At 34.5% G+C, this 144,179-nt stretch overlaps 1 long non-coding RNA gene and 1 pseudogene across 1 annotated transcript; both read left to right on the forward strand.

Annotated features, from left to right (window-relative positions):
• Nucleotides 1-27,440: 27,440 nt before the first annotated feature.
• On the forward strand, nt 27,441-35,829 carry LOC134759754 (uncharacterized). Its single transcript, XR_010136467.1, has 3 exons — nt 27,441-27,740; nt 31,762-31,845; nt 33,085-35,829. It is a non-coding gene; the product is annotated as an uncharacterized LOC134759754 (long non-coding RNA).
• A 12,328-nt stretch (nt 35,830-48,157) lies between these two features.
• LOC100448210 (arf-GAP with GTPase, ANK repeat and PH domain-containing protein 1-like) lies at nt 48,158-105,963 on the forward strand (annotated as a pseudogene).
• Nucleotides 105,964-144,179: the final 38,216 nt, after the last annotated feature.

The following is a 144,179-nucleotide window of genomic DNA, read 5'->3' on the forward strand; positions in this document are numbered from 1 at the left end:
ATTAATTTCATAGAAAAAAGAAATGAAGAGATTAACCTCCAAAAAAGAATGCTTTCACAGTCTTAACTATCTTATATACAACATTTTTTAACTTAATGGGATAGTACAAAGGAAATAATGATGTTTGCAATTTTTAGTGTGTTTATATTCAATAAATTCATTGAAAATGTATCTAAATATTTATAGCTGTATTGTTTTAGGGAAATAGATTTTCCCTTAACTTTTTAGAATTAGACATAAACAATTACGGTCAACTTGTTCTCAATCCTCAATCTTGGTTACTCATTAGCGTCACAGGGAGGATATATAACACACACACACACACACACACACACACACAAATGTTGTAATCCCAACCTAGGAAAATAAATCAATCTCCAAGGTGGAAATGAGTCAATGCTATTGTTTTATGCATCTTCCCCTCCCCACTAGATTAGTTTTATAATTCATGCCTTCTGCCCTTTTCTCATTACTGACATCAAACTGTGATGTCTTTCTAGGCCTGTAAGAATATTTCCAGATACCCACCCTATGCAGCCTTTTCTTTTTTTTTTTTTTTTTTTTTTTTTGAGATGGAGTCTTGCTCTGTCGCCCAGGCTGGAGTGCAGTGGCGCGATCTCGCCTCGTGGGTTCATGCCATTCTCCTGCCTCCTGGGTTCATGCCATTCTCCTGCCTCAGCCTCCTGAGTAGCTGGGACTACAGGTGCCCGCTGCCACGCCCGGCTAATTTTTTGTATTTTTTAGTAGAGACGGGGTTTCACCGTGTTAGCCAGGATGGTCTGGATCTCCTGACCTCGTGATCCGCCCTCCTCGGCCTCCCAAAGTGCTGGGATTACAGGCGTGAGCCACTGCACCCGGCCTCTTTTCTTAATAATTAATACCTTCATCTCTAGTCAAAACATTTTTCCTTCATTTGCACTTCCCTAGTCTTTGAAATCTTTCTTTATTAACATGCTGTTTGTTGTCCCTCTGCTATTTAATTGCAGGCTTTTTAGGTGTGATTTCCGGTTCATTTGTATATACCTTTCCTAGCATATAAAGCATTGACGAGGTCTTTAACAACTATCTGCTCGATTGAATTGAATTTAGAATTTACAAATGAATACACTATGAGCTACAATGCGGAGAAAAGCAGATTTAATTTTCAAGGCATTCTTTTGTCTTTGATTCACTTAGAATATTTTACTCACATTATTCCTTTCTTGAAATTCATTAGGTAATAAGTGTATTTTTGAAATAGTCTTTACATTTTTATATATTTTTCTTTTGATGGGGAATACCTCTCTTCTTGTATCTTAAGACCCATCTTAAGTTTATGTTCTCTATGAAGCTTTTCCTCACCCCTCCCTGTCTTCCCTTCATTTCCAAGAAAATCGACTTTTTTTGTGCTTCTGGAGCACATTGTACAAATTAGTCATTGTCTTTTTTTTTTCCCCTTTTAAACAAAGAGTGTATGCTGCTTGAGGGAAAGGAGTATAGCATGCTTATTCATCTTTGTATACCAAAAACCTGAAATCTGATTGCCATTTAAAAATGAGTTATTTGAGTAAATGAATGGAAGATTCTGTGGCAAGCAGTCTGTCTAGGCTGTTGATCTCATTCAATTTCATTGCTTATTTACCAGTTAGAACCTAACTTTTCCCTCTGCCATGCCTTGGATTAGAACATAAACCCATAGCCAAATAGAACTAATTTAAGGCTGCCCTGCAGGGTTTCTAATCTCATGGTCAATTTTCTTTTCTTTTTTTCTTTTTTTTAGACAGTTTCACTCTTTATTTTCCAGGCTGGAGTGCAGTGGCGTGATTTGGGCTTACTGCAACCTCCACCTTCCAGGTTCAAGCGATTCTCCTGCCGCAGCCTCCCCTGTAGCTGGGTTTGTAGGTGTCCGCCACCATGCCTGGCTAAATTTCTTGTATTTTTAGTAGAGACGGGGTTTCACTGTATTGACTAGGCTGGTCTCAAACTCCTGACCTCAGGTGATCCACCCGCCTCGGCTTCCCAAAGTGCTAGGATTACAGGCATGAGCCCAGCCAATTTTCATTTTTTAAATCAATTTTGTTTTTTGGAAAGGAGATATTTGGACATAGAAAAAAGCATATAGTCCAACGCATAGTCCAAACAAGTAATCTTTAGAAACCTGGTTTAATGAGAGAAAACAATATGCATATGGGATAAATTATTTGTTTCAAAGAGTGGCATCCCTCTTAGAATTTTTTTTCTTTTTTCTTTTTTTTTTGCTTTTATCTTATATTTTCTAGATGCTAGGCCAAGCCCTAGATTCTACTGCTACATTTTCCCATCTCAAAAAATTGCTCCTTATTATCTCCTTTTCTTTCTATCTCTGTTCTATGCATAAACTTATGTGCGTTCTAAGGCATACTTTACTTTAGAAACTTTGCAAATTTTCTGCTACTTATTAAATATAATTCTACCTACTTTTCGCTATTTATTTGCATCAAACTAAAATGTAATTATTTTGCTTCATATGTGTTATTTGAAAAAGAAACTGCACTTCTATGGTTAGCTGTATCTATAGGATTGGTATCAATACAAGAAATTAATATTTTACAAACTAAACAACCATTTTTCATTTGCCACTGATTTGTTTTCTTCTTACCTGTTTGTGTCCTCCAAAATCATTACGAGAGGAGTCTTAGAAACAAAAGTGAACTGCAAACTGTGTATTTCAGAGCTTCACAAACTCACCTTTCTATTTTGTCTTGTACTGTTATGTAAAATTTGCTCCAGCATTTTGCTCAGCAAGATGGCAATTATTAACAATATATTTCTCTAAACTGTTGCTGCAATGCTATTATTCACGCAGGGCTACAACCGAGTTAATTTTGGAAGAGAGCTGTTCAAAGAGGCCCAGAGCTGTAGCGCTTATGAACACTGCCTTTTCTCTTATTTCTAATTAGTGTGAAATGGTTCCAAACAGGAGTCAGCCCCACAGAAGTCTGTGTAGCACAAAGCCAGGCTTGTTAACGGACACAGGAAACAGTTTTGTTTTGCTGAATAAACAACTGCGTCATAAAAGCTTTTCAAAAGGAACACAATCTGATTTACCACACTCTTTAAATGTTGAATGTTGTTTATATGCCTCTGAGTCCTTTTTATTAAAATTCGAAAGGCCTACTATTATGACTCAATATAGATGATATGTTTGTGATGTTTCCCTGCAGTAGAGCAGCAGACTTACCTAGTAATACATTTTCCCTTCGCTTTTTATTTTATAAATTAACTTTTATCTTTTGTTTTGTGTGTTTTTGATGCATGACTGCCCTTCTAAATTTCACACTATACCATTAAAACAATTTTGTTATCAATAATTACAATATTGTAAGAAAATCTGTCAATTACTTTACAAGATTTAGCTTGTTTTATTAGCATTTTCTTCCAATATAAATTCCCCACCCATGTTGCTGATAATTTGTTTGTGTAAGTACTTAAAATGGTGTAAAATATAGTTTACCGCAGGAGATCTTCTGATATCTGCATTAGATGATTAAGTTGGATAATTTCATCTAATCTAAAATATAGCTCAAATTTCTCACTTAGTTTTCACTATTGTCAAACCCAGAGATCTAACTAGTCAAATTTGACTTAATCAAATCACACAAATCCTGGTCTTGAATTTGTCCAAGATCACTCAGTAATGATGTGTAAAATTATGCTAAATTTCTGTCTCATCTTAAGAAATTAAATATGTCTTAAGCTGTTTGCACCCTTCCAAAAATGCCTATTATAAGTGCCCAGAGTGGGTCCTTAAATAATGTTATTTGAGCAATACTGCTTTCTTCATGCAAAGCAATATGAAAGGTTAAATCTCCTTTAAATGAAAGTCTTTGAAACATATTCTCATGAAGTTATAACCATATTATTAGATGATGTTTAACTTCATCATATGGCATATCATTTATTGTTGTACTCTCAGATACGGATCTGATAGTAATGGCATATAATTTATTGTCGTACTATCAGATACAAAGACATTTCAGATGCAGAGATTAGAGAATACTTGAAAGATTATAAAATCATAATCCCTATTGCCTTGATGTTGCAATTGTGCGTTTATATTTAAGCAGGAATGAGAAAATTTAATTCTAAATGTGTTTTTCATTCTGAAATCTGTGAAAGAAATTACTTACCCCATGAAACACTAACTGCTGTGGAGAGTAAGGCTCACTGAAGTGGTGTAGATAAAAGAAAAAATATACCCAAGAAAACGTTAATTTCTATGGCCAGATGAAAATGAACATTCAGAAACTAATGAGCAGGTTTAATAAATTTTGCTCTACTCTGCTTTAACTTATGTGATCCTTAACTCTAAAATATGTTCTTTTTCTGTCTTTGCTAGCATTACCATAACCTTTTCCTTTCTGCATAGTCACAAAAACTGAGAAATGTTTTAAGGAGATAGGTAGACAGAAGATAGGCAGGTAGACTGCTATAAATAATTAGAGATACATTTTAAGAATATATACACACACATGCATATACACACAAACATTCACAAACACACATACATATATATATATAATAAATTTGGAATATGGTTTAACATTAATTTGTAATAATTATTTACCCTAGTAATCTTGAAATACAGTTTATTATTCCTGTTTTTCAGCTGTATATACTGAAGAAAGAAATCAAATGTTGCTTAAAGAGCAGAGTATTCTCAAAAACATGACCTGAGAGTTTTTCACCTTTCATGATGATTTTATAATTATTTCCCTCAGCAAAATTTCCTCACTTCCTACAGTGTTTTGTTTTTCTGTCTCTGGATTCTCAGTAACGTCAGCACTCCACTCAGATATACAAAAGAATGTCCACCTATTAAAATGTGTCACATTAATGATGGGCAGATCAATTCTTTTAAAAAAATACATGAATTAAAAACTTTAATGTAAACAGAAACTACTGAAGAGAAACAATACATTTTTCCAAAATCTTAAGGTTTTTTTGTATTTGCTTAGCCCTAGCATCTCAACTTATTTCAGGTAAAAATAACCCATATTCTAACCTAAGTCTGACTTCATTTGCTGTTCTTTCATGTTTTGCATTCATAAACATTTATGTATGTATATTTGACATTCATGAACATACACAAATATGCATATATGTATGTATATTTGTATATATATGTATATTTGTGTGTGTATATTCATGAATGAGAAAACAAGAAAATTAACAGAAATTTTACATATATGTGTGTGTATATATATGTATTGGCTGGGCTGGAAGGTTTTTTTGTTTTTAAATTTTTTAGTTATCTGACCTCTTTTGGAGTTTTCTCATTGCTTAATTACTAAAATCAATATGTTAGGGGAGAAAGAAAAAAAGAAGATCCAGTTTTGATCAAACATGTCTTATTAAAACCCTGAAAGTGGAGCAAATTAATAAGTCAGGGTTGCAGCTATACAACCACACAGAATAGAAAAATAAAGTCTTCTTTCTACTGTATGATTTCATTTTCAGCAGTATATCGAAGCTTAGCTCTTGACACTGCATGATTAATGTGTAGAACATCTTTCTTTTTATTAACACAGGTAACACACAGATTTTTGAAATATACCAATGTACTAAAGCTGATATTAGACATAAATGTGCACAATCTAGTGATAATCTGTAAAAATCATTAAAGGAGCAAGTAATTTGTTACTTGTTGTACAGCATTGAGGTACTCCTGGAGCTCACTTTCTAGTAATGTGAAAGTGTTAATTCATTTAAATTCCACATTAAAAGGGCAATCTTAGGTGAAAGTCAAGCACTACATATCTTTAACATTGTCACAGTGGAGAGGTTATAGATGAAAGAGATACAGTGAGAATTCACCACCTAATGCTCCTCCCTGTACCGTAGGATTCCCTTACCTGTAGTTAGCCTAATTAAACCGGATAGGGGACTGTTCTTAATTGGTTCCCTGCTCTATTAAGTAACGCAGATTCTTTTTTCCTAGTTGTATAAGGTATCTTTTCTCTTTGGTCATACTCTGTATACCTGGAAATTATGCATTTCTGCAGTTCCATGGGTTTTTTTAAATTCACTTCCCTTGAAATTAATGAATATTTTCATTAGTTGTATTTCACATTGAACAATGTTTCAAAATCACATAACTTAGATGAAATTTAAATTTATACATAATTTATCTGAGAACATTGTTTGGATTATTTAATTTCCAGATTGTTTTGTTGTTAGCTTTTAAAAATGGCAATGATACTATTGGAGTGTTATTGTTTAAATGCTTGCTTTCGCCACTTATTGTGCTAAGCTTTTCCTTATCAGTTTCCTCAGTTGGTTAACCCACTATTTCTGATGGTAGACAATACCATACACATTTTATACCTGACACATCCAAGATCCACTGAAATTAGATATACAATGTTTTAATCTGGGCCTACAGAACTTCATGGACTCTCTCTGGCACCATGTTGCTTACATAAAACACACTATTAAAATATGTTTCCCCAAAAGTCAAGCCAAAGATCCATCCTGAACCAAATACCAGTTGTTAATAAATACAACAAAAGTTTTAAATTTATAATTTGCCATTGTTTATCACATTGTATTTATTTATTTATTTATTTCAGAGATAGAGTCTCACCCTGTGGCCCAGGCTGGAGTGCAGTGACACGATCACAGCTCACTACAGCCTTAAACTCCTGGGCTCAAGTGATCCACTTGCCTCAGCCTCCTGAGTAGCTAGGACTACAGGTGCACAACATCATGTGCAGCTAATTTTCTTATTTATTTTTAAAGACAGGGATCTTGCCATGTTGCTGAGGACCTCAAGCTATTCTCCCACCTTGGCCTCCTAAAGTTCTGGGATTACAGATGTGAGCCACTGCACCCAGCCTGTTCATCACACTTTTAAGAGATTATGCACATTAACTCATTTGTTTCATATATGTCATTGCTTGGGGGAATTTAGTTTATGTTGCTTTCATTAGAAACTGAGGTCGTTGTGTTATTTTGCTCTTTTTATTTTTTATTTTTCTACTTTTGTTTGTCTACTTTTGGTAGCCCAAAGACTCTTGATGGTCTGGCTTGTAACAAAATACTCTGGTAATTTGGCCTTCAATATATTTCTCTCTCTCTCCCCCCTTTCCTTTGCTCTTGCTCCTCGTCTTCCTTCTCTCCCTTCTCTCCCTCCCTCCCTGCTTGCTTCCTTCCTTCCTTCCTTCCTTCCTTCCTCCTTCCTTCCATCCATCTAACAAGTCAAAGACAATTATTACTGGAAAATCTATAGTGATGATCCAATCCAATTCCCTGCTTCAGGTAGTAAGCGAAATTTTTTATTGGGACTGAAACTAGAACCTGAATCTTCTGATTCTGGGGCAAGTACTCAATCTACCTAACGTGTTTTGTTCTGTATTTTTGTTTGCTTTGCTTTGGTTATTGCAGTTGTTTGTTCTGTTTTATTTATTTTTCAGAGCACAGAGATTATCTTTTAAAGATCAATTTATGTAGAACTGACAGTTAGCATAGATCATAAACTGTCCTTTCATGTAAGTCCAATTCTTCTAGTCTCTCAGACTCTAAAGAAATTGCTGTATTTTAATATGATTGTGTGCCTTGGGAAAATGTTCAGCTCTACGTATATACTACAGAACTTGAAGTCAAACTAGTAACATTAATCAATAATTTCTCTCTTACCTTTACAGAATGGCGATCCATTTGTTCTCAAATGTGCTGACATTTTGTCATATGGAACATTTTCATTTTGGCTACAAAATAAGTGGAAATTTTAGTTTGCAGCAATAAGCTTCCATCTCCCATTATTAAAAAGATTATTTTACAGTTGCATGCATCTTTATTCTTTTATATATATATACTATAGGATCAAAATTCATAAATGATGTGATGAATAGTACTGTTGCCTGGCTTAGGTAGCTATGGTTCTGATGTGATAAATGATACAGCAGAAATAAAAAGCAAATTCAGGATTCAGTTCACTTTCCACATTTCTTCACTAACTTAAAAAAGTTAGAACACATGTCTTTCAAATAATTTTTCAATCTATTGATAGTGCAATGATGTTATATATTATTATTGATGACTACCTCTACAAACAGAAACAAAATACCTTGATTGGTAGTTAAGCAAAAGAAGAGTATTAAACCTCATTATATTGTAAAAGTAATGAATAAAATTTTGGAGATGCTGGAAAAGAATACATTTACCTATGTTGCACTTTTTTTTAAAGGTCATATTTTTAAAAGTCCATTCTATGGCTTCAAACTTGAACTCATCAGCTAATATGCTATTATTTACAAAAGATATGCAAAACACTTTTGACAATAGAAAGGTTTAACACAGTTGTTGCTCATCATGGTCTATTGGTTTCAATATCTGATATTCTGGATAAATTGAATATTTCTAAAAGCTCTTTTTCATTGTATTGTTTGCATTTCTGAAGCAGCTCATTATGATATACATCACAGTTTTTTATTGTTTATAATTAGAAAACAAAACTCCACTAACATAATTACTTTATTTTGCTTCCAAAGTATTATTTTTAAATCTCAGAACCCTATTTTCCTAAAAATATTGGCACAAGTAATTAGAAATGAAGATATAAACTTAATCCCTGCAATCGGACCCATTAACCACCACAAATAGTGTCTTATTTAAGCTGATCTTGGTAAACCAGCTGCCTGTTACACCCACTTGCTGTTTCCTTAGGCTAACCTATGTGGCAACAAGTATATTTGGGAAACAAGTTTTCATCAAAAACAAGAAACTGTTTATCTTGGAAATACCATTCTCCCTAAAGATGTAGGCACCAAGAAGAAAACACAACTGAATTGTTTTAGGTCATTGTGTGGGATATGGTGAGGAAACTACTTCCATTTGTCTTTGAGGTCAGATTGACAAGTAGCATTTCATTTTCAATTAGTGAAAAAAGGAAGTAAGACAAAGCTTCCAAAAGTCAACTAATGGCCAAATATTGAGAATGATTGGAGCATTACTTAGCAATATGATGTAAAAAATATGATAATAATTATAACCAATATTTGAGTGCCTACATGCACCAGGCACTTCATATTAAGTGTTTTATTTGATTTTCCATATTGATTTCTTAAATTTATGAGGTAAGTACATTACTATAGTTTCCACAGGAAGAAATTATGGTTCAAAATCTGGATAGCTATTTCAATATCCATTCCTAATGGATATTGGACATCTTTATTTTTTAAGCATAACTTTATAATTATGCTCACAGTACATAAGCCCACATCAATTAAAATCTATTAAGTACCACAAACACTAAGTTAGTACTTAATATATGCTAAGCAATGTGCTGAATCAATTCTTTAAAATCTTTAGTCAGAGAAGTTTTGTTATTGCTAGATGAAGAAAATGCAATCACCACCTTTTAGGAGGCTTGGTTTTTCCAGAGAGTTGCTAAAGTCTCAGAAAGTTCTGTAATTTTACCTTGACATTTACTTTATTAACCAGAATACAGGTGTTTATTTGATCAAATATTTTGTAAATAAAAAGTGAAATGAATAAAGATTGACTGTTTTAATATAAAATATAATACGTATTTTGTTCAAAAGATATGTAACCAGAAAATCACTAAAAGTAAATTGCAAATTTGGACCAAACAGAGCATGTACTTTGTTTTCTAGACACCACATTACCTGCCCCGTCTAATAAAAATAACACAAAAAATAGGTGGCAGAATACAAAACATAATTTTAAAAAAGAATCAACTAATGAAAAAACTCTGCTTTGTTAGGAAAATTTACTTCTGATACAATTTAAGCATAAAATTCAATGGCACTAAAAATTCAAGTTAAGTGTAAAGTGTAAACACAAATTTGATGCTGGATAAACATGGTGTCAAATCAACTTAAAACTAGGAAGGGAATTATTAACATGATTTTAAATAGTCATCTAAGTGGTTATTTGCCAATTATATTTTATTCAGTTTTAAATGCCTTAATGCCAGATGTGAATAAAGGAAGACTTTTTTGTGTGATATTATTTGCTTGATTATTTGTTTTTGACCTGGTCAAGACTCTCAGACCTCCAAATAAATTGTTAATTAAAGGTTAATTTCTATTGTGCCAATAGGGAAAAATAGAAAGAGAAGGGATATAACTTCTGAGTAATGAGTTACTAAACTGCAGAACGTGATTTCAGAGAAATAAAAAATTGAAGGGACTCCAGGAGGTTCAACCTGGTCTCTAATATATATATTTGCCATGAGTTGCTAATTCGCAATAGCTGTCATAATGAGAATAGCCAAAGTTGGATAAATGTGACAAAAGATTAACAAAGTGTTTCACACCCTTAAATTATACCACATCAAGAATGAGGAAAAAGCATTGCCAAAGGAAACTACTGCAATGCTACTTGCATTCTTGCAATAAAACCAGCAGAGCATCCAAATCAAGAGAGTTACCATCTGACTTCTAACTTTTTCCCCTTAAGAACAATTTGAATCTCTGGCATCCACCTCGTTGGTACTTTAATACCTGTATTTCCCACCCAAAGTCCAATTAGTCTCTGGTTGATGAGTACTCTGATATTGCTTTATCTTGTCCAGATTTCTTGGTTTGGGATTATTCTAGGTCAATAGGAGGGTAAACTATCTGTACAAAGTTTGTTCTAGATGAAACAGATCAGGATAACCTTCCATCCAAATACTGTGTTGATGTCACAGGGGGGAACAGTTGAGCTAATTGCACACCATAATCTAAAGTTACATTGCAAGTGTCAGGTGTTAGACTGCAGTGAATTGGTTATAGTACAGGGAACGTTATTGCAAGAGATTTGGAGGACACTAAAATAGACTAATGTTACACATCTCCCTCAAAAATAAGAACACATTTAACTCTTTATTTGAAAAAAACATTATGGCAAAATAAAATTAAACCATTTAATGGCATATTTTCTGAAGGGATTACCTTTTACAGTAGTGTAGGGTGAAAATCACTTAATGTACTTGATCTCTAGTGTCCCTTTCACCTTTTCCTCCCTTGAGAACTCTTTCTCCCCCTTCTCCCCTGCACTTCTTTAATTTACAATATTGCTGTATGTGCAGTTCTTAAGAAATGGAGCAAGAGACTGTAACAGGGGAGAGAAGAAATCTAACAGCTAAACAGGTGTACACGGAAAATAAATAAAAAATCGAAAAATTGGGCCTCATGGGTGTTATAAAAGGAACATTTGCTGAATAACTAATTTGGTAGCCCTTGTGCCCTATGAATTATCATTCTGATTTACCCAATCACACTGTCTAGCAAACTCAAATTGCTTAACACTCTAATTATTCCGTATGCAACATGAAAGGAGAGCAATTTCTTACTGGCCAATTATTATAGAAAATAAGTGGTTCTATTTTTTTTTTTAATGTTAAAGGATAAAAAAGTAATATATTAGATAAGATGGCAAATTAAAAAGCCTTTTTGTGTAAATACTGTATTATATTTGTTTATATTGCTTTAGTTTCCCTCTATAATGGAGGACATATTCAGGCTTAAAGAATACCTGAATCATGTATTTTTAATGGTACCAAATAATTAAATGCAGTATGACAATTGTTTAAAAGTTAACTGATTATTATTTAGATAATAATAATCAGCATAGTATTGTCCTCTTTATTCAGTTACTAAAGATTTATTGAACACCTACTACGTGTATCCCTGCCTACTATGACTGTGCCAGTTAGGGTCCCAGCCATTTGGAAATGTTTACAGTATTTTAGACTAGTCATTTTATATAATATGTTCTCCATATAATGTACCATTTTTTCCCTAGCATCCTATACTATCATTTCAGTATTCACTTTCTAAACACATGAGGCTTGTATAGTTAAACCAAGGTAAAATTTAACAATATGTAATTTTGTTCAGCGTTACTGCCAAATTTTGTGCTAAGTGCATTCTATCTTTTACTTATCATGAAAATCTCATTAGTTATCTACTATTATTATGCCCAATTTAGAGATAATGAGATGGAATTCATTTAAGTAACTTGCTTAATGTCACATTACTAGTATGCGTATTCAAACTTAACCAACTTCAAAGAATAATCTGTTGACCATGATTTTATATATGATCTAGATGTCAAGTTCATTGACTTTTTATATATAAACAAATATAATACAGTATTTACACAAAAAGACTTTTTAATTTGCCATCTTATCTATTACTTTTTTTATCCTTCAAAATTTTCAAAAGGGATAAAATAAAATAATCTTATAATTTTTTTCTTTAAATATAGTTCTTTTCCATAAATTTCCTAAGAAGATAATCACTATGGATAGCAAAACTCACAACCAAATGATCTACGCATCAAATTCATTTCAGAGTATTTACTCATCTATTTAATTATGTGGAGTTATGTTGCTTGTTTTCCTTTAAATAATTAAACTTCACTTCTCCAACAGATTATTTCTTTTATTTTTATTTGGTTTCTTTACTTTTTCTCTTTTCATAATAGAGTCTACAGTGAATTTGGTCATTACAGTAATACCAACGCCCTGAACACTTCTTTTTTTAACTGTCCTTTAATCTTATGGATGTGGCAAAACTTAATTAGAAAATGAGCCTTACTGTCCACTTTCCCAGCTTGCATAAAACAGCCTAGAATTGTCTGTGGGGAGTCTCAAAATACATTAGGCATGTATTCCTAATCACTAATCTCAAATATGCTGTAATTACCGTCAATTCTACTGCCTTTCTGTGATCAACACACATTCCAAATTTTCCCAACAATTTCAAATTCTGTGTTCTTAAATATCTTGCCTTTTTTTTAAAAAAAAAAAAAACAAAAAAACACCTTATTCATGCTCACTCTAGGCCAGACACTCTGATATATCATTTAACTCTCATAATCACTTTGAAACATTTACTCTGAAATGTTTCAGAGCTTCTTAACCCTTAAACTGCTGAAATCCAAACTCACCATCAGCCACTAAACAATTGGTCCTCTTTTGATATTCTTTATTTCAGCAATTGGTAGATCCTGGATTTAATTCAGCTAACTAGAAAGTTTGGAGAAAACCTTAACACCCCTCCTTCATATTTAACATCCAATACACTGCCAAGTGCTGATGATTCTTTCTTCCGAATCTTTCTCAAGCATGTCTAATTTTCTCCAACACTGCCACCATGCTTAGCCATGCTACCATCATCTTCCATCAGGTCTATTGTAAGAACTGCTGTAATAGTTTTCCATGTTGTATAACCAATTACCACAGAATTAGCAGCTTAAACATGATGCATTATTATCTTACAGTTTCTGTAGAACACAAATTCAGAGAGGGTCCCCTGCTTGGTGGCTTAAGGTTTAAATCCAGGTGTTGATTAGGCTGCTTTCTCATCTGGAGTTCTGAGCCTTCTTCCTAGCTTATTCAGAGTGTTGGCAGAACTCAGTTACTTGTGGACATAAAAATGAGGACTGTTTTCTTGCTAACTGTTGGCCAGAGAATGCTCTCAGCCCACAGAGTCTTACCCTTAAGTCCTTCCATATGGCTCTATCCATAGGTAGTTCACAATATGTATGTTTATTTTTTTCAAGGCCAGCAGCAGAACCTCCCCTGTTTTGAATCTCTTCTTTTAGGAAAGGACTGAATTCTTTTTGAAGGACTCACTTGATTAGTTCATGTCCATGATAATCTCCTTTTGTTGATCTGAAGTCTTTAATTACATCTTCAAAATTCCTTCACCTTTGCCATATAACATAGCCTTATCATGTATGTGAAATCCCACCATATTCATAAGTCTTACTCATATTCAAGGAGAATGGATTATATAGGGTATATACATAGGAAGTAGGACTTTGGGAACTATCTTAGAATTCTGCATGTCGCAATTGCCAGGCAGTACCTGGCATCCGTCTTTGTTCCCTTCTCTAATGCTGGAAGGATTTTCTCAAACAAAAATTTGATCATTTTATTCCCTAAATTAAACTCTATTTTTGTTTCCCATTGCTCTTAACAATTAAAATACATTTTTACGAAGAATACAGTAGCTAGTATGTCCTGGCCCTATCTACCTCTCTAGTTGTGTCTTCTACCAGATTCTTTTCAGTCTCTACATTCAAGTTAAATGATTTTTAAAAATTCCTTTTATTTACCACACTTCTTGCCACTGGGACTTTGTACACGCTGATGTCTATCCCTGGACCTTTCTTCCCTCTCTTTTCATCCGGTAATTTTAATGCATTTTCTAGATCCCAGATTAAGCATCATTTCCATAGACTAACTCCTCCTTTTAAGGGCATTCTTTGCACTGTGCAGTTTTTTCAGCTTTCCAAGCTGAAATTTCTCGTCTTATGAAATAAATATTACTGTCTCCTCTACTAAGCTGCTTAGGGAAGAGATCAGTTTGAATTTTTATACTCTTGTGTGTTCCTAGCATTAGGAATAGTAGTTAGCATAAGTTCAATCAATATATGATAACTGACTAAATGAAATAAAATTTCTCACATGGTATCTTTCATATTTGGTTTTGAAAAGAAATGTGGTCTTCTTTCTAAAGCAATTAATTATATTTGTGAATGTTTGCTTATAGTTTATGTTTTTGAAGCAGTAATTAATGGTGCGAACCCTTTAATAGAGTGTATATGGACCTAATGTGAAAGTGACATATTTGAAAATTGCCTTTCTATGAAAAGGCTCAGATTTTGAACAATTTAGAACAAATTGATTAATCTCTTACAGTCATAAGGAACACCATCATTTAAAGGAATATTAAAATATTTGCCAAAAGGTTTTAATTGTAAGATTTTTGAAAAGAAGAACTATATTCTGACACGTGAAAATTTGAAAGACATTTTAGTATTAAAATTGTAGACATAACAAAATCTAATAGAACATATAATAGCAAAATATAGTTGTAGATATAACAAAATCTAATTGAACATATAATAGCAAAATATAAAACTGCAAACACTTAGAACTGTAGGAATATTAGTAAAAAAGTAATTAACAAAGTTGATTATACTTTTAATCTGATTAACTCTGCATAAGGGATCTCCCATGTTAAAATTAGAATATTAATTTGAATAAGAGAAGGAATGTGTAGGAGAAAGAAATCCTGCCATACCTAATGCCTACCAAACAGAGATGTGTATTATTGAAAAAGACTGATCCACTAAATTGCCATATTTTCCAGAGTTCGTTTTCTTATGTCTGCCTAGGTTTTCAGATTCGATATTCTAAAAAAAAAAAAAAAAAATCAAGACTCGCCTCTGCACCCAAGTATTCTAGAAGATAGGACCCTGAACATTTTCTGATCTCAAAGTTGTCAAACTATCAAACCAGTGGAGGAGAAGGAATTCTCAATGGTTATCCATATTTCTTTCTTTCCTTTTTTTCTTTTTTTTTTGAGACAGAGTTTTGCTCCATTGCCCAGGATAGAGTGCAATGGCACTATCTCGGCTCACTGCAACCTCTACCTCCTGGATTCAAGTGATTCTTCTGCCTCAGCCTCCAAAGTAGGTAGGATTACAGGTGCCTGCCACCATGCCTGGCTAATTTTTGTATTTTTTGTAGAGGCATGGTTTCACCACGTTGTCCATGCTGGTCTCGAACTACAGGCCTCAAGTGATCCACCAACCTTGGCCTCCAAAAGCGCTGGGATTACAGGCATGAGCCACCATGCCAGGCCTCATATTATTTCTTAATATATCTTAGAGATGTATATTACCAGTTATAAACTAAGAAAATTACCTCTGCAAATTGATGTATGACATGATATGACTATTTCTTGAAGAATAAACAATATTTTAAAAACAAGTATGTATAAGAACAATCTCTCAAACAGGATCATTCTTAGTACATATCTAGTTCAAATTTGGAAGCCTACTATTAGATGCATACACATTTATGATTGTTATATAGTTTTAATGAATTGATCCTTTATCATTATATAATGTTTCTCATTATTCCTGACGATATGACTTGTTCTAATGTTTACTTTGTCTAATATTAACATAGCCACTCCAACTTTCTTTTGATTAGAATTTGCATAGTATATCTGATTTCTGTCTTTTTACTTTTAACCTATCTATATCTTTATATTTAAAGTGGATTTATTATAGACAATACATAAATGAGTTTTGCTGTTCTATCAAATCTATCAATCTTTACTTTTAATTAGGGTGTTTACACGATGAATGTTTAAGGCAATTTATATCATCCGATTTACATTTGCCATCTTGCTAGTTGTTTTCTACTGTCTAGTCTTCTATTTTGTTTCCTTTCCTTCTTTGGGGATACTTGAGCACTTGAAAGTGACTTTATTTTATCTTCCTGATAAGCTTATTTTTTACACCTCATTTTAATTTTTAAATTGTCATTCAAGGTTTTACAATATACACTTTTTTTTGACATGGATTTTTACCAAAGACAAAAACCACATGATTATCTCAATAGATGCAGAAAAGACCTTTGATAAAATTCAACATCCCTTCATGTTAAAAACTCTCAATAAAATAGGTATTGATGGAACATATCTCAAAATAGTAAGAGCTATTTATGACAAACCCACAGCCAGTATAATTATGAATGAGCAAAAGCTGGAAGCATTCCCTTTGAAAACAGACACAAGACAAGGATGCCCTCTCTCACCACTCCTATTCAACATAGTATTGGAAGTTCTGGCCAGGGCAATCAGGCAAGAGAAATAAATAAAGAGTATTCAAATAGGAAGAAAGGAAGTCAAATTGTCTCTGTTTGCAGACAACATGATTTTACATTTAGAAAACCTCATCATCTCCGCCCCAAAACTCCATGAACTGATAAGCAACTTTAGCAAAGTCTTAGGATACAAAATCAATGTGCAAAAATCACAAGCATTCCTTTACACAAACAATAGGTAAGCAGAGATCCAAATCATGAATGAATTTCCATTCACAATTGCTATAAGGAGAATAAAATACTTAAGAATACAGCTAACAAGGGAGGCTGAAGGACCTCTTCAAGGAGAACTACAAATCCCTGCTCAAGGAAATAAGAGGGACACAAACAAATGGAAAAACATTCCATCCTCATGGATAGGAAGAATCAATATCATGAAAATGGCCATACTGCCCAAAGTAATTTATAGATTCAATACTATTCCCATGAAACTACCATTGACATTCGTCACAGAATTAGAAAAATACTATTTTAAATTTCATATGGAATCAAAGAAGACCCTGTATAGCCAAGACAATCTCAAGAAAAAAAACTGTAGGCATCACACTACCTGACTTCAAATTATGCTACAAGCCTACAGTAACCAAAACAGCATGGTACTGGTACCAAAACAGATACACAGACAAATGGAGCAGAATGGAGACCTCAGAAATGCCACCACACATCTCAACCATTTGATCTTCAACAAACCTGACAAAAACAAGCAATGGGAGAAGGATCTCCTATTTAGTAAATGTGCTGGGAAAACTGGCTAGCCATATGCAGAAAACTGAAACTGGACCATTTACTTACACCTTATACAAAAATTAACTCCAGATGGATCAAAGACCTAAATGTAAAACCCAAAACCATAAAAACCCTAGAAGAAAACCTAGGCAATACCATTAAGGACATAGGCATGGGCAAAGACTTCATGACTAAAACACCAAAAGCAATGACAACAAAAGCCAAAACTGACAAATGGGATCTAATTAAACTAAAGAGCTTTTGCACAACAAAAGAAACTATTATGAGAGTAAATAGGCAACCTACAGAATGGGAGAAAATTTTTACAATCTACCCATCTGACAAAGGTCTAATATCCAGAATGCACAAGGAGCTTAAACATATTTACAAGAAAAAAACAAACAACCCCATCAAAAAGTGGGCAAAGGATATGAACAGACACTTCTCAAAAGAAGACATTTACATGGCCAACAAACATGAAAAAAAGCTCAACATCACTGATCATCAGAGAAATGCAAATCAAAACCACAATGAGATATCATCTTACACCAGTCAGAATGATGATTATTAAAAAGTCAGGAAACAATAGATGCTGGCAAAGCTGTGGAGAAATAGGAACACTTTTACACCACTGGTGGGAATGTAAATTAGTTCAGCTGTTGTGGAAGACAGTGTGGCGATTCCTTAAGGATCTAGAACCAGAAATACTATTTGACCAAGCAATCCAATTAATGGGTAAATACCCAAAGGAATATACATCGGTCTACTATAAAGACACATGCACGCATATGTTTATTGCAGCACTATTTACAATAGCAAAGACATGGAACCAACGCAATTCCCCATCAATGATAGACTGGATAAAGACAATGTGGTACATATACATCATGGAATATTATGCAGCCATAAAAAGGAAGGAGATCTTGTCCTTTGCAGGGACATGGATGAAATTGGAAGCCATCATCTTCAGCAAGCTAACACAGGAACAGAAAACCAAACATCGCATGTTCTCACTCATAAATGGGAGCTGAACATTGAGAACACATGGACACAGAGAGGGGAACAGCACACACCAGGGCCTGTTGCCAGAGTGGGGGGCAACACCCTCACTTGAGGGTGAGGGGAAGGCACTTAGAGGAGGGATCAATAGGTGCAGCAAACCACCATGGAACATGTATACTTATGTAACAAACCTGCACGTGTATCCCATTTTTTGGAATAAATTAAAAATATATATACACTTTTAAGCTATTGAAGCATGTCATCAAATATTATTCTCCTTCACAATGTAGTATTAATTTCTTCCCTCTCATTCTTTGCTATTGCTTTTGTGGATTTTATATATATATATATATATATATATATATATATATATATATAAGCAAGTGATATATTGTTAGCATTTTGCTCTGGAGATAATTATATTTTACAGAAATTAAAAACAAAATGCATCATATATTTACTCTGACTTTGCAAAGACTAAATTCTTCATTTCTTGTGTAGATCAAAATTTCTTGCTGGTATCATACTCCAGCCTGCAAGACTTTCTTTGATTTTTTTTTGTAATGCAGGTCTGCTGTTAATGAATTGTCTCAAGTTTTGTTTGTTTATAAAAATATTTATGTTACCTTCAGTTTGTCTTTACATACAGAAGTTCAGAAGCATCATGGTTCCAGGGATGGTTAAACCAGTGACTCAACAGCACCATTCAGAATTCTTTTTTAAAATATTTATTCTCTGCCACCCTAGGAATGTTGGCTCTTGTCTTAACCTTCATAACCACAGTATGACTGGATCAGCCCAAAGAATCTTATAGTTTGGTGCATGAACGCCTGAAAAGAGAATGCCTCTTTGTTCTTCTCCCAGAACACAAAGAGCATGTTTTCCCCATTGCCCATTGGCTTGAATAATATTACATACATACTTTTAAAATACTCTTTAACAAGGAGATTGCTACTAACATTTTCCCCGAAGGTTGTACAGAGGTCCAGATCCTCCTAACATAGAAGACTGCTCCGATACAATTGCAGTTCTGTTAGTGTAGGAACTGACTGTTGGGTAGACAACCAAGAGAGGTAGTCTAGACCTGCTCTCACTTTTATTATTGCAACATGGTAAGAAATAGATGTTGTCAAATGTGTTGGTTTTTCATTTCATAAAATGAGAATTATGAGAGGAAATTGACCTTAAGCCATTTTTTTCTTCAGTCATTTAAGGAAGTTATTTCTTTTACATGTCAATGATGTGTTTAGGCACTCGCACACAATGTCTCACATACATCTGGGGAGGTTTTCTGAGATGCCTTCCCTCAAGAAGCCACAGGAAAACAAGTAAAAGATGTCATCTCTAGTTATTTACTATGTTTAGTTTACATGTCTTAACTCATATTTAAACATCATAGAATCATAAACCATTGCATGAGATTAAAATAAAACTTTCTTCTTACTTTCCATTTGGTTACTTAGTGCACTCATCAAGTGCATACACAGCTTCTGGTAAACATGTTCTCAGAAAAGGAATTTACCACAGTCTGAGGAAATCAGTTTAAATCATAACGTTTCTTACAGTAAGCCATGTTTTTTCTCTAGAGATAGTTTCAAGCTGCATGTGTCACTTCTGCCCTCTGGCTGCAGTGGTGTGCTGGAGCTGGGCTTGATGGGTTTGAAAGGCAATTGTGTGTATCTCTTCTCAGCTCTACATTCAATGGCTTCACATTGGTAGCCTGAAATTAACTGTAGTGGAAACATTTACACTACAAAAATCAGCAAATACCACAAATCAGGATTTTCACTTCAAAAAATTAGTTTACCAACATATCACTGCCTCTGGGGTAACATACATTAAACTCCACTTTTCACAAAAATTACTGAAATATTTTAGATTGTTTCCCTCTACCTCCTCCACTACCTTCCTATCTCTTCTTTCCCATGTTAAACATCCTTGTTCAACTGTTTTTTCTAAACATATTGTTTTGTGTATTTTCATCATGTTAGTCTTACAGGAAAACAAAACAAAAGAAAGCACCAATATGTTAATAACTCTATTAAAATGTGATGTCCAAAACAGTCTAATGTCCTTTGGATGTCCCTTGTACACAGGTACCATCATACTATTATTCTTATTTTTTTACTTATATAAAACAAAAATAACTTGTTTTGTAGATACTTGGTTATATTAGTTCATGTTAAACTTACAGTTTTAGCTTCTTGAAGAATATGAACTATTCTCTATATTTATACCACACATTTAGGCCAGTGGGTGGCAAGCTGCTTTCTGTAAAAGACCACATAATAATTATTGCAGGCTTTGGGCATATGGTCTTTGCTGCAGCTACTAACAATGCAGTCGTAGCACAAAAACAGCCAGAGATAATATATAAATGGACAGGCAGGATTGTGTCTCAATAAAACTTTATTTATAAAAATAGATGGCAGCATGACATGACTTGAGGACCATAGTTTGCACACCTCTTATTTTGTCCAACAGAGTCAGGCAAGAACTGCACTATTTGCATTAAAAATCAATGCAATAAGGTGTATAACCCTCTTTAGGTTAAGTGCTCTCAATCTGAGTTCCATTAATTGTAGATAGATTTCACTGGGTCTGTGAACCCTGAAGTTTCTATGTAAAATGTTTTGGGCATGTATATTTATGAAGAAGAGGATACATAATTGAAATCAGATTCTCAAAGCAGCCAATAACCTACTTCTTACCCACACCCTCAAAGAAGTGGGTGAACCTCTGCCTTGGATGACTATAATAACGTAAGAGTAGTTAAGACTTCCAAGCTGTGGGAGCAATTGTCAGTAGTAATTAGCAAACACAGGGAAATAGCAGCAAAGACACATAGAATAACAATATAATCAACAAAACCTATATTAAAATAAATGTATCATAAAAACACATATTAAAATAAAATTCTGGATGGCTCTGACTGATTTTTCTTTTCCTTTTTTTTCTATTTTATTTTATTTTTTTGAGACAGAATCTCACTCTGTCACCCAGGCTGGAGTGCAGTGTCACCATCTCGGCTCACTGCAACCTCCACCTCCTGGGTTCAAGTGATTCTCCTGCCTCAGCCTCGTGAGTAGCTGGGATTATAGGCATGCACCAGCATACCCAGCAAACTTTTATATTTTTAGTAGAGACAGGTTTTCACTATGTTGCCTAAGGTGGTCTCGAACTTTTGGCCTCAAGTGATCCGCTTACCTTGGCCTCCCAAAATCGTGGAATTACAAACAAAAGCCACCATACTGGGCTCTGTGACTGCTTTTGATGGTAATATCTACCTAGGAACAATAAAGCAAGTAGGTGCATTCAACAGGAAATAGTAAGAGCTGGTTATGAGCCCGGATCCATTCTGTGATAAGGAATTAGAAAAATGGTATACAGAAGATCAAAGATACATAAACTGAAACAACACGTATTGTCACTGATCACTCATTACACACACGACTCTTTTCTGTCAAATCCATATGCATTTTTTTTTAAGTTGATTTACTTTTCATTATCACCAGGAGCTGGCAATTCTAAATAAGATCAGCAATAAAATACTCATTCCCCAAAAATCTTTTATTTTTTTCAATCAGTGGAAACATTTTTATTTATTTATTTGCATCAATAGTAGAGACCAGTTTAATTCCACATAGTATATATGGTATGTTAATTGAACACAAGGTTTTTGAATTCATTTACATATATGTTTTCTATAGGTCATAATGTAGACAAATATATCTTGTTTGACAAAGGTTGTACACTGTTAGAAGTCAGCTACGGAGCTATATAACTACTAAAGTATAAAACAAAATGGAAATTATATCTGTCTCTCTAATCACAAAAGATGTATTGCTATGAAATTGTTAGCAGCCAAATTCTTAACTTTGATGACTGTCAGGGCACACACAATATCTAATAGCTGGTGTTGTAATAAAAATAATAATAATAATATTACATAGCCTTCTGCAATGTAATACTATTCATTTTTAAGACTTCAAAGTCAATGTTTAAAGAAAAAAATACCTATTCTTAATAAATTTTCCACTCTGCAGCCAGTGGCAATTATTCAATATCCTATTGAAAATTTATTGTTCTCGTAAAATATTTGTTTTTTCTGCCCCTTATTCTTTGATTTTTTTATTGCTGTCTGCTCAGAGAAACAAAAGCACTATGACAATAAAAATATTCATTTTTTTAATTTGTATTTTTTTGTTATTGTTAAAATCTAGCATAAAATTGTAATTTCTGACATTGCTTGGGGGTTTTATCTTCAATCATGAAATCTACAAAAACAGATGGCAATACAAATGACAAAATATTCTTTCAGATTTTGGATAATTCAAAAGTTTGTTTGTCTGTAAGTGTAAAATATCCATAACCACTTTTACACACAGTCCTTACCAAATATAAATGTTTGTAGTGAAGGCTACATCAAGTCAAGTGGCCAAATATGTTTAATCCTGTTATGATCCAAGTATGAAAATGAGTGACTAAACGAATGTAATTTCTTTGTTTTCATTCATCTGTAGTATGTCTATGAAAAGTACTGTATTTTCTTTTAAAGCAACTTAGTCTCCACACTTGGGGAAAGAAGTGTTGAATACATATGCACACCAAAAGACATTTTATCTGACCTAATAACCTCCAAAAACAGCACTGGCAAATAAGAGTTATGGCACAGTTGTAGGTATTTTTCCACATTGTTTTAGGCGAATGGAGAGTACCAAAGAAATGCTTCAGATAAATATATGTGCTATATATGAATACGTACCCTCCCGGTAACTGGAAGGAAAGTTTTAATTCCCACCGCATAATGGCCCATTTGCCTCGAGTGTTTCAGAATGGTTCAATAATCACTAGCCATGTGTGTAGTTTGTTGAATTATTTAAGCTTATTTCCAGGGGGAAAAAAGACAGGGAGGAAGGCAACTGATTCAATGCAAATGAAAAGCTTTTGAAGCTCCCTATGGTGAAGATGTGATTACAGTCAGACAGTTAATAACCTAGACTTAGAAAAATCTGAAGGTTTTAAAACTGTCTGGCCAGTCAGTAAATGAGGTTTTTCCACACTATCGACCAACTGCCATGCGTTGTAATGGTTTCAGATCTGTTTGGAGTTGGAGTGGACCCACAAATGAAGCAAGAATACCACCCCTGTACTTTTGATGATTAAGAAAAGTAGTTTGTAAACCTCCACGGTTTTCCTTTAGATTTGGGATTGAGTCTTTAGTGCAAACAGCTTATAGAGCCATGTACGGTGAGCACTGCTCTCTGAAAAACAAGGAGATAGAACTTGAATTGTTAATTTGCAAAGTACCTATATTCTGGGGTGAGGTGTCTCCTCTCAAACTAACCACTGTTCCTCTACCATGGATATTCAGTTCATGTGTATAACTGGAGAAAACTGCTGCTGCTAGACGAATTTCTGGGCAGCAGTATTCTTTCCAGATATTAGATCAAATTAAAGTAGGAATTAGAAGACCTAAAAATCTATTTTAATAAAAATTAAAATACTTATCAAATAGGAATATAAAGTTGGAGACCTAAGATTTTATTTTAACCACTACCAATAATCCATTTGATACATGTATGAAAAATATAATTTTATTCTTGTAAATGTTCATCGAATATCTGTGTGGTACAAAATTCTCATCTACAAATCTCTTTGCAGAAATGATACAAGGATACTTTTTATGAGTTTCATGAAGATTCTTTGTAATTAGACAAGTGTTATATATTTGATTCAGGTAAAACTTTTATAACGTTTATTCCATAGTCATGAGAAGTTTGAACTTGCTTTGAAAACATGAAAGTAATGGCAAGTGTTTTTTCTGATTTGAGTAAAAACGACTCAAAATCTGTTATGAGCTCTGTGGATAAAATTTTCTCTTTAGACACAAAATCTAGTTTAAGTGTTTTCTGCTTCCCTAAAATTTTAAGTGTTGGTTATTTTATTGTTGGCTAGGAGTATGAGACAAGAAACACTTTTTAAGCAGTTTACCTTATAATGGATTTTGATGCCCTTCTGTAATAATTTTCTTATTAGGATTGTTTTAGTTATCAAAACTACTTAGGATTTGTCCTCAGGGCCAACAGGAGCCTGTTATGCAGCTGCAGTAAACTGGGGTATGTGTGTGTGTGTGTGTGTGTGTGTGTGTGTTTGTGTATGTGTGTGTGTGTCTTTCATTAAAAAAAAGTAGAGGCAAAAGGGATATTAATGTTTCTGATCATCTGAGGGAAATTTCTTACCTCCAGACCTAAGCACTGAAATTTCTTCTGCATCAGTAAAGGTGTATGATTTAGGTAGTTTATTCATCCACACAGAAACTTTTTTTAATTCAATTCTCTTTTAAACCTGTAAAACCCCACACATCATGAAAAAAATCCTTAAAGTAGAAGATGATCAGTTGTATAGCAAATGTAGTATTGTAAATTATTCTATCTCATAATCCCCCAACCAGATTAATTAACAGTAAGATACTTATCTTGTGGGGAAAAAAGACCCACCTACCCTTTCAAAACTCTTTTGTTATAACTCAATTATTGAGGGAGTTTTCACTTTGAATTTCATCAGCAGTTTTTGCTCTATGCTGCACTACAGAATGAGATACCGGAGTTTCTCATTATGAATGAAGACGACTTTTTGTCAAATAAGACATAAAATGGTTACTTTTCTTGTTTATTTATTTTTGCTTTCTCCCTGAAAAAAAAATTATGTAAAGAACAGAGAAAAGAGTAAGAATGCAATAACATTGGGAATTATATGAAGCTTGATTGATCTGACATTCAAAATGCTAGAATTAAATTTTTAATTAAATTATTTTTTCTTGAGAAAACACACAAGAAAGAAAACATTTAGACATAGTAATATTAGTTACAAAAAGATATTGTTTTGCAAACTTAAAAATACAATTTTATCTTCACAATATATGGTGAATTCTACTCCCTATTTTTAACATTTGGTTTCAAACCCTCAAGTTTTATATCAGGAGTCAAACTGTTTAATTGGCATAAAAGCTCAAATTGTTCAATTTGGCATAGCTACTATTTCATTTTAGAAACTGCCACGTAAATAGCCTTTCCTTCTCCAAGATTACCAATATTTGATCTATATTTACACAAGTAAACTAAAGAAAGAGATCATTCACAGAATTATACACTCGCATTCTGTTCCAAAGTAATAAAAGATTCCAAAGCAAACAGGCAACAGTCTCCATACTCACAAATGGAAAATAAACCCTCCCTCCATACAAATCAAAGGTCTACATTAATGAGGGTCATTGGATAAAAATCTATTTCCCTACACGACTGCAAGGGAAAACATTAAAATATGTGGAAGAGGTCAGGATTTAGCTTTGGAAAAACCTAAGTGAAAACTTTTAAAATAAAATCGTATTGTCATTTGTGAGGTATTTGTTTCTATTTTATATATACTTAAATCAGCTGGATGTGATAATTTCTCAGGAAAAAAAAATGTAGAGTATAAAAAATTTAGACAGTCTAGCATTATCATATGAACTGTTTTCTGATAATATCCAAATTAGTGAATTGGCTACCTTTAAAAGAAAGCCACAAGTTTCAAAGTTTTATCAGTCTACTTGCGGACATAGCAAAATAAGGGTACTTGAAAAATGATATAAGCTAAGAATGATTAAACTAAACATATGGACTATATAATACAGAGTGTTTTCTTCTCTATGTCAGATTTTGGCACAAATATAACGTGTTTTCTAAAGGATGATATGTGTTTATTTGTGATATGTTTGTTGAAAAATTTGCATGAATGATATAAACTATTATATGTTATAGATACTATATGTTAAGAATAATCCTTCAGCAAAATTGGGTAAGGAAAATATAAGCTGTAGCCAAAAAAAGAAAATACAAGAAACATTACCAATATAATTGTTACATATTATATATTGAAGGGAATAAAAAATTAAATAATCTTATTGCTATATATTTAATATGTGGACAGAACCCTTCTACTTAAATATTTTCAGTGAGCATGCAACTTTAATATACTATGTGAGTAGAATTAAACCCAAACCCAAAACCCAATCACTCTTTTGCCTTGACTGTTTTCCCAATAAAAGAAAGGAATGAAAACAATACTCTAGAAATGATTCCAAAAAGTACTATAATTTGGAAATGAATAATAGACTTGCATTTCAGATTTTAAAGTTGCATTTCCCCAGTAGGACAACAAATTCTGTGTAGAAGGTGGACTGCTGACAAAAATCAGCGTCAGCACATCCAGAAATTGCATGTGATCAAAAAACAAAACGAAACTATGTCTATTTAACTCAGCATCCTATTGGTGTGAAAACTGAAGTGGGAAGGAGAGAGCGGAGGGTTCTAATTATTTTTAGAATCCAGAGAGTTAAAAAAGGTTGGTGTCAGAGTATTCAGAAATATGCACACCATATCCTAAACCAGTGAAAGAAATAAGACTGGGCAATACTAGCTCAAGGTTTTCTTTTGTTGCTGTTGTTGTTGTTGTTTGTTTTTGTGGGGTGGAAAGAGTAACTTCTATATTTGAAAAAATTAAGCATTTCAGAATCATACATGCTTGGGTATTAAAATGGATTATTTGCCTTGTTCCTTTGGGAAAGTCCTTATCAATAACAGGTGTGGCTCAATCACATCGCATTAAAAGACTAGATGGTTCCGTTAATAAAGAAAAGAAGCAGCTAGAACTGTAAATCAACAGGGACTCCTAGAGTGAGTTATATATTAAGCAGTAATTAAATAATAGTTCATGTTGCTTTCTTTCACTGGGAATTACATCCTTTTCACCTCCTCTCTGCTAAAGCAGAGACATCCATTACGATGAGTAGCTTCAACACTTGTCAGATCGAATCAGCTCCAAACAGCTGAAGGCCAACTGACGTGTACTCTCTTAAAGCAGGGTTTCTTCTCCCCCCAAAGCCCACTGTCCTTTCACGTGCATGCAACAGTCAAAAGGGATCACATCACCTAATGAAGAAAAACAGAAGCATATGGTTGGAAGGGGCCTCAGCAGGAGATGGCTGAAATGCCAAGGCTTGCACATAAACAAAATATATGCAAAAATGTGTGCTCATAGAACCTGTCAGCCACAGCTTCAGGAAATAATAAGCCTGCAAAAGAAGATAGAGTTGTACTGTGACCACAGTTACCTAGGAGTCTGTATTTTTAGTTTAATTTTTTATTGCTCTATAAAGTGGTGCACCAGAGCAGGCTAGTCCCAGGTAGTTAATTATGCATAAGCAGTTGCAAAGTTCGATTTTGCTGTATAATATTGAGCCACATATTCTTCACAGTATATTTTGCTCATACCTACTGCAGACTTCCACATGACAGCTGAATTGCAAACTGTAAGTGACTTCATCGCTGCCTTCCTTTTCGCACCCCATCGCTATGCAGGGTGAATGTTGAACTAAGTTCATGAATGCACCCTATCTTTGTAACTGGAACATAAGGGCTCATCTTTCCAGAGGTGTATTAGTTAATATTTTAGAGGTGTATTGGGCACATTCCCTCTTACTGTTTCTTTCAAATTTGCCTCTGTGCAAAATTAGCAGTCTTTATCAAAACACTTTCTTCCAGTAATGGCTCTGATCATGAGAATATGGCTGTCCTGATGCACAGAATCTTTATTATTTGTTAGTGAAAATGCACATTATCCCTGCTTTTGACTTGTCAGCTTTTATGTTGGGACAACCTTAGTGTTATCATTTTGTATAATCAGTTTGACTGGAACTTTCAAAGTTGTGTGTCCCTTTGCTGTGAACATTTCAATATTTTGTAATGATATTGTTAGAATTGGGAGATTTGTAATGACAGAACTTGAAGATGAACCCTGTGTGATTTCTAAAATATGACTACAAGCATTTTACATACCAATGTTGACAACAGACAAAACAAGCTATTGTTCTAAAAATCAAAAAGTGACATGGGCTCTCCTGTGGATGACTGCAGTTATGAAAAAAAATACTATCTTCAAGTTGAATAAAAATGCTTTCATTTGAGTTTTAAGCTTCAATTGCATAAATAAGATCTTTGTTCCATTGAAATATTTTGCATTTTATATAAGGAATAATCATATTTCTAACATTATATTAAAAATGCTTTTTTTAACCTCTAACCATCTGTTCTCAATGGCACCATTTTAACCTAAGAAAGTAAACATATTTATATATTCATTTATTTTATTTAAGGGATAATGTGAAAATGAGTTATCTACTTTTAATTCTTAAAAAGAATTCTGTGTTGAAAAGTGCCTGAAATTATGAGACTGTCTTTGCAATTTAGCACCTGTTTGAAATTAGGAATGCAGTTAGTTATACAACAAAAAATTGGTGCAATGAAGTTTGGTTTCTCAATGCTTCAACTGCTTCATATACATTTATTGATCTGTTTGCTTCATTGTACAAGTATAAATGAATAAATGGCATTTGTGAGCAATTTTCTTTTCTTTGGAAGTGATATGAAGACACTTTGCTAGGCATTAACAAAATCAGAATAGCTGGGCTTCTGTATTAATCTTTACCTTGAGCTAGCCTTTCCCGATGGATATTCTTACTGTTGACAGCAACATGGGGTAAAAAACACATTCATGGATCATTTTTAAAAGGCTTATTTTGTTCTTTCTCTCGTCATTTCATCCCAAAATTTCCACTTCGAGTAACTAAAGAAATCAGAAAATACAACTCAGGAATTTGCATCCTAATGAAACAGAGACTCCAAAACTAACACTGACTGAATCAAAAGGATGGCAGAGCTCCAACAGGTGGCTAGTTATTGGAGTCTGTTCAGGAACAACTAATTGAGCCTCAATGCCAGTAAGTGAGGCCATACCTTACCATGCATTTTCTTCTCTAGGGACAGGTATAAAGAATTGGATTGAGGTATTTCTCAGAATCACTTTTTCTTTTGGCTATGATTTTTTAGGTGGATCTAAAACAGCTCTGCTTGGCCCAGGATTGTCCCAAATGTCCTTTTAGCTACTTTATTACAGGCAATGGGAGAGTCAGAGAGAGCAACTTCAGGCAAAATGTTGACTCCTCGTGATGTGCCTTTGATTCCAGTGCAAAGGTGCTCTCAGCATTCTGTTACGCCCTTGATTCATCTCTTAATGCTCAGTGTGTTAGCAAAAGCTTGGCCCTGAAGTGCTTTTTTTTTTCTTTTTTTTTTTCCTGAAGTACAGCCTTTCAGACACTTCTAGCAATTTGGTTTTAAAATGTGAAATAAAGAGACTAGATCCTTAGTGCCAGGGGGAAAATCTGTGCTACACAATTACTAGAATAATTCAGAAAAGAAGAAAAAAAGAAAAAAATTTGTCTGAATACTGTGGTCATTATGTATTCTGGTTGGAAAAGACCTTACTCGGCAAATATTTTGCAAAGGAAAATAAATATTTCTGCACGGTCTCTAAGATAGTTTTGAGTGGTTGCTTATTTTCTCCTCTTACCCTTTGAAAAAGTCTCCAAGAATAAAGTAAAGCAGATATCTAATATCTTAACACAATAAAAAGCAAGCAAGACTATTGCACATGTTGACAAATATAATCAATTTCTTAAAGCTTTTATTATTAGCCTCTTAGAGCACTTAAAAATTATTCTCAGTTATCATGATCATGTGCAATTTGTAACAAATAATTTAATTCATACTTTACTAGACAAAATATTTGAAAGAACTGACAAAATTTTATACAGAAAAATATTTATGGCCCTGAGAATTTTGAATTAAAGTGGAATAATTGCTACTTCATAAACATGCAGTTCTTCCTTTTTAGTTATAAGTATTTACATTTAAAGAAGTATGGTTGGTGTTATAAAATATTTTACATGTTAAATGTATATTGAGAACAAAGATGGCATGATTTTAAGGAGTACATTATTTAAATATAAACTTACATTTTCAACCTCATCAAAGGTAATGTGAGTGCAAATTAAACCCATCTTTTTTCTTATATTACTAGGATTGTACTATATCCTATGGAATTTGCAAACACTGAATATTTTCATATCTTATTTGATCTCGTGAAAATGAAAAGACTACTAATATCTAACTAGAGGCAAGTGGCAGAATCCAGCTGAACATATTTCATCGATTCCACAAAATTAAGGACTTTCCTATTGGCCAAGAAACGATGTCTCATATTTAGCTGTCGGCAGAAATCATTTCTCTTCTCAAAATTATATTCTACCGAAGGCAACTCTTACCATGGTGTTCCAGTGCAGACACTTATCTTAGAACATAGAAAGACACATTGGATCTGTGAATGGAATCTTTTTCACCTGGAAAAACTGCAACCCTTAGAGGGTTTTTACTTTGTTTGTTTGTTTTACTTTTATTTTAAATTATAAATGAAATAATGGGGAAAAAAAGCAAAGCATGTAGAAGAGACGGAAAATATAAAACAGTATGCCTGTAGGATAATAGCAGAACTGGGTAAATTAGAAATTGAACAAGCACATTGATGATGTTTGGTATGACTGGATTATTGAAGCACCTCCAATAATATCCATTTGACTTTTGGAACATTTAGACATTTCTTTGAATTATTTTTAAACAGGACAAAGAAAAAATAGCTACTGAAAGCCTTCTCTTGCCTTCCCTAGTCCCTTTGATATTCCTAGATGCTAACCAAGCTTGCTTTTAAATATCATGTTTTACTAACATCAGTGCACCCTGCTGCTCCCTAATGAGTTATTTATTTTAGTGTTGAAAGTTTGTGTAAAGGCTTTAATGTCTAAAGTATGAAAATACAAAATGCAACTGAACCTGTGGATCAGATCCCAATAAGCAAAAAGAGGAAACCAAATAGTACGTATCCTTTAAGAACACGTCGTTTGAATACAAAATCAGAATAAACATCATTATTTGATTCATGGAGTCATTCAATATATTTTTATATGAAAGTGCCGAAGCTGGATGTACAAATGTGTTCAAGTACAAAGACGCAAAGACCACGTGGTATCAGAAACAATATGAGACATGAAATTTTACTTTCCATTTTAGCAGCAGTGTCAAAACATTTAGGGCTTCATGTATTTTTAAACATAGGTGTTTTAACAGCAACGAATTTGCAAAGCTCTAAATATTAGCTCCTGGAGGTTATGCTTTTTACATTCGCTAATAGCACGTATTATTTGACTAATTGACAGATATTTCAGCTAAGAGAGCCAAAGTTAAATATTGTTTTGATGGAGTAGCTCCAAGGATTGACAGTTTGGCACTGCCTTTCAAAGGCTTGGCATGTAGCTTTCAAAACAAACTAAATCACCCACATAATCAATAATGCTGTAATAATAATAATAATAAATGGTCCTCGTACAATTAATTTTCTGTATGAATTGTGATTTCACATCCCCTACTCATTGTCTTTGACAGGTAAATGGTTGAAGACAGAAGACTTATTATAGATTTTATATCCAGCCCATGAGGATTTTGACTGATTCCATTGAGCAGGCTCAGGTCAGCTAAGTCCTTTCCTTCAAAGCATCATGGGTGTCTCCAAGCATCATTGCAAGCTTGTCCTGGCAGTAAGCCAGGCTTCAAAAGCCTTTCACTGCAGTCACTGACTCACTAATGGGCAACTGCAGGCTTTCCGATTTTCCTTTCGTTTCATGTGTTCATTTGACATAAATTTAATTAAACCAAATCTGGTGTTAAAGCAAGACGAGATAAAAGTGATATGTTTCAAATTAAAGAACTGTGAAAGATACAGGAAATAGAATTATGCTTTTTTAAAAAAAAATCTCTTTCTGTAAAATATTGTCAGTTTTTGTAAGCTCATGACTTAAAGTTGGCCAAAAAAAAAAAAAAAAAGATACCGGTATGCATTATTAAGAATAATGTGTATCCAGGGTTAGATGAAGGTCTTGGCCCTATATTCTCTGTAGTAAAACCTTTCATAGAATTCTTATTTTTTCTTTCATTCTCACACTTCAGGTAGTCACCTCTTCACAGGAAATAAGACAAGTCTGCCCTTCTGCTTGCTATATAGCTATAGTTGTTAGACAGCTCAAAAGCACACAACAGCAGAAACATGAAAAGATCATATATTAAATATAAAAAATCATCATTTTTCAAAGATCTCTTTTGGTTTTTACTTAAGGCTAAAGAGGAGATTGTGAGAGTGAAAAAGATCACGTTGCTTAAAAAGCTCCATTTAATTGCTTTGAATGTTGCTTTAGGAAACATGCAAGTTTCTCCTTTTTTAAAAAATCTCTTTTTGCCCATTAAAAGAAATCTTGGACTCGAAATACACTACATGAACTAAAAGCAGTTTTGCAATCTTCTTCAAGAATGCTCAGACTGATCCTCTTCCTTTCTGCAGCTGAAATGCTGCCACTTCCTAGGACCACACTCTAAGTCACTGGATGTAAAATGATTACTCTGAGCACATACACACCAACCAGCAAGTGATTGCAGTGTCCTGTGGATAAGAATCAGAAAAACCAAAAGAACTGAGCTGGCAAGTTATGCAGTAGAAGGGAGATTCCTCGGAGCATTAAACAATGTGTGTCATATTGACCCTCCACTTTTGTTGCACCCCAACTTTTGATGGCCAACTTCTTCTCTTGCAAACAGAACTCAGGTGCCTTCTTCATACTCCCATGACTTGATTCTACTTTCTGTAGAATCCATTAGGGCTAAAACTCTCAGGGTTTACAATAATCAAATGCACCTGTGACTTCTTTCATTTAACAGGTGAAAAACGGAAGGGCCAGGACAAATTAAGTGACTTGTCCAGGATCACACAACCAGTTATTAGGTCTACTGAGAAAAAAATACACATCTCTTGACACCCAGATGAGTGTTTTGTTTTTGTTATCTAGCATTTCGAGTGCTTCTGTACAACATACCATTTGTATTCTTTGAAACAAACTCTTCGGATATTTCCAGGTGTTTTTCACATTTCTGACCTGAGAGAAAGTATACCTAATGGTATAAGTAGACTTAAAATCTATTTAAAATTCTCAAAAGTTTCGAATGCTGTTCTTCTTTTAGTAACTACTTAAAAATGTTAATTGTCTCTCAGTCCTTTGGTTTGGAGAACTGCTTATGGGACCACTTTTAGGTTATGATAGGGAGAAGACATTACACATGAAAGCCATCCGACTGTCTAATATTACAGAATAAGCCTACATTTCACCAGCATCCGCTCAGAGTGATAGCCCTGAATACAATGGGTATTTAATGTTCCTTAAGAAATTTCACTTGAAATGTTACTCTGAATCCAAATTATCATCAAAATGAAAAAGATAGAGATTGTTATATTACCTGTTAGACATGGAGCCTTAAATAAACCTTCTGATTCTTTTATGCATGAACCTAAATTTACTTACAGAGTTATTACTTACTTTCTATACCTAATTATCTGTCTATCTGTATACACATTTCTAATATAGACTCAGGTTTTAATGAAGACTGTTTTAAAATGCTTAATGAGACTGTCAAGGTTCACATTGATAGCCTGTGTTAACATGGCTTTATCAGTGTTTGTTCAATCTACCAAGTTTATTTATTCAGCAAATATTCATCAAAAAAGAACTCTGTGCAATTCACTGCATACACACAGAAAAATGCTGAGCCAACCACTGAGCACTTAATAATTACTCTACATAGCAAAGATGCCATGCATTTCTTAAGGTACATATTATGCCTTTGAGTAATTTTACAATGTTAAACTTGACACATTATCAAATTTTTATAATATTGAAATTCTAGAATTCCTGAAGTATTTTATTTTAGTAAAGGTGAAATTGCTGGCAACAGACCTCAAAGGTAAAAGTTTTATAAGGTACTAGATGATCTAACCATACTACGTAATTGAATTGATTGATCGGTATGTAATTTAGAATGTTTACAAAGCTTGCCACTCTGAATATCTGATAGGTAAATAAACAATTTAAAATCACAAATATATGTAAAGTCCTTCAGTGTTTACCATAGTTGCAAAAATAAAACGTCATTTTTTTTTGAGACAGGGTCTCACTATGTTGCCCAGGATGGAGCACAGTGGCTAGTTAAAGGCATGATCGTAGTGTGATAGAGTCTTGAATTTGTGGGTTCAAGTGATCCTCCTGCCTCAGCCTCCCAAGTAGCTGGAACTACAGGTGCATGCCACTGCATCCAGCTAAATGTCAGTTATATATAGTAATACGATGACAATACAAAAATTTTCATTCCTTAATTTGTTGCAAATCTGTAGAATTAAACATTTTTATTAACAAAACTAGAATATGATTTTAAAATGTCATGCTTAATTACCACTTCCATTTCAGGAAAAAAAATATTATGCAATCTTCCTGTTTTTAGAAAAGCAGGTAAAACATAACTTTGCATTGGTAACAAGCACATGAATCCTTGTTACAGAACAGAATCTTCCTAAAGCAGAATGACTTCCAAGGGACAGGGAATCCTGAGTGTGTTTTCCAGGAAATTTTTTTTTCAAGTTTCTCAACAGTAATAAAAGACTTCTGACAAACTGGTATCAAAGATTTCTTTGAGCAAATATGGGAAACTGTCAGCTTGCCACTTCTTAATAGCAATAAGAAGCAAATTATTTATAAAAACTGATGTGTGAAAAAATTAGAGTTCAGAGAAACAAGAAAGAATTTCCAAAGTAATCTTTAGAAATCAGGTTTTTAGAAAGTTCCCTCTGATATTTAAGCATATTACAGGGTATGAAGTATCTCCAATAGTCAGCATTAGGTTTAATGTCCAAACAACTGTCATCAGGTAACTAGTTCTCGAAAATAAATGAGAAGTGTAGCCTGAGGCTTGGCAGAGTCTATTCCTCTGTTGTTAAGAATTTAGATAATATCTAAGTCTTGGTGCTTCACATCTTTAACTTCCTCAGAGTGAGATTATGGTGGAGAATACTCAATACAGAACATTAAAGGGAAAGTAATTTTTTTAGAACAACCATTGTTTGGTAAATATGGGTGAGTGATGGTCTTTATAAGCCTCTATGGCCTCCCACGCTTGTATATTATTTGGTATCATATTAGATAAAATCAATCCTTCCCACAGAATGTCTTCTGGGTCATGCAGCCTAAGACTTCATTCTTTTCCCCTCCTGCTCCTCCTTTTTCTCCTCCTTCTTTTAAGAAAACCACAGTAAGAATAAAAAGAGTTCTGCCGGGCGCGGTGGCTCACGCCTGTAATCCCAGCACTTTGGAAGGCCGAGGCGGGCGGATCACGAGGTCAGGAGATCAAGACCACCATGGCTAACACGGTGAAACCCCGTCTCTACTAAAAATATAAAAAATTAGCCGAGCGTAATGGTGGGCGACTGTAGTACCAGCTACTCGAGAGGCTGAGGCAGGAGAACGGCGTGAACCCGGAAGTCGGAAGTTGCAGTGAGCCGAGATGGCGCCACTGCACTCCAGCCTGGGCGACAGAGCCAGACTCCATCTCAAAAAATAAAAATAAAAAATAAAAAATAAAGAGTTCATGCTTGCCATATTATTGTCCACATGTATTTTATTTTGTTTATTATTTTCTGATTGACAGAGTCTTTGGCAAGGAATATCTTTGTCAAACAAAACTTTACTAATCTACATTATATTCTAAAGTAGAAACTGTTAAGAGGAAATATGAAAATAACTCTAAGGCCTAAATGCTGGAGAGTAAGAGTTAGCAAGTAAACTAAATATAGTTAATATTTTAGGTTTTGCAGGTGATACAGTCTTGGCCACAACTGCTCAGTTCTGTTGTTGTAGAACTTATGCTGTCTTTAATAATATTTAGATATTTTGCTTATAACTTGTTGTGGATTAATTTTGATTTTTAACATATTGCATTAAATATGGCTTATCTTCATGACTGAACTTTTTGCACCCCTCGCCACCCTTAGGTTCTGTGCCTGAGGTGAGTACCTAAATGGCCTTAGCCTAGTTTCAGCCCCATGTAGCACAAAAGCAGCCACAGACAATACATGTATAGATCAGCATGCCTGTATTTCAAAAAGTTATATTTATAACACACTGAAACTTAAATTTCATATTATTTCACATGGCATGAAATATTATTCTGTTTTCAATTTTCAATATTTAACATCATAAAAATCATTCTTAGCTCGCTGGTCAAAAGTTAGAGGCCATTAGGTCATAGTTAGTGGAGCTTTATAGAAATTCAGGTCTGTTTTACTTTGTACGAGACTACTCTGCAAAAGTTGCATACACATTTAAAAGGCTGTAAGACAATAATAGTTGTCTTAGGGGAATGAAATTAAGGGTAACTATTTCCTTTGTACTGTGGTTATGTTGCTTTCATAATTACAACTACTCATAGTATTAATTGATAGCTTATTTTATAATAACTTGAATAACTTCTGTTAGATTGCATCAGAATCTCAAAACTATGTAAGTTCATTTTTTTATTGATTTTCAATGAGCAGTTATTCTTAACAGAAGATTTCAAACTAACCATTACTTATCCCTTAAGTCAAGTTGTCTATGATCTATGGACAAAAGTAGACATTTCACAGGCACTTGAGCTCATAATTCATTGTCATTAAATGTTAAATGGTAAATAAAAATACCATTTATAAATCTACCATTTGAACATTCAACTCCTTGAGTATTTAAAAAATGAGTATAACCACCCTTTAAACATAGACTGTCCATCTCCTTAATAGGATAAGTATTCTAAAGAAAGGTGGTAAGGTGTAATGGAAAAACAAACAAAAAATCCCTATAGATTTGGGGGTCATAAATAATCTGGGTCTTTACTACAAATTTGTTTCTCAAATGGGTAATAGATAACAAGCACTTCTTTTCTGTTATTAGATTCTAGGAAAAGAAGAGGATTTTCTCATCATTACTTGGGTGCAGTGAGGAGCTAAATTTATGGAATCAGAGTCAAATTTGAAACGAATTTGTCCATGAAAAAGTCATAAAAATTGGTTAAGACCTCTGGCATTAGTCGTTCCATGTGGCAATCAAATAGCTTGTGTGGGGCTGACTGTTTAATTTACTATGCTATCTCTAATAACTTTTCTTATCCAATAATGTGTTTCATATTGTAAACTGCTTACATCCCATCATAAGTTTGCTTCACAAATTGTGAGTTTAGCTTTATAAGTGCATATAAAGTTATGCATGGCTTAAGTGATACTATAAATAAATAAAACATAAAAGATACTGCCTATCTGGCTGCAGAAGTAAACTACCACCAGATTTCAGCCCAGTTGGCACAAGAATAATGCTTTGGAGCAATTCAAGTCTGAAACAGCTTCAGTGATACCATTTAAGCTTGAGGTATATTGGCAGAGCAAGGATATGACTAAACTAAATTTGGCTTAAGCCACCTATTACTCATACCCTCTTTCTACTGCATTCACACTTCAATTAACAAACTGTATATGATACACACACATATATTTATAGTTTACATTTTTCCTGTGTTGGCAATGAAACTTTTTAAATTACCTTCTGTAAGCTGTGAGAATCTTCTATTTGAATCTATTTGACAAGATAAGACTTAGCTTCAAAAGTGGTGGGGTACACAGGTTTTTCCTGTTCATCTTAAAAAAAGAGTTAACATTTGTGCACTTTAACTTATCTCATTACCACTCCTTACTCCTCTTGCTAAGTGGGATATGATCATCACATCCTTTTTATAATAACTAACACTTACTAAGAAGGAGGCTGTATGTCAAGCATTTTGTATGCGCTACTATTATTTTCAATAGTGTGGTAGGTACACTGAGATTTCAAAGTTAGTAAACTCCACCCAAGTTACAAGGTCAGTATCTTCTTTAGTCAAGGCATCATTCTCTACTCTTTTAAAGGTGAAGTTTATTGAGGTATAATTTACATACATGAGGAGGCACCATTTTCTATGAGTTTTGACAAATATTCTAAGTGTGTAACCACCACCACAGTCAACAGAAAAATAATTTCATGACTCTTGATGGTCAATCCACTTTCCCTACCTGGTTGGCTGCTACTGACATTACTGTCATTGTATGTTTGTCTTTACTAGAATGTCATAAAATTGTAATCACACAGTATGTGGCCTTTTGGGTAAACTTCTTTTCTTAGCATGCTACTTTAAGATGTATCTTCATTTTTGCATGTTAATTCCTCTTTAGTGATAAGTTGTATTACATTGAATGGAAGTACTTTGTTTATTCATTCACTAGTTAACGGGCATTCATAGTTATGAATAAAGTCACTATAACCATTCATGTACATATATTTGTATGGGCATGTATTTTCATTTATCAGGGTAAATACGTAGTGGGTCATAAATATGTTTGTTGTTTGTATGTTTCACTTAAGCAGAAACTACCAGACTGTTTTCCAAAGGGACTACTTTTTTTTGCATTCCTATAACCAATGTCTGAGATTTCCAGTTGCTCTACATTCTCATGAGCTATTTTAAGCTCTGTGTAGTGGAATTTTATTGTAATTTCTATTTCCCCAGTCAATAATGATGTTGAGCATCTTTTTGTGTTGCCTGTTTGTCATTTCTCTTTTTTCTTTGGTAAAGTGTCTTTTTGAATCTTTTGCTCTTTTTGAAAATTTGATTGTTTTCTTACTACTGAGTTCTAAGATTATTAAAATATATTGGAGGAACAAATACTATGTCAACTCTGTTTTGCAAATATTCTCTCCCTGTCTGTGACTTGTTTAAACCTTTAAAAAAAGTTACTTTAAGAAGAGTAAATGCTTTTAATTCTAATGAAGTCCAATTTATCATTTTTTTCTTTTATAATTTGTGCATTTTTTATTTTTTTAAGAAATTTTTCTGAGCCCAAGATCACAGTTTCTTCTATGTTGTGTTCTAGAAATTTATAGGTTTAGCTTAATTTGTATCTACGATTCATTTTAAGTTAATTTTTGTGTATGGTTCAAGGTATAGATAGAGGTTCAATTATTTGCAATTGTTGAAAAGACTATCTTTCCCCCATTCAAGTATATTTACACCTTTTCCAAAAACAATTGCCCAAATATTGATAGGTATAACCTAGTTTCCTATCATGATGCAGTTATCTGTATGTCTATATTACGCCAGTATATACTATCTTGATATTGGAGCCATATTGCAAGTCTTAGTCATATAATGTAATTAGCCAACTTTGTTCTTCTTTTTCATTGTTTTCTTTTAAACAGTGCTTTGTAACAGAGCTTTATACCAATATTCTAAAGACACTAGCTAATAACCTCTAAAATCCTGCTATGGTGTATGTTTTAATGTGTTTACTACTTAGAGATGTATTACTCTGTCTTACACCTCTAAGGAGAAAGTTTAAGTTCTTCAAAAAATGGGACTCTTTATTCAGTAGGTGACATCATTAATCAATTTAATATTTATAACAGTCCCACACCCTGCAGTTGAAAATTTTAAGACTGTGGCAGACGAATCACATTTTTAATAGATCATCAAAATGTATTATTAAAATATTTATCTCATATTAAAAATTTGTTTAGGATAAAAGAATCGTAAGAAAATCTTAAATCTGAAATAAAAATTATACTAGTTTATTTTTAAAGAATTATCATAAAAATACTCAGGTGCTGTTATATTTATTCTGATCCTTGGTGAAATAATTCCAAAATATGTTTTGAAGAATAAACTTGTCTAAAAGGCAAAGAATTTCTTGAAAATAAATTACAGTGTTAAAGATGTTGCACCAGGATCAAATCATTAAAGTGTCAAATATCATACTAAAACCAGAATAATGGACACGTTCCTATTACAGAACAAAAAATACAAAGCAGATCAAAGTGTGTCGTGTTCGTGCATGTGTCTATATGTGCATGTAAGTGCATGTGTGGGGAAGAGAAATGTACGTAGTCTATCATGAAGTTACATTTTAAATAACTTGGAAAAATATAATTTACTTAAAAATGATTCTGAGTACTGTGCATTATGAATAAAATAAGTTTACATAAATAATGTTTTACCATATAAAAAAGGCAAATTCTATTCTAATTAAGACAAAATATAAACAAGAACCACTAAAGCATTGAAAGATAAATTTAAATAAATACATAACTTTGATGAAGAAGCATTATTAAAAAGTAGCTCAGTAATTATTGACTGAGACTTTACAAATTTCTAAGCACTGAAATTCAAACCCTTTGCAGGCATTATCTAATTTAACCTTAATCGACTGACCACGAGCATGGAAGCTGAGAGGTGATAATATGAAGATCTAATAAATTCACACCTGGAGCTCCCTGAATCTGTGCTAAAAATGATCAATGTATTTGATTTTACAAAACTTTAAAAATGTATACTTACATTATTTAATTATAATAATGATATGAATTTGTGAAATGTTTGCTCTCTCTATAAAACAAAGCATTAATATTCTTACTATAAAGAGTAATTATCAAAACAATCACAGAAATAAAAGGGTGCAAATAAGATTTGACAAATCACCAGAGAAGAAATACATAATAAATGAACATGTCAAACAATGTTCACATTTCTAACAATCAGAAATGCAAATAACTAAATTTTTCTATTATTGGAAAATATTAAAAATATTTATTATAATCAATATCACTAAGGATTTGTCACAATTAAATCTAAGCAAGATAGGGAGTCACATTTACTACTGGAGGGCCTATAATTTGTACGAGCTCTTTGGAGGACAGTTTGGCAATATGTTTCAGGAGCCTTAAATGTGCATTTACTTTGATCTCCAAATTTCACTTCTAGGAGATTTTCCTTAAGTAGTAACAATAAAATAATGTAAACCCCAAAACTATAAATACCCTAGAGGAAAACATTCAGGACATAGGCATGGGCAAAGACTTCATGAATAAAAAACCAAAAACAGTTGCAACAAAAGCCAAAATTGACAAATGGGATCTAATTAAACTAAAGAACTTTTGCACAGCAAAAGAAACTATTATCAGAGTGAACAGGCAACCTACAGAATGAGAGAAAATTTTTGCAATCTACCCTTCTGACAAAGGTCTAATATCGAGAATGCACAAGGAACTTAAATGTATTTACAAGAAAAAACAACCCCATCAAAAAGTGGGCAAAGGATACGAACAGACACTTCTCAAAAGAAGACATGTATGTGGCTAACAAACATATGAAAAAAAGCTCAACATCACTGTTCGTCAGAGAAATGCAAATCAAAACCATGATGAGATACCATCTCACACTAGTCAAAATGACAATTATTAAAAAGTCAGGAAACAATAGATACTGACAAAGCTGTGGAGAAATAGGAACACTTTTACACTATTGGTCAGAATATAAATTAGTTCAACCATTGTGGAAGATAGTGTGGCAATTCCTCAAGGATCTAGAACCAGAAATACCATTTGGCCCAGGCATTTTATTACTGAGTGTATACCCAAAGGAATATAAATTATTATACTATAAAGACACGTTCACATATATGTTTATTACAGCACTTTTTACAATAGCAAAGAAATGGAACCAACCCAAATGCTCATCAATGATAGACTGGATAAAGAAAATTTGGTACATACACATCATGGAATACTATGCAGCCATAAAAAGGAATGAGATCATGTCCTTTGCAGGGACACGGATGAAGCTGGAAGCCATCATCCTCAGCAAACTAACACAGGAACAGAAAACCAAACACTGCCTATTCTCACCCATAAATGGGAGTTGAACATTGAGAACACGTGGACACAGAGAGGGGCCTGTTGCAGGGGTGGGAAGTGATGGGAGGGAACTTAGAGGATGGATCCATAGGTGCAGTAAACCACCATGGAACATGTATATCTATGTAACAAACCTGCACGTTCTGCACATGTATCTCGTTTTTTGTTTTTTTTTTTTTTGGAGCAATAATGAAAAAATAAAAGAAAATAATATAAAGAAATCTGTAGAAATGCCATCATTAAAATATTTTTGGAACAGTAAAAATTAATGTATTAATAAATTATGTTATAGTAATATAGTGAACTATATTATTATCAAGAAAGTAATGCTATACATATTCTTACTATATCACTGACGAAAATTCACCAATATATTATTGAATAAAACTTATGTTATAAAACATTGTTGTGGTATTAGAATCCAGCTGCCATTTATTCCAGCTATTCCAGGAAGCACTGAAACATATTCATTCTAGGAGGACAACCATCCCATCTTTTGGATAAGTCACGTTAAGATGAGTATGAAATAAAATGGTTCTAAATAATAAAGAGTAAGAGTGATTGCTTGCTTGGTCTTTCAACGTCATTTATGGTGCCTGTAATGGAAAAGAGAGATCAGAGATGGAAGAGTGGACCCCAACTTTAAGATGAGATATCAAAAATAGTGATGGCCACTAAACAGGGGAACTAGAAAATTTACCATCCAAACCAAGATATGCTTGACAGTGAAGAGTCTCTGTTTATAATTATACCCAGTGAGCAGGAATATACTCAATTGGCTATATAAACTAGAAAATTGCTCTTATCTGTTAGTAATCTCTCTGATGATGGTCATTTTTGGTTATAAGGACCCCTCATATCTAGTTTTAGGTCACATTATATTTGCAATGAAATTCTCTCCTATTATCTCCAAACTATCCATGATGATTACCATGTAACAGAGCTCTGTGCTTGTGAAACTGTAGAGGTATGAAGGTAAGGGAGGCTGAGTAATTATCTGTGTGCAATAGTACGGAGAACAGTGTGTAAGAAGGAGTTATCTGGAAAGTTTAAATAGTCTTGGAAATCCACAGGTGTCTACTGTTTAACTTAAAGATAGGAAAACTATCATTTCTTATATCCATGTACATAGCAATGGGTTTAAAATGTAGAAGATGCTGAATAAAAATACATTTGTTAAATAAGTAAAATAAAAATACCTAAATATGAATACTGACATTCCATGAGGCATTTTGACTGTGTTTGAAAGTAATGATGGCTTAAACTTTCTATAAGCCAGATGCTGTTTTAAATGCAAACTGTGCATTAATCAATTTAATATTTATAACAGTCCCACACCCTGCAGCCAAAGATTGAGAGAAATACACCCCAAATCATGAAAAATTGGGCTCATTGACTCATTACAATGAAGAAAACTAAAAACCTAAAAAAAGTCAACAAGCTAAAAAAAAAAATCCTGTGGCACAAGAAGGTGTTGAAAGGGACTTAGGGAATTTAGTCTTGGGTGATTTTAGTGAGAACTCAAGGAAGCAAGCTTTTCCTCTGGATGGGACATTGCCAGGAAGCCTAGGGAATTCTACAATTTGACATACTAATTTTTATGTAGAATGTGGTAGGAATGAAGAGGGGCTAAGATGTAATTGATGAAGAAGCAGATGTTTTTCATGTTAGCTGGGAGAGGGTTGTAGTTTGTGCAATCACAATATTTTTGTCTCTGCTCAGACATGATCATGAAGTAATGTTGATTTTGTTTCACTTTATCTCAGTCACAGACTGACTGTCTGATGGTGGCGATGTCTGACATTATGTGTTCAATGGGAGAACACCACAGCCTAACTGTGAGGCAGGTTTAACAACAAGGCCTAGCTCTATGCCAGGCTAGCTACTAACTGTCTGATGCCACTTCTCTCTTTCTCAGTACCATTTTGTCCCCATTTTGTAGGTAGAAAAACAAAGAAGCTGAATAATTTAAACACAGTCATAGTAACTGGTGGAGGTAAGATTCTGGGATTTTTGGTTCTAGAGCTCATATGAATTACTATGCTGGAAATAGTTTTCTATAACATTCAGAATTTCTTTTGCAATTCTTATGGAGGAAAGATGCATTTCTTCTTGTTCAACATGAAGCTGTTTGTCTCCTGAAAATAAAAAACATTGCTGTCCTTTAATATATGTGATTCAATGTAGAGGCATAAGTAAATTCCTTTTGCTCTTATACGTTTTCTGACTAATATATTTAATACATACACATTCTTTTTTTGTCTCAGTGAATTTGGCTCTGTATTTCTCAAGAACAAGAAGTCTCTCATTTAATAACTTCTGACTTTAGACTTATATACATTAAGAGATATAAGAGTTGGCTGTGCAGATGTTAAGCCTATTGAGACTATTTTTCTCAATCCAACATCTCAATAGAGGACATCCAGTCAAAACGAGAGTATGACTGTGGGAACATCCAAGTCTCATAATTCTCATTATATGCTGGTTATTGTCCTAGAAGATTACTTTATTTTAAATCCTACTGAAAGGCAAGAAAAGGGTGAGCATAAGAAAAAAATGTTTGCAATGTACCCTGCCTCTCTGGGAGTTTACTGAGGAATAAAATAAAGCCTGATAAGTACTGACAATGGGAATAGAAGCTCAGGAAGAAGGAGGTAGAGAGAATCCGCCTGTGCTTGATGCTCACATCTCAATAACAGCCTCTATATTTTACCACTTCTCTTCACTAGGGAGGAGCCTAATATCCTCTCCTTTAACCCAGAAATAGTCATAATTACATTTATTGAGTGCTTACTCTACGTGAAGCATAGTACTACTTGCCGCATAATACACAGTATTTCTAATTTGTGATGGTTAATATTATGAGTCAACTTAGGGAGGTAGCAATGATACCCAAGTGTTTGGTCAAATGCCAGTCTGATGCCACTGTGATGTATTTATTAGATGAGATTAACATTTAAATCAGTAGGCTTTGAGTAATGCAGATTCCGCTCATAATACAGGCAGGCCTCATCCAGTCAGTGAAAGAAGATAGAATTCTGCTACCAGATTGTTTTCAGGTTTGAGCTGTAACATTAAGTTTTCTGTGGATCTCCAGTCTGACAGCCTACCCTAAAGATTTTGAACTTGCCAGCCTCCCCAATCATAGGAGCCAATTTCTTAAAATAAGTTGATCTATCATCTTTCTATGTATCATCTCTCTGTGTCTATCTCTCTATCTATCTATCTATCATCTATCTATCTCTCTCTCTATCTATCTATCTATCTAATCACCTGTCTATCTGTCTATCTATCTATCTATCTATATCTATCTATTCATTCATCCTATTAGTTCTGTTTCTCTGGAGAATCCTATTAAGATCTCAACCCTTTTTAATTTTTTGCTGAAAACTCTCAACAATCTCTTTCTTCATTATTCTAATCTCTGCTGCTGAAGACTTGCGATTCCCATACCTCTTCCTCCAACACTTACAAAGGGTCTTTAGAATTCATTGTTCTTTTACATAACCACTGCTACTGACCAAGTCGAGGCCATCATCATCTCTCTCCTAAATTCATACAACTTTCTAACTAGTCTACCTTCTCCTTTCTTTCCCTTTTTCTGCTACACTCTACAAAATGTATTTCCACTTTTACTTTTCTCTCTTGAACAGCATGGTAGTTCTAACTCTTCTGCTTCCCTTTACCTATTTGCTCATTTTTTCTTTCTCGGTTGGTTTACTTTGCTGGTTTACAATTCTTGCTTCCTTATAACTTCAGTTTATTCTTGGTGGTGGTGTTTTTTTTTTTTGACAGGGTCTTTCTCTCTTGTCCAGGCTAGAGTGCAGTGGTACAATCACAGCTCACTGCAGCCTCAACCCCCTTTGCTTAAGGCATCCATTTGCTTCAGTCTCCCAAGTAGCTGGGACTACAGGTGCACACCCCTGTGTCTGGCTAATTTTCCTTTTGTTGTTGTAGAGACAGGTTCTCTCCATCTTAACCAGGTTGGTCTTGACCTCCTGGGCTCAAGAGATTCTTCTGTCTCGGCCTCCCAAATTGCCTGAATTACAGGTGCAACCCACCTCGCCTGGTCTTTAGTTTGTTTTAATTCCTCTTGCCCGAACTCTACTTTATGTCACTTTTTTTCTATTCACTCTTTTTAAATTTCTTGGTAACAGAATTCCAGATGTGAGAAACATCATTTGGGGCCACATAACAATTATAGGTCTCCCCTGGTATCAGATGTTGAGCTTTGATATCAGATGTGGCCAAGGGATCAGAAGTTACAAAACATGACTGCTGATCCCTCAGTAGGATTCTGAGCTGTGGTTTTCCTTACAAAGTATAATAATGAAATAAAAATCATGAAGTCCCTAGCACATTTTTTTTTGCCTAGTTAAATATTTTCTTAATTGTCTTTCTTATGCAATTTGATACATGGTCACTTTAAAGTTCATTTATACAGATACATGAGTTTGAATCAATGCTTTTCTTAACTTTGAATCTCTTAATGGCTCTTCCTCTTTTTTTTTACTGATAATTACTTTAGCTAGAGTTGGATGATGCATTCTTTCTTAATATTTTGTTAGTGCTATTTTTCTTTCCTGCTTTTGGTTACATGATTGACTACACACTAGGGAGTTTTCACTAAATTTACTCATTAAACATTTTTTAACTGGTATATTGCTTTGCTAATTTGTAGACAGTGCATGCAAATTATCTACAAACATCTCATTCTCTTTCTTCACATACAACTATAACAACAGTCTACAACTGTGATTCTTTTTTTTTTTTTTTTGTATTTTTTTTAGTAGAGACAGGGTTTCACTGTGTTAGCCAGGATGGTCTTGATCTCCTGACCTCATGATCTGCCCGCCTCGGCCTCCCAAAGTGCTGGGATTACAGGCATGAGCCACCGCGCCCGGCCAACTGTGATTCTTAAACATTAGTATACTTCAGAATTCCCTGGAGAGCTTCTAAAATCAGATTGCTGTGTCCCAAACCCAGGGTTTTTGATTCAATAACTCTGAGTTGGGATCTGAGAATCTGCATTTATAACAAGTTTTCAGGACATGTTGATTTTATAGTTCAAGAACCACACTTTGAGAAACACTGCCTTGCACAATTGAGATTTCAATATGTTTTGAAGCCAATCAGATCTGAATTCAATCCCCATTTAAGTTAAGTGATTTTGATAAAAGGACCTAAATTATAAGAGTCCCTGTTTATTCTGTTGAAAAATAAGGATATTAAGAGTCTTAATATAATCAACAGAGCCTAGCACTTGCTAAACAGTCAGTAAATGTTACTGCTACTCCTAAATGCAAATTTATAATATTTGTGTATTATCAGGCATTTAAAGTTTTTGTATCATCAGGCATTTAAGGTTCCCTAGCAATTTATGCCTGCAGGCAACAGTGGTAGACTTTAAAATACCAACAGAGAAATCTATTAAATTTCTCTTATATTTACCTTGTGACTTCTTCTGAGTCTTTCAGGATTTTGCTGACAATCTGTGCATTTATTTGGGTTAGTGCTTTTACATAATGAAACCATTCGAAGATAACAATATTTCATAGTTCTTCTGATTTAGTTAAAGTTTTTAGCATACACAGTCCTAAATAATTGTTCCTGAACTAACATTCTCTGTGAGTTGCTCTCTGGCTCTGATTTGCTCCTGCCTCAATGCGTTGGGGAGTCGTAGTCTGCTTTGCAAGTGGAGACATTCACATATACCTGGGTGGTTCTTCAATTCAGGACCCCATAATGAAGATAAGCTAATTAACTAAAAAAGATGAAACCCATCTATATATGCAGTTAAATATATATTATATATATGTGTGTGTATATATATATGCAGTTAAATACATATTTGTATATATATGTGTGTGCACATACACACACATATGTATATGCTACATGCATATATGTGTGTGGGTTTGTGTGTGTGTGTGTGTGTGTGTATATATATATATATATATAAAATATATATCTTCCAATGAATCATTGGTAAGAAAATGGTAATAGCACAAATCCCTCTTTGTTACAGACTCTTCTGGTCTATATTCCTCTTCTCCAAGGTCCTGAGATCCCTTTCTTTATGCCACAAAGTTTCTAGGCAGTAGGTCTGCTTCTAGTTAACAGGCTGATATCTAAGCTTTGAATTTTTGAGCAATAAAAGCAGAATGTCGAAGCTCCTTAACTGTTTAGAACAAAAGTACCTGCTCAACAAGTTGCAGAATGAAAAGTAAGTGAAAGTAATCAGCTGAAGAAAAAAATTGTGGAATGAATTAAATGTCAACTTCTTCAGCTCATCTCCAGTTTTTACCTGTCTTTAAACTTGTTCCCAACTTTTTTCTTTAAACCCAACTTTTTTTCTTTAAACTTTGTTTGTGGGAAAAAGTGACAATGACTCAGTTCAGTTTTGTAAAGTACCAACAGTTCTCAAGAGGAAATATGCTATATTGAGTAAGCGCAAAGTATGATTATTAAACTTAATATAATATTTTTAAACTGCTGACAGATGGTGAATACAATGAAATATTTTGATAACTGCTTGTTATATTTTCAGAGACTTGGAGGCTTAGTGAAAATATGAAGTTCTAAATATTTGAACATCCAGATGTCATTTCAGATCAGTGTGACCAAATCATATTTTTGTAAATAACATGGTGGAGTTTAGAAAGGAAGGTGGAGCTAAGTGAAAAGAAAGAAAAAAAAATGCATACAAATGTAGGATTACTGCAAGAATTCTAGTGGAACATCAGACATTACACCTCCGGGGCAATATATGTACCTTTTAAACAGAAACTCCCTCCGATGAGCTTGTCTAGGATCACTAAAAGAACTTGGGCCAAGTATGTCAGCATTAAAAATACCGAATTGGCTAGAAATACTGTTGTATGTCAACCTTTATTTGTCCTTTAAGCCAAGAAAAAAGAATAAAAGTATGCCTGTAGGCAAAATAAAGGCCTCCTTTTTTCTTTCCCCTCCCTTTCATTCCTCTTGCTCTCTTCAACTTATATGAGATTTGTAAAATGAATTGTAATAGAAAGTTCAGATGACAAAAATTACAGTGGTGTGGCCAAGAAAACACCCAGGGGGCTTTTAGGTTCCGTTGTGCCAGGACTGAACTATCAGATCAGCCTTCTGGACTCAAATGCGACACTGTCAATAAGAATACATCATCTTTTTTGTGGTGTAGAAGAGCTGTCGGTTATAATTCCCATTATTCCAAAGCCAGGATTTTCCATTAGTACAGCCACCTGCTGGGTTGCTCTACTCAGGTTTAATGGAGTCTGAATTTGAATTTATCACCATCTGTGGGAAGACAGGAAATGAGAGAGCATCACTAATTCCGTTCTTCATTTGCTAAGCATAAGTATAATCTTTGTAAAGAGGCAGCAAAAGCAGCAGAGATTGGGGAAAGATGAAAGAATATTTTAGCTCATATTGATATCAGAGCTCCAGACCAAGGGGAAAGAATGCTGTCTGTTCTATGGCCAATTCCAGCAACAAAAAGAATGTTTTAATTTCCTATGTAATGTGGTAACAAAATCATGCAGATTCAGAATACTGTTCCTCTTTGGCTTCCAAAAAGATCTCAGAAGATTTAATATGATTTCTGGTGAAGATGAAAGACTTGCATACATATCAAGTTCACAAAAAAGAGTTCGAGATTCCTAATTGCCACATTAGCTTATAAAGAGAACAGTATAGACTATTGGTGTCTATTTTATGCAATTTCTTCTTTTCCTCCAGAAATTTTTTTTAAAAGCCTTTGTAGAACTCAGGAAGAGACAAACATCAGGGAATATCAAAACCTTGAAGATGATCTCTAGAATCAAAGTGTAATGCCTTAAATTCATGTGCATATGTCTCAGTGGTTCTGACTTACACAGAGTCAGGAAGGGTGCATCATTATCATTTCCAAAATTTAAAAACAAACATTAAATGAGTTTACAGGAGGGGTAAGCAATTTGCAATTAAATTCTTGCATTGGCTAGTTGCAAAACTTGCACTTCTGATCTGCCCATCTTTTACACCGCTCCATCAGAATGTTGCCATCTGGATTCTGCTGTCCAGGCAAAAACTCAGAGAAAAGCTAAGCCATCCTAACACACCAGTTGTAATAAGTGTTGCTACCCACCCAAATGAAGAACAAGCCAGAAGATAATGGCAGTTGAAAAGATGAGGGGAAAAAAATCCTTGCAGGAAAAAGGAAGGATTTAAAATCAAAATACACACATACACACATATACACACAAAGCCTCTGGGAAAACACTGCATGCCATTGTCTTTCTTCAGGAACCATGAGTTCATCCCTTTCTCATGAATCTCCCTCCATGTTTATAATCTTGGATTAATGACTCTAAACAGCGAGTCTTTTCTAAAGTCATGGGGGTCAGCTCTGCGAACTTGAGGAGCTTGGATAATTGGAAGGAATGTTACTTATTACAGTGAAGCAATAATTCCAGGGGAGGAGAGGAAGAAGCACAACAAATAACTGCACTGTTGTTCTTTAAGGCTACCAAGAGAGTTAGCACTCCTATCAGGGTGGCTGTGAATACTGTATTGTGACAAAGCAAAATGCCTCCTGGGTGCCTGCTTCTAGTGGAAAGCTTTTGATGTTTGATCTGTAATGAGATGGAAGAGAAAAACAGTTCCCTTGGTTAACTAATACATACCAGATATGAACAGATTCAAAGATTTAAGTTTCAGTTCTGGGACAAGATCCCCATCCCACTAATTTATTATTTAGAAAATTCTGTAAGTTCTTTTTTTTTGTACAGAATACATGATGTGTTTAACATACTTCTGCTTTCAAATTTGACTTGAATAATAATCCTAATGATTACTATGCCATATTTCACTTTTGCTAGGTTGGCTCTTTTTTCAGTGTGAATGTCATGTGGCTTTATCTAATTTCCTTTTGGCAAATGTGAGTGATCAGAACCTGGATGCCATCTCAGGCCTAAGTACTTTGTACAGAAAAACGTCCTGGGCAGTGAGCTAGGAAAAGAGTAAAGGGCTACGTAGAATGCAGAGCTCAGGAGGAAGACACAATGAAAAACAGAAACAAAATAGGATGCATAAGCAGTTAATTTTATTCCACATGGCACGTTAGGGATGATGTCACACATATGGTTATTCATACTAGGCGCAGCAACTTTAGAGATGAAGACAAACCCTAGAAAATCTGTCAGTTTGGGTTAATGGAACATTGTTATTACCTCAGGTCAAGCAGATGGAGGGCAAACTTCTCTGCTGGATTCTGCTGCTCTTTAATTAATGTCCACATTTGTTATGTCAACATAATGCATTACATTTGGTCTAAAGGTTGTTTTACTATTTTTTTAGAAAAACAAGAATGATCATTTTATTTTCAACATTGGAATAGTTGCACAGAATTTTAGAGGTATATGTAGATACCTGAAAAATAATGTTTAAATTACTGTATGAGAGAGAGAAAAAGAGAAGGAGCTAGGCTGGTTTTACATATTTCATTCTTGATGTAGAGATGGATTTGATACTTCTTGTATGAGCATTTCCAAATGAGGGATTTTGATTGCATGCATATGACTATCTCAGAAAAATAGGAATCTCAGAGATGGTAAAGCAAGGCAGGTCTTATTACAGTGTTATTCCTTCATAAAGAAATTAATAGCTGCAATTCATTTAGTGTTCTGTTTACTCTTGTCAGGGAAGAATGGCAAGTGAAAAAATAGCACAATAGAGACATCTTATCTTCTTTCGTAAACTTTCATTATCTTAGGCATGTTCAGAAGGCACAAGGAATCCCTGGTGTCTGATATTATGCGTGTGAAGCTGTGGCGTTGAATCTTCAGCACAATTCAAAGAATCAGCCTATTATGTAACAACTAAGGAGGATGTATGCCATAACTGTGAACATTCTTTCTTATAGATGACAGGCTTACATTGTTCATTTTGGGAAAATATGTCTGCATTGTTGGCTCCAGCCTCTAATTATTTAAGCTAGTCAAATCCAAAATCGTTAAAATGTGCAAATATTACCTGGAATCACTCCAAGAGGAAACAGTAGGCAGTGATCTGGCCCTTGGATTGAGCACTCAATTGCTGCTTAGTTTCTTTTCAAATTTCAGAATAGATATACTCTTTAAAGCCAGTATGTACTCCCTTTGGCAACTGGTAAAATATGCTTGGTAGTTACACACAAGGTTTCTGAGTGGCTAGACCACAACCAGTCCATTCTGTTCTAATTTCTGGAAGATGAGCACTAAATATTTTTATGAATATAATTTTTCACATTAGTCACTTCATACATGCCCCCCAATAGACACATACACATGCATATGTGTGCATCCTGGAGAGGAGAGGCTGTATATTCTGCATTTGTTTCTGTATACCACCCTTCTAGATTACTATGTCCCTTATAACTCTAAGATCTTGTATGCTCATAGATTCACTGTAGTAATGGGCATTTGAAGAATACACTTGAAGACACTACTGTTAGTGCCACACTTTTAAAAATTGACAATTTAGGCCAGTGGTTCTCAAACGGGCAATTTTCTCCCCTCAGGGTACCTGTAACTGGAGGAGAGGAATACTCTATTAAAATCTAGTCAGGGAAAGGCCAAGAATGCTGCTAAAACTTTTGAAATGCCTAAGATAGACCCCCAAACAAATAATTATCTGTCCCAAAATGTTAATAGGGCTGAGATTTAGAAATCCTAGTCTATGTCAATGAAACAACCTTGTCATCTCTAAATAAATAAAACATCGCCACACACGTAGGTAAAAAAAAAAGAATAGTTTACAACCCAAAGAATTGTTTCCACAGTAGGTGCTATAGCTAGTGATGAGATATGTAATACCGACCTTGGTTGTCTTACATGTAAATGAATCTTATTAGTACATATGACAGTAACATATATAATTACAAAATATATAATTGTAGTTATTCTTTTCATTGGTTCTTTCTCTCCATCACTTCATCATATATTTTTACCAATCTGTCTTTACATTTCTAGAAAAAACTCTCTTAAAAAATGTACCAAATGACATGTTAGCCATGTACCAATGACACACGTCTGTGTCTAGAATCCTTTTTAATTTTCAGTTCTTCAAAATCTGAGGTAAAACACATCAATTGAGAAACTTTTCCTATCCTTTTAAGTAACTTTTTTTTTCTGAGATGGAATCTTGCTCTGTCGCCCATGCTGGAGTGCAATGGCGCGATCTCAGCTCACTGCAACCTCTGCCTCCTGGATTCAAGCAATTCTCCTGCCTCAGCCTCCCAAGTAGTTGGGATTACAGGCATGTGCCACCATGCCTGGCTAATTTTTTTGTATTTTTAGTAGAGACGAGGTTTCACCATATTGGCCAGGCTGGTCTCAAACTCCTGACCTTGTGATCCACCCACCTCAACCTCCCAAAGTGCTGGGATTACAGGCGTGAGCCACCGCACCTGGCCAGTAATGGTCTGTTTTTTAATTCTACATGTTTTTTCCATTTAAGTGTTTGGTTTTCCCATATGATTTTACATGGTTTTTTAAAAGAATCTTTAAGTGAGTCTAACATCTCTACGTGTTTCCCATCTTTCATAAAACAGCAATATTCTTAGAGTTTTTTTTTTTTCCTTTATAATGTTCCTTTCTTTGTTACCCATCTTTAAGGTGCCTTCTCAAACGCTTTCTTTCCCTCCTCTCCACACACAGCCCTGGGTAGAATTTGGGGTGCAGGACGAGTTCAGGAAACAATGTTGTTTTTCTCAAAGAAACAGCTAGGCTGGGAGACTCCTCATTTTTGTAAAAGTATAAAAATTGAGGCCGGGAGCAGTGGCTTACGCCTGTAATCCCAGCACTTTGGGAGGCCGAGGCGGGCGGATCACCAGGTCAGGAGATTGAGACCATCCTGGCTAAAACGGTGAAACCCCGTCTCTACTAAAAATACAAAAAAAAAAGCCGGGCGTGGTGGCGGGCGCCTGTAGTCCCAGCTACTCCGGAGGCTGAGGCAGGAGAATGGCGTGAACACGGGAGGTGGAGCTAGCAGTGAGCCAAGATCGCTCCACTGCACTCCAGCCTGGGGGACAGAGCGAGACTCCGCCTCAAAAAGAAAAAAGACAAAAAAAAAAAATTGATGATAGCCCTAACATGAAAATGCTACCTTAGTTTTTTTATTTCTATTTGCCCTGAGGTCATTGATGTTTGATCTAAAATAAGCCACACAAACTGAAAGTATCTTAACACATTGGAAGAGAGCATAAAGCAGACCAGGATGAAATTTAAGGCTATGTGAAGTATATTCACACTATGAAATATACAACAATGAAAATAACAAACTATAGGTATATATATAATCATGAATGCATCATATACACATAATATTAAATGAAATAAATGAGATCCAACCTAATGCATGCCTCTGATTCCATTAATATAATGTTAAAAAATAAGAAAACTAATCTCTACTGTTCGCAGTAAAGGTGATGGTTACATTTGGGGAGTGAAGAGTGGTTAGCGATTGGAGCAGGTTTTATTTCTTTGTTTGGATAGTGGCTATATCAGTGTATTTATTGTGTAATAATTCTTTGAACCTGGATTATTTTTCTATTGCTGCAGTAACAAATTAGCACAAACTTAGTGGCTTTAGGTGACATCCATTCATTATCTCACTGTTTCTAAAAGTCAGAAGTCCATGCTTAGCTGTTTCCCTGCTGAGAGTCTCCCAAGGCTGAAATCAAGGTGTTGGCCAGCCTACATTTCTGGAGGCTCTAGGGCAAAATCTGTTTCCAGCCTCATTCAGGTTGTTAACAAAATTCAATTCCATGTGGTGGTAGGACTGACGTCTCCATTTCCTTGCAGTTAGCCAGGGGTTGTTCTCAGTTTCTGAAAGCTACACACATTCCCTGGTCGGTTTGTCCCCCTTCAAGTACAAAGCCAACAATGGAGGTTGAGCACCTCTCCCATTTTGAATGTCACTCATCTTCTCTTCTAACTGATTTCTCCATTCTCACCTTCTTCTCTGCAGCTCTGTGACTCCAGCTGGAGAAATTTATCTGCTTTGAAGTGTTAACGTGTTTAGATTGGGCCCACCTAGATAATCCAAAATAATCTCACTACTTTAAGGTGCATAACATCAATTAGCTCTGCAAATTCCCTTCACAGCAGTATCTAAATGCATATTTGGTTGAAAAACAAGACAGCAAGAATCTTGGGTGAATATCTTTAGAATTCTGCCCATCACAATACATACATATTATTGTATGCTTCTCTGTACATATGTTATAATCTAATAAAATGTTTTTTGATTATGTAAAAATATACTGCAGAATATCCTTTTTAATTCAATCAACACATATTTATTGACTGCTTACTATTGCTGGGGCTTGGAAACTAATACCCTGAATATGGTGCTTTGACACTGAATATGGTACTGGACTAAAGCAGCAGCTTCCAGGTCTCTCTGACCTTCCCCACCCTCCTGTCTCTCAGTCTCTCCCAAAGCTCTGGATGAAACCCTTCTCTGAAGTTCTCATCTGCCTGAAGTCCAGACCACCCCAAAAAGAAAACAATTACCTCTGATCCCTTCCCTAAGTTTTCGTTTTCTTAACTCCTATTTCAAGAAGAAAGACTGAAGCCTGTCAGCCCACCCAGACAGAATTTTGTCATAAACCACTCTCTTCTATTTTGGTCCCATTTAATATTTCTTTTTTTTTTTTTTTTTTTTTGAGACAGGGTCTCACTCTGCCACCCAGGCTGGAGTGCAATGGCACAATCACAGCTCACTACAGCCTCAACCTCCCAGGCTAAGGCAATTCTGCCATGTCAGACTCCTGAGTAACTAGGACTACAGGCACGCACCATGGCACCCAACTAATTTTTGTATTTTTTGTAAAGATGAAGCCTATTCCATATTTCAGAGACTCATTTACCAGCCATTGTCTGCTCTGTAGGTCCAACAAACTTTGTCTCAGGCCATTGTATGTTCTCCAAGTCCATTCATTTTCCCCTAAAAACCATTTACTATCTTTCGAATTGCCACTTTTCCTGCATCTCCCTTCCCCTATGAAGAAGGGTATATAAACATCTGTACCCAGGGGTTATTGGGTAATTATTCTCCTAGAGTTTCCATGTGCTATGCATATTAAAATAAATTGTGTATGCTTTTCTCCTTTTAACCTGCTTTTTGATGGTTGATTTTTACAGAACCTTCAGATTTAAAGGGAAAGTTTCTTCTTGCCCCTATGTTATAAACAATAAAGACAACAATTCCTGCCTTTATAGGCTATATAATTTATGCATATTTTTAAAAATTCACAAAAAAATTACCTACTCTCTGTGAACACAAATAAATGTATTAAAAAAATTTGAAATGACAGAACTCCTATAAACCAACTTATCACTTTTGATATGTCCACAGAGTATTATTTCTATAAAATAAAATAAATATTGTAAAATGATTAAAAATCTAAATCATTTCTGTATGTTTATTTATCATAACACTGTGGTTTTTCTGTTTCTTTGAAATCTTCCAGAAAAGAAAATGTGCTGTGAAGTGTAATAGGGGATTTTTAAGATAAATTTAGCCATTTATTACATATTCATTTAAATTCTAACAGTCTTTCTTTTAGGTCTATGATCTAAAACAAAATAAAGATGCTATATTTTGACCACAATGACAGATATTTAATAGCTATCCTCAAACACTGTTTCGTAGATGAAAATAATGAGTATTTAGAAAAATAATATTTTCTTATTCATGGACTGGTTTTCAAATTCATGAGGGCAAGATTTTGTCTTTCATTTTTACTAATGCACCCCTGATGCCTAGATTACTGTCTATCACATATTAGACACTCAATACATACTTGTCAACTACATGAATGAATGCATCTTGGGTATGAATGAAAATGTTGGAAGTAGCAATGGAGAACTAGTATGCAAATGTGAGAGCCCCTTCCTATTACCTCTTTTATTTTTTCTGTTGTTATGGAAATACATATGACATGTGCCACAGAAAAAATGGTATTTGTCCAACTACTATTTTTCTTTTTTTCTGGAGCATAAAGAAATATTACATTGCCTCCCTTGTTGCTAGTTTGGAACCATGTAATTGAGTTCTTGCCAATGGGAATGTGGGAGGTAGTGAAATGATGTGCTACTTCTAGTTTGAGGCAAGTAAGAATGCTATGGTGTCTCTATTTTCCTCTCTCTTGTCTTTGAGGTTGAAGAAAAGAAGTGTGAAATGATGGATGTATAAGATGGACAAGTAGAACACAACTCAGATCCTGACTCACTTTTAGAAGGATCACCAACAAAGAGCCACTCAATTAGCAGACTGTAATATGAGAGATAAATATAACTTTTGGAGGTAAATCCACGGTTATTCCAGGATTTAGGTGTTGCAGAAGTGGAGTCAGTAAGTTTGTGACTAATATATTATTAGATACTTTTCAAAGGATTTTTCTTTTGCAAATGTGTTGACATTTGGAGATGTGGAAGATAATATTGAGCGAATTGTGCTCCAAGAGGTGTTATATATGTGTGTGTGTCTGTGTGTGTGTGAACGTGTATGTGTGCGTGTATGAATGATATTAATTGATATATAGAAAAGTCCATATACAAATAATCATTTGTAAATAATGTGTTTAAGCAAAATTAAATTATGTTTACTGCAAGGCTTTTCAGAATCTCTAATATACTCATATGCATTGTAAATTCAAGAAAGGGAGATTTAGTAACTATATTTTCCAATGTTATTGGATCACAGAACTTTTTTTCACGAACTTATAATGAACATCCTATGAAGTTGGTGGTCTGAAAAACATGCTATGGTCAATCTCATGAGTTATCCAGAATGTCCTTTCCCTATTGCTGAGAACCTCTCATTTACAATTCCACAATTTTACATTAATAATTCTGAAGCCACTAGGAATCTAGGGATCCAACTTCTGGTAGAGGGTAGGCACCTCTACTGGGCAGAATGTAATGCGACTCCCTTGCTAATCCTCTATTGCTTGTAGTCCACTTCTGGTCCAAAGGAAACACTAACATAGGTTTTGGTTTAACAAAATCTGAAAATGCATACCAAGCCCATTGCAACTGCCACTCCTCTGGCTTGTAAGTTAGTTGCTGGCCAACCTGTCTCCAGCTCTTCAGACTTCTCAACATGAGACAAACATTAGTCTCCTGTGTCCCCTATATTGCAGAAGGTATAGATTAAATTATTTTAGTAATTCCATTGAAGATTATTTACTAACTGAGTACCATCCCCCATTCTGAGTGTTGAGAATCACAGTGCGGCCGCTTCCCGCCTCCACAATGAAGTCTTCCTTGGAATTTTCTAATTTCCACTCTAGAGTCTATGATCACTTCAATACAATACTTCAGTGAAGCATCATATTATATTTTTGTTTATTTCTCTATCTAATTTGTTGCCAGCTTATAGGCTAGCCAGTCCCATAATTCACTCTGAAATTTCATATCTACTAAACATTGATGCTTCAATATAAAGTTCTAGCACAGAATCAAATATACTGTACTGCACTTTGTAGATCCTTTAGAGAAATTTCAAAATAATTTCATCGGTACTCAGTTTTCACCAAATATGTGAACATTAGAGCTAGACTTAACAGTGTGTGTGGTGGCTCACACTTGTAATCCCAGCAATTTGGGAAGATGAGGCAGGAGAATAGCTTAAGGCCACCAGCCTGGTCAACGTAGGTGGACCCAGACTCTACAAAAACTGTACAACAACACCAAAAACAAAAATTAGCCAGACACAGCTGTGCCTGCCTGTAGTCCCTGTTACTCAGGGTATGAGGCAAGAGGATTGCTTGAGCCCAGGACTTTGAGGCTGCAGTGGCTATGATCTTGACATTGCACTCCAGCATGGGCAACAAAGTGAAACCCCTTCTCAAAGAAAAAAAGAAAAAAACCCAGCAGACTCCAAGTGTAATATTTGACTGCTCTCTGTAAAAAAAGACTGGAGAACTGAGAGGTTGGAGCCTTGCTTTCTAATTCTATTTCTTTGACCGAATTGCTAAGTGAGCTGATTAACTTCTTCACTTATTTGGACTTATTTTTCCCCTGTGAAATATAGACAGTTCCCTGTCTTACTCTTTAGAAACATTATGAAATCACAATGATAAGTGATGACAAAATCATGCTCTCAAATGTAAGATTTCCTTAATATAATACATTTATATTAAAATCAGTTAAATCCATTTCTGATTTTTGAAATTTTGGTTCATGTTCTATTTAAAAAATACACGGAAAGATGTATAGCTTTGTTTACAGAGATAAATTTTAAAAATCATAAGTGAACAATATTTATGTTAACATTTCATTGATACAATGAAGGAAATAGTGAAATGTTCTTGGGTAGGACAAGAAACAACCTTAAAAAACACTATGTTTCCAAAATTCGGATATTCCATGTGACTTCAGTCAGGAGAAAAGAGAGGATAAAGAGGGAGAAGAGGAAATTTCTCTAACTTAGGTAGATACGTTAAGAATTATTTTTGTACTTGAATTAGTTCAGAAACACCAAAATAGGGGAATATATTATCTTTGTGAATAATTATTATATAAAATACAGGAATGTATTCATGTCAAGATATTCTTATGATCTGAAGCCAAAATATCGGATGTCTATACCATTCCTTAACAGAATTTGAATCTCAGTAATTGACTTACATTGAGGTAAAAAATTCCAGTCTGGAGGTAAAAAACAGTCACTGTATCAGTGATAATATGAACTTATCTAGACATTTCAGTTATTTTAAGCTCATAGAAAGCTTAAGAATGTCTCATATACTGATTTTTAAAAATATTTATTAAAGTAGTAAAAATGATTATATTAAAAATATACCTTTTCTCAATCACAAAAAAGTATATACATTACCAATTTGTCACTCAGAATATTTAGTCATAAGTGAAGTATTTATTCCACATAGTAACTTTGCAAACTGACACTAGACTTTGTGTGTGTGTGTGTGTGTGTGAGAGAGAGAGAGAGAAACAGAAAGAGAGAGATGAATTAACATATTGGGGGCTTATAGTGCTAAACACTGATCATGTATTTTGACTCAGATCTTAAAGAGGAAACTTGTGATGTCCATTTGGTTGTAAATTATCATTGTAGTAAACGTCCATCTTCAATGATTTTAGATACTTCTTTTTAAAAATATTTAGTTAATTGTCTAACAAGACATTCCAGTGTTTATTTCAGTAAATAAGGTTGATATTGGAGTCATGTGGGTTTCTAACATATTTTTAATCTGGATTTATAGAGTGAAGCACTTGTTCCTGAAGTGATGTCAAAAGAGAGTGACCAGCTGGATAATTTATAAAGAAGATATAGTATTTTATAAGGCCATTATGGCTCTAGACAATGTCTTTCATTTGTGCAGGTTCAAGCTCAGAGGCACCAACAAACATCCATTAACAAACTTATAATGTAAGATATTGATTTATTAGTTTCTAATGAAATATGTTTCTATTAACTAAGAGATTGATACATAAAACAAATCTTGATACTTCAAGCAAGAAATTTCCTTGTAGTGAATAGCTTTACTAGAAATAAATTTATTATTCAAGATAGTGGTTTGTGAACATAGGATTGTAAGAGAGAAGATGTCAATTAAATTAGTTGTCTCTATTAATTGACTGTGCTGGCGTTGCAGTAGTTTTTCAGAATTAACATAACCAATTGAAAGTAAAAACATCTCTCCAAACGTTTCTGAGAAAATGATACATTATTGTCTAATTTTCCACCTTTTTTTGTATGTTTCCTCCAGTTTATATTATTATTTCAGTTAGGTACAATACAACTGATTGATGTAGAACTTCTTTTGTACTGTTTATAATCTTCTCCTTGGAACGCAAACCGCTATTGCTTTTATCAGAAGAAGCCTTACTCCTACAAGTAACACACAAACCACACACCTAGGTAATTCTTTTATGTAAAAGGTTAATCTGATGTATTGAATGTTCTCTTTAAATTTCAATTCCAGACATCTATTTTCCTGATATATTTTACCAATTTTGGGGAGTGTGCTTTATACTAATTGTTTTTAACCATAATGATGATCAGCACAAGAGTTATTATTAATATCCGCTAGCTGTGAGATCTGTCTTGGAAAATAATACTTCTCATTTGTAGATCAGTTTTTCCCAGAACACATTATGATGCATATTAGACAAGAGAACAGTGCCTCTGCAGCAAATTACAAAAGTCAGAGCAAGAGGCTAGGGGAGCTGAGAATCAGTACTTCAAAAAGAAACTTTGCTAAAATTTTGCCTTATTTGTTTGAAGACCTATTTCTTATGTTGGGGATGGGGATGAGGATGGGAAGCATAAATAGACACCGCTTGACATCAGTGTCTGTAATCTCAAAACTGAAAAACTAAAGTATCAGTGAAAAAATTTATTCATTTATTCATGGTGTTAGAGTATTTGAAAAGCAATAGAAATAAAAATGTTAAGAGTATCGGTTTTAGATTTGTTGGGAGGTGATTCTTCCTGAATACAGAGGCATTGATATCCTTTGTTCTGAACCATCTTTTCGAGAATATTTGTGTAGTACTTACTATACTTTTATTTAAACATTCTCTCTACTATGATAATAAAGATAGTGTCTCCCTCAAGAGCAAAGGTTGGAAACCAAAGGAGAAAAAAAGAAATGTTTAGTATTTATCCTTAAGGTTCTATTTTTTTATTTTTGTGTTTATTGTTATCAGGTTTCCATGTAACAGAGTATTTTCAAGTGTGAGGCTTGACAATGGCTCCATGGATTTAATGTATGCATTCTCCTCTGCCTGGCTGTCACACACTAGAGGGAGGGAACACAATGATATGCTCCCTCAGTTTTATAAGTTTCTAAGCATTGCCACAGCATAATTATAAAGTATCTGCTGATACTCTTTAGGGGAACCATGGTGGTCTCATGACCATGTGAACTCCCCATGCAGGTATTCAGTTCCCCTTCTTTCAACTCCCAGCTTTAACTTACCCTCCTGGCTTTAGAAAGCAGAACGTAAAAACTGATGAGCAGGTAATGCGAAGATACAATCATTACATTTTAGATTTGAAAGACATCATGGAGAGCTTCTAATCTGATCACTCCATTTTATAAAGAAGGAGTAAATTGATCAGAATTGCTAAGAAGATGCTAGTCAGCTGTGAAATCTCTTCTACCCAGAATAGGACAGGAGTCTATGATTTACTCTACTTTCTTCCTATGTAAAATAACTTTGTCCAGATCATCTACTTTCTTTCTATAATGTAGACTCCCCAAAGGCAATAATGACGTTTTGTTCAACATCTACCAATTCCAGGGCTCCCTGGCATGTGACTGAATTCATAGCTAATACATTTGATTTTACTTACTTGAGCAAAAAAATAATGGTGAGTACCTGAGTAATGGAGGTAAATGTCATCATGAGTAAAAGTGTAGATTCACTAGATTCAAATACTACATTAATGTCTACTGTGTGACATTAAGTAAATTACTTACATTCTCTAAATCTTCAGTTGTATTATTTTTAACATTGAAATAGTAATAGCTAAAAAGTAGATATGACCAACATGAAATAATTAGGGTAAAATGCTGACTTACCACCAAGTACGGAGCGTAGTAAATGCTCAGTGAATTATAGTTATATTTTTCCATAAAAGGTACAATAACTTACGAAGTTCTTAAAAGGCATTATATTTTAAACCTACTTGAGCATCTTCTTCCTGGATTACTGAGCAACCAGACATAATTCTTTTTTCCTTTTTTGAGTCAGCCTCTTCCGTTTAGTTCTTCCAAAAACATCTTCCACTCAAGGCTACCTAAAATAAACCCTTCTGCTGGATCTACTGTTAGGATACTCTTCCGATCTCAGTTGCTGTGTTATATTTTTATACTTGAGGGATTATATTTCCTGCAGTTGAGTCTAATTTACACCTTTAGGTTAGATGAATAGTTTGTAATTTGAAGTTTGGAACTGATAAGATGGAAGCACAACTAACATACAATACAAAGTAAAACCATTTAAATCATCACTTGCCTCATACAAGTATCTATTGACTACTTATTATACACCAGGCATCTTTCTAACAGTACAGTAATTAATAAGTCTCAAATAATGGTTTATGGTATTTAACTGCTTGAAATTATTAACAATTAAAGTAATAATCATAGCTAACCTTTATTAGATATTTATTAGGTGCCAAGATTTTTTTCAAGTGCTTTATAAACTGTTAATTCATTTACTCCTTGCAAAAAACCCTTGAGATAAATATTATTATCTCCTATAAACAAAAGTAAAATAAGCAAAATAGTGTCTAAGTAATTTATCCCATGTCAAACAGTTAGGAAATGGTAAAACTGGGTCAAAAAAACTCAAATAGTCTGGCTCCAAAGCCCTTGCTGTTAATCACTATATAGAATGACAATAGAGGCATACAGGCAGTAAAATGCAATGAAAAAGAAAACTCAAAGCCACAAGAGATATTGCATTAAAGTTAGGTTTTTATTTGAAGAATTTTGATCTAGGTTAGCTTATAATATAGTACTTTCTCAATTATACCAGCTAATTTTTTGTGTGTCAAAATGCTCCACAGAGACCCTGATGGGGGTGGGGTGATGTTAGTTTTACCATCACGATCACTTACTATTAACTTTCTGGCTGTTAAGTGTCTCAGCTAAAATAAGGTGCTCACTTGTCTTGTAGATACCATGCACTACATATTTTCTAAGAAATTCCAAGGTTTTAGTAATTGTACTTCATGAACCTATTATGTTTTATGTGTGTGAGTGTGCATGTGTGTGTATTCAGTGAAGTTGGAGACTATGTTTTAATTTCTGTGTTTTACATGCTTCCCTAATCCTTTCTACCTGACAGATCCATAATTAGTATGTTTTTAAATGCCACCTGAATAAATCTCCCAACTTGATAATAGTCCTGTTGGTTAACAGACTAAAAGAAGGAATTTAAACTCTTTTAGGGTGTGACCTAAGCCCATTACTCATAAGTTGTTCGAAATCTTTTCTATTTGATTCTGTGATGCTGTGATTATTCAGAATGGTTAACTAATCTTGGAAATTACTGAACCTGATGATAACTTTAATTTCAAGACTTTTAAGTACTCTCCTTGATGCCTCACCGCTTTTATGGTTGTCTTCAAAGTTCACACTGTCTCATTTGCAGAAATTTCTATGTAGATCTATTGCAAATTGTATATAATGTTTCTTGTGCTCATCATATCCTCATCAACATATTTTGAGGTTATTAATAGCATGATAATTTTGAAGTGTTATGTAAAAGAAGAAGCCTTTTATGTAAGGAGATCACATTAATCCAAACTGAAGTATATGCAGTATAGGCTTGAGGGAAAAGAAATTTGAATGCAAATCAAATTGGATTTTTTTCTGGAAATGTTCTGTTCAAGTCTGTGAGGCAGTCACTGCAGCTGTGATTAAAACTTATTTTCTTATATTTGATTAGAAATAAAAGTCCCTCTCCTTTTCAAAAGGGGTTTGTTACGAAGGAACTTTACAACACTTCCAATCCCATTTAGTTATTCATTCAAGAGGCATTGCCCTTCACCAGGGCAATATTAGCAGAATTGGAAGTGTAACAAATACGTAAAATAATCAGTGGGTCGAATGAGAGGGAGATCACACAGACAATGAGAGAAGACAGCTCTTTATACAAGATTTCTAGTAAAGAAAAGGAGGACCCAAATCATGAGCTGAAGAATCCCTGGCAGCCTCATTGGGTGAAGAGAGGTTTTAATGAAGCATCAAAGCAAGGTATGGGGCATCTTCTGCCTTTTGAAGAAAAGCGAAGTTAATATTCATGTGTTTCTCAGTGAGCAGGTCTATGCAAACCTACCTCCAAAGTCTGAGGAAGCTGACAGGCCTAAGAAAGAGGCTGACAAATCCAATTTTTTAGAATCAAACATTTCGCAGGGATTTAGGAACAGAAGCCATGTCTGTGTCTCAAGCAGTATTGAGATAAGATACTGGATCCCCATGCTATTGTCCCTCAGACCCAGGGCTTGTATAACATAGGGAAGGGGTGACCCAGAAGGCATGTGTAGGACAATTGCAGTACAATAATATCAAGGTTAATTTGACCTAAGGGCAGGATTTATGGTAAGCACCTGCTCTTACATAAGAAACAATAGATGAACTGAAAATCTTAGCAGCTTCCCAGAGCAGGAATTAATCAGAAGTCAACATGGCGAATTAGCATCCACAGTGGAGTTGCCTTGGCCTGCACGTCATCTTTGCACGAGAGCTATTCTTGTATTTACTTCATGATCTCTTGTTTTGCCTTCAAGCTTCCTTAAAATCCATGGTTTTTGTCATTTAAAAAAAGAAGCAGGGTAAGGAGTTATGGAGGAAAGGCAGAGAAATGTTATTTTAGATAGCAGTCAGAAAAAGCTTGTGTGAGGGGAGATACTTCAGCAGTAATCATAATGAAATGAGGGAAGAAGACATGCAGATGACTAATAAGAGCACTCCACCTCTGGGCACAGTAGCTCACGCCTGTAATCCCAGCACTTTGGGAGGGCGAGGTGGGCCGATCACCTGAGGTCAGGAGTTCGAGGCCAGCCTGGCCAACATGCTGAAACCCTGTCTCTACTAAAAATACAAAAATTAGCTCAGCATGGTGGCACATGCCTGTAATCCCAGCTACTTGAGAGGCTGAGGCCAGATAATCTCTTGAACCTGAGAGACAGAGGTTGCAGTGAGACAAGATCGTGGCACTGCACTCCAGCCTGGGTAGCACAGTGAGACTTCATCTCAAAAAAATAATGATAAAGATAAATAAAAATAAAAATAAAATAAAATAAGAGCACTCCAGATTAATTCCAGCAAAGGCAATGGAATTAATGTCAGAAAGTTTATGGGAAGTTTGAAAAGCAGTAAAAAAGTTAATAAAATTCATTATGGTCAATGAAGTAGACAATGGTAAAATGATGCCATAAAGAACACTACGGACAAGATTACAGGGAAATTTAATGCCATATTGAGAACTTTGAATTTCATCTGTGTAGGATGGGATGCCATCTGATTGCATTGAAAGGGGATGTTTCACTATAAGAAATACATTTTAAAAGGATCATTCTAGCCACTGGACGTTGAACAGATTTTTAGTAGATATTGAATAATTGAGGACCTGAAAGACCCTGGTAAGGAGTTTGACATTAATATAAATGTGACTGAAAGCCATTTGAGTGATAGGAACAAAGTATGAAATGACCAAGTGTATGAGTTTCAGGGATGATTTTAGTTGCTGTATAGATAATAATTTTTAGGAGAACCAGGAAGATAATTAGGAGACCATTTTAGTGGTCCAAGCAAAACAAAATAGTGATTTGGACTAAACAGTTGGTAGGAAATGGTAAAAAGTAGTTGGTTTTGGATATTGTAAAGGTTCAGATAAAGGAACTTGACGTTAGATTGAATATGTGATTTATAAGAAATAGGAGACGGCCGGGCATGGTGGCTCATGCCTGTAATCCCAGCATTTTGGAAGGCCGAGGTGGGCGGATCACCTGAGGTCTGGAGTTCAAGACCAGCCTGGCCAACATTTAGAAACTCTGTCTCTACTAAAAGTACAAACATTAGCCAGGTGTGGTGGCATGTGGCTGTAGTCCCAGCTACTCAGAAGGCTGAGGCAGGAGAATCGCTTTCACCTGGGAGATGGCAGTTGCAGTGAGCCGAGATCGCGCCACTGCACTCCAGCCTGGGTGACAGTGAGAGACTCCGCCTCAAGAAAAAAATAAGAAAGGGGAGAGTGAAAAACAACTTCGTGTTTTGTGCCTGAGCAAATTAGAAATTACGAATTAATTTGCTGAGACAGGGAAGCTTGGAGGAGAAATGCTTGTACACATGGGGAATCAAGTATTCTTTGGACATGCTGAGCTTGAGATGCGCTTAAGCTTTCAAATTGGAATGTGGATTTAGAAGTTGGATATGTGAATGTGGGGTTCAGTAGAGGGTATATTCTCAGGATTAAAAGTATGGAGTCATCAGAAAGAAATAGATACTGTGGTGTGAGATTTTTCAGTCCTCTGCTTTTCAGGTATTTGGTAAGATGGCATTTCTCAGCTCTCTGTGGTTATGTGGGGCCTTGAAAATAGCTATGAGAGGAAGCTATTTTAGGCTGGACCATTTAACTTCAGTACGAGAACTTCAAGAAATCTTTTTGTTGTTGTTCCTGTGGTTGTCTCCTGACAGTTCTCCAGATGGTGGCTGCTCCATCTGTCTGGGTCCCAGATTAAGGACAACTTATAGCATAACTCCCAGCTGACTCACAATGATATAGCATGAGTGAGAAATCGACCTTGCCATCTTGGTTTTCTGAAATACGGGAGTTATTTGTTATTGCATCATAGCCTAGCCCATCCTGAAAAATACAGAAATAAATAACGCTGTAGGACTGAGTGAGATCACCCAAGGAGTAAATATGGAAAGAAGAAAGAAGAAAGAAGAATTCCAAGGATTGAGCCATGGCATACTCTGACACTCACTAATCAGAAAATGAAGAGGATGAAGATTAGGCAAAGGGACAGATTATGAGTTGTTTATTTATTTTCTAAAACACCATTATTACCGTTATTATTTATTTTTTGTTTCAAAATTGATAACAATTTAATAAAAGCACTTTTCCCCTGATGGGAAGAAAACACTTCTTTAAATACCAAGTAGAACCAATTATAGCACGCATTTGTCTGTATAACTAAAAGAGTATTTCTGTATCAAAATAAGGCCAGTGTAAACCCTATTTACTTTCAGTTTATACAGATTCCTCTAAAACAATTTTGACTACTGAGGCTGACGTATCCACAAGATGAACCCTAAGTCATAAAATCTGCTTAACTTCATCATTTCTTCAATATATTTAAAGTTGTGGTAAAACTTTACGGCAAATTTTAGTATGTAGCATAGTCTAGTACATCATAGTCCAGTAACATTTAATAGCATATACCAGGTTTTTGACTGAATTTCCTGTTTTACTCATTGCAGGGTCATTTTGGTTTCCTTAATTTAATTATATATCTCTGAACTTCAGTTTTCCATAAACTGAATCATTTGGAGCAATAGGTATTTGTTGCCCAGGTGATAGCCTGAAGAAAGACAAATTGGCCACACACACACACACACACACACACACACACAAACACACCCTATTTAAACTCTATAATATGCACTGAGCAATGTGCACACTTGGCTAATATAATTATATTGTGTGATACATGATAGGCAAAAATGCTGGTTCCATGTGGATTCATGACAAAATATAGCTGCCTCTGTGGCCACCTTCCCTTGTTAGGTTGTGAAAAGCTTTACAACAAATGTGAAAATGCCATATTTCCATCAGTGACAGGTATCAGCTTCATTTATAAATGTATATTTTGAAACTATTTTACAGCTCTTCTTCCTATGCAAGAAAGTTTACTTCAAGCCTGTCATAATTTGATCTTTTTGAAGACAATTTAATTTACACACATGAATCAAAATTCCTATTAAGAAATTAACTGCCTGTGATAATACTAATGAAAATAACCCTCCTAAGGTGGCCACTGATGAACAGATGAACACCGTTAATATGGGTAAGCACACACAGACAGATGGTGACAGTTGTGTCAAGGGTGTACTCCTTCCCTGCAAGGTGTAAGTTTTCTTTGGATGTTGATTTTAAAACCAACCCCAATTTCAAAAATATTGAAATATTTTTAGTGAATAAAACCTTTGATTGTTTGAATATTCCCCATCATTTCTCTCGTCTCATTGCTAAAATGGTTTCTGATTTTCTTTGGTTTCCTTTTCTCTGGTTTCCTTTTCTCTGACCCCACCCATATGGGATAAACCAGCTATTGCCAGCTTAATTTGAGGGTTTTTGTGATGCTAAGTCATAAAGAGGGAAGGGTAGAAGAGCAAAGTGAAAGGGTGGAAGGAGAGGTGTACAAAGCCTAGGGACAAGAACTGGTGTGGTTGGAGGGGGATTGGTAACAGAAGAGTAATCAGCAGGTGTGAGTAAAAACTAGGTGAGATGAAAGAAGAATGACTAAATGTCAGGAATTGGATCTCCTTTCTAGACTTTTAGAAGTACAAGTGAAAAATGGAGTTCCTTTTGTCCTGTTTGGACATTGCCTCTTTAAAGAAAACTGAACTAGGCTGTTTATTTTTTCAATCATTTATTCACTCAACAATTTTTTATTGAGCTCCTACTATATGCCAAGCATTTTCTTTGGTTCAAGGAATATGGTAGTAAACGAAACAGCCTGGTTTTCAAGGAGCTTATGTGTAGGAAAACATTAATTAAACAAATAAATTAGTAAAGCATATGGTAGAAAGTGATAAATTGACTAAAAAGAAAGGCAAATCAGAAAAGACAGATAGGGAGTCTTAAGAACCTTCCAGGGAGAAGGTACAAGGTGAAGGTCTTGAATTAGTTGAACCCTTTCCTGCTCCAGGATGAACAAAGGTCTACCTGGATGAGTTAAGTGAGATGGGAGGGGAATTCAATAGAGAGATTAAAGCAGCAACAGGGTCCAGTTCTTCCAGGTCCTCTTGGGTCATTGCAAAGGGCAGCTTTTGCTAAGAATGAGATAAGACTTCGGAATGTTTGGAGGTTTGCATGTGAAAGGGTCAAAGAAACATTGTTTTATTTACATCAAGATGCTCTTCATTGTTCTATGTGGGGCCACCAACTTAAATGTTAGAGTCCAAAATATTTTCAATTTCAGGTGTAAATTGAAGTTTGATAGATAGAGCCATTTCATTAAAAAACACAGATATGATACTGTTTCTGGGAAATTACCTTCAGAAACTATAAAATGCTATTAAAGCAGTAGTTTAATAAAAATAAATATCTAGGACACTTCGTAAAGACAACTTGGTTCTTATCAGGTTCAAAGTAAACGATACCTATTATTGCTATCATCAAAGTGTCTCTTGATGTGAGAGCTGACTCATAGTACTAAGATATCAATTATACAAAAATATAAGATTAATGATGTTTTATGTGATGATAATTTCCTTTATGAAATACTTTTTCTTGGTGAGCTTTAAAGTAAGCATTTGCACTGTTGTAATAATATCTCCCCTCTATCATAACTTGTTCTTTAGCAGACATACAGCATGCTGGAGGGCAAAAACAAGAATTAAATGGAAACTATTAAAAGTAATGTCTAGGACAAACTGAAATAGATTGCATTTTCCATTAAACTAGGATTTGTGGTGAGAGAGTAAAACACTACTCAGAATTTAATGTTGGAAGTTCAGAAGGATAACCCAAGTCTAACCCAGAAAAGCAAAAGACAGGGGAAAGTTTGAAATGTTAACAATCTGAAGGGCTGTAAATGTAATTGACAAAAATGTCTTTCTTTTCTTTTTTGCTTGGAAACTTTGGTTCCGACTTTCCTTCTTCCGGCTTTCACTCTATGAGGCAACAGAGAGAAACTCAGCCTTGGGGAACTAAGCCAAAGCACCAGCTTGGCAAAATGGCTACAGATAATCAGAATTAAATGAGAAAGCAACTGAATAATGTTCTCTGGAGGCCAATAGGTCTAGTCCATATAAGGCACTGGGATATTGGGCAGAAGACAACCATGTCTTTCCAACTATAATATTTACAGTCGCTGCAGACTTGTAAAAAAGATGCTCCAAATATAGTACCCAAGTATGTGCTTGGTGTCATTTCAAGGTAGATAGGATAGGAATGGATATCTATCTTATTCAAGCAATTTTCCAAGAAGCTAGGCCAGAGTTGAGAGAAAGTTGTTGCAGAAGAGGAGGATTCTTATAACATGTCTGTACATTACTGGCTCCTAGTATATATGGAGAGTAGAAAGACGTTGCATTCAGAGCCTTAAATAGATCTGAATTCCAGTGAAGTCACTTTTTAGAAGAGTGACCTTGTGCCAAATCTCTGCCTGCTGTATTTCATCAGTTAAAGAGAGCAATACTTTTCTAATGGGATTAAATAAAATAATACAGTGTATGGTATACAGCAGGTATTCAATGTAGTTTAAGATTATTAGTCTCGGTGAGTTGGCAATCAATGAAAATTGGATATTCAGAATATCTTAACGTTCACAACTATCAACCTTTCATATTCAAATCATTGAAACATTGTATTAATGTCAACAATAAATCTATAAATTTCACTCTCCCCATTCCAGAAAATATACAAATTAAACCATCTTTTAAGTAAAAATTCATTTTGGTGGCAGACTTTTTTTTGGGTGGGGGTGCATTAATTTTCTCTACCTTGGAGGAAGGTAAAAGAAAGAAAATATAAAAAGAATACTTAAGGATGTGATTGCATCCCTTGTCAACTTTTACTTTCCTCTTTTCAAAATGATCATTTCTATACTTATCTTAAGCATCAACAAGTGAGCCAATTTAAGTCTGAGCCTCCCTCTCCTCCTTCCCTTCCTCTCTCCCCACCTTCTCCTTCTCCCTTTTCCTCTCCCTACCTCTTCCTCTCTCTCTCTCTCTCTCTCTCTCTCTGTCTTGCTTTCTCTTATTCTCGCTCACTGCTCACTCCCACTCCCACTTGCTCTCTCTCCCTCTCTCAGTATACAAGGTCATTAATTGCTATTGGGACCTTCATAAACCCTAGTCTGCCGAGAGGGTGAGAACTCTATTGTTAAATGTATTATGGCAGGACTGTCTTTGGAGATTGCCTGCTTGATTGCTTTGTAAAGGCCCAATGGCACACAGCAATTAAAATCCATAGACCTCTATAACCTTTCTGATGTTTTATGGGCCTTTTTGTGTCCTTCGGTAGAGTTTACCATTTGTGTATTTCCCACTGGGTCTCTCTTCCAAAACTCTAAGTGGGATTTTTTTTTAATCCACTGTGATAAAGCTAGTTATACATCATGTGAAAGGTTAATGAATATTTTCAAAAGAGCATATGTTTTAAGTCAGAGTGTGAAAGTTATAGTAAAGAATGGTAATATAAAAAAGAACACTATTTTTCTAATCTCATCAGAGTTAATTTCTATATACCTCACCAATACCTGTGATTCCTAAAGTAAAGCATAGCTTGTAAGATTTAAGTAACCTCAAAAATTAAGGAAGTGACTTGAATTTACTTGAAAAGCCCACTCTGAACTACTGCACTTGATACAATTCAACTGTCAGGCTTATGCCATCTGCAGAACTGATACAGCTATTTATTTATTATTTCATTGGAATTGTAAGTTTCATCTGAGTGGAAGGCTTTGCAAACAAAGATTCCTAGTTTTTGGCCAGATGTGAGAAATTTGATATTATAATACCGGGAGAAGACCAGGAAAAAAACCTCCATAGTGGTGTTAAGGACAGTAGCACAGCTGAGTGTAAGCCAGGGTTCTAAAAAGTCTGCCCGTTTCAGATATCTTCTCCTTTCAGCACCACTATCAGCAGCTCTGACCCCGACAATAAAGTCATTAGGCAGTTCATGATGCCTTTAGTCATTTGACATTGTAATTGCTTTCTTTCCCTGAATACCTTTTTCCCTTTTCCCCCCGTTTTCACTCTTCTTTACTTCCCCGTGCTCCTTCTCACATACGCAAAGGGCATTTAGAAATCTTCATTGGAAAAATGATTTGTACAATTTAAAAGTAAATTGTTCAGTGCCTGGAGCTCTTTGAAGGAACAGCGTTATTGAACTTCAGAAAGTGAACACTGAGCTTCAGATTGTGCTCTGCATGAAGCCCACATATTCTACAACTTTGCAAACTCTTCGGTGTAAATGGTAGATCTGAGAAGAGGACAAGTCTCATCTTACGAATTTTCTAAATCTACTTATGGACACATATTGCAGTATGCAGTTTAAATATTATGTTTTAAATTTCTAAATATTATTTCTCTGTAAATTACATCAAGTTTCAACTGCCTGAGCAGTAAATAATTCATCCTAGTTATGAATATTTTCTAGAGCCGTATTTTCCAAAGTGTAGTCATGCTCTTCGTGGATCTAGATGATCATTTAAAAGATAGATTCCTATTCTACTTTCTGAAATTGGAGTATTTGGGGATATTCATTGAAAGCAATCTTTTCACATGGCCCTTAAGGACATGAAAGTGTGGAAAATCTTCTATAGCTTAAAGTTCCCAGTAGCTTTTGTTCAACAAGGAGTTGATCTTGAAAATGCACATTCCAGGCACTGTGTAGCTGTTTTACAAATGATTACTGTTTTAAAATTCTCAATATTCTTGCAAAGTAGGTCTCATTACTTTTCATTTATAGATAACCGTTAGTGTTCCTTGGTTTTCAAAAATATTTTTTGAGTACCTACTGCCCTCTGGGTACTGGAAAATTTACAAATAAGACAGTTCTTATTGTTGAGTGGCTGTCAGTTTAAAAGTGATCTGAAGAAAAGTAGACGGATTATATTGTCTACTAATTTTTCACGTTGTCATTTTCAATGACGCTGAAATAAATAATTGAATCTATATCTATATCTATATATCTAAAATTTTGATATTTCTAGAGACAGAGTCTTGCTTTGTCACCCAGACTGAAGTACAGTGGTACCATCATAGCTCAGTGCAGCCTTGAACTCGGGCTCACGTGATCCTTCCACCTCAGCCTCCCAAGTAGCTGGGGCTATAGGTGTGGCACACCACACCTATCTATCTTCTTGTTTTTTCATTTTTTTGTAGAGATGAGGTCTCACTGTATTGCCCAGGGTCATCTCAAACTACTGGCCTCAAGCGATCCTCTTGCCTTGGCCTTCCAGGATGCTAAGGATTACAGTGTAAGCTGCCATGTTAATATATTGACATATTTCTCCATTCCTTGAAAACTCTATGCTATGACAATAGTCTTTTTAGTTATATTAATAATCTCTAAACACATGTTAAACTATTTCTTTGATATAAAATATGTCAATAAAATATTTAGATATATCTTTGAAAGTTAGAATTTTACTGTAGTGAATTTCCATAATTTTATGTTGCCTCAGCATCTATTTTGAATATAAGTTGGACTTTCTCATGCCAGAAACACGGCTTAGTCATCCTTGACATAGTTTCCAGCTTTCTGCCTCCTCCTAGTTCCTCAACGTGTCCATCCAGATATCTTCCCTAAACACCCACCTCCTGATGGCCACCTCCCTATGGGACAGCTAGATGCAACCCACTTGATTCACCCCACCCACCCAAACATGGATAACATGACTTCCTGGGACACATGCCTGTTTGCTCTAAACCCACCAATTAGAACTGCCCTATGGAAACCTGCAAGGATGACACCATGGACTTCAATAAAGGCTTTGGCTCACAGGTCTCTCTCTTTTTGTGTGTCTTGTTCCCCATTGGCTGTTTGAGTGCACGTGTCCCTGATGACTACCCCTTTTTCTTTGACCCTGTAACACATTCAGTAGCGACAGTAAATGTGTGATATGTATGCTGCTAAGGCTTCTTTCCTATCTCACTGCAAATCACTGCACTTATTAATACATGATAAGGTTGACTTGACCTCAAAATACCCATCAACTCAGGTAGTCATTACCAATAAACCAGAACTGGTAATCTAGATGAAACTGAACGTTAGCTTTTTCAAGCACCATTAGTAATGTAGATTTGATCTGTGTTGCTATGATCCAAGTCCACTCTAGTTTCAGTTTTTTAATCAGAAAACCAACTTGTTCATTTACACTTGGGTGTTTTTCTAGTATGTACGAAATGTCAATGCTTGTTATCCTAGGCTTCTCAAATGTTAGGTTCCAGGAAAATCAAATGTATAATCAGATTCTATTTTACAAGTTTGGACATGGAACAAAGACAATAAGACCATTTTAAAATATCTATGGTATATCCCAAGGAATTCTCCATTTTGAATATTTTATATTCTTCAAAGGGTAAATATATTTAAGGACACTAAATCAATTTTTGCCTTTGTGTATGTGGAATTAAAACTGCATTAGGCTCAAGTTACTTTTCAAAATTTAATTACACCATACCTTTCCTGTTTGTACCTTCCTTATGCCATTGACAGGCAACATTTCATCAGTTTTTATTATTCATTATATTTTCCATATTTATGGACATTTTTATTATGTAAGTATCAGTTTGGATTCTTTCAAAAATATATAGAGAAACATTCAAATAATAAATAAGCTCTTTCAAAATATATGGCTGGGCACAGTAGCTCATGCCTGTAATCCCAGCACTTTGGGAGGCCAAGGCAGTGATATCTCTTGAGGTCAGGAGTTCAAGACTAGCCTGGCCAACATGGTGAAACCTCGTCTCCACCAAAAATACAAAAATTAGCCAAGCGTGGTGGCAACGCACTTGTAGTCTCAGCTACTCAGGAGGCTGAGGCAGGAGAATCGCTTGAACTCTGGAGTCGGAGGTTGCAGTGAGCCGTTATCACACCACTGCACTCTAGCCTGTGCAACAGAGGGAGTCTCTGTCTCAAAAAAGGCAAAAACAAAAAAACAAAATATGTTATGGATGGGTTTTTTTCTGGAAATCTATCAATTGTGGATGTGTATAAGCTTCCATTCTGATGGTTGTCCTTCCCAGACTTGATGGTTTTTTTACTTTTCTGTAAATTACAGAACCTAATTCACTGTGAATTATGTTGTCCTCTATCCACTAGTCATACATTCAAGATAAGATCTTTTGTTTAAGGCCCAGGTATTATTTTAAGTGAGTTAAATCTCACTATACAAACGATGTACTCTATATCTTATACAAAACTGTGTTAAAAACATAAAACAAGTAGGGAAAACTGCCGTGTTCATTTGATGATGATAGTATACAATCAATATCAAAACTAGATAAGAACAATACAACAAAATAAAAATTTTAGGCCAGTCCCACTTTTGCATAAAATGATCAACATTTAAATAAATAAAACACAGATTATCCTCCAATAATGTGTATAAAGTTCATCATAATGCATCATAATAAAAGCAACAAATGCATCATAGTAAAAGTTGATCTCATGAATGTGATTCATATAAGTTCACCAATTAATATAATTCACCCAAATCACGAATTAAATGAAATAAATAAACTTAAGACATGTAGAGAAAGCATAAGAATTAACAATTTTTTTTTATTTCTAAAACTATCTCAGCAAACTAGAAATAGGCTGAAACTCCCTTATAAGCAAAAAGTACATCTTACATAAAAAACCTACAGAAAATGTTAATGTATGAGGCTCTAGAACAATACCATTAAAATCATTCACACACAAAGCTGCCTGCTATTAACTATTTAGTATTTAGCATCACATTGGAAATCCTAGCCAGTTTAGTAATACCAAAAATAGACAAATAAATAACTTAAGGGAATAAGATTAGGGAAAAAAGCATAAAAGCTGGTTATCATGCAAAGGATAAAACTGCATTAGGTTGATGCAAACATAATTGCAGTTTTTGTATTGTTGAAATTTGCTGTTTGATATTGAAATGCATTCTTAGATAAATGTGGTTATCTTAATGTGCATTTCTTGCTTTATGTTTTTTGCTAATGACTTATTAGTTGCCGTTTATTTTATATTTATTTTAGACTATGGAAATGATGTTAGAGAAAAAAGCAAATTCGAATGATTTTCTTACTCGATTTCAAAATGGGTCATAAAGCAGTGGAAACAACTCGCAACATCAAGGAATTTGTCCCAGGAACTGCTAACAATTCCGTGGTGGTTCAAGAAGTGTTGCAAAGGATGGGAGAGCCTTGAAGATGAGCTGCTAGCAGGCCGCCATTGTAAGTTGAGAACTACCAATTAAGAGCAATCATCAAAGCTGATCCTCTCACAACGACGTGAGAAGTTGCCAAAGAATTCAATGTCAACCATTGTAACCTAGATGAAACTAAACATTAGCTTTTTCTGAGCTCCATTAGTAATATAGATTTGATTCATGTTACTATGATCCAAGTCCATGCCAGTTTTCATTGTAAATTTTATATACACATACAAAATTGTGCATATTTATAGAATTCAGTAAGATTGCTGGATATACACAATGGTTGTTTGGCATGTGAAGCAAATTGGAAAGGTTAAAAAGCCTGATAAGTGGGTGCCTCATGAGCTGAGCAAAAAATTTAAAAAATCATTAAAGTGTTGTCTTATCTTATTCTATGCAACAACAGTGAACCATTTTTCAATTGAATTGTGACGTGTGATGAAAAGTGGATTTTACACAACAATCAGCAACAACCAGCTCAGTGGTTGGATTGAGAACAAGCTCCAGTGCACTTCCCAAAGCCAAACTTGAACCAAAAAAAGTTATGGTCACTGCTTGTTGGTCTGCTGCCAATCAGATCCACTACATCTTTCTGAGTCCCAGTGAAACAATTACATCTGGGAAGCATGCTCAGGAAATCAATGAGATGCACCAAAAACTGCAAAACCTGCAGCTGGCGTTGGTCAATAGAAAGGGCCCAATTCTCCTCCATGACAAAACCCAACTGCATGTCATACAACCAACACTTCAAAAGTTGAACTTATTGGGCTACAAAGTTTTGTCCCACCTGTCATATTCACCTGACATCTTGCCAACCAACTACCACTTCTTCAAGGATCTCGACAATTTTTTGCAGGGAAAACACTTCTACAACCAGCAGGGTCCAAAAAATGTTTTCCAAGAGTTTCTCAAATCCCAAAGCATGGATTTTTACGCTACAGGAATAAACTAATTTATCATTGTCAAAAATGTGTTGATTGCAATGGTTCCTGTTTTGATTAATAAAGACGTGTTTCAGTCTAGTTATAATGATTTAAAATTTGTGGTCTGAAACCACAATTGCTTTTGCACCAACCTAATGTGTATGTGGAGAGATTGTATATACACACACAAAATTATGTGTATATATGTATATATATATCTCTCTCTCTCTCTCTAGAAGATTGCTGGACACACACATGCATGTGTGTATGCACATACACTATATCTATAGCTGTATCTGTACCTATCTGTCTATACTTATATCTATGGCTATGTCTACATCTAAATATATATATAAAATCACCATGTATATGTTTGTGTATACATATACTTTCTTATACATCATAAATCTTTACTAAATATAATAAAGTAATATCTTATTTACAATTCCAGCAATATTTAAATGCAGCTGAGATTAAATTTAACAAAAGCAGTACAAAAATTTAATAGAAAATAATGCAAAACTCTGTTGAAGGGTATAAAAAATAATATATGGAGAGATTTGCTTTGCTCATAAATAGAAATGATAGTATAAAGATGTCAATTTTACTACAACCTATACATCTGATTCAGTTTCAATCAGCATCTTAAAAGACTTTTTATAGATATTTACAAACTTTCTATATTATTTAGCTCTTACTAACAAAAAAAGCAATTTGAGTAGTAAATATAAAAAAAATCCAAGAAAATTTCAAAGATGAAGGTAAGGAGAATTTTTTCTTTAATGATGTAAAGACTGATTACAAAGCTATGGTACTAAGGCATGTAATATTAGTACAGGGATGTTTAAACTGAATGAAGAAACTGACATCATAAGCAATAGAAAAAGAGAAGATAGCCAGTAATTAGTCGAGGCACTGTTAACTATTAAAATTTTTTTTATATCAGGTTACATAAATGCAAATAAATTCTAGATGGACTAAGTCATATATATGAATAAGAGAACTGTAGGCTAGACATGGTGGCTCATGCCTGTAATCCCAGCACTTTGGGAGTCCGAGTCAGGTGGAACACTTGAGCCCAGGAGTTTGAGAACAGCCTGGGCAATCCTGTCTCTACAAAAAATACAAAAATTAACCAGGCACGGTGGCATGCACCTGTGGTCCTAGTTACTTGGGAGGCTGAGATAGGAGGATCACTTGAGGTGCAGATGGAATTTGCAATGAGCCAAGATGGTCCCACAGCACTCCAGCCTGGGTGACAGAGAAGGACCTGTTTCTAAAAAAAAAAAAAAAAAGAAAAGAAAAAAAAAGAAGACTTAAAAATTCATAGAAGAAAATTACAGAAAATATAGAAACATAATTAAATGGATTATTTCAGAACTAATGTTAAGTGAAAATTAAAATTTGTAGAAATATAAAGTATCACATCACTTAAATAATTTAAAACATAGAAAACGGTACAAAATATTGACTCTCAACATATATATATAATTTTAAAAATGAACATTAACAAACTTCAGTATGGTAGAACATTTGGGGTATGGAGAAATAGAGGTTAAAGGGCCAGGAGGATAAAAAACACTTCAGCTATATCTGTAGTGTTTTACTTCTTTAAAATATATGTAAAGAAGGCCAGGCAAGGTGGCTCATGCCTGTAATCCTGGCACTGTGGGAGGTCGAGGCTGGGCGACAGAGCAAGACTCCTTCTCAAAAAAAAAAAAAAAATTTATATATCTATACATGCATATATATATATATATGGCAAATATAAGTGTTTGTTGATTCCTGGTGGGTATGTTGAGAAATGTTATATATTTTTTGTATGTTTGAAATATTTTACAAATTATGTATACATATGTAACAAACCTGCACGTTGTGCACATGTACCCTAGAACTTAAAGTGTAATAAAAAAAGAATTACTACTAATAAAATATATAATCACCAAAAAAAAGACAGAATTTTTAAAGCAATATGCTTATATAATTATGTGTCCAACAACCATTTCATGAAATAAAAATTTTAAAAAACAGCTCAATTTTGTAAACAAAATCATTCCACTTGAGAACTTTATGGTATATGAATTTTAATGTTGATTTAATAATTATCATTATAAACGTAAGAGATCTCTATGTCATTAAAACAGAAGGCCAAGTTAAGTGATTAGGTCTAGATGAAAATTTCTAAATACACTCTGGATTTGTCCTTTTTATACCTTAAATGTGCATATGTACTCATATAGGAGTTAAGAAGAAATCACTTACGCAGATAGTAAGGGTATGGGAATCCTTGGTAAGGCTTTTCTCTTTAATGAAAAGGAGCCCCAAATCATTTTCTAACAAAGAGCAGCCTGTGAAGTAAAGCCGTAGGCGTAGACAAGGAAGCTGGGAGCTTGCACGGGTGAATGCCGGCAGGAACTAAGGTCTAGACATGTTCAAGATGATGGCTCCATCTTCCCTTCTCTTTGTCAGCCATATGTACAGTAAAGAGCAGACAAGATGGCCTGGATCAACTGGAAAGCCCATTTGCATATTAATAGTAGGGCGGGGAGACCAGGCTTTGCTGCGCGCTATGTAAATGTCTTACCTGATCAAACTAATCTGTGAGCCCTACATAAATCAGACACCACCTCCTCAAACAGGACTGTAAAATCTAGCGCATCTGCCGCCAGCTGGTCCTTTCCACTCGGAGACCCCTCTCTCTATAAAGAGAGCTGTTTCTCTTTCTCTTCTCTTCTGCCTATCAAACCTGCTCTCCTGAACTCCTCATGTGTGTCTATGTCCTAAATTTTCCTGGCACATGATGACAAACCCCAGAGTATATACCCCAGACAATGTAGCCCCTTCACTACCTGAAGACCTTTTTAAAATTCGCGTTCTGATATACTATGTCTGGGGTAAGGGGTGCCGACTTCTACATTACTAATAAGCTCCAAAGTGATACGGAGTTGCTGATCATTGAACCATCCTTTGAGCAGAAAAGCCATAGGTATTTTTTTTTTTTTAACCTAATAATAAAACTGTATCTATTTGCAACTAATCCTAGTAAGATCTTTGTGGGGAAATTGAGCAGAGTAAAAGATTAGTAATTTACCAGGGCTGCCTCCTATTGAAGCAGCCTCATTGTCTAGGATACCCGAAGTTCGTTGTCTCATGACCAAGGAAATTAAGAACGTGAACACACAAGGAGTGAGGCTGAGTGGAAGCTTAATAGGCGAAAGAAAGAATAGCTCTCTCCGCTGCAGAGAGAGGGGTCCCAAACGGGATGCCGGTCCGTAACAAAATGCAGGGGGGTTTATAGATACCTGGTGAGGAGGCAGTGTCTGATTTACATAGGGCACAAAAGATTGGTTGGACCAAGTGTGCCATTTGCATAGGGCACAAAAAAATATTTAGGACTAGGTGTGCCATTTGCATAGGGCGTGGGTTTCTGGCGTTCCCCATTCTAATCTTTTATTACGCAGCTGGGTCCTCTGCCTGATCTGTGGCATGTTGTACATTTGGTAACACACAGAAAAATGGAAGATAGAACCTCACTGTTGGATATGTTTGGCCTCAAGGTGGGCCCTTTTATATTGGCGCAGCTACTGGCATTCCCTCGTGAAAGCTTCTAGCTTGCCTATTTAGGTTTGCAGCTCATTTTTTCAGGCTGCTTTTTGTTAGAAAAAATAATAATAATTTATTGGGCTGTTTTTTGTTAGAAGGGAAGCTTTGCCAAGGACTCTTTTACCCTCACTATCTGCCTAAATAATTTCTTTCTAGCTCCTGTATGGTATATCACCCCTCAGGAGTGGAAATCCTAACTGCTGTTAGAGGGTGTTGGAAGATAACTCTTTCTGGCTACTTCCTGCTGGAGAGGTACCTCATGTGGGGAACAGCAGCAAAGGCTCCTCCTGGGGTCAATCTAAGGGTCCTCTAAAGAAAGGCGTGTCCACGCATGGTTCTATCTGCAACACCATTTGGAGTTTAATAGCTTCTAGGTGAGAAGAGGCAAATTTTACAAGAAGGTTTAGAATACAAATTTTGAATATGAGTATTAAGATTACCACTATTAGTGGGGGTACTACAGGCCATAACCATGACAGTGGAGTTTGATATCTGTCAGCAATTTCGATGGGTTGTAATACTGGTTGCCTCCACCAAATTTCGCTATACTTTACCAAAAGCATTAATAAGGAAGCAAAATTTTTCTTTTCTTTTCTTCTCTCTCTCTTTTTTTTTTTTTTTTTTTTTTTTGATACAGTCTCGCTCTGTTGCCCAGGCTGGAGTGCATGCAGTGGCGCGATCTCGGCTCACTGTAAGCTCTGCCTCCTGGGTTCATGACATTCTCCTGCCTCAGCCTCCCAAGTAGCTGGGAAAACAAGTGCCCATCACCACGCCCCGCTAATTTTGTTTTTGTATTTTTCGTAGAGACTGGGTTTCACCACGTTAGGCAGGATGGTCTCTGTCTCCTGACCTCGTGATCCGCCCGTCTCAGGGTCCCAAAGTGCTGGGATTACAGGCGTGAGCCACCGCGCCCGGCCAAGGAGCAACATTTTTCTTTGAATAAAACATGTATTCCCCCTCGACTTGCCGTTAGGAGATAGTTTTAGGTCTGGGCCATCTTTTGTAACTTCCGATAATATTGAGAGGATTACGTTATTGTGTGGCCACAGTAACTTTAGTGTTAACTTTAGCTGAATCTTTCCTGTAATTATTAACCCTGTTATATAGATGATAATTAGGCAGAATACAGCAATTAGAATTTTCTGTCCAGAATTCCACTTTGCAGGTGCCACAGTGTATAGTCCTACCACAGATAGTAAAGTGAGGATAGCAATCCTGCAAGTGTGCTGTAATAAATAATTTCCATCTAAAATTTTACTCACCAAGATATAGAATTTCCCTTTGGGTGTCTATGAAGTTACAAATGTAACCTCATGGATAATCAGAATCTCTCTGTAAATACGCATCATAAAGAAGTTCTAATATATGATGGTGAATCTCGAGAGGAAAAGTAGAAATGAGTGAAAGTATCTGGTAAGGTAGGGGTGGGATTAAGTAGGAGAAGTAGCTCTCAGTCATTTACTTATGTCCTAGACAAATTTAATAAATTCAAGCCAAGACAAAAACATAATGCAGACATTCAGGCAGAAAAAAATGCTAATTACCAAAACACAACAATCTAATTTTTCTTAGATTTCCATCATGCTAAAACATTGAATGATACATCACAAAATTTTCTTGAATTATAATTGGTTACAATACAAAAATTTTCAGGTCCTGTTTTAAGCCATTTGAAATTTTAAATAAGATATATCTTGTGATGAAATGTAAATCAAACCACATCTCTGGTAATTCTCAAAAGAGAGAGTTGACAGAGTTGTTAACCCCAGTACTAGATAAGATATGGAAAAGTAATTCATAAAAGAGGAAATATAATTAGCCACTCAACACAGGAAAAATGTGTGCAACCTCCCTCTCTAATAATCAAATAAATAAGACTTATTCAAATAATATGAAGTATGTTGCCTTTATTAAATTGGCAATGATACATTCTTTTCATTAATTATGAGTGTTAAAATTACAGTTATTTGAGCTCTGAATTTTATAATTTAGCATAATCTTTTAGGAAATCACTTTTTTACTCTGAATATAAACGTAAGAGTTTATATCTTTTGAATCAATAAATTATTTCCTAGGAATTCATCCTAAGGAAATAATTAAAGAAGCCTCCACACATGCATATACATAAAAGTTCAGCAGAAGATGATTTGTTATCACAAACAAAAACTTTTTAAATATCTAAGTATATGGGAGTGTTCAGTTAAGTTATGGTACAACAATAAGATAATTAGAAAATCATTAAAAACCATGTTTTTAAAGGAATGTTTATAAAAATTGAAAGTCATGATCTCATAGTGGGAGAAAAATGACTACATAAATTCTCCATCTAGTATAATAGCACTTAAATATGTAAACATGTAGATATGCATTTTAACAAGTGATCCTATATATTAACATCAATTCTCTCTGGATTATAGGCATACAAGCATCTTTTAGAAATTATTTTTATATTTTCCATATTATAAAAATAATATGTAAAGTAAGTTGAAAGAAAATAATAACTAAAAAAGAATAAACTTAGAGGAAGAAAAATTTCGGCAGGGTACATTGGTTTACACCTGTAATCCCAGCAATTTGGAAGGCCAAGGCACGTGGATCACTTGAGGTCAGGAGTTCGAGACCAGCCTGGCGAACATGGTGACACCTGGTTTCTACTAAAAATACAAAAATTAACCAGGAGTACTGCCATGGGCTTGTAATCTCAGCAACTTAGGAGGCATGAGAATTGCTTGAACTCGGGAAGCAGAGGTTGCAGTGAGCAGAGATTGTGCCACTATACTCCAGCCTGGGTGACAGACTCTGTCTCCAAAAAAAGAAAAGAAAAGAAAAGGAGGACAAAATACAAAACAAAGAAGAAAAATTTCTTAAAAAAAAAAAAAAAGGAACAAAAATTATAGTTTTGAGAGGAAAAGTACTGTATAGCCAAGACATTTTAAATTAAAATTTTATATTCTTGTGAATAATTTATTGGTAATTCTTTAATTTAGAAAAAATATAAAAATGTACAGTCCACATATTTTCTTAAAAAATTATTTTCTAGCCAACTAGAACACATTTGTAAATTAATAATTTTGTGATGGTGAAGACTTATTTAAAAGTGAATAGTGGAAAGTCATAAAAATTGTTAGAGAGTTAAGTTTATGTAATTATCATTAATAAAGGCTTTAATACAAATGTCAAAAATATTTCACAGAAATGTTAATAATATAACAATTAGTATTATACTCACAGATATCAGAGAGGAAATATATGGTATGTTTGCTCACACTATTATCTGGTAAATATCACCAGCTAGAACAGGCAAAGTTTGTGAATGAGGCTGGTAGATTTCTGTTAGAATCCTTTAAGAAAACAACAATAAACATACTACAGAGAGTACCAATGTCAGAGACTGCAGGCAAAAGTCTTCTTGGGGGACAGTGTTTCAAGATCAACTTTAATCCTCAAGCTGAAAGAAGTCACAGTGACAAATATGTACTGAGTATTCTTATTTAATTCAAGAGATTTAAGTTTATTATTATTGAGACATTTGCAGTGTGGTAAAACCTTAAAAAAATTAAATAAAAATTGCTCCAGAAAAAAAAAAAAATAAAACACTACAGAAAGCTTCTACGAATCTGTTGGACTTGTCATTTAATGTCCTTATATCAAAACAATGAAGCATCATATATTTAACTTTGTTATAGGAGCAATGAATAAGATGATTTTTAATAAGAGAAAATGATAATCATTTGGCAAAGCTATTTGCCAGTTTGCAGTTTTTTTCATGAACTCCAAAAGAGGTCATGGGCCAGGTAGCATTGAAGCAATTTGAGAAAAAATAAAATCACGCTAAATACAAAGCAACTCAAAAAACACTACAGTACCAAATGGAGTGCTTCAAATTACTCCTGAGCATCAGGATTTTATGACGCAGAATTTTGAGGGTCTATTTAAGAAAGCACTGTATCCATGGACTGTCCTAATCCTTCATGTAAAATAGTAGATATTCATGACCTACCCCAGGGCCACTGCTTTATTTATTTATTTAATTAATTTTAGATTCCAGGGCACATGTGCAGGTTTGTTACATGGATATATTGTGTGATGCTGAGGTTTGCGTTTCTATTGAACCTGTCACCCTAATAGTGAACTTAGTACCCAATTGGAATTGGATGCGGGGACTCTCCAGGTCTAGAACAGGCTCCTCCCCACCAGGCTTGCTTGGTCTGGACCTGCTAAAGGATCAGAAAGGAAGAAGATACTGAGAACTAGATGCATGTACTCAATAGTATTCCCATTCAGTCTTTGAAGCTTAGTATTTAGACCAAGGCTAGTGCGACTTTTAAAAGGAATTTAAACAAAAGCAACTACTTAGCTCAGTGCCTAAAACAAAGTAGTTAGTAATTTAATAATAATTCATTTTCTTTTGTTACATTTTAAAATTGACTGAACATGTCATTTCTTATTGAAAAATTTGAATATACATAGGTTAGAAAAATAAGTGACCTTATATATGTGTATATATATATATATCTGATTTTTTCTTATTTATTTTCAATGGCATAATCTTAATTTTTTTCCTCATTTAATTAATATTCCTAAGTGGAAATATATTTCAAAATAGTTTTAAATATATAACATGAAAAAATAACACTTGAAAATTAACCCACATTTACCATGTGATCATTTTTCTTAAATCTATAAGTTAAACCAATAATATTTTATAAAAAGGCATAATCACAGACAATAGGCATATGAATTCTTATGCTAGGGATTGAATTTTTACCAAATATAGGACAAATAATATTTATAAAATATGACTGATTTTTTATTTACATAGAAAGACGTTTCCTGGTTTACGATTTTCCATTTAATTATACCATACTTGCAAAACAGTAAACTTTTTATATTTGAAAGGAAATAATTCAAATATATGTGGTAGCTTAAAAGTAGGTACATTTACATATTTGCACTTTGAATGTCATTCTCCAAGTAAAACATAAACTAGTTACATGTACTTGAACTAGAGGTAGGTCAGTGTAAACTTCCCTGATTATAAATCCATTTGTTCTTCCAAAAGACCTATTTATTTTAAGCAGCAATCAGCAAACCACAGCCTATGGTCCAAATCTGGGTTGTGGCCTGTTCTATTTTGTTTTTGGAGATTTCTGGGCCTTATAACACTATCATCACCTCTAGCTGTTTTTCCTTTTTTTTTTTTTTTTTGCCCCCTGTTTTAGGAAAAGTTTCCGTGATATAGAGCCACGCTCATTTGTTTTTGTAATGTCCATGGCTACTGTCTTTCTAAACAGTAAAGTAGAGTAGTTGCGACAGAAAACTACAGCTGTGAAGCTTATAATATTTGCTATCTGGCCTTTTACAGAAAAGTTTGTTGATTCCCGATATGGACAATAAAAGTTAACCCATTGTAATAAGTTCAGTGTATACAGATTTGGTTTGATTTATTTTATTTTATTTTTTTTTTATTTTATTTTATTTTATTTTATTTTATTTTATTTTCGGTATGTCCTAAAAGTTGTTTTATTGTGGAACATTGTTAACTTGTCCTTTATTTCCTATTTTTTATTTTACTATACTCTCCTACTTTATTTGCCCTCTTTCTTTTTTTTTAACTCCTCATTTTTCATTTTTCTTCTTACTCTTCACTCATACACCTAACTCCATTTTAGGAGCACAACACGATAGGAGATTTTATTTTTTTAAGAAACTGGCAATTATTTGGCAAAGTCATATTACCAGCACAGTTTCCACAACTACAAAAGAGGCCATAGGCCAGTATGAATGGCCATGCACTGGGTGGAGCCAGAAAAGCACACACGCCTCCAGTAATTCTACCACCGTCTCCTTACTTCTTCCCTCTCTTCACGTTACGTGACACAGTATCTCTTCATTATTGAGCATCTACAAAAGGACGACTACCGAAATTCAACAGAAAGGATTTTTGTTCTCTGCATCTACAGGTTTTATTTCTACTCACACTTCCACATTTGAAGAATATTAAGTTAGAAGACATTATTTTCATCTTCTTTTGTCTGAGTCATGGAACATGTACATTTTTATATTATTTGAAGGTGCCCAATGTGTAGTTTCATATTTTCAGTGTTTGGGTACCATACTACTTGTTAACTGTTTGTGTACTGAACAAATATAATAACTTCTTGGGCCTCAGTTTTCTTACATGTAAAAGAGGACTGTTGTTAGGATTAAAAGATATATAAACAAGACATAAAACACTGTAAACATGCTTAGAACAGAGGTGGGCCCAAGTAAAACACTTAGTATATGTGAACTATTTTCGAATAAGCAAACAAAATCACCATCTTTATTTAATCTTTTCTAAAATTATTTGAGGACTTATTAGTGATTCCTGTTAGCAATAATCCTCCCCTTTCTTTTTAGACAATAATAAACATTATGCCTTGTATGCGTACAGTTTGGTGGAATAACTCAGTATTCATTTAAAGGTTTTGGATATTACAAGTGTCTTAAATGCAAGAAAGTGTCTCAGATTTGGATCTATCACTGTACCTGTTATTTCTCAGACAATAGAGCCATTAGCAATGAAGGGCTAACTGCTGATCACATATTTTTTATTATAAAAATCTTTGTAGAGACAGCATTTCATAGAGAAGCTTGAAAATTGCTTGAACTGGTAGTAATTTCAGAAGAAATAAGTGATTCAAAGAAATATAATGGTGAATATATTCTATGGCCAGGCAGCAGTGATAAAAGGATCTCCTTTGACCCTATGACAATTGTTATTGATTATCTTGTGATGAAAATGAACAACTGTAATTCCTAGATAATTTAAATACATATTTCTACATTATGTTTGGCTTTAACAGCTGTCTGTGCGTATATATGTGTGCATGTCAATTTTAATCAGTCCCGTAGGACTAGAGAAATTAATGTCCTCTGATTTTTATGTTTTATTGTGGATTGATAATGAGTATGTTTGTACAACATTAGTAATAACAGCAGCAATATTTTCATAGCTGGCTGATTTTTCATTTGGGTTATATCGAGTACATTCAATATATTTCAATAAGAACGTAATAGCTAAGGATGAGTGCCTGTAAAGGCTCTTCTTTGGATCTATTCATATTTTTGATCAACCATACCAACAGTTACTTTGTACACTCCTTCATGCCTATAAAATTATGTAATAATGTCCAATAGTTCTGAAACTATATCGTAGATTTTCAATATGTACAACTGACCCTCAAATTTTCTAGTTTAAATAACCCTCTATCTTAGCTTAACAGGATGATCAATGATGCTGAAACAGGGTGGATGCACATAAGAGAGGAATCACTGTTTTGATGTCATGGTTTCAAGCCAGATGATAAGACAAATGTTACATCAGGCACTTTGATGGAATGTTTCTGGAAATCAATAAACCTTGAATTTCTGACCCTTAATTTGCTATGCACAAAATGATATCTATGATAAGCAGATAAAAGTGGTAGTCTTTCTATGTCTCAAAAAAAGATATCATATATATAACCCTGTAGTTTGTGATCCATCTTTCTACGTATATAAGCTTATAATGAGGATGCATAGCTATTTATAAGCTAAGAAATGTAAGAATTAATTATATATGTAACCATTGAATTAAAAATTAAGCATATTGCTTTTATGCTCTCATTCAACATGCATGTATTAATGGTCGTATATGTACACATGTATGTATATATGAATGTAAGTATATACATATATGGTTGTGCACGTGCACACGTGCATATATAACTTGTGTCAGAGTTGCCATACAGTGGCATCATTTACACTGTATTCTACAGATCTGTGTGAAATGGAAGCCCTGTCCCAGATGCCATATAAACACTGGTAAATATAATCAATATGGTGTCAATCCCCAATAATCAAAGTTCAAGAGAGATGAGAAAGTAAAGAACAAGGAAACAAACATAAAATTAGTATGTGTGATATACTTCGAAGATGATAATATTAATATAAAAGAGTGGTAAAGGGAAGCTAAATTATAGAAGGTGGCAAGGGAAAGCTTTATTAAGAAAGCAAGACTTGAAGTTTGAGAAAGAACCACTCAAATGAAGAGCCTGGAGACTGAGTATTAAAGGCAGGAGGAAAAACATGTGTTCAGAGAACACTGAAGCAGGAAAGAATTTAACAACATTGAAATTATCAAAGAATACCAACACAGCTGGAGAAGAGAGAGGGGAAAAAAGACCTTAAAATGATATTGGTGATGTGTCTAGTGGCTGGATCATACAGGTCCTTGTAAGATATATTTAACATTGTGGATTTTATTCTTAATGCAATGTGGAGCCACTGCCAGCTTTTAAGTCTGAGAGTAGTAGCTTAAATAATTGACTCTGGATATTGTGTAATGAGAGCCTGAAGCAGAGATAAAGTAAAAATGGAATAACAGTTAAGAAATCATGGAATCAATCCATGTAAGAGATGACAGTGGCTTTACTGTGATAATGGCAATGGAAATAGACATATTCAAATACTATTTTGAGGACAAAAAATGTCAGAAATTGGTAAATTATGTGATTATTTATCATATAATTTATGTGATTACTTATCACAACCCATCTAAGCTATTATCAATTTCCGGCATAATAAACAATAGCTATGCCCTCATAAAAATATCATAAAAAAGAATGAATTATAGGTATTATTAAAATACACATTTTTTTATGAGCAAAAGAAACCACATTTTATTCAAAGGTCTAAAACAGAAGTGTCTAGCCTGGGAGAGTAATGGGCGATCAGATGAGTAATGTTTACTTTTAATATGTCAAAAATGTTTCAGAATTAATGCATTTTCTTTGATGAGACAACTTCAAATATCTTTGCTTAGGATGTTTAGGGCTTGACATGGAAAACTTTGTTTAGCTTTTGATAATGTATTTATTGTCTGTATATGATTCATCATGATGAGAATATTATGGATTCCCTTTAAATATTATCCAGTGTGTGTGTATACATGTGCATATATATGTGTTAATAAAGTAATGTATGCTTATAAAAACAAAACATATTTAAAGGAATAAAGAATAAAATAAAAACATTTAAAATTCTTCTATCCAGAGATGGCCTTTATTAAAATAACGGTATATTACTTCCAAGTATTTCCCTGTGCACACAAAATCACATACATGTACACATTCAAAGCAGAATGGCTATGTGGAAAATAACACAGAATTTAGAGTGAAGCAATATTGAGTATGAACACCAGAGTTTGGCTGCTGGCTAGCTAAGTATCCCTGAAAATGTTATTTGGACATTTTGACTTTCCATTTCCTCATCTTTAAAAGGAGGGGAAGAATATTCAGAGCAATAATGTGGATAAAGTACAGTATTAATACATGCAACACCATGAAAACACTTAGATGAAAGATGTAAGTGAAAGAAGCCATACTCAAAAGGCTGAATTCTCTGTAGTTTCTTTTTGTGACATTTTACAAAGCAAAACTATAGGACAGAAAACAGATCAGTAGTTGCCATAAACACAGGTTGGAAAATGATTGACTACAATGGGGCGTAAGGTAATTAATTATGCAGGGGGTGGGGGTGGAAGTGGAATTTTTTTACATCTTTATTTTTTGGTAGTTAAATAACTTTATATATTTACCTGTACTCACAGAACTGTACTCTAAAATGAGTAATTTTATTGCATACAGTTTTTACCTAAAAAACCAAACCAAACAAAAACCTTTGAGAAAATTAGGAAAATCAGGAAATATTAAAATTCTAGTCAAGGATATCTACAAAAAAATTACGTATACCGTCATTCTTAACAATGAAATACTCAATATTTCCTAAGCTTAGGAAAAGGGTAAAGATGTCCACTCTAACTTCTTCTATTTAACATTGTTCTACGTATCTTAAAAAGTATTATAAGACATAAAAAGTTATACAGATTGGAAAATAATAAGCAAAACAGTCATTCTCTGTAAGCAACTTGTTTGTGTATGTAGAAAACCCTAAGGAACATACAAAAAACAATCTGTTAGAATAATTGAATTTAGCAATGTTGCAGGACAGAAAGTCTTTTACAAAATCAATTGTATTTTTATATAGAAGAAATGAACACTTACCAAGTGAAATAGAAAGAAACAACCCTATCGATAATAGCATAAAATAAAATCTTAGGAATAAATGCAACAAAAGTTTCCCAAGATTTATACATGAAAAATACAAAACATTCAAAGTAATGTTGAAGGAGACACAAATAAATTGAGAGTCAGATCATCACTATGAATTAGAAGACTCATTATTTTCAAGATGACAGCCATTGACAAGTTGATCCATATATTCAATGCACTCTCAAACAAAATCTTAACAAGCATTTTTGACAAAACTGGCAGGTTGATTTTAAAATTAATATGGAAAGGCAAAGCATAAATACTAGCCAAATATTAATTGAAGAAAAACCAAATTTGGAGGGTTTAAAATATCTGATTTCAATATTTCTTATCAAGATAAAAGTTATTACTGTGCAGTACTGATGTAAAGATAGATGTATTAAGCAATGTAACAGGACAGACTCATATGACCAACTGATTTTCAACAGAGATGCTAAGGTACTTTAATGAAGAGCAGCTAGCCTTTTCAATAAACGGTGCTAGAGCAACTTGATATGGGTATGGAAAAAATGACCTTTATATTATGGATATACACAAATTAATTCAAAGTGGATCATAGACCTAAACATAAAATCTAAAATTATTAAACTCATATAAGAGGCATAGAAAAAGTCTTTGTGATATTGAGATAAGGAAAATATTTTATTTAAACATGGCACGAAGAAGTGGAAATGTATAAAAAGATTGATAAAATGGAATTGATCAAGATTCCAAAATTTGCTTTACAAAAGATGTTGGCAATAAAGAGGAGAAAATTTTTGTAAAACATATCTAACAGGATGTATCCAGAATATATAAAGAACTCTTACAAGTCAAAAACAAGAAAAAAAATGAACAAAATACTTGAAGAAACCCTTCACAAAAGCAAATATAAAAATAGCCAATGGGTACATAGAAAGACATTCAACATCATAGTCTCAGACAAATACAATTAAAAGTCACAATGTTACCACTGGACAATCAACAGAAAAGCTAGATTTAGAAAATAACAATACTAAGTGTTGGTGAAGATGTAGGAAGACGATAAATCTCATGTATTTCTGTGGAGAATGCAAAATAATACAGCCATTTTGGAAAATAGTATGCTAATGTAAATTTAAATCTATATTAACTTATATTATCTAGCAATTTTATTTCTAGGTATTTATAGAAGAGAAATGAAAACATAAGTTCATAGAAAGACCTATATATGTCTATAACAACAATATTCATAATAAAAAATCCAACAGTCATCCAAACGTCCAGATATAAATAACTCTAATGCATCTACAAAATGAGATGACAAAAACGTCAATTTTTCTGAGAAAGTTATATGGAAAAGGGTCCACAAATATCTAAGAAATTTATTTACTGTATCACTGGCATAAGAAAAGACCAAAATATTAGTCAAATAGAATAACGAGAGGCTAAGAATGGTGGACTTCATCTCTGGAATGCAAGAAGTGAGGCCAGGAGTTCTTGCACATCATGGTTGTCTGAAAGAATAGTGGGTATATCTACTCAACTCCTTGCTGCTCCACTTGCTTCTCATTTTACAAAATCTTCTAATGATCGAGAGTTGATTGTTGTCAGTAATGAAAAATAAATATGAGGCCGGGCGCGATGGCTCACCCCTGTAATCCCAACACTTTGGGAGTTCAAGGTGGGTGGACCACAAGGTCAAGAGTTCAAGACCAGCCTGGCCAAGATGGTGAAACCCCATCTCTATTAAAAATACAAAAATTAGCCAGAAGTGATGGCAGGCACCTGTAATTGCAGCTATTCGGGAGGTTGAGGCAGAGAATTTCTTGAACCCAGGAGGCGGAGGTTGCAGTGAGAAGAGATCGCGCCTCTGCACTCCTACCTGGGCTGCAGAGTGAGATTCCATCTCAAAATAAATAAATAAATAAATAAACACATAAGAACAACTTACAACTCATTAAACACATGTAAGTCATGAAATCAAACATGAAAAGATGCAGATTCAGTGCCAACCTATACAAGCTATATTGCAATTTAATTTTATTCAAGTATGTGTTTAGAAATGACAAATGATTAAGGCAATAATTGCAGTTCAATATGTTTGGAGAAAGAGGAAATATCAAAGCATACTTTATTTCTTTGTTATCATAGATGTGATTAAGGAGAACTGTAGAAAGCTTTAGGTTTCTTAAATACACATTTTTAAAGGAAAAAACTATTTTCCATGGAAGTTTCTAATAGCTAAATTATTAATGCCTAAATTTAAAAATTATACCTTAGAGGTACATAATTATTCGGAAGACTGTGAAATTTTTTATGTCCTATAATTATCTTGCTATAGTAGAAAATAATTTTGAGTTGTGATTACATATCTGAAATTCCAGACTCCATTCACTGGGGCAGTACTGCAAGATTCAATGGGTAAACCTAAAGAATTTCTAAAAGAATCAGAACATCTGTACAGTCTTTGCTATGCAATCATCTTTAAGAACACCTGAAAGGGAAGATGCACTTCAGTTGCAAAAAAGTGAATTCTCTGCTAAATAAACAAGTCATTCTTAATGTTTTTGAAGAATAAAAGGACCACTTCTTGGCAAAGAGATACTTTAGAATAAAAGGAAGATGGAAAACACTTCTAACGCTGCTGATGGAAGTAGAAGATCACTGACTGTGACAAGAATCTCACTGAATTTGCAATGTCTTATGGCATAATATTCCCCTTGAAGATCAGATATTAAGGGTAGAAAAGTAAGCTTACACTTAGGAGCTCTCATTTTAAATGAATAACCCCACAGAAATTGAACTTTTGATTTTTGGCAATAAGAACTTCCTTATGGCGCATTGTTGAAATGCTTATTTACTCCTACATAATTATTATCGACTCCCAGCATAGGCTATTTGATATGGTTTAGGTAAAACTGGTCACTTAGGTAAGGGTGACTTCTGAAGACACTAAGAAAATATATTGTTCCCAAATGATTCCATCAACATCGTCTAAAATGTTACCATTAGATATTTATTTCTCTAAAAATTGGTCCATTCACAGAATCGTTTTTAATGCACATTTTGCTATTAAATGGACACAGATGAGTTTCTCAGGTGTCAGTCATTACAGCCTTTGGCCTCTAGAGAAAGAAAAACTAGTACAGAAAGGAAAGTAGGAAAATCACAAAGAAAATAAAGAGGTAATTCTCTTCAAAACATGAATTGTGCTAAGCCCAGTGAGGCATAAAAATGCAGTCACAAATATATTGGTTACCACTACCTGTAATCATAGTAACAGGTACCAAAACTTTTACATATTGCAAAGAGGAAAATACAAATTAAGTGTTCTGAGTCAAACAAAGAGATGCTTCTATCAGACTTGTTGAAATACAAGAGAAATCCTAGAAATATAATTCAGTATTCTCATTTTACCAATTAATAAGCTGAGATATTGTAGTATGGCTAACTTTCCTATGATGACCAGCGAAAGGTTAAAATATAAAATCTCTAAAACTAAGTCTGTAAACTAAATTAATCTGTAATCACTACCTTCTAGAAGTAACACTAGATGTAATCATGTCAAATATAATAAAAACAAAATAAAACCTTAAAATGGAATAGAATTATGTATAAATAAGTGTTTTAATTAATGATTAGGTGGTATCAGAGAGTCATAGCATGAAACGTCTAATGACAAACAGTCCTGGTTCAAGTCCCAACTCTGCACAATTAATTTTTCTATCACATTAGACACAATTTTTATTTTTATTTATTCTTGCTTATTGAGACATAATCTACAGAAAATTTATTCTTTTTAAGAGTATGAGTCTATGATTTTTGTAAACTTATTTAGTCATGTGATTACTACCACAATCAAAATAGAGAACATTTGCATCATCCCAAAAGTTTCTCTCATATTTTTTTTTTGCAGTCAATATCCACTCCCAACTCCAGCTGCTAACCACCACTGATCTGTGTTTGGTCCTCATAGTCTGACCTTTTCCAAGATGTCACCTAAATGAAAATACACAATACAGGTTGAGTACCCCTTACCCAAAATGCTTGGGACCAGAAGAGTACGTATGAATCATAGAGCATTTATCCATTTACCAGTTGATGGACATTTTGGTTGCTATGTACGTGTTTTGTATGAACAGATGTTTTCATTTCTCTGGGTAAATATGTAGAATTTGGTTTGCTGGGTCATATGGTAAGTAAAAGTTTAACATCAAAGGAAACTGTCTAACTGTTTTCCAAAGAGGCTGAACCACATATTATACATTCCCAATGAACAATATCTGAAAGTTGCTCTGCTTGCTCTGAAATCTCACCAGCATTTGATATTGGTAGATTCCTGTAAAACAGTGCTTACTAATATCTCAGTTTCTTTGTTTGAGAAGATTTTATGAGATAAGAACTGCAAAGCCCCTATTGACATTTCAGCTGTAGAGTAGGTCATGTATACATTTTCAGCTTCTTCTAAGTTTCCATTAAGACATATACTCTACCACTAATGATGATAATCCATGAACACCTTCCAATTTGTTAGACACTCATGAAAATGTTTCTGGTTACCTGGAAACTTGAGGCTAGTAAAGTTATAGTAGTATGAATATGGTTAGCCAGATGCTGAAAGATGTTGGATGAAAATGGAGAAGAGGCCATTGGAAAAGCTGACCTGGTTTAAAGTGATACTCTACTACTTAATTCTGGGGAAGATAACTATTTTTGAAACTCAATTTTCTAATCAATAAAATGAGGATAAAAATAATACTCACTTTTTAGGCCTTAGTGAGTGACCAAAGGATTTATAGAAGAAAGGGCTTTTTATAATATGAAACATTAATTTGTGTTATTAAGGAGAAGCTGGTTTATAAATGTAATGATATAAAGATTATGTTGTTTTCAACATCTCCATGAGATGTGTGAGTCAATTTAGTCAGGAAAAAAATACAAGTAAATATAATTATTCATGTGAAAACTCTAACCTAATGTGTCATTTATTTCATTCATTAAAAAAAATTTACTGTGTATCTACTATGTGTAAAGCACTGAAGACACAACATTAAATAAAATAGATATGACCTCTTACCCTCTTAGAGCTTTCAGCAATTTAGTACACAAATTAAATACGCAAATTACTATGTTAGAATATAATAAGTGCTATTGATGAAAGAAAAGCAGACAGGGAGAATATGGAGTGTTAGGAAGGGTTGGGTATATTAGGACTTTTAATAGTGGTCAGAAATGCCTCTTTCTAAATGTGATACACCTGGAAATAATTGAGACTATGAACCATATAGGCTGCAGGAGCAAGATCTGTTCTAGAAAGAGGCATAGGCAGGATTGGAGCACACCTGGCATATGCAAGAAAAATGTGAAGAGGGCAGTTGACCTGCAGAAGAGGAAGCAAGAAAGATAAAAGTTGTAAATTATGTGGTGGGAGTGTGCATGATCACATGAGTCCTGTGTGCTATTATAACAAGAGTTTTCACTTTTACTTTGAACTCAGTGGAAAACCACTGGTTTTGAGCAGAAGGTTGACTATTTTTTTTCCAGTGCATATTATTTTTCTACTGCTGCTATAACAAGTTACCACAAACTTAGTAAATTAAAATAACACAAATTAATTTTCTTATAGCTCTGGAAGCCAGAAGTCTGAAATGTATCCTACTGATTAAAACCAAGAAAATGGCAGGGCATGTGTGCCTTCTGATGGCTCTAGGGGAGAATCTGTTTCCTTGCCTTTTTAAGCTTCTAGAGACACCTGCATTTCTTGGTTTATGTCCTCCTCCTCCACTTTCAAAGCCAGCAGTCCAGCACCTTTAAATTTCTCTCATGCCCTCCTGTCTTCCTTTTATAAGGAGCCTTTTGATTGCATTGGGCCCACCCACGTTATCCAAGATAATCTCCCAAACTCAAGGTTCGTAACTTAATTACATCGGCAACATCTCTTTAGCCATGTAAAGTAACATTTAAAGGTTCTGAGGATTAGGATGTAGAAAACTTTGACGGCCAATTATTCTGCCTACCACAGTATGTCAAGAGGTATTAGTGCTTTGGATGTCTTCTAAAGAGCAGCAGGAAACTGAAACATTGGATGGGAAAAATGTGGCAGTGTTTACTAATTGTCTAACATTATGCTGGGAAAAGAGTCTATTGGAACTAGACATGACATGTTCATGTTTGTGTTATAAGAATCATCTTCAATGCAGCAGATGAAGAGAAACAATTTATCTAGATGGCCAAGCTTAGTAGAAATGAAAATTTTAAAAGTCCAAACTCTAAGTGATCCACTTCTATGTTGATTAGGATGCTTTCTGATCAATGCATTGATCTCACGGGTCATTTTATTAAAAATATATGGGTGCCTACAACAAATAACTGATGCTAATGATCTTTCTATTTACCCGCCATTTTAAGTTATTTAGACATTATGGGTTTTAAATTAGTCCCTTCTGAGTTTGCTTAATGATGCTGACTTCTAGAACTCATGTTGGAAACCAAAAAATTAAACCAGATTTTAGAGGTGTATTCTAAGAACCAAGTCCCGGTCCATGGTAATTCAGTGGATATAGGGATGAACTATAAGGATATAATAGGGAGCAAATCACCTGGCCTTCACATACCTTATATTCACTTAGCTTTAATGTTTCTCATTTAATATAAAAAACAGCAACAATAATAATAGCTAACATGTATTAATCACTTAAGTGCCATCACAATATTAAATGCAGTTCATGTATTATTTTTCTGTGCAATCCTTTGATGTAGGTACTCATAATGGCATCATTTTACACATTAAAAACTCTGAGAAATACTCTAGAAAATATTACTGAGCTTACAATTATATTTATTACAATGATAGGAAAGCAAATCATGTCCTTGATAAGAGAGAACGTTTCAGATATTAAAATTCCCAGCACACCAATATATTCTCTATGTTTTAATATCAGAGATTAGGTAATATAAATATAATTTACATTAATCCATTTAACTCATGTGTTATACTAACAGTTAATATTGAAGACATATATTTACATACATATATAAAAAACAAGCATAAAAACACATACAGGGTGTAATAATCAAATTGATATGTACTTACCACTTGAGACTACATGAATAGTATCCCAATTTTCTTTTACTTTGCATTGAAACCAATTGGATTTAAGTTCAAAATATTTTTTATTTTTCATTTATCCCAAAATGAAAGGAACAGAACAATGCTTGGCAGCTATATACTTTTTCATCTTTCAATGTTTAAAGAAAAAAAAGAGAACAGTGTGTCTTTTTTATTACCACTGAAAAATTCTTCATGTTGGCATTCTGAAAGTGGCCATTAATAGTACATTTGTAGAACTAGCTACAGAAAAGGAACATGTGCTAAAGACTTGATTTCTGTAAAAATGATGCGATAAGTAAAAACTTTCATTCTTTTCTTTCCTTTCCTTCAGTGATTACCAGTAAAGAAAATGGGATTCTTACATTTCGATCCAGTAGGTAAGAAGAATCTATATTAGTCCTTTTCAACATCATAATTTTTAAAGCCATTGTTGCATAATTTACAAAGAATTTATGGATTATAGAAAACAAGAAGACAAACTATAATATCATTTTGGAAATAACAATATTGAAATTACAGTATCAGAGCTTGATATTTTTCTGGCACTTCAAAGACACAAACATGAGTAAGGAGAGGCAAACTTCCCATTGCTATAGGTGATGAAACTCATGGTAACATAGCATGAGGGGATTTAACTGGTTATGCATTGATAACACACCAAGCATTAGTCATCCCAAAGGGAAACTTTAATTTCTTACATCAAATTCTTCTCCATGGTGATTCAGCTTGTGACCTCGCATATTGGAGGCATAGTTATGAGTAAAAGGTGAACTTTGTTATATGGTGTGTTCTTCAATCTACCATGACTCATGAACCATATTTTATAATGTCTGCTTTTTAAACGTGTTTCAAGTTGTGAAAATAATATGTACCTCATCAAAAAGTAAAGAAGAGCAGCATTCCATGGAAAGGCAGCATTGTAGAACACTGACCTTTTCACATTTATCATGTGGCTCTTTTGCCTCTCTAATGGATATCTTGACATTTTCATTTGAAACGATTGTTGTGTTCCCTGACATTTTTGTCTCCGTCATTGAAATCATAAGGGCTAGCAGCAATTGTTTGCAATTACCTGGCATGTGAATCATTTGCAGCTATAAGAAGCATAAAAATATATTTTAGCACAAAATGCTTTGGGATATATCTCAGATCACTGAGATTTTGCATTTGTTTATGCAAGTGATTCAGTAGGTTACCTGATTGATAAGATTACAGCTATAAATGTTAATTGTACATAGCATTCTTTTGAGTCTAAATATTTTTCAAATATAAATTGAATTGAATGCTCATATTCTCAAAGTTTTGTGAAGATTTGTTTTTATAAGCTAATTAATTCACTTATACTTTTCATTTTGAGTTTAAATATAACATGAAAAATATAAACATACATTTCAATAAGTATGCATGTATATATTTGCTTATAGTTTATTTTTTATCTAACATCTGAGGTTTATACCAAAATATATAAAACAAAGAAGAGAATAAATAACAAGAATATTGAGGTTAAAATATGTGAGGAATTTAATAAAGGTAAGATTATTACATGAAAAGGTATATATTATGTGATGTTATATGGTTAATAAAGATCATCTCCAATTTTGATTCTGAGATATGTAGAGGTCAAAGCACAAAAGAAAAATGAAAGGTTATAAGATTCACAGCATCACTAAAATAAAAACAAACAAGTTGTTTAGGCAAAACACAGCTTATCTTCAAAATGAATCCTGTATCAATTTTCCCCCGTGGGTCTTTATAAAGAGAATTATTTCTTTAGCATCCCAGTGTTTTTCCATAATACATGCTCTGTACAGCAGTGGTTAACAAAGAATACCTGGAATTATGTTGTTAGGGTTGAATCCTGGTTAACTAGGGAGCTGCTTAACTAACAGGTTTTTTTTTATATATGTAAAATGGGGAAAAGCAACATCAATTTTTTAAAGCTCTTGGGAGGAAAAAATTGGGTGAGTTTTGTGAAGTACTTAGTTCAGTGCCTGACACATTTTTAATATTAATACTAACTTCATGCAGCTTCATTCAACATCCTCTGGGTTAAGTGATAAGGACGCTGATGTATAATTGAGTAAACATGTATTTTATGACCGTCAGATTAATGGGGTCCAAGAATGCCATTCTGGTTTAATCTAAAGGAATAATTTAGAGCATCAAATAGTCTTTCCAGAGCTTAATCCACAGAACACTAATGTCATAAGATGGTTCCACCAGATCGTTGTGTGAAGCTCAACCCTTTAAATCCTCTCTTCAGGCTGCAGAGTAAACATGAACCTATCTGGGGCTCTGAACTACCCTTTTTTAAGCAACCTATTTAACTCTGTTCAATACACCTTATTAGTTTTGTTTGTCTGTTTGTTGTTTCATTGATGAACCGTTTTGTTTGTTTTTGTAACTTAGTAGAACCATGTATTAGTATATAGTTATTAGTGTTCAACTGTATGCAATTTAGGAAACACTGCCCTAGAGCAATAGATGAGGGCATGGACCTCAGGCAACCTTCCATAATGCGATTTCTTATAGCTCAGTTTTGGGAAAGTATTACAAGGCAAATATTTCAAGGTTATATTTTTTGAAAAAACCCAGAGTGCAGATATTTTACATTGCTGTCTAACATCTTAAGCATGAGATTTTGTTGGTGACCATAATGAAAATTAATGGGCTTTAATAAAATACATGCCTGAAGAGGTTCCATCACAGTCCAAATTTATATTGGACAAGAAAGTGTTGCTGGTGGTGAATATGTTTGGGTCTGCAGGAACCTTAATTCTTGCCTCCTCAGAAGAAATAATTTGATGGAGGGGCATAAGGTGGCATAAGAAACCAAAGCAAGTTTTAGAGCAGGAGTGAAAGTTTATTTAAAAAATTAGAGCAGAAACAAAGGGAAGTAAAGTACACTTGGAAGAGGGCTAAGTAGGTGCCTTGAGATATCAAGTGTGCAATGTGACCTTTGACTTGGGGTTTAATATGTTGGCATGAGTCCATGGTCTTGTGTTACTTCATCCTTGATTCTTCCCTTGGGGTGGGCTGTCCACATGTGCAGTGGACTGTCAACACTTGGGAGGGCCTCATGTGCAGTGTGTTTACTGGTGTTCTACACATGCTCACTTGAGGCATTCTTCCCTTACCAGTCAAATATTCCTATAAGAACATATACCAGTTAAACTCTGCCATTTTGCCTCTAGTGTGCATGTGTGAACCCACATGCCCAACTCCTGAAATCTTATTGGGAAGCAGCTGATTACCAGCTTCAAGTTTTTTTCTGTTAGGAGACTGCCTTCCCCTGGCACCAGCTGTTGAAACAGGAAAAGTTCCCTTGTCCCCCTCACAGGGCATGCACTGGGGGCGTGGCTCACTTCTTTAGTGCCCTGCTGCTCAAACCTCTAGGGGAGCATATAGAAAGGCAGGCTGTGGGGCTCTGACCCCATGGCAGTGTCTGGGGTGAATGTTTACATGTCCTGAAACCCCAGTGGGCCTGTGTTACAGTGTGCTCTTTTAGTTTTGCTGTCTATAGGCAGCTTGTGTTAATCAGCTCAATTAGACCCTCTACCTTGTCACAAGGACAGAGGGCTTTCTGTAGCTTGGTTTCTTGCCTTGGTGTACCAGAAGAATCGGATCACACCTGGGCTTGGAGAATGAGTGCAAGGTTTTACTGAGTAGCTCCCAGCAGATGGGGGAAGCCAGAAGGGGATGAAGTGGGAAAGTTTTTCCCCTGGAGTAAGGCCACTCAGTGGCCCACGCTCTCCTCTGCCTGCCCCAGCCAAACTCTGTGTTGTTCCGCCTATCGGTAGCCTGCCAACATGCTGTTGCTAGTCCATGCGCTCCTTTCAACATCTAGCCACCTGTGTGTCTGCCTGCTAGAGTCTTGGGGATTTTATAGGCACAAGATAGGGGCATGGCAGGCCAGGGTGGTTTTGGGAAATGCAACATTTGGGCAGGAAAACAAATATGCCTGTCTTTACCTAGGTCCACAGGCACGGGCCCAGGGGTGGAGACCTAGCCAGGAACCACGCCCTCCTCTACCCAGCACTACCCTTCCCCACTCCATTTCATGGAAGGGACCATGCCCTTCCCTTCTCAGCACTTCCCTATCACTGCGACCAATTATTATTTTCGAGCGACAGTTAAAAACCTCCTGACCATCACCTGATGGTTGCTTGACATTGCTAGTGGGGGTGGGGCTCTCCTGCCCTGCTCATGTCTGACTAGTTACCTACTGTAACAAAAGGACCAAATATCTGGGCCAAAATCTTACTTAAGATACCAGTTCTGGGCCTATTTCAACATGGTCATATAATTGAAGACTCATAGAATGTAGTATATTAAGTGTAAGATAAAGCATTTCCAAACAGTTAGCTACCACAGACTTATACCACGTAGCCACATATCCAAAGATGAATTAACTCTCAATTTTACTACTTAAGAAACTGAATAATTTTACCTCTTGCAGAAACACGTGTACTATACATTCCTTATATGAAATATTGTTTGATATCTCCAAAAATCTTATTTCTCAGTAGTCATTCTTAAGCCATCTTTTCAGCAATAATTAAATAGCATAGTTAATAATTTTTAGACTACTCTTAGCATATGCTAACAAAATCACATTATAAAAGAAAAGTATTTATATTTGATTTCAAAATTACATATGGTTCATTCAAAAGTAGTAAAAACAAAGCTGGGGACATCACACTACCTGATTTGAAAACAGAAAACAAAGTTATAATAATCAAAACATCATGGTGCTAAAATAGAAACAGACATATACTTTGTCGCCCCAGCTGGAATGCCATGGTGCGAACTTGGCTTGCTGCAGCTTCTGCCTCCTGGGTTCCAGTGGTTCTCCTGCCTCGGCCTCCTGAGTAACTGGGATTATGGTCATGCGCCACCACACCCAGCTGGTTTTTGTATTTTTAGTAGAGATGGGGTTTCTCTATGTTGGCCGGGCTGGTCTCGAACTCCTAACCTCGGTTGATCCACCCGCCTTGGCCTCCCAGGGTGCGGGGATTACAGGTGTGAGCCCCCATGCCCAGCTGAGATCTGATGGTTTTACATGTGTTTGGCAGTTTCTCCTTCACATGCTCACACTCTCTGTGCGGCCGCCATGTAAGCGGGACCTGCTTCCCCTTCTGCTATGATTGTAAATTTCCTGAGGCCTCCCTAGCCATGCAAAACCATGGAGTCAATTAAACCTCTTTCCTTTATAAATTACCCAACCTCAGGTATTTCTTTATATCAGTGTGAAAACAGATTAAATAACTTTCTGATAATCATGCTTGAGGAATTGGGGAATTCAGACTACTTGGGATCAAATCGTGGCCCCACCCTTAGCAGTCATGTGGCCTTGGGGAGGTTACTTACCTTCTCCATTTCAACTTCTTCTGTAAAATCTGTAAAATGAGATTGTTTCTGAGGGTTAAACGAGCATAGCACAGTGGGGACACTGTCAGGCACATACTCCTTGCTAGATGGTGAGTATTCATCTTTATTGAATTAGGACTGTGGTACCCCACTTTATGGCTCTCAGTTTTTATGACAAAATCATGTTTAGTGCTTTTTTAGTAAAAGAAAATCTGAATGTCCCTACCATGGAAGGAAGAAGCAGAAGGGAGAAAAGAGAGTTGGTAAGTTTCATCATTTTAGAGCTTCAGGGAAAAGTTAGGTTTCTATTTTATGGAGTAGGAGGTGGAGGCAGGATGGTCCTAAGGTGTCATTCAAGACATACAGCCATAACTCTTTATTGAGAGTAGAGCTAGGGCCCCAGGGATTGCTGTGGTCAAGTTACAGACAAAAATGACCACTCATTAGAAGACAGGAGAGGAGTGTTTAGTTACAAAAGCAGTCAACAATTCAGGTGTATCTACATTCAGTCAGCAAATAAAAGTTGTTCAACTTGGTTGCTAATGGGACCCACTCTACTGAGGCTTTGTATAGAGCTCATACAGGAAGACAGCTTCAAGTAAGGAACTACCCTGTGCTTTTCTTGGAGCATATTTGATGAACGGTTATACTTATTTACGGTTTCCACTGTACACATCAGCCAGACAAGTAATGGAGGTGGGAGTTTAAGTGACTATTGCTCCTCCATTCCATCGACTCCCAGCATCAGCCAGGAGGAACTTCGGATCCATGTTCCTCCCACTGCCAACACACCCACGCCCATTCGCAAGCAGTCCAAGCACTGGTCCAACCTGTTTACCTCTCAGAAAGGGAGCAACCCAGACAAAGAGAAGAAAGGCCTGGAGAATCGTGTGGACAGCATCAGGAGCGGCAGAGCCATCCCCATTAAACAGGACATGCTATTCAAGCTAAGTGGCAAATGGCTGAAGAAATGGGAAAAGAAATATGTCACCCCGTGTGACAATGGCGTGCTGACCTACCATCCAAATTTACATGATTACATGAAGAATATTCATGGTAAAGAGATTGACCTTGGGAGAACCACTGTGAAAGTCCCAGGGAAGAGGTCACTCCTAGCCACATCCGCCTGTGCGCCCATCTCCAGCTCTAAAACCAATGGCCTAACCGAGGACATGAGCAGTTTACACATCTCACCCAATTCAGACACAGGGCTGGATGACTCCGTATGCTCCAGCCCCAGTATCTCCAGCACTACCAGCCCCAAGCTCCACCCGCCCGACTCTCCTCAGGCCAACAGAAAGAAGCACCAAAGGAAGAAAAGCACCAACAACTTAAAAGACCATGGCCTGTCTGGCATTGCTGAAGGACAAGAAGAAAACTTTATCATTGTGCCCCTCACTGGCCAAACGTGGCACTTTGAAGCCACGACGTATGAGGAGCGGGACGCCTGGGTTCAAGCCGTGGAGAGCCAGATCCTGGTCAGCCTGCAGTCATGCGAGAGCAGCAAGAGCAAGTCCGAGCTGAGGAGCCAGAGCGAGGCCATGGCCCTGCAGTTGATGGGAAACATGCTGGAACTCCAACTGTGTGGACTGCGAGACCCAGAATCCTAACTGGGCCACTTTGAACTTGGGAGTCCTCATGTGCATCAAGTGCTCAGGAATCCACCGGAATCTTGGCACTCACCTTTCCCAAGTACGATCTCTGGACCTGGATGACTGGCCAGTCCAACACATCAAGGTGATGTCGTTCATTGGAACGAGCTAGCCAACAGCATCTGGGAAGAGAGCAACCAGGGGCGAACGAAACCCTCAGTAGACTCCACAAGGGAAGAGAAGGAACGGTGAATCTGTGTCAAGTGCGAGCAGAAGCTCTTCCTGTCCCCGCTACCCTGCACGGAGCTGTCCCTGGGCCAGCACCTGCTGCGGGCCACCGCTGATGAGGACCTGCTGCTGCTGGCACATGGCTCCCTGGAGGAGGTGAAGGAGACCTGCGGGGAGGGAGGCGGCTGCACCGTGCTGCATCTGGCCTGCCTCAAGGGGAATGTGGTCCTGGTGCAGCTCCTGATCTGGTAGGGGGTGGATGTCATGGCCCGAGATGCCCAGGGGAACACAGCACCGGCCTAAGCCCGGCAGGCCTCCAACCAGGAGAGCATGGACGTGCTGCTGCAGTACGGCTGCCCCAACGAACGCTGGTAGTATCTGTTTAATTTTATTTGACTGTAGTCTCCTTGGTACAAAAACAAAATGGGAAAAATAAATAAGAATAGCATTTCAAGTACATTTCGTAAACTAAGTAAATACACAAAAGGCTGTTTTTTCCGATCGTAAGAGATATTTTACATCCTTTTGCCAAGGTGGATGTGTTAGTCTCAAACCCTCCTGGGCCACATTGCCCAAGTCACACAGGCTTCTGTATTATGTATTTAGATAAGATGTGTGAAAATATATTTGAAAAACGTTCATAAATATGCACTGATTTTTGTACACATGGCACCTCTCCTTTTTTTTTTTCAGACAGAGTCTCGCTCTGTCACCCAGGCTGGAGTGCAGTGGCGCGATCTTGGCTCACTGCAGGCTCGGCCTCCTGGGTTCACGCAGTTCTCCTGCCTCAGCCTCCCGAGTGGCTGGGACTACAGGCACCCGCCGCCACGACTGGCTAATTTTTTGTATTTTTGGTAGAGGCGGGGTTTCACCATGTTGGCCAGGATGGTCTTGATCTCCTGGCCTTGTGATCTGCCCCCCTCAGCCTCTCAAAGTGCTGGGATTACAGGCATGAGCCACCGCACCCAGCCCATATGTAACTTTTTTCAAATATATTTTCATATTTCTCTTAGTTTATAAATTGAACTTGTTATGAACTAATAATATGTAACTAATTGAGATAAGAGGGTTACAGATCATTGTACACAGAAAATATTCCCAGCAGTAAACACTTACATTAATGTGATCTACAGCTTTTAAAAAGGAGCATCTCCGAATAAGATGGTGGTAAAATTTGCTTATTAAAATTGAGAAAGAAAAAAAAAAGACACACTGGAGTATATTAGAAAGGGAAAAGAGGGAATGTGATTTCTCATGATTGAAAGCTTGATTTAGATTGCATACAGCTTTTGCTAACCAAGACCAAGTGGCTCTGGCAAGACAGGGTGGTTTTCCAAATGCCAGACCGAGGTGCCCTATGAAAGCAGCTGCCAATGGTTCCAGATGTAGAGAGCTAGATGATGCAGGAGGAAGAGCTGTATTGGAAAAGGGAGAGTTTTGTACATGAGCTAAGCTCAATGTGCCTTTGAGAGAGCAGAGTGGCAGCATCTAGTCATCATTTGGATATACAGGACTAGAGCATGAATCTGACGTAGAGCTACAGAATGAAGAGCAATAGCAGCTGTTTAAATACAGAGAAAGTGTGTACAATGAAATTGGACAAGCCAGGCATGGTGGTTTCATGCCTTTGGTCCTAGCTACTTGGGAGGCTGAGGTGGGGGAATTACTTGAGCCTAGCAGTTTGAGTCCAGCCTGGGCCAAATGTTGAGACCCTGTATCTTAAGAAAAGAAAACATAAGGCCAGGTACCGTGTCTTGTGCCTGTAATCCCAGCACTTTGGGAGACCAAGTTAAGAGGATTTCTCAAGTGTAGGAGTTTAAGACCAGACAATAAAGTGAGACCCATTTCTACAAAAGAAAAAAAAAATTGGCTGGACATGGTGGCACACGCCTGTGGCCCCGGGTACATGGCATGGCAGGCTGAGGCAGGAAGATCACTTGGGCCTGGGAGGTGGAGGCTGCAGTGACCCGTATTCATGCCAGTGCACTCCAGCCTGGGCGACGGAGTGAGACCCTGTCTCAAAAACAGAAAAAGTGGACAGAAAATAGGTCAGTAAGGACTATTATCATTTAAGGGACAAGCCCCCAGAAGAGTGGCTACTAGAGTGGGAGGAGGAAAAGCAGAAGAGGATAATAAAAGGAGAAAGAGTTCAAGATAGGAGAGGCTGTGGTCACAGTGCTGAATGCTGCCAAGCAGTGACTTGATTTGTGAACACTCATTGGTTCACAATGACTCTGACTCTGTTGCTCTTCTAAGTGCTGGGGTAGAGGAGAGGACAGGTAGAACACAGTTCTTGCTTTTATGAGCTTATGTTCTAGGAAGATCAAACTTAAGTATTTTTTCAGGTAGTATGAAATAGCAGGAAGAGGAAGCAGGGTAAAGGGATACAGAGTGATTGGGGGCTATTTTAGGTAGAATGATAAGGAAGAGCCTCTCTAGAGAGCTGACATTTGAACAGTGACCTGACTGAAGGGACGATGGAAAACAGTGCTGACGTTACAGGCAGCAGAATGACTGCCAAGACAGACAGAAATGCATTTCATGTGTGTTTGAGGAACAAACTGCAGGGTGACCAGCACGGTCAGAATGAAGAATGAGGGAAACCTTGAATGAGGATAAAGCAATTCCATTTGGATGCTAATCTGCCATGTTCTGATTAATCCCAGTTCCAAGAATTCATCTAGGATTTCTATTTTATCTTTAAAAATTTATTTATTTATTTATTTATTTTTTGAGACAATCTCACCCTGTCTCCCAGGTTGGACTGCAGTGGCACAATCTCAGCTCACTGCAACCTCCACCTCCTGTGTTCAAGCGATTATCCTGCCTCAGCTTCCCGAGTAGCTGGGATTGCAGGCACCTGCCACCATGCCTGGCTAATTTTTGTATTTTTAGTAGAGACGAGGTTTTACCATGTTGACCAGACTGGTCTTGAACTCCTGACCTCAAGTGATCCCCCCACCTCAGCCTCCCAAAGTGCTGGGATTACAGGCATGAGTCACTGTGCCTGGCCGTACACATCCCTCTTGATGCACACATTACCCTTTCCCTATGCTATATAAGCCCTGAGCTGGGGAGGTGGGGGTAATGGCATAGGGATCCATCATCTTGTCTTGGTACCATCCCTGACTTGGCTTCTGTTCATAAACGCCTAGTAAATGTTTCATTCTGAGAAAAAAGAAAAAAGAAACAGACATATAGATGAATGGAACAGAATAGAGAGCCCAGAAACAAATCCATGAATGTGTGGCCAATAGATTTTAACAATGATCCCAAGACGTTCTGTTCATTAAATGATGCTAGAAAGACTGGATATGCACATGGAGAAGAATGAAAATAGACCCTCATCTCATACCATATACAAAAACCAACTCAAAATGTATTAAAGACTTGAATGTAAAACTTAGAACTGTAAAACTACTTTAAGAAAATAGAGGGATAAAACTATGTGACATTGGGTTTGAACAATGATATTTTTGTATATGAAACAAAAGCAAAGGCAACAAAAACAAAAGTAAACAAAAGGAAGCACATCAAACTAAAAAGCTTCTGCACAACAAAGGAAATAATCAACAGATTGAAGAGACAACTTATGGAAGAGAAATTGTATTTGCAAACCATACATCTGATATGGAGCTAATATTCAAAATACATAAGAAACTCAAACAACTCAGTGGTAAGAAAACAAATAACCCAATTAAAAAGTGGTCAAAGGACATGAGTAGACGTTTCTCAAAAGAAAATATACAAATGGCCAACAGGAATACGAAAAAATGTTCAACACCACTAATCATCAGGGCAATTCAATTTAAAACTGCAATGGGGTATCACTTTACACCTGTTAAAACAGCTGTTATCAAAAAAGATGGAAGATAAGTGTTGGTGAGGAGATAGACAAAAGGGAACCTTTACATACTGTTGTGAATATAAATTAGTACAGCCATTATGAAGACAGTATGGAGGTTCCTCAAGAAATTAAAAATAGAATTACCATATGACCCAGCAATCCCACTATTGGGTATATATGCAAAGGATATGAAATGGATGAATGCATAAAAAATGTGTTATGTATAAACAATGAAATACAATTAAGCCTTAAAAAAAGAAGGAATTTCTGCCATTTGCAACAACATGGATGAACCTGAAGGATATTATGTTAAGTGAAACAAACTAGACACAGAAAGACAAATAATGCATTATCTGGAGTGTAAAAAAGCTGAATTCATAGGATCAGAGAGCAAAATGATGGTTACCAGAGGCTGAGGGGAATGGTGGGGATTAGGGACACAAAATTTTAGTCAGATGGGAGGAATAAGATTAAGAGATCTATTATGTGTCATGGTGACTACAGTTAATATCAATATATTTTATATTTGAAAATTGCTAAGAAAGTAGATTTTAAATGTTCTTACTGTAAAAATAATAGGTATTTAAGATAGTGCATATGTTAATTAGCTTTAGCCATTCTATAACGTACACATATATCAAAACATCATGCTGTACACCATAAATATGTAAAATTTTTACTTGTCAATAAAAAGGAGAGACAAAACGAAATGCCAGAGCAGTAGGCAGTAATCTAAAAACAAAACAAAACAAATTAACAAGACAATAACAACAACAGCAAAAGTAGAAAATCATTGTTTCATTAAATTAAATATTAGGAGGGAGACAAAACATATCCTTACTATACTACTTGAAATTGTTATTGTTCTGCCAGGAAGCTTTTCCTAACAACTTTCTTTACAAAGGTAGAATTAAATAAGAAATATAGGTTTTAAATATCTTTTAAATGTTGCTTTCAGGTACATCAGAACAAGCTGAATAAAGGAAGATGCCTTATTGATTGACTTCTTTTTATATGCCCATGGTGTGGTAAAATGCTAGGCATGTAGGAGACACTTGATGATTGAATGAAATAATGGATTCATGGGAACTAGCAAAGAACCTCAAAAGCAGGATGATTATTCAGCTAGAATATCTGTTTATAAGGAGACACAAGTGAAATGTCCTCATTCTTACACCATACTTCTAGAATTGGCTTACAAATTATCTCTTCATATTTCTAACCAAAAATTGAAATATGAATTGTAGAGGCAGTTCAAACCATTTTAATTGAGAATGAACACAGATCAATCAGAGTCAAATTCTTTTGAGAGGCAAATGTAATGAACCAGAAATAGGTCAACAAATATTATTCAATTAAGTGAAAAAGATTTGAAAATTTTCTTATCAATTAAATACAAGTTTTTAAATGGTTTTAGTTTGGGCATGGGGGTAAGTTTAAAATTTTCTAACACTAAGAGCTCTTAGGATGACAATTTCCAAGTTAAAGGAATTAAGACATAGTTTTATTTTCATAAATCAAAAATGTTTACTCACATAAAAATTTGCCCCTAACAGTGTATGGCCATGAAGAAGAACTCACAAAATATATATTATCTCTGTTCTCCTTAAGTTGATACATTATGATTTTATAATTATCACAAGTATTCCTTTAACAGTTATAGAGCTTAAAGAAGATTTTCCTCATTAGCTATTTTAGTTTCACATTCCTTTTTTTACTGATATGGGAAGTATAAAGGTAATTTTTGACATATTTAAGAAATGCTGTTGCACAAAATTTCTAAATGAAAAGAGAAGCAGCTTAAAGGTTCACATCATCCTTATTTGCGTGCATGAAAAAGATATCAGTATAATATGCCCTCTAAATTTCAGGGTACCCATGGAATTTACCCTGGCCACATATACATTTTCCATGCATCGAGCTACATATCATTTTCCATGCAAAAACTAAGACTCAGAGTATAGGTGAATAACTGAAATTTCTCCCTTATTTTCTGACCTTCCTGATTTCTTTTGATAGGCTGTGGATGGTTAGCTACCTAAAGGTTTAATGCAAACTTGGTTCCCAAACACCTGTTTTAAAAGACTGATCATATGGTTTAGCACTTCAGTATGTAATGTGGCGAACTTGTTATGTACTGTCTTAAAACTCCATTGACGAACCCATTTTGTCAGTACTGAGGAAAACAGGCATGAACGATGAAGGAAAGAATTGATAAGTTAGGCACGATTAAAATTTAAAAATATATTATTTGAGATATTGTCAAGAGAATAAAAAGACAAATCAAAGACTAAGAATATTTATAAAAGACACATTTGATAAAAGACAGTCATCTAAAATACACAAAGAACTCTTAGAATTCAATGATAAGAAAACAAACAACCCAAATACAAAATGGGCCAAAAACTTTAATACACACCTCATCAAAAATAGTTAATAATAATAATAATATTAGTGGCAAATATGTCATATGTCATTAGGGAATGGAAAAGTAAAATAATGATGTGATCCTAGTACACTAGTGCCTAAAATCCAAAACAGTGACAACACCAAAAGGTAGCAACATTTGGGACCATAGGAACTCTCATTCATTGCTGGTGGGAATGCAACATGGTATAGGCACTTTGGAAGCCAGTTGGCGATTTCTTTCAAAATTAAACATACCGTTATACAATCAAGCAATTGTGCTTATTGCTATTTATACAGAGGAAATGAAAATTTATGTCTATTTAAAAAACGACACAACACATGTATGTTTATAGCAGCTGTATTCATAATTGCCAAAACTTGGAAGCTGTCACGATGTCCTGCAGTAGGTAAGTGTGTAAATAAACTGTGGTATATCCAGACAATGGAATATTATTGACTACTAAAATAAAATGTGTTACCAAGCCACAAAAAGTCATGGAGAAAACAAATGTATATTAATCTGTGAAGGATGCCAGTTTGAAAGGCTTCGTACTATATGTTCCCAACTATGTGGCTTTCTGAAAAAGTCAAAACTATGGAAAGAGTATAAAAAATCAGTGGTTACCATCAGTTAGGAGGAAAGATGGATAAATAGGCAAAACATAGATAATTTTTAGGGCAGTATAACTATTCTATATCATACTATAATGGTAGATACATGGCATTATACATTTGTCCAAATTCATCAACTGTGCAACAACAGGAGTGAGTTTTAATATAAACTATGGGCTTTGGACAATTAAATGATGTGTCAATGTAGCTTCATTGATTACAGTAAATTTACCACTCTGGTGAGGAATGTTATAATGAGGGAGATTATGCATGCATGAGGGCAGGAAATATAGGCAAAATCTTTTTTATCTTTTCTTAAATTTTTTTGTGTATCTAAAACTGCTCTTAAAAAGGGGCCTATTAAAAAAATAAAGTTCACAGGTAAAGGTAAATATATGAGCAATTATAAAAACAGTACTATTGTAATTTTGCATTATAGTTCTATTTTTTAGTTCCCATGAGTTAAAGTATCTATCTATCTATCTATCTATCTATCTACATTCAATGTATAAAGATGTAATGTGTGACGACAACATAAAAGGGGCAATGAAACTACATAAGAGCAGAGTTTTTGTTTACTATTATCCTTGGTAACAATTCAAATGAGATTGTTATAAATTTGGGATGTTAAATGTAATCTCCATGGTAAGAGCAATAAAAATATCCAAAATATGTGACCAAAGCAAGTTAGAAGAAAATCCAAAGATTTCAATACAAAATATGAAGTAAACACAAAGGAAGTCAATAATGAAAGATCTGAGAAATAAAAATATAAAACAGAAAAAAATAATGAAATGACAAAAGCAAGTCCTTCCTTATTAGTAATTACTCTAAATGCAAAGATTGGAAGAATGGATTTAAAAAACATGATGCAATTGTATGTGGTTTACAAAGACTTAATTTAGATCCAAAGAAACAAACAGGTTGAAAGTGAAATGATGGAAAGAAGCTAAAACCATGAAAATGAGAAGAAAATATGAATGTAAATTTTTATGACATCAGATTTGGCAATGGATTCTTAGTTATAACACCAGGAGCACCAGAAACAAAGGAAAAAAATAGATAAATTAAATCTCAATACAATGAAAACTTTTGTACATCAAAGGACATTACCAAGAAAGTGAAAAAAAAACATATAGAATAGAAAAAAATATTTGCAAATTATTGCATCATTTTTAACATATAAAGAACTCCTATGAGTCAATGACAAAAAGACAAAACAAAATTATAAAATGGGGAAAGTACTTAAATAGACAATTCATCAAAATAAATAAACAAATAACCTGCAATCACATGAAAAGATGCCCAGAATCTTTATTCATAGAGAAATGCAAATCAAAATCACAATGAGATGTCACTTAAGCCCACTAGGATGGCTATAATAAATCAAACACAAAAACAATAGAAAAAAATCCCATAAAATATCAAATATTGGTAAGGTTATGGAGAAACTGGAACCTTCATGCATTGCTGGTGATAATGTAAAATGGTGCACCTGCTAAGAGAAGTTTGGAAGCTTCTCAAAAAGCTAAACATCAAATTATCATATGACCCAACAACTCCACTCCTAAGTATTTACTCAAAAGCATTGAAAACAAACACAAAAAGATACTTGTATGCCAACATTCATTGCAGCATAAGTCACAATAGCCAAAAAATGAAAACAACCTAGGCGCCCATCAGCAGATGAATAAAAAAGAAAAATGTGGGATACACATATAATCGAATATTATTCAACCATAAAAATGAAGTGCTTAGACATGCTACAGCATGGACAAACCTTGGAAACATGCTACATTAATATAGCTAGACACACAAAAAATACAAATATTGTATGATTCCACTTACGTGAAATATCTAGAATAGGCAAATTCATAGGTAAAGAAAACAGATTGGAGATCATTTATATTTTAGGCAAAGAAGAGGGTATATGGAAAGTTATTGCTTAATGTGCACAAATTTTTTTTGCTTGGGATGATAAAAAGTTTTGGAAATAGATAGTGGTGATAATTAAACAACATTGTGAATGTAATTGATGCCAATGAATAGTATACTAAGAAATTGTTACCAAGGCAAATTTTAGGATATATATATATATATATAGTCCTATATATATGTAGTCCAAATATGTATATATATATTTCCTCCATTAAAAAACCTTTACTTGCCCTATTGTGCTACTGAACACTAGATCTTATTCCTTCTATCAAACTGTATTTTTGTACCTATTAACAATCCCCTCTAATAATTTATTGTATATTTCAAAATAATGAAAACAATGGAATAGGAATTCTCCTAGAAAAAAAAAGAACCTACTTGAAAACGAAGCATACAAAAATCCCATTTTAGCACCCTGCTCTAGGTCAGTCGTGAAACACTGGCACGTGGAGGCTGAGACCTGCCAGCACTCCCATGAACACTCACTCCTTCTCGTGTTTTCTTACATCTTGTCCCATCACTGCTTCATCATTTAGTATGTGATAACTATAGGACATCGTTTATTGATGTTCAGCTGTTAAAAATTACTGTGAACTTTTAATAAAATATGTTTTTCCAAGACTAATGGCATTTTGTTATTATTAGCATCTTATAACAAATGAAAATACATGCAACTTGGCCGGGCGCGGTGGTTCACGCCTGTAATCCCAGCACTTTGGGAGGCCGAGGCGGGCGGATCACGAGGTCAGGAGATGGAGACCATCCTGGCTAACAGGGAGAAACCCCGTCTCTACGAAAAGTACGAAAAATTAGCCAGGCGTGGTGGCACGTGCCTATAGTCCCTGCTACTCAGGAGGCTGAGGCAGGAGAATGGCGTGAACCCAGAAGGAGGAGCTTGCAGTGAGCCGAGATCGTGCTGCTGCACTCCAGCCTGGGCGACAGAGCAAGACTACATCTCAAAAAAAGAAAGAAAATATATGCAACTTGACATTGTGGTTTGGACTTCATAAATAGCGTGCTTTCACACAACATAGATGCTCTAATTTACAAAAAAAAATTTCCAAGTATTTTGAAAATGAACAAATGAAAAATAGTTTCAAATAGGTGGGGAATTTTTAGAAAGTGTTTACTTTTCTCTTCAATGGTCTGATTTGAGTGCCATGGTGAAACAGCAAAACAAACCTGACACATAAACCCAAGACTTGTGGATGAAAATAAGAAAAGATGAGCACCTAAAAGAGAATGCTTAGGAAACTAAACACATTTTATGTTTTTAGAAATATTCTGGATTGAGCTCAGGTAAATAATGCCGGCCTAGCTTGTCATAATTGTCAGCTTGTTTGGGGCAAGCCTGATCCATCAAACCTCAGGGGACAGATAGGATCTTTGTAACAGAGGCACATTCAGAAATAGAATTAGGTGAAAGTCGGGAGTTTCTCAACCTAATTGGTCCAAAACTGAAATGAAAACAGCTGACACATTTTGCTTGGGAATTTTGCAAATCACTATCAGACTTAAATAAAACAATGTAGCAAAATAGCACACTGGCCAAAGATGGCTTTGCATTTTAGCCTCTCTGTAAGAAATGGATTGTTGCTCTTTGTCAAGTTGCAATTCCACATCATCAGTTACCTTTATCCCTTTTCTTCATCACTTTCATTCTTCCAAAAGCTATGTCATGTTCATACTTTTGAGAGAATATGTATTTCCTCTTTAAAAAAAAATCTCATGTGATGATTCTATTTTTCACTTTTCATAATCAGCTAAGGAACAATGAATGTAGAAAGGAAAACTTACTCCCAGAAAATTGGCTGAGGAAGCCAAAAAAGAATTTGCTGAATTGCATATTTTTTTTCTACACTAAATAGTCAGGAGACAAATGAAATAGGAGAAGGAAGTAAAGCTTTGCTATATTTGTTTTCAGACAGATTAATATATTTGTCAAAAGTTAGATTACAATAAGAGAGCTCTCACAATATGACCAGCTTGATAGTCAGGCTGGAAAGTCAAAATTGAGCTGGATATATTACAAAATACAGATATCATGAAGAAGTATTTGCTAAAATGTGAAACTTTAAATACACAGAACAATTGAAGTCCTTGCTTAATTTTATCCAATTAGTTGTAATGTATAAATGGTACAAATTAAAAATATTAAATGTAATGTTAAATTGAGTAATGACTTGAAAATCACTAAGATGCAGTATGACATTGAATTTTATGACTGTTTGTTGTACACAAAGATAATTTCAACATCCTTTATTTGTGGGTTTTGAAAATGGATATGAATATTTGAAACTTCTGTGTTAACTACACATAGACACAGATGTGTCTTTAAAGTTTGCTTTTAAAAGCCTATACCCAAAATAATACAAGAAATGCCTTTGCTCTCCATAATTTATGTTAAGGTCAGTAAGATGCAAATGAGTGTGAGGGAAGTTTATTTGATTAAATTATGGAGTAAGTTTTCTTTCAAGCAAGACTTATTTAGAAATGTTATTTGATTGTAAAAGATTTTAATACATTTACTCGTGTTTTAAAAAGGGGACACAAATTATTCTCCGGTACATCTTCAATAATTCTTTTTAATCACTTCAGCTCTTCATTTCTAAAATCAAACGAGTGCATGTAAAAATACATTTTAGATATATTGATATTTTAAAATGTTTTAAGACTACGAGAATGGAGGCAATATGTGATGATCCTTTAGACTTGCCTACCCATTATTCTAAATTAATATTCCACGGTGGTGTACATAGGATAGAAACTTAGGGTTTCTATGTTGGTCTTTTTTCAAATGTTATTTAACTTGCATATTAAGTCAGAGTTCATAAGTTTTTAAGTCTTTTCCTGTGCTAATATTTACTGATGCAATGAATGCAACTTAAAAAATATGTAATAGGACATATAATATTTATCTTTGTCTTAAATTCAGAAGTCATACAGTCTGAAACATTACTCCTGAAAACAAAGTTTCAATTTGAGGGTAAAGTTTTTAAAAAGAAGAACAGTTTCTGTTTTATTTTGTTCTGCTTTCTTATTTTACCCTTCAGAAATTCTTAATTTAAGTTTTGAGTTGAATATAAAATGCAAGGTCTGTAGAACCTTAGCTTGTCTTCAGGAACCATCTGAATGCAGTTTGAGAAAAATCCATCAAAATGGAAATCATATCTGATAATAAACAAATGATCTGTTACATACTTCAAATAAATGTAAATCAAAACAGACAACAGACTTTTATAGGAAAGTACAAATTGCCAAAAACATAACCATTTAATTATATACTTATTTTTTGAGGCATCAAAGAAAAAAAGGTGCTTTTTGGAGCAAATATTGAAAAAGAATTAAGAACTTCTGCATCTAAATGTGACTGAGTAGCTCGAAGAACTATATGCCTGACAAGAACAAATATAAAACTTCTAAAACACTTTTAGGAATTAGTTTTATGCATTAAAAAGAACCAACATTGCAAGGACCTGAGAGACCAAAACACTTAAGTCAATGGAAAATCAATAAAATAATTCTGATATTCTACCACATTTTCCCTCAAGGCATCTGCTAATTGTCAAGTTAGTTCACATTCCATAGGGTGAGAAGATTAACAAAAAAGACCACAAGTGAGATGCAAAGTAGAGCTTTCAGCAGTTTCCTAGTGCTGAGGAGACCAAAAAAAAAAAAAAAAAAAAATTAATTCAGGAATTTTCAGAGAAAGGGCTCTGATAAAAATTCTAGATAAACATCCCTTCAAAGCCCTGAAGAGCTTTAGTGTATGAGCAATAGAGAAACAAAAATAAACCATTTCTTACAAAGACTGCAACATAGCCTTTAACTAACTCAATCCTTTATTGGATGAAGGTAGTTTATCTGTATTTTAATTGCCTAAAACAAAACTAAGTTCCTAACTAAATCATATTTACTGGGCATTTCAAGACACAGGGTCAAGAGAACAGACAATGAAAAGAGATTTACAGGTGGTTGGGATAATGGATAGAAAATATGAGCATTAAGCATACTGTGGTTAATATGTGGAAACAAAAAACAATAAAGTGGCTAATGCCAATGGAGAACAAAGTCTTTTTCAAAAAAAAGAATTATAATTCTATAACTGAAAAGTATATTAACTGAAATTATGAACCAAATTGATGAGTCTAACAGTAAATCAGACACTTCTAATGTGAAAATTAGTAAACAGGAATATATATCAAAAGTAAATATTAGATGAAACCATCATGAGAAAATAAAAGAGGGAAAAAAAACAAAAACAAAAATGAGAGTCATACATGATGAAAAGATCTTGCAGGCATGCAATTGCAACTCCAAAATGTAAGAAGATAACAAATGAGATAGAAGCAATCTGTGAAGAGACAGAGGCCAAGAATTGCTCAACACTGGCAAAAAATATCAAGGTCCCAATTCAAGAAATAATGTAAATAACAAGTAAGATATTACAAAGAAAATGAAACTTGGAAACATCAAAATAAAAGCTTTGAAACTAAAGAAAAAGACAACAATCTTAAGGGAAATCAAAAAAATAAACAATCATTTAAAAATAACAATAAGATTAACAGCTAATTTACTAACATAAATAATAAAAGTCAGAAAAAATATAGTATCTTCAAATTCTGAAGGAAAATTCTCACCTAAGAATTCTATATGCCACAAAAAATCTATCCTGAAAATGAAGATGAAATAAGTATATTTTCAGACAAATTAAAAAAAAAAACTAAAATCATCCCTGAAGACCTTGAATAAAAGGAGTTTTTAAAGCAGCAAGATAACAATCTAGAAACATGCATGAAAATGAAAAGAAGGAAGCAAAATGGAAATAATAAGTATATGGGTAAACATGCATACTTATTGACAGTGTAAAATTGAAAAACAGTCTTTGGGCTTAAAATATGTGTAGAAATAAAATGCATAAAAACATTAATGAAAAGGCTGAAAGGGAACAATGGTAAGTAAAGATAAACACCTTAGGTTTTCACTTAGAATTGGAGTTAACAGATAAATGCATTTTTTTGGAGGTTTTGAGAGCATTAATTTAGACTCTACTAAATCAAATATTTTATAATCATTGAGGAGCCTTTTTAAAAAGTAAAAGATAATATAGTTAAAAATAACAGAGAAGAAATTGTGAAGGAATTTAGATAATATTATTAAACAAATGATAGAGCTCACACATACATATACACACTCACACAGAGTGTGTGTTGTCTGTTACTTTGGTTGTTTGTAATGAATGATTCCTCCTGGTATTCACAACCCTGTGTAATCTAATCCCCTTGAATGTGATCTCTGCTGGTGGCTTACTTGACATTACTGCAAAGGAAGACAAGAAAGAAAAGAGAAGGGACCATAAAACCAATGCAACAACAACAATGTCAACAAAAGCAAGATGGTAGCAGGAAATGCAACAACACTAATAATAATGTGAAATGTAAATGAACTAAATAACTCAATTAAAAGACAAAAAGTTAAACTGGATGAAAAAACAAAGCTCCGTTACATGATACTTACAAGAGATGCATCTTATCTATTTAAAGACACAGAAAGGTTAATATATGTACTGCAAAAATATGTGTTGTACAAATACTAAAAAAAGAAACTGTAGGTAACATAATATCAAGTAAAGTGGACTTCAGAACAAGACTGACTCCAGAGATGACTCATTGTGAAATAATTAAGTAGTTATTGCCCTTCCAAATCCAGGGAGATATGACACTTTTAAACTTGAATGAACCTAGTAATCTCCAAATATATGAAAGAACTGCAAGGAGAAGCTGACAAATTCAGAGATATGTTTGAAGATTTTAACCCATTTTTTCTAATATCAGATAGAATAATCACAAAAATGATGATGGTATAATACATTTTAATAATAAGATTAAAAATAAATGACATAAAAATATCATAGTACTTAAATTCAGGGTGTGTGTGTGTGTGTGTGTGTGTGTTTCCAATTTTGCGTAAGGACCATTGGCCAAAATGAACCATATGTTGGCCTATAAAGCAATTCTCAACAAATTTCAAAGAAAAATAACATCCCAAATATAGAATTAATCTCTAAATCTGTAATAATCACCAAAATTAGTGTGCTTTCCATATATAATGGCTTACAAAATATTAGAAAAAAATTAAACAAATGGTAAAACTAACAAATGAATCACATACAGTGTATCAAAACTAGTGAAATTTAGCTACAATGTGTGTGATAGTTGGTTACTTTGGTGACTCCAAGAGAACCACTCCCATTTTTATTAATAGCTGGTAAAAATTCTTTTCCACTGAATTTTGGGTAGGTCTGTGACTTGCTTTAATAAATGAGGAAGGCAGAAGTGACCTTGTGCCAGTTCACTGCCTGTGCTCTAACAAGTCCTGTTAGCTGCTCTGTGCTTTTGGGAGCATGATCTGCTATGCAAGATGATGAAACATCCTACTGGAATGACTACTTAGAGAGACGATGTGGAGCAACCAGGTGGAAAAACCATGTGGAGAGAGAGGTGCCCTAAGATTACTTAGAGAGTGATACAGAGGGACAGGGACATCCCAATGTCCCAGCTGAGCTCAGTTTTCCTGCCATGGTGCTGGAAACGTGAGTGAGCCCTTTTGGGTATCCAGCCCGGTCTTGGAAAACTTCATCACACGGAGCAGTGGATCCACCTGAGTTTACATATTTGTTTAAAGTTAGTAAATTTAGGAATGATTTGTTATGCAGAAATTATGTAATAAATTCAACCAACAAATAAGCAATAGGGAAAATTTAAAAAGCCAAAAATTTGTTTTCTAAATAGATAAAATTAATAACCTATATATGACTGATAAGGCATAAAAGAAAAGAGGCATAAATTACAAATATAAAAGAGGACATCATAGCAGAATCTATATTTTTATTTGTGTACATCTCTGTATTTTATTAAATCCAATAAAAATTGAACTAAAAATGGATGAATTAATTTTTAGTTCAACTGATATCCATCATCTATACAATTAATTTATATAATATTCAGATATTATCTTAGTATGCTGGTAGAAATTACCCTAAAACTGTCTCTTCTTGTACTGTCAGAAACGTCCAAGAGCCACATCCAGGGGTGCTGCTGTATGGTGAGCAACTGATTTCCTTGTGAATTGCTTTTAAGCAAATGTCTAATTAGGCTGTTTATAACTAAGACAGGTGTCAAGATACCAACACCTGTCTGTTTCCCTGCATCTTTTCTGCACATTATTGTCTAAAAATGGTTAGTTATCTAGGGAAAGCAAGTTGCCTTCTGATCATTGTCACATGTTCACCTCAGTCTTAAAATTAACAAACCACCTTTGGCTATTTAGCTCACTCATTGGGTGGGAAATAGAAGGGATCTTATCTTTCTACTGTTTCTGTTTGTATACACTTTTCTTTCCTTTTCAGAGCTCGATTTATTAGTCTTATTTACACAACAGGGAGCTGTTAGGGACTGCTCAGTGTCTGTGGGACTAAACTCCCATAAACTGTTTGTTTGTTTGTTTGAGAAGGAGTCTCACTCTGTCACCCAGGCTGGAATGCTGTGGTACAATCTCCATTCACTGCAACCTCCACCTCCGGGGTTCAAGCAATTCCAAGTGATTCTTGTGTCTCAGCCTCCCAAGTAGCTGGGATTACAGGTGTGTGCCACCATGTCTGGCTAATTTTTTTTTTTTTTAGTAGAGATGGGGTTTCACCATTAGCCAGGATGGTCTCGATCTCCTGACCTTGCGATACACCTGCCTTGGCCTCCCAAAGTGCTGGGATTACAGGCATGAGCCACCAAGCCTGGCCAGCTTTTTTTTTTTAAGCTCAGTTTTGCATACAACATATTACTGTACTTTTTTTTCTTCAAACAAATCAATAGTACTGTTTCTTCCATATCTTCTTACGCATTTTCTCTAGGTGCATGAAGAAAATAGTTTGGAAAGTTCTTGAGAATCATCATCAGAATAACTTGACTGGTCTGTCAAATACTTCAGGCATCAAAATAAACTTTTTCATAAGGCCATGTGACTAATGATTTCTTCTAAAAATGTAAACAATTTTTATGCTGATAATGCCACCTATCCAATTCCCCTTTTTTGTTGTTTTCCTGCAAAAATTTGCAGAGTGTTGCAGTGCAAATTGCAGACATACTTTCTTCTTGTGAGCTAAAATCCACATAAAATAATTCAGCATTTTGATAGATGTTTGCTAGTTCAAAAAAGTATCTTTAAAAATAAGATTCAAAGGTGTTCTAATTTTTTCTTTTTTCAAAAACTTAGACAGGTTTTTTTCACCAGATAATTCCTAACTTACAATGCATGCATTAATGTCATCTATATTAGTTTGTTATTGTGAGTTAAAACAAATTTACACATGATCTCATTTGGTTTGTGAAAGTCGGGCTGTTGTGCCTCCGTTTCTTTATCTATCTATGTGTGTAGATATCTATCACTTTGAAAATATTGCAAAGTGAGCCATATACATATATGGATGTGTGTGTGTATATATAGATATATACATAGATAGAGAAATATATGGCTTCAAATTCTGAAGAAAAATTGTCACCTAAGCATTCTATTTACATTTTTAGAATGTGTATATATATACACATTTACACACACACACACACACACACCCCCATATATATATGGCTCACTTGGCAATATTTTCAAATGAGAGAGATAATTTATCAGAAAACTGAAGGTTAGCTAACTTACCCACCCGAGGTAAAAACCTACTACTAGGTGGCAAAAAATCATGTCTTCTTACTCAATGTTTACTGGATGTTCATACATGAAACAAACTACAGGATAAAGTCAAAACTCCTTAAGCCATGCAAAGCATTTTAGAGTGGCGTCTTCGCTGGATGCCAGCCTTAGTCTATTCTAAATCAAGTCCAATCATGCCAGATTGACATCCCATCCCCAGACAGCATTAATAATGTTTGGAGTTTGTTTGTGTGTATAATGTACTTCATTTAAAAGTTTTAATGCAGCCAGACGTGGTGGCTCATGCTTGTAATCCCAGCATTTTGGGAGGCCAAGTTGGGAGGAACACTTGAGGTCAGGATTTCGAGACCAGCCTGGCCAACATGGTGAAACCCCCTCTCTGTTAAAATACAAAAATTAGCTGGGTGTGGTGGTACACTCCTGTAATCCCAACTACTCAGGAGGCTGAGGCAGGAGAATCACTTGAACCCTGCAGGCGGAGATTGCAGTGAGTCCAGATCACGCCACTGCACTTCAGCCTGGGTGACAGAGTGAGACTCCGTCTCAAAAAAAAAAAAAAAAAGAAAGAAACTGGATCCCTTCCTTACACCTTACACAAAAATTAATTCAAGATGGATTAAAGACTTAAATGTTAGACCTAAAACCATAAGCACCCTAGAAGAAAACCTAGGCAATACCATTCAGGACATGGGCATGGGCAAGGACTTCATGTCTAAAACACAAAAAGCAATGGCAACAAAAGCCAAAATTGACAAATGGGATCTAATTAAACTAAAGAGCTTCTGCATAGCAAAAGAAACTACTGTTAGAGTGAACAGGCAACGTACAGAATGGGAGAAAATTTTTGCAACCTACTCATCTGACAAAGGGCTAACATCCAGAATCTACAATGAACTCAAACAAATCTACAAGAAAAAAACAAACAACCCCATCAAAAAGTGGGCGAAGGATATGAACAGACACTTCTTAAAAGAAGACATTTATGCAGCCAAAAAACACATGAAAAAATGCTCATCATCACTGGCCATCAGAGAAATGCAAATCAAAACCACAATGAGACACCATCTCACACCAGTTAGAATGGCGATCATTAAAAAGTCAGGAAACAACAGGTGCTGGAGAGGATGTGGAGAAATAGGAACACTTTTACACTGTTGGTGGGACTGTAAACTAGTTCAACCATTGTGGAAGTCGGTGTGGCGATTCCTCAGGGATCTAGAACTAGAAATACCATTTGACCCAGCCATCTCATTACTGGGTACATACCCAAAGGATTATAAATCATGCTGCTATAAAGACACATGCACATGTATGTTTATAGTGGCACTATTCACAATAGCAAAGACTTGGAACCAACCTAAATGTCCAACAACGATAGACTGGATTAAGAAAATGTGGCACATATACACCATAGAATACTATGCAGCCATAAAAAATGATGAGTTCATGTCCTTTGTAGGGACATAGATGAAACTGGAAACCATAATTCTCAGCAAACTATCGCAAGGACAAAAAAACAAACACCATATGTTCTCACTCATAGGTGGGAATTGAACAATGAGAACACATGGACACAGGAAGGGGAACATCACACTCTGGGGACTGTTGTGGGGTCGGGGGAGGGGGGAGGGAGAGCATTAGGAGATATACCTAATGCTAAATGGCGAGTTAATGGGTGCAGCACACCAACATGGCACATGTATACATATGTAACAAACCTGCACATTGTGCACATGTACCCTAAAACTTAAAGTATAATAATAATAAAATTTAAAAAAAAAGTTGAATGCATGCATGCATATGTGTGAATAATACATATACATCCACATATTATGAAGCCTTATTTTAAAAATTCTGTGAACTATATGCTTTTATTGTAAGCATTTGATAAAAGAGGATACTGAGACACATAGGGGTCAAGTAATCTCCCTAAGGTCATAGAACTAGCAAGTAATATAGCCAAGTCATTTTGAACCCACAGTTCAGGCTCATAGTCTCCTAGGGAAGTTATTGCACTCATACTTGGAAACCCAGTGCATACTATTTGTTTTTAAATATATTTAGATGCTTTAGTAATTAATAAAATGAAAGCTAATTTTATTGTTTCTGATACTATGAAAGCCTTTAGTCATGGATTTTCACAATCCAAAATGATCAGAAATGCATTTTTAATGTGGATGTTTGCAAAATTAAAAGGGATCCTCTTATTGGAAAAGGCTGGGAACCACTGTCTTAGAACATAAACATGAAAAATCAATTAAATCAATTTTTTATGAACAGCCTTTCAGAAGTCGGCTTCTGAAGTCCCTGTAAGCCTGTTTATTACACTGAGGACCAGTGTTACGTCTGTGGATGATTGAAGTGCTGACTGATGTTACAAGTACTAATTAATACCTCATCCTGTGAGGTAGAGTTCTGGTAAAAATCATCATTCTGAAGCTAATTTTACAGAATTGCTTGTCCCACCTCAACAGATGCTGCACCACTGCCAATACAAAGGGTTTTATTGCATAAAGCAAAGAGTAATTCAAGACATGTTAGCCTCTGCATAAGTTACTTAGCAGTCTCTCACTGTACATTTCTGTAGTTTATAGATAGATGGAACGTGTAATTATACATTTCTTAAGGTTTTATTGTTTGTTTGTTTTCATCTTAGTCTTTATATAGTTGTGCTAGCTTCATGCAGTAGGGACTCTGGCTGTTTCCCTTTGCTAATATATTACCACTACCTGGCATGGTAGCCAGTATTATATTAGATACTGAATGGACAAATGAATGAATTAATTAGTGGAGTCAGACAAATGAAAAATGCAGGAATCCCACATCATATGCCTGACTTTGGCAAAGTTATTTAACTTCTTTAAATCTCAATATCCTAATCTGTGAGATACTGACTTTTTTAAGTGTTACATGAGATGATGTATATAAAATCGAGTAAGCACTCAATAAATAACTATCACCAGATTTCTTTTAAAATTTTCATATCTAAAAAGGGCATTAAAGAATCTGGAGGAGGTAATAATTAACATACTTAAGGTCCCACCAAAGATACCAAACTATCTCACCAGGAAGGGAAACTCAAGAATAGGTCTAACAACAGGCTGGTCAGAGCAACATAACTTATATATTTATATTGGTAAGTTAAATCATAAAAATTGAAAGTAAAAAATCCTTTACTGAGAATTTCTTGCATATACAGAATTATGGATTTAATACTCCAAAGACAATAGTTGCCACAGAGACTAGAACAAGGGTGGCGTTTTAAATTCCAAGAACATCATAGGATCAAGATAAATTGCTTGATGTGAATTAAAAAACACTTTAATACAAATATGTACAATGTAGAGGGAGAAATTTTATAATTTTTACACATGTAATTTGTATATTCAGTATTCATATTTCCTTGGTACACTATGTTGAAACACCAAGTGTGAAAGACAAACATTGTCTGTGTTTCCAGCTTTTGGGCAGTGTAGTTAGAAATATAGTTTAGGAGGTTATTTCATGCCCTGGAAGCTATGTACCCATTTTCACCTTTACATTGTGAAACAACACAGACAAAGAGTGCATAAAATGTAACTGCAGGCTAACAAGCTATTATAAAGAGAGCATCTATATAAACATTTGTCTGTCAGTTGCTGATTTATTTCCAGCATTTCAGATGTTCATTTATATGACCATCTCTATACGATAACGGCCTTCTCCAATCCCATTCAATTTTGCCCTGGGTTGTATGATAATCAGTTCATTGCCTATCTTTATAGTTTTATTACCAAAATGCTTCTGTAAACACCTCTTTCAAAATTTATATAAATAAAATCATCTGATATATATGGTATATTATTTGTAGTGCCTTCTTTTACTAAAAGAAGTAAAATTAGACTACCTTTTAATATTCAAAGATATCATTACAAGGATAAAAATTCAAGGTTAGGCCGGGCACGGTGGCTCACCCCTGTAATCCCAGCACTTTGGGAGGCCGAGGTGGGCGGATCACCTGAGGTCGGGTGTTTGAGAACAGCCTGGGCAACATGGTGAAACCCGTCTCTACTAAATTACAAAAAAATTAGCCGGTAATGGTGGCACACGCCTGTAGTCCCAGCTACTTGGGACTGAGGTAGGTGAATCCCTTGCACCCAGGAGGCAGAGGTTGCAGTGAGCCAAGACAGTGCCACTGCACTCCAGCCTGGTGAAAGAGCAAGACTCCTCCATCTCAAAAAAAAAAAAAATTCAGGGTTAGCAATGGGAAGAGACACAGAGAGAAAGGCAATGGGAGCTAATTGCACAGTGCACAGTGCTGGTAACACAGAGCCACCAATGAGAGAAGAAGATCAAAGATATTCCTGTCTTAGAGTTTGGGCTTCTTTGAGTTCCTGGTGCTGCTGATGTTGCCAAAGCTGCAATGGGACTGCCTGGGACATGAAGTAATGGAGCAAAAAATAGGAGGTAGGGTGGGGAGGGGGAGGTGGGCTCCTTATTCTCTTGGAGCATTACAAGTAGTCCTTCTCATTTCTTGAGTCAGAACTAGAGAGCTTCTCCTGGTGCTCTCTGTCCAGGAATGCTGGGGGGAAAAAAGAATTGCAGGTTCATCACCAGGTCCATGGTCCTTCAAAGTTCGCTCTTCTTCCTCAGTCAACCTAGGATGATTCACTTTTCAGAGTCCTCACTAACCACTTCATTTTATACACATTTTACTGCAAAAGTAAATCTGTCAAGTATGTTTTTTGACAATATGCAGATACTGATATCTCAATGCTTAGTTATATATTTTTTCTTGTTTTGGTTTAAGCCTGACTCCCTAAAGATCACCCTTCTGTATGCATAGCTTATTTTTGAGCCAAAGATTGGTCAGAGGTTGTGTCCAAATATTATAAGCCAGGAAGTCTTCCTCTATCTGCTGATTGATCAGTGTGTGGGCCAGAGAGCACATTCAAGCTTCAGGCTATTTGTAAGTTCACATCTCATTTCACTTTCAGCTGGACTCTCTGGCATCTCCTCTGGGTATTGCAGGCCCCTTCTTCCAAGGATGTACAGGTGGTTGGCACATGCACACAGTGTCTGCAGCACATACACAGCATCTGGTCAACCTGGAATATGTGACTCCTTGCCACCCTGTTCTTCTTTATTAGTCCTTTGGTTTCTTACTTTCATCAAGCAGGCCCATAATCTCAGAATAAGTGCCACTAACCCTTCTTGATCCTTTGTCGTAAATGTTGCCACTTCAAATGTCACAGTCCAAATCAAATGTGCCTCTTTGGTGGCAAAGTTTATATTCACAGCATGCCTACCTCGGTTGAACTACTATATGGGCTGAGTTGAGGGACACAGGAGATTCTCTGGGCAAAAATGCTACAGACTATGTTGTTCTTACCTGAAATTCAGTGGTTTTCATGAATAAATGCTTCTCATTTGACTGTATACCTTTTATTGATTCCAGAGCATCAAAATAATTATAATTTATAGTTTTGTCCAACTTTACAATGGTCAATCACCTTATTCAATCATGCTGGATTTCAAAATTAGATATAATATCCAAATGTATCAAAATTGCTTGATAAAATGCCTATATACAAAATAAATTATATTATCACATAAGCATTAAACAAAAAGAAAAATATATTTCAAAAACATAATGCTGTTTTAATAGCATTGATAATTATCAGATACCTAGTAATAAATCTAAGGGATCTGAAAGACTTCTACAATGAGATGTAGAGAACATAACTAAAACAAAATAAATGGAGGCTAACATAAACATTTTCCTTGGTTGGTAGATGCAATTGGGTAAAAAGTTTAATGTTATCCATATTGATTCATAGGGTAAACTTAGTTCCAGAAGAAATTCTAGGAGTACATGCGTGTGTGTGTATACATGGGAATAATGTTTCAAAAAAAGGAAATTTTGAAAAAAAAAAGCAAGGTAAATAAATTATATTACCAGATACTAAGACCTATTAAAAGGCTTTAGTAATTTAAAAAACATAGTAGTGAAGCAAAAATCAGACAAGTAAACCAATGATATAAACTAGAGAATCCAGAAATAGTACTCCATGCATGCAATAAACTAATGTGGAACAAATTTGATAATCCAATGCAGTGAGGAAAAATATCTTTTCAATAATTAGTGCTGGCTCAAATAGATATCTATTTAGACACAAAATAAAATTTAACCCTACCTGACATCATACACAGAAATACTACAGAAGTGTATATCTAAATGCAAATATAAAATAATACCATTTTTGAAAAAAATTAAGGGAGAGTATGACCTTGAAATCCACAAACATTTATTAACCAGGGCATAAAAAATATTAACACTAGAGGATTAATACATTAGATTATCTTAAGATTAAAAATTTCTGATTAGCAAATGACATCAATAAGGCAGTAAAAAGAAAGTCATGTAAAGAATAAGAGAATTATCTTATGCTATGTATAGAAATTATAGAGAACACCTTAAACAGTAGTAAGAAAAAAATGCAGTCGAAAAAAATGACTAAATGTTTGACAGGCACTTCACAAAATTAGAGTTAATCTAAATAACCAATAAACATAGGAAAAGGTATTCAACATACTTCGAGTAAGTGTAAATTTAAAATAAAGACATATTAATGCATAACAACAGAGTGGCTATAGCAGAAAATAACAAAACAAGATAAAGAAAGGAAAGAGAAAGAGAGAGAGACAGAGGGAAGCAGAAAGGTAGGGAGGGAGGAAAGAAAGGAGAAAGGAAGAGGAGAAGCAAAGAAGGAAAGAAAGAAGTAGTGGAGAAAATGAGATAACGAGGGAAGAAAGGAAGAGCAAATGAAGAGTAGAGAAGAATTTGGAGGAGGGGGAAACCAGAGCTTTCATACTCTTCTGACGAATGTATATATGGTTGGACACGTTCTGGAAAACCATTTGGCAATTACTACCAACTTTAAATACGTATGACAATTTACTCAGCAAATCCCCTTGTAGGGAAATACAACCAATGGGAATACAATTATATAATCACCAAAATATACAATATTACAATAATATTCATAGTATTACTATATGTAATAAGCAAAAATAGGAAATTATCCAACTGCCAATTGAAAATATACATTTTTATTTTATTCAGAAAATGTTTGGCTACATAGTAATGAGAATGAGCAAATTATAAATGTTCATATAATTATAGATAAATCTCAAAAGCCTGATACCAAAAAGAAGCCATACACCGAGACTTCATATTGTATGCTATAGTTATATAAATTTCAGAACCAGACAAAACTAATATATGATGCTAAAATTTAAGATTGTGATTACTCATGAATTGAAAGTGGCACTATTCCCCACCCCTCAATCTGGTTAACTTCTGTTTCTTTTTTCAGAGATAGGGTCTTGCCACTGCACTCCAGCCTGGGTGACAGAGCGAGAGTCCGTCTAAAAAAAAAAAAAAAAAACAAAACAGAGGTAGGGTCTTGCTCTACTCCAGCTCCAGACTAGAGAGCAGTGGAATGATGATGATAGCTCTCTGCAGCTTCAAACTCCTAAGCTAAAGTGATCCTCGGCCTACCCAGTAGCTAGGAATACAGGTGCCTGCCACCATGACTGGTTAATTTAATTTTAATTTTGTAGAGATGAGGTCTTGCTTTGCTTCTCAAGCTGGTCTCAAATTCCTGGCATAAAGCAATCCTCCTGCCTCAGCCTCCCAAAGTGCTGGGATTACAGGTGTAAGCCAGTGCGTCAGCCCATTTCTTGAGTAGGGTATCAGTTACTCAGCGGTGTTCAGTTTGTGAAAATGTGTGAGCTTATACATTTGTGATCATCGCAAGTTTCTGCATATTTATATAACCTCAGTGAAATGCTTATGTAACTGATGTTTGCTTTAATTCTTAAATGCAAGTTATGGTGGATTAAAGACTGCCTCTTCCCAAAAAAGTCATTTTTATTCACTTACATTAAATAAAATGCAAAGTAGAAAAACTGGTGGCATGACAGTTCATAGATTGATAGTTGTGAATAAGGCACACTCTTTTCTCTATGTCAAAGCCCTTATTCTACGTGTAACAAGAATAGTGGCTCATTTATACAAGTATTTTTGTAACATAGGTCAATGTTGAAAAAAAATGGTCAGAAATTCTACTTTATATAGCCTAACATGCCAACACATTTTCTACCTAGGCATTGGATTTTGTTAATCTTAATGATAACTACAATTTTATATGAAACTAGGTAGAACTGTGGTCAGTAAAGTGCCAGATCTGCTCAGGTTATTAAAGAGGTAATAATGTGTGAGAGATGGAGCAAAGAGACAGTTATTTCTGGTTTATATCCCTATTTGAAGTGATAAACATTAAGTTCAGTGAATAAAATATTAATATATCAGCAATTTCACAAAGACAGGCCCTGAGCATTAAAACCTAGTATACATCCATGGCTAGATTTATCTATCTCTATCTATCCATCTATCCTTATCTTTTTTAAAGCCAATCCAACCCCTTTTTCTTCAGGTGTACTATTTTCATTAGTAGTTGTTTGTTCCTATGATACTTCTGATATTCTTTATTTGTCATATTCCTGAGTTTAATCAACAGATTTGATTTGTAGAAACACGAATGGAATAGATACCTATAAAGATAGATTAATGGGGAATAACAACACACATTGATAAAATGTAATAGGTAAGTGTTCACCTATAATGTTTACCAAAATCCCTAAAGCAGTTTCTTTAAGGAAGGTAAGGTTAATTATGTAAATATCAAAAAGTAAAATTCCATCTAGTCACTCAGTTATGTTAGCTGATTTTGCTTGATTTTTTTCTATTTTTTTCTTCTTATTATTTTTTTGCTTATGCTTAGTCTTAGTCTTTATTTTGACTTTGTTTTGTTTTTTGTTTCTTTGTCAGTTTGATTTCCAAGACGGCAGATTAGAGGCTTTTAACACAACTTGGTCACTCAGAAATATCAAAATAGTGCATACAGATAAACTCAGTGAGCTTTAATTGGAAAATGGGAATCCATCAGAACTGTGAAGGAAAACCCATATCCTGGGGAGAAGAAGGTGAGCAAGCAGTCCCTGTGGCAATGTCCAGCTGAAAAAAGTGAGTGAAGCCCCAGTATGTTTATTCCAGGCACACAAGGTTGGTTCAACGTACACATATTAATAAATGTGATTCACCACATGAATAGAATTTAAAACAAAAAAAATCATCTCAATAGATGCAGGAATAGCTTTTGATAAAATTCAACTTCTATTTATGATAAAAACCCTCAACAAACTAGACATCAAAGAAACATACCTCAAAATAGTAAGAGCCATCTATGTTAAATCCATGGCTAACATTACACTGATTGAACAAAAGCTAGAATCATTTCCTTTAGTAACAAGAAGAAAACAAGGATGTCCACTCTCACCATCTCTATTCAACATAGTACTGGAAGCCCTAGCCAGAGCAGTCAGGCAAGAAAAGGAACTAAAAGGCATCCAAGTAGATAAAGAAGTCAAATTATCTCTCTTCACTGATGATATGATTCTATACATAGAAGACTCTAAAGACTCTACAAGAAGGCTCCTGGAGCTGATAAACAACTTTGGTGAAGTTTCGGGATATAAAATCAGCACAGAAAAATCAGTATGATTTCTATACATCAATAACACCCATGCTGAGAGCCAAATTGAGAATACAATCTCATTAACAATAGCCTCAAAAAAAATTGGACTACATCTAACCCAGGAGGTGAAAGAACCCTAAAAGGAGAACAACAAAACATTGCTGAAAGAAGTCACGTATGACTCAAATAAATGGAAAAACATTCCATGCTCATGGATTGGAAGAATCAATATTATTAAAATGGCCATAGTATGCACAGCAATTTACAGATTCAATGATATTTCTATTAAACTACCAAAGTCATTCTTCACAGAATTAGAAAAATAAACTATTCCATAACAGAGCTCAAATAGAAAAATCAATCCTAAGCAAAAAGACCAAAGCTGAGGCATCACATTACACAACTTCAAACAATGCTATAAGGCTACTATAACCAAAACAGCATGATATTGGTACAAAAACAGACACATGGACCAAAGGAACAGAAAAGAGAACTCAGAAATAAAGTCACAAACCTATAACCATCTGGTTTTTAATAAAGTTGACAAAAATAAGTAATGGAGTAAAAACACTGTAGTCAATAAATTGTGTTGGGATAACTGGCTAGCCTAGACCCCTATCTTTCACCATATATAAAAATTAACTCAAGGTGGATTAAAGACTTCAATGTAAGATTTAACATTATAAAAATTATAGAAGAAAACTTAGGAAATACCATTATGGATATTGGCCTTGGCAAAGAATTTACGACTAAGACCTTAAAACCAATTGTAGAAAAAATGAAACTTGTCACATGGGGCCTAGTTAAACTAAAGAGCTTCTGACCAGCCAAAGTAAACTACCAATAGACTAAACAGACAACCTATAGAAAGGGAGAAGTTATCTACAAGCTATCCATCCAACAAAGGTCTAATATCCAGAATCTATAAGGAACTTAAAGAAGTGAACAAGGGAAAAACATAACCTCACTAAAAAGTGGGCAAAGGACATGAACAGAAGCTTCTAAAAAGAACAAATACAAAAGGCTAACAATCATATGAACAAATGTTCATCATTACTGATGAGAGAAATGCAAATCAAAATACCAATGAGATACTATCTCACACCAATCAGAATGGTGATTATTTAAAAAGCCAAAACAAAAGATGCTGGCAGGGCTGTGGAGAAAAGGGAACTCTCATACACTGTTGGTGGGAATGCAGATTAGCTCAGCCACTGTGGAAAGCAATTTGGAGATTTCTCAAAGAACTTAGAATACTACTCGACCCAGCAATCCCTTTACTGGCTATATACACAAAGAAACATAAATCATTCTACCCAAAAGACCCATAAATTGTATGTTCATCTCAGCACTATTCATGATAGCAAAGGTGTAGAATCAACATAGATGCCCATCAATGATGTATTATATAAAGAAAAAATGGCACATACCCACCTTGGAATACTACACAGCCATAAAAAAGAATAAAATCATATTCTTTGCAGCAACATGGGTGTAACTAGAAGCCATTATCCTAAGCCTATTAAAACAGGAACAGAAAACCAAATACCACATGATCTCATTTAGAAGTAGGAGCTACTTGTTGGGTACCCATGGACAGAAAGATGGGAACAATAGATATCAGGTACTACTAGAGGAGGGTGAGAAGGAAGAGGGAAGGGCTGGAAAACTACCTATTGGATACTATGCTCACTATCTAGGTGATGGGATTATTTGTACCAAAAACCACAGTGTCACACAATATACCCATGTAACAAACTTTCACATGTACCCTTTGAATTTAAAATAAATATTAGAATTATAAAAAAGAATGTTTCCACAATTTTTGCTTTAATAATTAGAATATCTCTATCTATATATAAACAGATGTACATACTATATAGATGTGTATAATTACATATATAAATTAATATATATTATATATTAAATGTATCATATTTTGTATGTATTTTAATGTAACATATAACATAGGTACATATTATATATTATATATACATATTTACATGTATACCTATTATACATAATATATACTTATTTTTATATATATTATGTAGACATTATACATAATCTTATAGATTATATATTATATAAAGAATGTCTATATTGTATATAATTTCATATATAATACTTACATATGATTATTCAATAATATATATTTAATATAAAATATACAAATATTTATATAATACAAATATATATATTTAATATTTATATAAAATGTGGTCAATATATATTTATATATTATCTTAATATATAATGTAGAAATGTATTAAATATTCAATATATAATATTTATATATTATATGTTATTATTACAATAATATGTAATTACAAAAAAAGACATGCAATATATATTTTACTATATATAATATAATATATAATTATATATAACATATAATAATACATAAGTATATATTATTATATATAATATATAATTATATATTATTATATATAATTATAATAATATATAATTATAAAAATATATAGACGCAATATATATTTTACTATACATAATATATGTAATATATACTTTTATATATAATATATAGTATATTCATAATATATAAATATAGTTAATATTTAATGTATTTTATATATTATGTATTATAATTAATATTTATATATTATATATTATAACAATAATATATAATTATATAAAATTATATATTATATATAATTATATAATTAAATATTATATATAATTATGTATTATATCATATAATTATATATATAATATAATTATACATTATATAATATAATATTATATATATAATATAATTATATATTAGATAATATGAACTATATTTATATATTATATAATAATAAATATTAACTATATAATATTATATATTAAATATTAACTATATAATATTATACAGTTATATAACTATATATATTATAATATATAATAATAAATGTTAACTAAATTTATATATTATAAATATACTATATATTATATATAAAAGTATATATTACATATACTACATATAGTAAAATATATATTGCATGTCTATATTATATTTTATATTAAAACATATACAAAATATGTATATATTTTGCATATATTATATATATAAAAATTACAGAAATCATGTTACTTCAGACCTAAATACATTAAAACACGTATTTCTTAATAACAAGGGCATATTTCCATACTGGGAGATGCAATAAATAGCATTATCATACCCAAAATATTTGACATTGATATTCTATCTAACATAGAGCGCATAATAAAATATATAATTACATAGAGCATGTAATAAAATACAGACCATTATTAAAGCAACCTATTTATAATTATGCTTTCTTGATGTAAGATACCACTAATAATTATGTTTTGCTTTTGGTTGTCATTTGTTCACCTAATCTAAAACTGTCCCCTGACTGTCTGGCTTCTTTATTTTTAATGACAGTAGCATTTTTTTTAGAAATCTATACCAATTCTCTTAAATAATGTCACACACCCGAGTTTGATTGTTTTCTGATGCCTAGTTTCCGGTTAAATATTTATTAAGAATATTACTACATAGACGGCAAACTAGAAAAATTTCAGCATCAGCAGCATAGTTTGATTTGTTTTTATTTCTCTGAATCATCTCATAAAAGTATAAAGAACCTAGGATATTAAAACCAATTAAGTATGACCAAATTCTAAAAAATAATTAAATGGCAAGGTACACCCAATTGGAGCGGGCAAGGACAGGTCACCAACACCTAAAGAATTTCAAGTATCAGCATCTATATGGGAAGAAGCAAAAGTAGGCAATAGGATATCTAACGGTCTTGAGGACAGGAGCAATCCAGAACAACGAAGTTGTACTCATTTAAACATGCAGGTCAGGCTAGGCGTGGTGGCTCATGCCTATAATCCCAGCACTTTGGGAGGCCAAGGCAGGCGGATCACGAGGTCAGGAGGTCGAGACGATCTTGGCCAACATGGTGAAACCCTGTCTTTGCTAAAAATACAAAAATTAGCTGGGCGTGGCAGCGTGCGCCTGTAGTCCCAGCTATTCGGGAGGCTGAGGCAGGAGAATTGCTTGAACCCAGGAGGCGGAAGTTGCAGTGAGCCGAGTTTGCGCCACTGCACTCCAGCCTGGGTGACATAGCAAGACTCCGTCTCAAAAAACAAAAACAACAACAACAAAAAAGCACATGGAGGTCAATTTGAGCATAGAAACTGGGACTGGGATTAGTTTTATACCCTCCAATTTGTGCATGAATGCAAGGGTTCACCGTAAGGTATAAAAATGTAAGAGAAATTGGGCACTAAGAACTTTCATAACCAACCACTAATTCTCACTTAGAGGTGAGGTCTTAAACTGAAGAAAAACTGTTGGGAAAATATTCCAAATTGAGTGAGACATGGAAAATAAAAACAACAAACAAGAAATGAAGTAAAAAATCCATGTAAAAATAGAGGATGGAAACTGTCTGGACCTCTAATTAAATAAAAGACAATATTTTTACCCACTTTATGAAAACATTAGATGACAGAATTCTAGTACTGTGGAGTCAGAAAATCTATACTCAGCTAACATTCCCTTCTGAAAACCAGAAGAAATAAGTAATTTTACATACAAATAAGCAACAGGAAGGAATCATACCCAAAGTTCATACAGATATTTTATTAACATAATTAAAACAGACCAAAACCCCTCCAAAAATGAAGCTGTGTCCATAAAACAGATACAAACTATCAATTCATATTAAAAAGTAAAATAAAATGAATTAAGAAAATGGTACACGAGACAAAAGACAAAATTAAAATAGAATAAAAAGAAACATTACAGTAAATGACTGAATCTTGGGGAAAAAAAACATAAAAAATAATTATTTCCAAAATAAAGACTATGAAGAGTACGAGAGCTGATGAACAGATATTGTGTAAAAAGTAGTGGAAAGTTAAAAAGATAGCTTTCCAAATAATTAAAAATTAATCATTTAATAAATTCACAGAAAGTGAAGAAAATTAAAGATACAAGAGAAGATAGAATACATGTGTAATAGATATCCCCGCAGAAAGCTGAAGCAATAAAAAAAGAAAATATAAACAATAATTCAAGAAAGTTGCCCTGAATAATAATAAAAATATGTAAGACTACATATGGAAAAGGCACACAAACACCTGAAAAAATCTATTCATAATTATCAGTATCAAGATATTGTAGATATCAGTATAAGGAAAGAAAAGAAAAACAAAAAACAAGATGTCATATAAATTGTCAGAAAAATCAGATTGTCTTTGTTCTCTTTTCTTTTCAGAGAAAATTTTTATGTCAGAAGGCAATGGAGTAAAATATTAATGTACATGAGAAAAATAATATGACTAAGATTTATAAACCCAGCCAAAATGACTCTTGAATATAAATGCTACAGTCAAGCTATTATAAAAATTGGATAATTCTACAGATATTGTATCTATGAGCACTTCCGAAGCAGTACATTAGAGGGCAAAATTCAGATAACCAAAATACCGAAGAGATGTTAGATAAGAACTGTTTGAAACTAAGCATGTATTTATTGCAGGACTAATAATAAATGATGTTTATAAGACAGATAACATAATATAAAATGTCTCCTCAAAACGCGTAGTAGGACGAATAGATCGAATGTAAGCGAATTAAAGTAGGCTTGTTAATTGCCTTATAGATATTCTTTGGGAAAAAGGTATATATTATATATTAAATATTATAGACAAAATTGTTATATATATAGGAGACATTTCTACAACAAAATACATTCAGAAAGGTTAAAAGTAGAATGATAGAAAAATATACAATAGACAAACAGTAACTTTAAAAAGTAATGGATACAATCTTGATATCTAATAAGATAAAATTTATACCAAACAGCATTTTATAATAAGACTAAAGTAGCTGGGCATGATGACTCATTCCTATAATCCCAGCACTTCAGGAGGCTGAAGTGGCAGGACACTTGAAGCCAGGAGTTCAAGATCAGCCTGGGCAACAAAGTGTGACCCAGTCTCTACAAAATATAAAATTAGCTGGGCCTAATGACAATGCTTGCCTGTAGTCCTAACTATTAGGGAGGCTGAGGTGGAAGACTGATTGAGCCCAAGAGTTTGAGGCTGCAGTGAGCTCTGATCATGGAACTGCAGTCCAACCTGGGTAACAGGACGAGACCTTGTCTCAAAAAAAAAAAAAAAAATTTATAAATATATACAGAGATTACAAATCCTCAAAACCATAATTCACAATAAAAATAAAATTTATGAATACTTATGCATCAAATACCGCAGCAACAAACAGAAACTATGGACGTCGCATAGTTTGACAAAGACTAATAGAAGTTCACAAAATTGCTTTCTTATTCCAAAGCACATCAGGAGAATAAATCATTAATAGGGCTACAGAAAACCAAAAAACCATTAATGCAGTGGATGTTGCAGCTATGCATATATCTCTGAAACCGAAAAACAGTGAATACATTTTATTTCACATGGCAAGGTCACAAAAAATTGAACATAGATTACAAAAGAAACTTCAATAAAATACAAAAAAAATAGATATAATACAATTATGGCACACAGCACATATGTGATACAAACAGCATTCTGCCTAAAATATAGAAGTCATACAATATAATGAGATAAAAGTTAAAAAGATTCCTCCATCTGAAGAAGAAAAACCTTCATTAATCAAATATTGAGGTGAGGTAGAAAGATAAAATCACAGATTTGTTTAAATAATACAAGTAAAATTATAAAATGTCAGAATCTCTATTGTATAGCTGTAATTATCTGAGTAAAAGGAGGGGGTGATGAAGACAGTCAGTTAATGAGTAAAAATACGCTTAGAAGAATAAGCAATAGTATTTGATAACGCAATAAGGAAATTATCGTTAATACTAATTTGTTGTATATTTTAAAATAACTATAAGAGAATAAATGTAATTTTCCTAAAAACGAAGAAAAGATAAATGTATTAGGTGATGGATATCTCAGTTACCCTGATTTGGCCCACTGTATACATATATCAAAATACCACATGTATCTCTCAAATATATACAACATTAACTAAAAAATATTAAAAAATTAAAAACAAGTGAATTAAACATGTAACAAAAAAACACTATAAAACAACAACAAACCATCAAAGAGCTGTAGAAAAAATTATTATGCTAAGTGAAACAAGCCAGGCACAGAAAGAGATATGTGTGCTACATGATCTTACATGTGGAATCTGAAAAAGTTGAACTTCTAGAAGCAAAGGGTAAAATAATGGTTGCTAGGCTCTCGAGTGGAGAAAAAAAAGAGGAGCTTATAAATAAATCCTAACGCTCATTTTTGGAAAACTCAACAATATTAAAAAGTTATCAGCAAATCTACTTTTAAGAGAAGGGAGAAATATTAGTACACAAAATTACAAGTGACAAGAGGAAAATTTGATCTAAGCATTTGAAATTTAAAGAGAAACCACTTACCATAACTTTTAGCACACTTAACTGAAATTCTTTTCAAAGATAAAATTTACCAAAAATATCTATAATATATCTATAATAGAGATAGATAGTTTAATTAAGCAATTGCACTAAGTAAATAAAAGTCTAGTAGAACTCTCCATAGTCCTCACCACTGTCCCAGTCCCCACTCAATACACGCAAGAATTATATTGAGATGGCTTCAACTGGCATTTTACCAAACCTTTGAGTCAGATAATTTCGATTACACTTAAGGAAAATCAGAGTATAGAAAAAGAAATAATAGTTCGTAATTTATTTTGAGAAGCATGTGTAACATAAGCTCTCCAAATCTGACAAATACTGTACCAGGGAAAAAACTATGGATAATCATCACATATGAATATCAGTGTCATAAGTTTTCAGGCACATTACATAATTTCAAATAAAAGCAATACTAGAAAGAATTAAATGGAAATACAGAGATAAAAAGCATAATACATAAAGTTTAAAAAATAAATAATTATGTACTGAGCTAAACAGGAGGTTTAAGATAGCAGAAAAAAGTGTCTGTACTTGAAGATGGATCAAGATATTACTCAATCTGAAAATCAGAAAGGAAAGAGGCTGAAAAAATAGAATAGAATTAAAGCAACCTGTATAATAACAGTAGTCTAACATATTATATAATTAATATATGAAAGTTATGATGGTGAAGAAGAAATATTTGAATAAATAATGGCTTTAAACTTCTCAAATTTGATGAAAAAGAATCCTAACTTAGGGATCCAAGATGCTTAACAAAACCTAAGAAGAGTAAGTATGAAAAGAACGAGAGCTCAGCATGTCATAATCAAACAGCTGAAAACCAAAGATGAAGAAAACATCTTGAAAGCAACCAGAGGGAAAAGAAGTATTAGGTTTGGGGGAAAAATATAAATTGCTAGTGATTTGTCATAAGAAACAATGTTGGCCAGAAAATCATTAACGATACCTTTCAAATGCTGAAGCAAAAATACATTAAAATAAAAGTCTATATTGAATGAAAAAAATATATATGTATGTAATTTGTCACAATAGTCTCACATTATAATAAATTACTAAAAGGTTTCCTTCATGCCAAAGGGCAATTATCAGATAGGAAGTTGAAATATAAAAACTGTAGGAAATTATTGTATTTGTTATTTATTGTTACGTAACAAATTACCCTCGCCCTTAACCATTAATCTTATGCCTGTGGATCAGGCATCCGGGAGCATCTTAACTGGGTGGTTCTGGCTCAGGATTTTTATTGAGATTGGATTCAGGCTATCAGTGAGGAATTAAGTCAACAGTGGTTTGACCAGGACTGGAGAATCAACTTTCAAAGTGACTCCTTCACATGCCTGGCATGGTAGGTGCCGGTTGCTAGGACGAGGCTTCTGTCATTCTCCATGTGTGTATTTCCAAAGACTGAGAATCCTGATGACATGCAGCTGGTTTCCCCCAGAGTGAATGATCCATGAAAGAGTACAAGGAGATCGTTGCAATACCCTTTATATCCTAGCTTCACATCGTATCATATAATAGTCTCTAAATGATACTTTGCATTTCTGTAGTCTCAGTTGTTATGTTCCCTTTTTAATTTCAGATTTTGTTTTGGTCTTTTTTTTCTTGGTCTAGCTAAAAGTTTGTTGGTTTTGTTTATATCTTTTCAAAAAAACTCCCAAATTTTTGTTTTATTGATCTTCCACAATTTTGTTGGTCTCAATTATATTTATTTTTACTCTGATCTTCATTATTTCTTTCCTTCTATGTTTTTTTCAGTTTGGCTTGTTCTTGATTTTCTAGCTCCTTAAGGTGCATTGTTAGGTTGTTTATTTGAAGTCTTTCAACTTTTTTGATGTAGATGTTTATTGCTATAAATGTCCCTCCTAGCATTGCTTTTTCTGTATCAAATAGATTTTGGTATGTTGTATTTCCATTTTCACTTGTTTCAAGAAATTTTAAAATCCCCTTCTTAATGTCTTCATTGATCCATTGGAAATTCAGGAACATATTGTTAAATTACCATTTTTTGTGTGTAGTTTCCAAGGTGGTTTTTGGTATCAATTTCCACTTTTATTCCACTGCAATTAGAAACAATACTTGATATGATTCTTTTTAGAATTTGTTAATACTTGCTTTGTGGCCTAAAATATAATCTAGAGAATGTTACATGTGTTGATAAAAAGAATTTGTATTCTGCAGCAGTCACGTGAAATGTTCTGTAAATGTCAATTAAGACATTTGGTCTAGTATGTAGTTTAACTTCACTGTTTCTTTTTGGACTTTCTGCCTGTATAATCTGTCCATTACTGAGAGTGGGTGTTGATATCCCCTACTATTATTATATTGTACTCTATCTTGCCTTTAGATTGATTTATGTTTGCTTTATATAGTTGGGTACTCTGGTGTTGGGTGTATAGATATTTATAATTGTCATATCTCCTCCTGCTGTATTGACTCCTTTATCATTATTGAGTGACCTTTTCTGTCTCTTTTTAGTCTTTAACTTTAGTCTATTTTGTCTGATATAAGTATAGCTACCCCTTCTCTTTTTTGCTTTCTACTTGCATGGAATATCCTTTTCTTCCACCCCTTTCTTTTCTGTCTATGTGTGTCTTTATAAGTGAGGTGAGTTTCTTGCAGGCCACATATGACATAAGAAACATGAATCTTGTTTCTTTATTCATTCTGCCACTCTGAGTCTTTTAATAGAAAAATGAGTTAATTTACATTCATTTTTATTATATATAAGTAACAACTTACTACTGCCATTTTCTTACTTGTTTTTCAGTTGTTTAGTAACTCCTCTCTTCCTTTCTTTCCTTCCCACAGTGATCCTTTGTGGTTAAGTGATTTTCTCTGGCAGTATGTTTTGATTTTCTCTGGCAGTATGATTTTTTTTATTTTTAGTGAATCTATTATAGGTTTTTGCATCTGTGGCTTATAAAAATCTTCTTAAAATCTTTAAAAAATATGATCATTTATTTTAGATCTCAAAAAATCAGAAACAAACAAGAAGCTAAAAAAATTATATACTTTAGGTTCATCTCCACCACATTTCAACCTTTGGTTATCTCAATTTACATATTTTTATATTGCCTATCTCTTAACATGTTCCTGTAGCTATTATTGTTTTCTATAGATTTGCTTTTTAGGCTTTATACTGGAGTTATGAGTAGATTACACAGCACAATTGCAATATTAGATTATTCTGAGGTCGTCTACTTAATTTCACCAGTGGGTTTTATGTTTCCAAATGTTTCCTTCTTGCATGCTAGTTTTTCTTTCTTTAAGATTGAATAACTCCCTTTAGCATTCCTTGTAAGAAGGGTTTGGGGTGGTAAATTCTCTTAGTTTTGTTTGTCTGGAAAATACTTTATCTTGTCTTCACAACTGAAGAATAGGTTTGTTGGATAAAGTATTCTTGAGTGACAGGTTTTTTGTTTGTTTGTTTGTTTGTTTGTTTGTTTTCTTTTCTTTCAGCAGTTTGGAAATGTTTTTCCTCCCTCCTGACCCACATAGTTTTCATTGAAAAGTCTGTTGCCAGACAAATTGAAGTTCTTTTATATGTTATTTGCTTTTTTCTTGATGCTTTTAGAATCAACTGTTTGTCCCTGACCTTTGAGATTTTGATTATTACATGCCTTGGGATAGTCTTATTTGGGTTGAATCTGTTTGGTGTTCTCTGATCTTCCTGTACCTAGATATTTATATTTTTATCAAGTTTTGGAAAGGTTTTTTCTCTTTTTTTGGCATAAGCTTTCCACCAAGTGCTCTTGCTCAACTTTGTTTTGAATACCAGTAATTCTCAGGTATAGTCTTTTGAAGTAATTTCCTATATTTTGTAGGTAATCTTTGTTTCTTTTCATTCCTTTTTTCTCCTCTGATGATGTAATTTCAAATAGCCTGTCTGAGCTCAGTGACTCTTTCCTCTTGTTGATCTTTTCTACTATTGAGAGCCTCCAATAAATTTTTCAGTCCAGCAAATAAATTTTCAGTTCTGAGATTTCTGTTTGATTTTTGAAAATTATTTCAATC

The sequence above is a fragment of the Pongo abelii genome, chromosome 13 (assembly GCF_028885655.2).
Source record: "Pongo abelii isolate AG06213 chromosome 13, NHGRI_mPonAbe1-v2.0_pri, whole genome shotgun sequence".
Lineage (NCBI taxonomy): Eukaryota > Metazoa > Chordata > Mammalia > Primates > Hominidae > Pongo > Pongo abelii.